This window comes from Phalangium opilio, unplaced genomic scaffold (genome assembly GCF_054372755.1).
Source record: "Phalangium opilio isolate 3A_F unplaced genomic scaffold, DU_Popi_V2 ptg000043l_1, whole genome shotgun sequence".
Lineage (NCBI taxonomy): Eukaryota > Metazoa > Arthropoda > Arachnida > Opiliones > Phalangiidae > Phalangium > Phalangium opilio.
The window spans coordinates 3,565,830-3,710,008 of record NW_028324167.1 but is presented as its reverse complement, the minus strand read 5'-3'; the positions used below and the strand labels follow the sequence as shown (position 1 = coordinate 3,710,008).

The 144,179-nt window shown below is 36.6% G+C and overlaps 7 protein-coding genes and 2 long non-coding RNA genes across 12 annotated transcripts; 5 read left to right on the top strand and 4 right to left on the bottom strand.

Annotated features, from left to right (window-relative positions):
• Positions 1-4,547: 4,547 nt before the first annotated feature.
• On the top strand, positions 4,548-5,712 carry LOC149677702 (uncharacterized). Its single transcript, XM_089837376.1, has 3 exons — positions 4,548-5,013; positions 5,283-5,455; positions 5,605-5,712. The coding sequence occupies exons 1-3, from the start codon at positions 4,548-4,550 to the stop codon at positions 5,710-5,712; spliced, it is 747 nt and encodes a 248-aa protein (XP_089693502.1).
• A 45,654-nt stretch (positions 5,713-51,366) lies between these two features.
• On the top strand, positions 51,367-54,726 carry LOC149677701 (uncharacterized). 3 transcript variants are annotated; one of them, XR_016366375.1, is made up of 6 exons: positions 51,367-51,513; positions 51,624-52,211; positions 52,292-52,680; positions 52,915-52,989; positions 53,111-53,932; positions 53,998-54,726. It is a non-coding gene; the product is annotated as an uncharacterized LOC149677701 (long non-coding RNA). The 3 variants fall into 3 exon arrangements; XR_016366373.1 differs by lacking the exon at positions 53,998-54,726 and having other exon boundaries at positions 51,624-51,858; positions 51,932-52,211; positions 53,111-53,485; XR_016366374.1 differs by lacking the exons at positions 52,292-52,680; positions 53,998-54,726 and having other exon boundaries at positions 53,111-53,485.
• LOC149677700 (uncharacterized) lies at positions 54,674-56,108 on the bottom strand. Its single transcript, XM_089837306.1, has 2 exons — positions 55,901-56,108; positions 54,674-55,324 (listed from the first exon to the last, which is right to left on the bottom strand). The coding sequence occupies exons 1-2, from the start codon at positions 56,106-56,108 to the stop codon at positions 55,107-55,109; spliced, it is 426 nt and encodes a 141-aa protein (XP_089693432.1). The 3' UTR covers positions 54,674-55,106.
• A 13,120-nt stretch (positions 56,109-69,228) lies between these two features.
• Positions 69,229-69,948, bottom strand: LOC149677699 (uncharacterized). Its single transcript, XM_089837375.1, has 2 exons — positions 69,519-69,948; positions 69,229-69,451 (listed from the first exon to the last, which is right to left on the bottom strand). Exons 1-2 carry the CDS (start codon positions 69,803-69,805, stop codon positions 69,229-69,231), a joined length of 510 nt encoding a protein of 169 aa, XP_089693501.1. The 5' UTR covers positions 69,806-69,948.
• A 20,999-nt stretch (positions 69,949-90,947) lies between these two features.
• LOC149677698 (uncharacterized) lies at positions 90,948-93,239 on the top strand. 2 transcript variants are annotated; one of them, XR_016366423.1, is made up of 5 exons: positions 90,948-91,248; positions 91,722-92,001; positions 92,075-92,169; positions 92,240-93,095; positions 93,175-93,239. XR_016366423.1 is itself a non-coding variant. In XM_089837454.1 (4 exons), exons 2-4 carry the CDS (start codon positions 91,722-91,724, stop codon positions 93,002-93,004), a joined length of 1,140 nt encoding a protein of 379 aa, XP_089693580.1. In that variant the 5' UTR covers positions 90,948-91,248; the 3' UTR covers positions 93,005-93,232. The 2 variants fall into 2 exon arrangements, 1 of the variants encoding a protein (XP_089693580.1); XM_089837454.1 differs by having other exon boundaries at positions 92,240-93,232.
• Positions 93,240-93,344: 105 nt separating this feature from the next.
• On the top strand, positions 93,345-94,838 carry LOC149677697 (uncharacterized). Its single transcript, XR_016366422.1, has 3 exons — positions 93,345-93,503; positions 94,400-94,537; positions 94,717-94,838. It is a non-coding gene; the product is annotated as an uncharacterized LOC149677697 (long non-coding RNA).
• A 1,875-nt stretch (positions 94,839-96,713) lies between these two features.
• Positions 96,714-98,050, bottom strand: LOC149677696 (uncharacterized). Its single transcript, XM_089837374.1, has 4 exons — positions 97,807-98,050; positions 97,382-97,599; positions 96,997-97,316; positions 96,714-96,939 (listed from the first exon to the last, which is right to left on the bottom strand). Exons 1-4 carry the CDS (start codon positions 98,048-98,050, stop codon positions 96,714-96,716), a joined length of 1,008 nt encoding a protein of 335 aa, XP_089693500.1.
• A 2,406-nt stretch (positions 98,051-100,456) lies between these two features.
• Positions 100,457-102,023, bottom strand: LOC149677695 (uncharacterized). The gene is made up of 5 exons (XM_089837453.1): positions 101,914-102,023; positions 101,810-101,840; positions 101,477-101,722; positions 100,651-101,419; positions 100,457-100,580 (listed from the first exon to the last, which is right to left on the bottom strand). The coding sequence occupies exons 3-4, from the start codon at positions 101,675-101,677 to the stop codon at positions 101,078-101,080; spliced, it is 543 nt and encodes a 180-aa protein (XP_089693579.1). The 5' UTR covers positions 101,678-101,722; positions 101,810-101,840; positions 101,914-102,023; the 3' UTR covers positions 100,457-100,580; positions 100,651-101,077.
• A 27,682-nt stretch (positions 102,024-129,705) lies between these two features.
• On the top strand, positions 129,706-134,542 carry LOC149677694 (uncharacterized). The gene is made up of 3 exons (XM_089837304.1): positions 129,706-130,934; positions 131,005-131,247; positions 131,803-134,542. The coding sequence occupies exons 1-3, from the start codon at positions 130,780-130,782 to the stop codon at positions 133,571-133,573; spliced, it is 2,169 nt and encodes a 722-aa protein (XP_089693430.1). The 5' UTR covers positions 129,706-130,779; the 3' UTR covers positions 133,574-134,542.
• Positions 134,543-144,179: the final 9,637 nt, after the last annotated feature.

The window sequence follows — 144,179 nt, the reverse complement described above, 5'->3', positions numbered from 1 at the left end:
GTTCAAAACAATAGCAAATAAGCCTAACGATTATATATTTTATCTATATCACCTTAGCTCAGTAGTAAAACATTACGATCAGAAAAACAGGATGTTCAAGCCATAGCATGGTTTTACTCTGAAATTATAGAAATGAGGTTTTAAGAATTACGTTCAGTAATTTATTTATTTATTAGTTAATTGCCAGTAGGGTCTTGATTTAGGGTTCCAACTTAGAAATAACGGTTTTGGATGGCTCTTTGGAAAGTAGAAATTTTGGATTTGTGTGCAGGGTAGTGTTAAGTCTGTGAATTTGGAATAATAAGCAAGTTGTAATTGCTAAAGTGGAAGGATTTTTGACATTAAAAATATTGCAAATATTCTATCATGTGCGAAGTTTGCGTTTTGGGTTTAATTCTTCTGTGGCTTTTCTGTAGTAAATGTTTTAAGCTCTTAAAGAATAAAATATTTTGTGTAGCTTCCGGGTGGGTGGCTTTTCGATGATTAATGTTTTTGTGTCTTTTCGGTAAATAATGATTGGGTGTCTTTTCGGTATAAAAATGTTTGGTTTGGATTTTCTTAAGAAATGTTTTGAGTGCTTGGAGAATAAATATCGTGGCAGAACTCCAGTTTTCAGAATAGGTGAGGTGTCTACCATGGAAATATAGCGGAGAATCGGGAATGAAGATTCACGATGACATGAATTAGAGAAGAATCTAACAACAACAAATTCTTGAAGAAGGATGCGTATATTAATTTTCATTTTGAAATGGATGGTAATCTCCGAAGATAATGGTTCGAATTATTATATTATTTAAATTAAAAAGACTCACTTGTCCTAATGACATGAAAATATTGATATTCGAATACTTCTCCTTTTTTCTGGAAGTTTAATTTTTCCACCACTTTTGAAATTAGACAACTATCTCTTTAAACTTTAGAATGCCATTTATTTATTGTTAAATCTAAGGTTAATTATAGAACGTTGTATTTAAAAAAGTAGTCTTCAAACAATGAATGAAATGGATTTTTAATGTGTATATAAAAAACTATATAAGTAGTTCACAGTCATCAACATCATAATAATAGGGGCTGGGCTCCATGCATGAAACGAGAAATAAATACTATTTGTATTTTATTTCCGAGTAGGTAGGCTGACCTGTTTTTTAAGCTTGCAGCATGGCAATCACTTAATTCATCAGCCACGCCAAAGTGTATAATCACGGTAAACAAGTGCCTTCCTACGTTGGAGATTATGTTACGATTTACGTTTATTCACTAATGAAAATATCCAGGAATTTTATCATGAGTGTTTGCAAAAATTTAATCATGAACATTTTTAAGAATCTCATCATGAATATTTTCAAGAATTTAATCATGAAAATTTAGAAAAACTAATCATGAAAATTTAGAAAAATTAATCATGAAAATTTAGATAAATCAATCATGATAACTAAGAAAAAATCTATCATGAATATTTAGAAAAATCCATCTAGAATATTTGAAAAAAAATTCTCCATGAATATATAGAGAAAAAATGCATCATGAATATTTTCAAATTATAACGAATGGTTTTATAGATGTTAAGCCTAAAAGTGTCTGACCTTTCCAATATGTCCTTAAGATTTAAATTGAAATTCCCAATGTAAAAAAACTCTATGTCTTAGATTAGTGGTGTCTTTGAAATTTGAGTAACAAATGGTATAGAGGGCATTGTAGAACATGGGTTTGATTTATTGGTCTTCCAGTACTAATTTCTGTATTGGTATACTTACGACGGTTTATTTACTTATGCAAAAAACGCGATATAGGATTTATTGACGTATAAACAGCTGGTAGTGTGTTCAAAACTTGTTCAATATCTCGATTTACATATTAGAACTGAAAAATAGCTTTTAGGTTTTATCGATTCACACGGGTATACGAACTAAACACTTCCAAGACAAAGAACCCCAGGCATAATCTTCCATTACTGAAATTGTACAAAATCCCCCATCCCCAGACAAAATCCTCGATTGTTAACCCTATCCGAGAAAAGTGAAAAATCCCCCGATAATTATCCCCATCATAGAAAAAATACATTATCAATATAATCCGAAACACTTCAGCAATCCGGTAGTGCCATAGATCAGGCGTTGGACTATTTCTAATTAATTCGTTGACTTTCATTCATTTCAAGGGAAAAATAAGTTCAACCACTGAAAGAACACTTGTGGGAGTTTTAGAATTACTCATACCATTCACGGGGTCTCAGGAAACTCTTCGCCAAATTTCAACCTTCTGTTTTGGATAAAGAATTCGCGCTAGGAAATTTGTTTTCACGCTATAGGATAGGCAATATCCCTATCTCCGACAGCAGCTTATTCTGTATATACTTTTTTCAGCTTCGGTTGTTAGCACGCGCAAAGCTAGGTCTCTATGTTATGTAGCTTTGTGCGTGCTGACAAGAGACGAAGAAAAAAAAAAGGATTACAAATATCCGCGAGACTTTTGTCTCAAATGCACGGACCTGTAGGCTTTAGTTTCAAATACGTGCATAGTCGTATGTATTCAATTGGTGGGTCCTTCAAACATTATCAAGGAACGTTGTGCTATTAAAAATAGCGAAAATTATTTCTTGAGACTCCCAAAAGATTTAGAAACGTAATAAATATTTATAATACTAACTCTAACATTCTTCTCTAATAGTATAAATTAGTATTACTTGAAATTTTAAAAGTCACTGGCTCGACTATGAAGTCTACACTCGACAGTCGAGGCACTTCAACTTTTTTCGAAGCCTACTAGAATTTCCGCCCATACATTTGAGCTAAAACTCGCGGATATTTTAACTCCAGAGAATCATTATTTTCTTCGTCTCTTGTCATCACGCACAAAGCTACGTTACATAGAGACCCAGCTTTGCGCGTGCTGACAACCCAAGCTGAATCAGATTATACAGAATAAGCTGTCGTCAGAAATAGGGGAGTTGCCTATCCTATAGCGTGAAAACAAATTTCCTCACGCGAATTCTTTATCCATGCTCCTATGGTACCCAGTAGGATAAAAACCCTTGGAAGGAAAAACGGACTGAGATCCGCCTTTTTACATAAATAGAAATTGATTTTTAACATTTTAGCGGTAGAACTTTTGGTAAACATTATATTTTACAATATTACTACAATATTTACATAGAAATTTCCTCTAAAATAGCGCTTAATAAAAATTATAATATTTTAAAAATGCTAAAACCATTCATAATTTGATATCGCAGCTTTTTGAAGATCATTTCATCACCTAATAGAGAAATTATGAAAGGCAACATATAAATTCTATTATTTGAGTTGTAAAAAATGGCATTCCTTAACTTCCTTTTTTAAGACTTTTACCCTACTAAACCACATTAAGCCTTTCGAGTGCTCGAGTGGATGGGCATAAATTGGTGCACATCCATCCTCTAAAAAATTATCTAGCCATCGTGTCCGACGATGAAACGTTTATCATTCGTAGAGCTCGGCATTTTCGATCAATTATCCACAAATTGGTGGATAACCGATTATTTATAAACAAATTTGTGGATTATAATACGATTTAACATGTAAGTTCTGTGGATAATTTTCGGGTATGGATAAAGATAAAATAAAGTGGATAATTGATCGAAAATGCCGAGCTCTAATCATTCGTAAAGACTACACATTCTAACTGCTCGAGTGTCTAATTTGTGTGCTCTGTTCCAGGGTTGTTTGATTTAAATCAAGCGATTTTTTTAAAAAAATCATTTGATTAAAATCAAGAATATATTTTTATTTTTAAAAAATGTTTTCTAAGATTCCAAGAATCAGTTTAAGAAACTCGAGAAGAAACTTAACTAGAAAAGACCTATAATTATAAACAATCATAGTGTTGTTATATTTCCGTTTAAGTTTTTCCCAGAACTTCAGTTTGTCTTGCTGGATAGGCTAAGAAATGAAATAACGGTCAAGCTAGTCTTTTTATACAAGCATTTCAATAGCAACAATATCCAATAGCTGCTTAAATGTCATGATTATTTTCCTTTTGGTTAGTTTTGACTCAAGACCTTTCATGTTGGTAATTTACTATCAAGTAGTTTAATAAAAATCAAATAAATCAATTAAAATAACAAAAATCTGATTTAAATAAAAAAAATCGATTTTTTTTGTTTTATTTGAAAAAAATCAAAAAAAATCAACAACCCTGCTCTGTTCCAAATTGAAGCCTCTTTAGACTTTTAGAGAAAAGAAACTTAACGTTTCTTAAGTGCCACGCGAAGCGTTCAAAAAGACCCTGTCTCACCAAAGTTCATCTTACGGTTTTAAACTTATTTGAAGTTGCTCACAAGTATCACGCTTAAAAAACTTCTCGGACGTCAAATCTTTGGTCGTCCTATTCTTTGCCTATCACCTCCATCGTTAAATTAAGTTTTTAAGAATGTCTATTTTCAACCAAAAACTAATTTTTACCTTCCACTCGACGAAAAAATATTTTCACCTATTCCCAGTTTACTATATAAAAGAGACCGCAAACCACTCTTTTTATCACTTAATTTTCATATTCTCCGAACAATTAAAATGGCTGATAGAGAATTAATTCGTCGTCAAATTGTTGAACTTCATGAGCAAGGTTTTTGTAATCGCGAAATCGCTCGGCAGTTAAATGTTTCACCTACGACAGTGGCTACTTGGATTGCCCGCGACAGAAATAACGAGTTTAACAGTGGAGCTGATAGGCAAAGAGGAGGACGACCAAGGGCTTTAACCAATAGAGAAGTTCGACTAATTGGTAGGACAAGCAGGGCACAGCCATTTCTAACAGCGCGGCTTGTTAGAACGGAACTTGAGCTGCAGACAAGTGTGAGGACCGTACGAAGAGCCTTGGCAAGTCAAGGTCTTCATGGAAGGATCGCGTGTCCTAAAGAAAAGTTGAGCGCCATGAACCGACGAGGGAGGCTGGCATTTTCACGTTTACATTTAAATTGGACACTAGAGCAGTGGGAAAGAGTAGTTTTCACGGACGAGAAAAGTTTCGTCGTCGGACGTAATGGGCAGTTAATTTCATTTATTGAGAGGAAGCAATGAGATGAATGACAGAATAAGATCAACATAGTCTATTAATATAATTATCAGAAAACTTGAGTATTCAAATATTTATATTTCTTTAATGTTATAAAGATATGGGTGAGGAGACCTGCCTGCACGCGCTACAATGAGCCCTACATTGCCGAGGTCCAACGCAGCGGCCGTTTCTCAATCAACGTTTGGGCTGGCTATCGGCAACGAATTCCGGGTGTTTGGTTCATATCGAAGGACGGAACAATGCCCAACGATATGTCCAACTCCTGGAGAACGATTGCTTTCCTAGCATATTGGAAAGGTTCCCCGACGGCAACTTCATCTTTATGCACGACCGAGCTCCGATCCACACGGCAAGAGTGACCACTCAAGCTCTGGAAAGGCTTAGTGCGGTTCATGGTTTTACGGTAAATATCTTGTCACTGTAGTTAACAATGTAATTCATTAGACTGATTTAATCTCTATTTTATACGTTGCAACCGTTAATTTCTCATGAAGGAGATGAATTGGCCTTCAAAAGGCTGTGACCTGAACCCAATCGAAAACCTGTGGGCAGAGATGGTTCGGAAAGTTGACCATGTCAACATTCAGGAACGCTGCTGAGTTGTTGGAAGCGGTACAAAATGCTTGGCGCGATCTCAAGTTGAACGTGGAACTATTCTAGGCGTATCATCATTCAATGCCTAGTAGAGTTCGGGAAAACCAGGGATATTGGTCACATTATTAGACCGTAGACTTCGCATTTACGTCATGTAAAAACTTTAATTTGTTTTGTGTAATTTGTTAGAGTATGTTCAGATCTATTATTAGATTTCATTAAAATTTTCTTAAAATCTTGTATTATAAATATCGTAAGAATTACTTCTAACTGGTATTTATTGGTTTTAGTGGAAAGGTGTCCACACATGTAAATACTGAAATAATAACTGGCGAAGTCAACTGGTTTTTCATTGCTCAAGTTTTAATAAAAAAAGAATTTAATATGATCGTATAGTTCTTTTAAAGTTCATTGCACAAGTTGTCCTGTGATCTTATTTAAAACCTAATTACTTCCAATAACCGAAATGTCGACATTGAACTACACGCAAACCTCTATCGCGTTTTTCGCAAAAGTAAATAACCATCAAAAGTATACTACAACCGGAAACAATAAAAAATAAACCAACAAATCGAACCCGTGTCCTAAAGTGTTCTCCAAACCATTAATTAATCAAACTTCAAAGACACCACTAATCTAAGACAAGTTTAATTTTAAACTCGAAATTTTAATTTAAATCACAAGGTTACCTACGTAAAGCTCAGTAGCTTGTATGCTTAACATCTATAGTTACAATTTGACTGATAATTTGCTCCGAGTCCAAACTCCTTTATCAGAGGTATGAAATTTTGCAGGGACGGTACTCAAATGCAGTAGGCGAGCTCTTAGGTTTCTTCTATTCCTCATCATCTTGAAAAATGGTAGCGTCTACGTGTTTCAACCAAATCTATAACATTTAAAACACTGGTTCCCAACATCCGTAAGACTGACTTCATGTCTTTTGAAGCTCGATTTTCCACCTTCGTTAAAACTGGCGGCCTGAAATGCAATAATATATCTCGATGGGCAACACCGGTTGTTTTTTTTGCTACTCTGTAAATACTGAAGGTTATTGTTTTGAAAACATTGAAGATGGATTTTATTATTCTAAATATTCAAGTTGGAATTCTCCTAAATATTCAAGATGAATTCTTTTCTAAATATTCATGATATAATTTCAGTAAAACTTCATCTGCGAATAAAATACATAAATAAAATAAAATTTCTATCCGAACAACCTTGGAGAAGCTTCAACCTTTGACAGGGCAAGAAAATGGTATTTATCTCTTTACATGGGCGCCCGTTAAATTTCTCATTTCAAGTAAAAAATCCATGGCGTCTTAGATTATTGTGTAAATCTAAGTGTCCCTCTATCCATATAGATTATGAAACGTAAACTTTAAACTACAAAAGAATAATATCAAATTATTTTAGGGGAAATAGTCAAGGTTAATAGTGGAAGCAGACTCAATTTAGTTTTTTGCCAAATTAACGATAGTAAAATTGAGATATTAAATTCTCAATGTCACAAAAAAAGGCGATAACCGACTATATTATAGCAGGAAATGTATGGGCTATTGAGTCTGATTGTTTTCCGATGATCATTGAAACTGCTCTACTCTAAGCTAAAAAATATACAGGGTGTTTCTGATAAGTCTGCCATAAATCAAGGGGCGTGTTCTTTGGGTCAAACTGAGTGGAAAGTGTCAAAGAACATGGGGTGTACAAGAATTTGCAACGAAGATATGGCCCCCCAAACATTGGCCCCTTAAACAAGAAAATATTCGAATATGTAGACTAAAACAAATTCAGCCTTATCAACTTGTTTAGAAATAATGAGACAATTTCAATAGTTTCCCTCTAACATCGTTATTGAACTTTCACCTGGCAGAAGTGTATTAAATGAGTAGAAGTATGCCTACTCTAGTAAAGTAAATTCAAAGTATCATGGTACCTTTCGGTTGGTATTACTTTTATTCTTAACAAGTTAACATGGACGTTACAGGTATTGTTCAAAATGTCCACCAACGGCGTTAAGACAAACATGAACCCGTCTTTCGAAAGATTCTTGGACATGTTGGAAGATTCCTGGCATGTTCCTCATTGTTTGACAACCTTCAATAATTCGTCTTCGCAAGTCTTCCTCATCACGGACTTCATTCTTGTACACGATGTCTTTGAGATGACCCCAAAGATAGAAATCGCACGGATTTAAATCCGGAGATCTGGCTGGCCACGCAACTGGTCCTCCACGCCCAATCCACCTCAAATTAAACGTAGTATTAAGATGTTCTCTAACTGCACGGCTGAAATGTGGGGGTGCCCCGTCGTGCATAAACCACATGTCACGAAGTAATGCTAACGGTATGTCCTCGAGTAGTTCAGGTAAAGTGTCTCTTAAGAACGTGAGATATGCTTCACCATTTAGTCTGGGTGGAAGAAAATGCGGACCTAGTAAATGATTACCGACAATGCCGCACCATACGTTTAAAGAAAATTGCTGTTGGTGACTTCTAACACTAGTTGCGTGTGGGTTTAATTGGCGCCATTCGTGGTGGTTGTGATAGTTCAGAATTCCTTCCCGGGAAAAATGTGCCTCGTCGGTTACTAAAAGAACCCGTGGAAATTGATTGTCCTCTACTCTGGCTGTTGTACTATACTGTACTACCACACGTTCGTTCGAAGTGATACTGTGACGTTATCAACAACATCGCGTTACTTTATAGCAAACCACCGTTTAGTTTTTACGTTTGCGTCATGACTGTCAGCATTGTTTTTTATTCACAAACGTAAACAATAAACGGTGGTTTGCTAAAACGTCTTTGGGGTCATCTCAAAGATTTTTTTGACATCGTGTACAAGAATGAAGTCCGTGAATAAAAAACAATGCTGACAGTCATGACGCAAACGTAAAAACTAAACGGTGGTTTGCTATAAAGTAACGCGATGTTGTTGATAACGTCACAGTATCACTTCGAACGAACGTGTGGTAGTACAGTATGGCGTATACCAATGCAGAATATGCAGACATGCATCTCATGTATGGACTGGCGCTGGGCAATTCAGTGGAAGCACAGCGGCGATACCAGGAACAATTTCCGCAACGACGCATACCAAATCGTCGTACGTTCGAGGCTGTTGACAGGCGCTTGAGGGACATCGGACAAGTACAACCCAACAACGTTCGAGAGCGAGACATTCCAGAAGACATGGAGGAAATCGAGGAAGACGTCCTTGCCATGTTCGATGAGGACCCCTCGACAAGTATCAGACAAGTTGGACGACAATTACATGTTAATCACGTTTTGGTCTGGCGAATTCTCCGCGGACATCAGTTTCACCCGTATCATATTCAAAAGGTGCAAGCTCTTAACTCGGCAGATTATCTAAGACGCATCGACTTTTGCGAGTGGTTTTTGGCCAGAGTAGAGGACAATCAATTTCCACGGGTCCTTTTAGTAACCGACGAGGCACATTTTTCCCGGGATGGAATTCTGAACTATCACAACCACCACGAATGGCGCCAATTAAACCCACACGCAACTAGTGTTAGAAGTCACCAACAGCAATTTTCTTTAAACGTATGGTGCGGCATTGTCGGTAATCATTTACTAGGTCCGTGTTTTCTTCCACCCAGACTAAATGGTGAAGCATATCTCACGTTCTTAAGAGACACTTTACCTGAACTACTCGAGGACATACCGTTAGCATTACTTCGTGACATGTGGTTTATGCACGACGGGGCACCCCCACATTTCAGCCGTGCAGTTAGAGAACATCTTAATGCTACGTTTAATTTGAGGTGGATTGGGCGTGGAGGACCAGTTGCGTGGCCAGCCAGATCTCCGGATTTAAATCCGTGCGATTTCTATCTTTGGGGTCATCTCAAAGACATCGTGTACAAGAATGAAGTCCGTGATGAGGAAGACTTGCGAAGACGAATTATTGAAGGTTGTCAAACAATCAGGAACATGCCAGGAATCTTCCAACATGTCCAAGAATCTTTCGAAAGACGGGTTCATGTTTGTCTTAACGCCGTTGGTGGACATTTTGAACAATACCTGTAACGTCCATGTTAACTTGTTAAGAATAAAAGTAATACCAACCGAAAGGTACCATGATACTTTGAATTTACTTTACTAGAGTAGGCATACTTCTACTCATTTAATACACTTCTGCCAGGTGAAAGTTCAATAACGATGTTAGAGGGAAACTATTGAAATTGTCTCATATTTCTAAACAAGTTGATAAGGCTGAATTTGTTTTAGTCTACATTTTCGAATATTTTCTTGTTTTAGGGGCCAATGTTTGGGGGGCCATATCTTCGTTGCAAATTCTTGTACACCCCATGTTCTTTGACACTTTCCACTCAGTTTGACCCAAAGAACACGCCCCTTGATTTATGGCAGACTTATCGGAAACACCCTGTATAGAGTAACCTTCATACGCTGAAACACGACACAATTGCAAACGCTGTGCTGTTTATCGTTTGTAGGGCCTCTCTCTCTTTTTTGCTCTATGTTCCAAAAACAGCCATAATTTTCAAAAAACCAAATTCTTAAGTAAAGTTTAAAGGGATAGTTTTCACGTTTAAAATGTGCTGGGAATAAGAAAACTTGCAGAGTAAAGCCGAGAAAGCGGGAAATACGTTAAAATTATCCACGTCGTAAAATATTTTCATGTCATAAGAACTTGCGAATAATTTAACCTCTATATATATATTATTATAATTCAAACCATTCTCATCCACTTTGAATTGAACAATGTCTTCTCAACCATCCTCATGAATTTGCCGTCGAAATATTATTCCCACAATATTATTTTCAGAGCATTTCTCAACATCCAATTCTCAAGCGTCCAAACATTAATTACCGAACGTCAAATAAGTTCTGTTACACCTGTATTTTAGTCATGCCACCTATTTTGCTCCATAAACTATCTCTGTTACACATGTATTTTAGTCATGCCACCTATTTTGCTTCTTAAACTTTCTCAAAATATATTATTGAAACACTTTCCATCATCCAATACCGCGGCTCGTCCAACTTTTAATATCGATTCAACACATAACACCGTCTGCCGTAAAATATCCGTCAAAAGAATTATCCCAAAATATCCACCCACTGTATTAGCAACTAGGAAATTATAGAAAATCATTAAAGATATCTAAATCTCTAAATATTTAGACGTTTTCAAACCGCCACCAACAACCCTCCATTTCTGAAGACTGAGTCTAATTCATAAGTTCTCATTTCTCATATGCCAGTGTGGAACTAGAACTTCTCGGGTTGGAACATCTTGTTTTTCTGATCGTAATATTTAATACGGAGCTAAGTTGATATACATAAAATTAATAATTGTTAGGCTTATTTGCTATTGTTTTAAACGTTACGTTTTTTGTCATAACGTTTGATTTTCTGAAACGATTTACAATTTGAAAACAGTTTCGGATTCTTCGTGACCAGACGCGTGCAACGATAGCATTGTTGATCCATTTGAAGCATTATTTCATTACGTCATTATCGGCAGGCTTTATTATTTCCACTATGGCTAACGCCCTATTAGCGCCACAGTGTCATTTGTGTTTTTAAAATAATTTTGAGAAGTAAACCTGTCTAGAAAGTCCTAGTTTGTTACTCTAGCTCAAATAGGAACAAAATGGCAGCCAAATGAAAATGTCCAGAGACTTTTGTCCGCGACTGTACCACAGGTCCGATTGTTGTCTTGTCAAAGGACCCAATGGCAGTAACGCTATATCAAATTCCCCTCCGGGGGAAAATCTACAGGGGCTAGCCTACAAATCGTAAACTATTGCAGAAAAAATTTCTTACTTTACGTGATTCCGATTATTTGAGGTGATTATTTTAATATTAATCCCACTGATCTCCCGTCAAAAGATAAAGGTACGCTTAATCTTTAAAATTACACATAACCCACAAAATTAATATGATTATGAACTAGCCAGTTATCCACCCCAAATAGCTTAGTTGTTGTTGTCTGTTTGAAGTCCGCCAACTCTCTTTTGAAACTAATCATTTATTGTTCAGAAGTTCAGGCAGGTGAATTTGGTGAATTTTTAAATAGTAACATGCCCCTCGGGAAAATTCAACTGAACTTCTTTTGTTGGTAGGCATATTGTATAGCTAAAATTTTTATAGGTCAAACCTTGTGGAATATAGTTTCAAACTGACTCATTGTTCAAACAACCAAAATTTGACTAATAATTAGTGGCTATGTAAAAAATAAATATACGAGTCATTACTCATTTTCATTTACCTTTGGCTTAATAACTTTAAGCGAACTTTAATGCCATTAAAGGGCCAAGGATAAGAATTAATACTGCCTCTCATCTAAAGTACATCTTGTAAGTTCCGGTGGGAGGGTGTTGATATTTTTTATAGTTTAATGCGCTTAACAACATGCCAATTTAAAAGTTTCAATCACCCCAGAGCCCCAGATTGTAGATCAACCCTGTCTTGGAACTTTTGGAAGTTGGATGAATTGCAGAAGCTAATAGCCGCGTTCCTTAAGTTTCTGCGTGCAGCGCCATCAAACCACGAAACTATAAATCGGTGAGAAAAATAAGCTATTAAATTTCATTGCAAATTATATATTTTTAGCCATTACTGTAATTAAATATACTATTGCTCCCTTAAAAATTATGATTTATTATCTTCCCTTAATTAAGTTTTTTTTCCTAAAAATTGAAGTGGCTGATAATCTTCTTTATTCTACCTTCGTTAACCTTAGCTCTCCATATAAAAGAAGGGAGAGTGGGTTCCGAAGAAGAAGATCTTCTCGACAAAGAAGGCACTCTCACTTCTCTAGTTATTTTCCCTCTAACCATAGTAGGTTTAGTTTTAAAAAAGGTAAACTCTCCCATCGAGGCAAGCTCCTTCTTTTCCAAAGAAGGAAAAAATATCTTCTAAGAGGGTAAACCGTACAATTGAGGAGAGGGACCCCATTTCCAACAATAGATATAATTATTAAATATTATTCACTCCTTTCTCATTGAGTTTTGCATCAAATTTGTGTTAAAGTCACCTAAGATCATTTACTTCTTAACACGTTATAGCAGAAACGCTGAAAAACATTCATCTTTAAATACTTGATATTGCCAAATATTTGTATAACAAGCAGAAATTTAATCATGTAGCCAGTTTTCGCTCTTCGACCATTCAAAATATCAAATGGTGAAACCTGGTTAAGAGAAGCAGCAATACTCTCTTACGAAATTGCCATTGAAAAACTATTTAAATTAAAAACTTACTATCTAAGTTTTGAAGGAATTAGGGCAGGGATAATGGGACTATATTTCTTTGTAGGAAACGTTATTCGGGATCAATGAAAGGGAGTCTTTCCTTGCTAATCAACCGGTTTAAAGTGTCATTATTTTTGACCAGGAAAGTATTTTAAATTCAAAAGCTTCAGAATAAGTTCACTTCAAGACTTAAGTCTTTGATTGTCGTAGATTCAATACTTTTTTGTAGTTCTAATTTTTTTTATTCTAGACAGTGCAATCTTGTAAAAATAAATGTACAATAGTATGAAATATTTTATTACTTAGCTATTTCGGTCCGTCCTGAAGTTGGCACTCACTAATATAGTAGATGTTGAACTGCACATTTATTCTCATTGTGAGTAACAAAATAGTTTTCTTGTATCGATTCTCGCATACCGCCTGAACCCAAGGCGAATAATTTTTATCTCCGTGATTGGACTTTTCCGAACTTCTTCTTTGTACTTTACTTTTAAGTTCCTGAAAAGTTAATATTGTAGCGTGTTGAAACCATTCAATATCGTTAACAGTTCTTCTACGTTCTAAAATAAACTAGAAGTGGTTTTGTTTCCATGGGGAAATAACATTATTTAGTGGTTGACTGTTTGTTGAATGTTCTCGGCACATTAACTCCTTCTTTGCTAAGTGAGAAAACTTTGTTTAATGTCACTATTTTTCGAATCTTGTCACGATATTTCTACTGATATGGTGGTCTAATCCAGTGACGCGCGATGTGAACTCTAATTAAGCGACAAAAGAAAAACTGTCCTCCTTGTAGCTGATGATGCTATGGTCAACCAAAATTCACTTACATTTGGTGATATTTCTGTAGGGGATCATGTAGTGGCCGAATTACATCTATTAACTATTGCAGTAGTTGAAAAATATTCAGTAAACAGAAGAACGGCTAGAAACCCATTTTGTGGGTGATGGGTATCATTTTGTTTATACGAGTTCCATTCTCGTCGGAGCCTGTTCAAAGTCTTAGTTTAACTAGTTATCGTAGCTTTTGAAGATTGAAAAATTCGAGAAATGAGAGTTGCTTCAGATATGTAATATGCAAACAATTAAGAAACATGGCTGATGTATTAATTTAGTTTAGCTGAATGATTTATTCAAGATTAATCTTGCATGGTTCGCAAGGGCTGCCTGGTTTAGTGTTTAAAGCGCCTGCCTTGTAAAGAGAAGATCACAAGTTCGAATCGCGTCGGTTCCCACCTGTTCATTGAGTTAGTTCAAGTGATTGTCGTAGCTTTGAAAGATTCAAAAACTCTTATGAATAAAAGTTGCTTCAGATATGTATATATGCAAACAATTAGGTAACATGGTTAATGTCTTAAATTAGTTTATATGAAAGGTATATTCAAGATGAATATTGTAATACTCGCAGGGGCTGCGTGGCTTACTGGTTAAAGCAACTGTTTAGTAAATAAGAGATAATGAATTCGATTCTTGTCGGAGACAGTTCATTCTGTTAGTTGAACTCGTTATCGTAGCTTTTAAATATTCAAAAACTAAAGTAAAAGTTACCTCAGATATGTGTTCAAATCTTTAACACATTTTTTTCTGTGTAGTTCTTGCTTTATGCTTAAAGGGCTACTTCGGACCCTTGGACACATGGCCCCTCTAATTTCTGAGCCCTCTACCTAGCCAGATAGAGGGAGTGAAGAAGGGGGATATGAACAAGGTGGGAACTACTTGTTATGGGAAAGGACACAGATTTTTGTAGGCGTGAGTTGGCCGCTGGGAGCGCCTTCTATCGAGTTAGAAAAGTGTGACATAAACAGGGTAACAGCGAGGTACAGGCTCGCAGCCACCTGAAAGTAACGTGTTTTTTAAGCCTCGGCTTTTTTGTTACTGAGTCTGATAATCGAAATGCTGTCACTCTCCGTGTTTCTGCAAAACCAACTGTTTGAGCACCAGAAACAGAAACATTTGTACATGTAGAACTGGAAACCTAAAATGCAGTTTTGTGCAAATGCGGAGAACATTTAGAATGTGCCAATGGCAAAGAGAAACTTTCTATGCCTATGGAAAGTTTCCAAACCCCAGAAAACCCATCCTCAAGTGCAGGAGCGAAAGCTCCGGGCTTTGGTCCCCACGAGACCTTAGATTTTGCTTAGCTCTTTGAGAGAGCACTCGTTGTATTTTTCGACTGAATAAAATGCATCAATGTATTAAGACATTTTAAACGTTCACCCAACCGGCTCATTATTTCCTTACGGATAATAATATAATTTAAATGCTAACTTAGCATTTTAGCGAGGTTTTAAACTAGGCTATGAGCCCCTTAACTTTAATTCCCCGCCACAAATTTGGTGGAGGCTGCCGGCTGGCACTCGTTGTGCCCTTGATGTTCCCTTTGTCTTGGTACGCCGCTGAATCGTCGTCCTAGGCGCCATTTTTTGTCGACGACTGGACTTGAGGGCTTCGTTCGCCTTTCGACGTCTTTTGCCGGTGAAAACTGAGGGATTCACCTACGCTTTCGTCGGACGCTACCTTGCCGCTATTCCTTCGTTGATTTTGGCCTTGGTCGGACTGCGGGACGACGGACTTTATCGAAATCAGAGCCTTATCTCGTGCGTGTTCGCCCACGTGCACCCTGTTCGGACTGCGGGACGACGGACTTTTTCCCTGCGAGGGACCCATTTCTCTCCCGTGTACGACCACGTGGACCCCGTTTGGACCGCGTGCTTCACGCTGCTCCCTGCTGACTACTGGACCTGCTTCGATACCCCGTTGAACTTTCTCACTGAGATCAACTATCGTCTTCAAGCTTACGTTCAGGTCACGTTGCCTTACGGCCTTCTCTATATATTTTTGAATATTTTTTGTTGTTGTTTTGTTTTTGTGGGTTCCCTATAGTTTTGTGTTATTTTTGGGAATTTTATGGTTAAAAAGCAACCACCCCTTACCCGCATTTACTCTACGGGTAACCGTCCAGTGGTAGGATTTTACTTTACTTAACTAACCCAACCAACACTTGATTCTGATTAATTAGACCACGGGGAGTTCGGAAAAAATAGTGAAAAAATTCTAAACCCGCCGCAAGTTGGTCCAAAATTTTTTGGAAAATTTGAAAATTGCATGTACTTACCGCCATTAAGACCGCTACGCGCCTAAACGCATTCTGCCCTCGATCTTGAAAAACTACCCGGGGGGGGGGGAAATATAATAACAAGGACTCGCGAGTCGCGACGGAAATCAGGGAGCACACACTGCGGAAATATAGCTATGAAATTTTAAACAACCGCTGAAACATTTACAATTCTCATACTAGGATAGAATAGAAAAATATTTGAAGCAAGCTCCAATTTTAAAAATAATCAACGATATTTTGCTAAATTGCGTAGTTATTTCGGAAGTAAATGAAGATAAACAATAATATTTTGATAAATTGCGTAGATTATTTCGGAAGTAAATGAAGATAAACAATAATATTTTGGAAAAGGCGTAACATTATTTGGGAAGTAAATGAAGATAACCCACAATATTTTGGAAAAGGCGTAACATTATTTGAGAAGTAAATGAAGATAAACCACAATATTTTGGAAAAGGCGTAACATTATTTGGGAAGTAAATGAAGATAAACCACAATATTTTGGAAAAGGCGTAACATTATTTGGGATGATAAATGAGATAAACAACAATATTTTGGAAAAGGCGTAACATTATTTGGGAAGTAAATGAAGATAACCCACAATATTTTGGAAAAGGCGTAACAATATTTGGGAAGTAAATGAAGATAACCCACAATATTTTGGAAAAGGCGTAACATTATTTGAGATGATAAACAATATATTTTGGAAAGGCGGTCACTTATTTGGAAAATTATATAAAATTTGCTTAAAATGTGGCACTTAGCGTTACCCGAGAAACACCACATGGAGGTGGCCACACGTCGTTTCTCATGGGGAGTTTTTTTAGGCAGGTCCCCTCGCCTACTGCCGTTTATATTTACTGTAATTCCAGCATATCTCTTAAAAAAGCCAGTACTAAAGAATGAAAGATACCAATCCAAAACTAAATAATTTAACTTAATTAAGGCGACTCAATTCGAGAGCCAAAATATCTAATGGCCCCATCTAAATATTCAATAAGCCCTGAATGAATATTGTAGGAATAAAATCTACCAAGATTTTCCCGTTTTTTCATGTAAATGAAAAGATCTGCAACATTACGTTCGTCCTGCCTTGAGCAATCTTTCCAACGAATGATTCGCCAAAAATTGTACTCTGATATACCATTCAATATGCAGAATGCTACAACTTGCATTCTTTTTAAATACGTACATTCGTCAAAAAAAGCACACACAATATGTTCAGGAACTCTGCTGAAATCTGTTACATCCTTTCCATTTAGCAACCTTCTCATAGCTGCAACGCGATTGCTTTTGAAAGCCATAAATTACGATTTTATTTCAATAATTAACTCTTCCCACAAAAAAATGAATGTTCCGACCAAAGTGTTTTCCTAAAATAAGTTTTATTTAACCTTCGCCTTAGCTCGCTCAGACGCGTCTGACAAGAAAAAAGGGCCTCAGTTGCCGTTGCCATGGTAACGAAGAAAAATCGCCCCGTTACTATGACAACCGAAACAGGGCGATCCTTCTTTGCGAGAGCTGAGGTCTTTTTTTTCTTGTCAGACGCGTCTCGTTCTTGGTGGGAGGTATAACACTTTTAGGAGAAACATCTTTGGTGGAAGCAGCAACGTTTTTAGGAGAAACATATTTTTGGTGGGAGGAATAACGTTTTTAGGAGAAACATATTTTTGGTGGGAGGAATAACGCTTAGAGATGAAGAGGTGGAAGGATTGTTTGTTTGTTCAAATCGCTGCGGTACCTTTTTATTTCTAGGTTCTTTAGGGCCCTTACGTTTTAATTTCTCCGTACAAAGTTCAGTTTCCCTCCAAATTTCGTCGAAACCTTGATCAGAACGTAACACGGTTAGAGATTTGTGTAGAACCTCGGATGGTTGTTTTGCACCGGTAACGGTTATGTCTACCTTCTGCAACGTCTTTGCAATCATTTCGCAAGGTTCAAATGTGGCCAAAGAGGCACGTAATGTGGAAGCGGTCTCAAATACAGTTTACTTTCGTAACCCTTTAAAATCGATCTTCTGTCGTCACGTATGGCACCTTTTTCCTTAAGGATTTCGGAAACAGTTTTCTGAACTCTCTCGAAGTTGTCTTGAAATCTATTTATTGAAGAAGCCCGTACAGTCCATCGCGTTGGACCAAATGGAAGATCTTGCACGTTTCGGATTTGATCATCGTTTCCTGTTGGAGTTGTTACGATGCTTGAATAAATGGTTTTGCGCTTAGAAGACTAATATGATGTTGGATACATCTTTAACCACTGATAATGCATCGCTACAAATTTCAGATTGTCGCCCGCATTCTTGCAAAACTAGATCCAATGCATGGTTACAACAATGCATGTATACAGACTTGGGTTGGACCTCTTCTATTTTCACTTTCAGGCCGTTGATGGAACCAGACATTTTTGCGGCACCATCAAAACAGTGTCCTCTTAAATTTTCGAGGCTGAGACCCAATCTTAAAAGCATATCATTTATGACTGTGAACAAAGTGGCAGCTTTCGAGTCGGGCGAGTTATAGATTCGCATGAAGACTTCTTATGGTTGAAGAGTCTATGGGTCCATGTATCGAATGTTCCGTCAGCAATGACGGACTAAAAGGGACTCTTTTTGTATCTTTCAATAATGCTTCTTTGGACATGATATCCCATTATTTGCAAGATTTCGTTTTGAATGTCTGCGCTTAGCCAATAATCTCGTTTTTCTATCCACTGTTTTAACCCAGGTACATCTCCAGCTCGTTCATGTAGTAGCTCCAGTAAATTTCCAGAATCATTTCCATGTCCTCTCAATGCTAATCCAGATCTAGCTAAATAACGCAATGAACTAACAATTGTTTTAAGATTTTTCCTGTTAGAAAGTTGTTGATCACTCGAGTGTTGACTTATCAGTTGGACCACAGATACCGTTGTAGCTGCTTTGACACAATTTAAGTGATACGAGCTTTTCTCGTGCGCCTTGAACTTCTCTAAAGCATTTTTCTAATTTTTAAAACCATGTTCAATAAAGGCAAATTCAACGCCTTCCTTTACACGTCGTTCTTTCTTTTCAAAGTCTTGTGCACAAACAAAACAGAGCACTACATCGCGACTAGTGTCATAGTGAAGCCATGGAAAGGTCTTAAACCAAGTTCTTTGGCAGGAACGATTTGCACTATATTTAGGAAGCGAAACGTTGCTGTCTGGGACATATTTTGTTAACAAATCTTGCTGCAATTTCCTTTCTGATGTTGTCAAGTTTAAAGAAGTTGAATTCAAGGAGTACGAGTTAGAATTAGATAGGTTACTCTATTCGTGACTCAATTGAAACCTTTCTGTTGAACATTCCAAAGACACAGCACTGTAAGAATTTACTGCGTTCGCATTATCTGTAACTTCAGTTGTTGTTGTTGCTAGATTTGATGCTTCTGATGAACGGATTTCTTTCGGTGTGCTCAAGGAGTCAACAGTAGGAATACTTTGTTTAATTTATGATTTATTTATCCAATCAAACAAGCTCGGCTGTTTCTTAGACATTGTTCAGTGAATCAGTGTATTCACACATCTAAAACATTAAAGGCACAACTTACGCGATAACGATGCCAATGTGTAGCTAAACCAACATGTATAACGGTCTAACGGATTTTGACAATTAAAGTCTGGATTAGAAAAATGTGCTGACATTTAAATAACACTTCTTCGGTGGGGCAGGATTACTGAAGTGTCATGTCATTCAACTGACAATAAATGGTGCACCAAAACAGCCATTCTTGATTTTATCGGTGACGAAGCCAATTTTCAAGAAGAACTTTTCACAATGCTTCAAAATGTTCAAATCGATGTCACCGAGTAATTTGAATGTTTTAATAGTGTGAAGTATTTTAAATGAATCTCATAAATTTAAAGAAGGTCAGGAAATGTTGAGATATTATATTTTCAAAAAAGTTCAATTTATGGTAGTTTTATTATCCCAGATGGTATTTAGGAATTGTAGGTTAATATTATGTTGATTAATATGAATAATCTCAGAAGACTTGATTTTTGAAAATATCTTCTATGGCGTAAATAATAGCTTAGATAGTGTAACGGCCATATCGCAAACGCGAAATGGCGTTACCCCTGTTAGGCCGTTGCTCCTCATAACGTTCAAATTAGTGAGCTTGGGGTGGCAGCGGATCGAGCATACGCTTGTAAAACTATCAGGGGGGTCTAAGAAAGTCCTATTGCACCGCGCAACTGTCCTCGTCGGAATCCCGGCAGAGACTTAACCCCTTGACCAAAAGACAAGGGGGAAGGAACCCTTACACCCGACTCGAGACCCTGTGCCGATAAAAGGAGGGACCGGGGTTCAAAAAGACATCTTTTGGCTGCTCACCGAAGAGAGAGCTCTTCCATTTTTATTTTGTTAAATTGTATACTTTAGTTTTTTAAGTTAAAGATGACTGGGTGAGTTGATTTAAATAATTGTATTGAAACAGTGCTGTATTACTCTTGGGTAAGCCTACCAGTTTTGTGGGGCTTACAAACTGGCGCCCAACGTGGGGCTTTGAGAACATAGAGTAATACATGCACTTAGTTTAATTTTTCTCTAAGTTTAATTTAAAAGAGTGTTGTGGTCGCGAGCCGATTTAGTTGATTGAAAGTTAGTTTAGTTTAGAGATTACTGATTTTAGTATAGTGATACCACTTTATTGAACTATGCCGGGAACTAGATCCGGGGGTTCCACTAATGATGACGAAGGCGCAGTGTCCGGAGATCCGGCGCTACAAATGAGTCAAATTATTAGTGATGCCCTGCGTCAAGCCTTCCAAGGTTTTGTCTCAGATAGTGGGGTAGCTAACGTTGGAAATCCAACACAAACTTCCCAGGTAAGGTTGCGAGTAGACGCTCCAACCTATTTAGGACCCGCAGATGAGAAATCTCCGATGAATTTCCTCGAGGCTCTTCTGCGGTATCAATCAGCGACCGGCTATAGTGATAAGGATATCCTTTTTTACGTGATCCCGTTGTCTTTACAAGGGCCGGCCGATCGCTTGTTTAAATTTGTGGGGGGTTCAGCCGCTTACAAAAACCTTTCGGAATTCCGAGAGCGTTTTAGAAGAGTATCAGGCTACTGATTACTCTAGGCGCATTCAAATTGAGTTGGATAACCGAACTCAAGGAGACAATGAACCGTTGACTCACTACATCCATTGTTTATCGGAGTATTCTCACCGATTAGAAACACCGGAGTCTGAGCGGGTATAAATTCAGCGCGTTCTACGGCAGTGTCATCCGACTTACCGTAGAATGTTAAGGGGCCTAGCTTTCGCTACCCTAGCTGAATTGGCCGAGGAGGCTAAGATTATTCAATCTGATCTCCTGGCCGAGGTAATGTACAGACCCCCACCGTCAATGGCGGAATCCTTGGAACCTGGGTTGGCATATGGGGCAACTTCTACGATTGAGCAATCGCATCAATCGGTTAGTAAAGACGTCACTATGTCTGTTTCTGCGGATGCAAATGCCTTTGCGGCAAACCAGGTGGGAGTAGGATTGGCAACCTTGGATCCGTACTCTTATTTTAGAGTACAGAGACAAGTGATGAGAGGAGTAAATACTCGCTCAGGTAATAATTCTGGTGCAACTTCTAATGCACAATCCAATGGCGGAAATCCAGTCCAAAGGAGAGGTAATCGGGGTATTGGGCGCTGTTACAAGTGCAACCAACCCGGCCATTTCAAAAGGGATTGTACTAATCCGGGAAATGGGCAAACGAGGCAACCAAGATAATCGGAAATCCGAATTATTCTTGGGAGGGGCCTCGTGATAAAATTGAAACCAAAATAACTTGGGCCAAAAACCAGGCAAGAAATTCGAAAACTCGAATTTTCGCGCCATCGGTTAATCGCTGTTCCGATTTTGGCGGGAAAACTCCCCCATTGTTGAGATTTCAAGCTATGGGGCAATCGTTCCTTGGCTTGTTAGATAGCGGATCGTCAGTTTCTTTGTTTAGCGATGAATTCATACCCATATTCGAAGAACGAGAAATGGCGATAAAAGCTAATAGAACATGCCGCGTAGCCGGAGATATCCCTCTCCAGGTATATTGGCCCGGAGGCTTTCTTATTGTGCGAGGTCTTACACCCTCAGTTATTTTTGGGAGAAATTTTCTTCGAGGATCGGGGATAGACATTAGGTTAAGTGAAGGTGGGTGGTCAATCGGTCCCTTCCCTCAAAAAGTCATCCCGTTCGATACCGAAGAAATGGAAAAAGGGGCGTCTAATTGCTTTGGCGAAATTGTCAAAAGCGAAAAAGACCCCTTAAATGTGTTAAAAGCTTTAGCGTCGAAATCGACCTGTAGCAAAAATGAAAGAGCTAGGTTGGTGGATATGCTATCGGAATTCCAAAGTATATTCACAAAGAAACCTGGCGAAACCTCGCTAATTGAGCACTCTATAGAGACGGGTGACGCTAGGCCTAATGCGTGTCATCCCCGTCCGGTTAGCAATAAGAAGAGGGAGGAGATCGGCAGGGCCTTTGATGAGTTGTTGGATCTGGGAGTTATTCGACCATCCAATAGTCCCTGGGCGTCTCCGATAGTTCTTGTTGAGAAAGCTAACCCAAAGCCGGGTGAGATCAAACGGCTTTGTGTAGATGTGCGGAGGTTAAATGACGTGACTACCGCCGAGGGTATCCAATGCCTTCGATACCTGATATTTTAGCGTACTTAGGGAAGGCGCGGTATTTCACGACAATAGATCTCACAAAGGGGTTCCTCCAAGTGAGGATGAAAGATAGCGATATACAAAAGACAGCTTTCGTGTGCCATAGGGGACTTTACGAATTCGTAAAGATGCCCTTTGGACTTAAAAACGCACCGGCAACTTTCATGCTATTAGTTGACCGTGTGTTAGGACCCTGTAAATGGAATTTCGCTATCGGTTTTTATGATGATATCACCATATATTCCGAGACGTTTGAGGATCATTTGATTCACATTCGAGAAATTCTAGGCCGCCTTAAAGAAGCCGGATTAACTATTAATCCGAGCAAGGTGCAACTTTGCACCAATACCGTTAATCTTCTCGGTTATAAGATTGGTCCAGGGCGCTGGATGCCAAACCCGAATAAGTTTCGAGCGATTGAGGAATTCCCGACCCCTCGAGACGTGAAATCATTACGAAGATTTCTTGGAATGATAGGTTATTACCGCCAGTTTATACCGAACTTTGAGGGAATAGCTCGTCCTTTGTATAACCTATTTAAGAAGGATTCCACGTGGCGTTGGGAGGAAACCCATACTAACGCTATGCGGGAGTTGGTGGAAAAGGTAAAGAGTACCTCGGAATTAGCTCTCCCGGATTTGAATTAGAAATTTCTTATTCAAACCGATGCTAGTAGCCACGGCTTCGGTGCAGTATTGGCACAAGAGACAGATAGAGGGTTAGATCGATTAAGAGTAAAATCAGTTGATTGAATTAAATAGTGATTAAGGATTAAACTACTAAAAAATACTTAAAGAAAAATTTCAATATCTGAACTTCAGTCAATTGATAAACCTCACTCATATCGTTGGTTTTTTCGGTCTTGGTCCAAACAAAGATGTTTTTGTATAATAAATTAATATGAAACCGCCAGGGAAAATAACGTATCCGCTACACACGAATAGTTTCCCCAATTCAGGGTTGGAAATAAGGTGAATTTTGTAAGTGGTCCACGGGACCAGCGACCCCTAATGTTGGAATAAACTGGTCCTTGGGACCAGTTACCCTCGCATTAATTATTATTTTACCGGTCCCACTCTAAATTAAATTTCTAAAATCGTGAGAATAAAAAGCACGTAAAGACACAAAAGAAAAGAAGCTGAAAATTCTAATTGATTTTGAATTTTTTACTGTAGGAAAATATACCATATAACAATCCATAACAGTTAGCTTTTATTTCTTATCACAATTTTTCAAATAGTTGCCACTAAATATTAATCAACATGTCTAATGATATTTGAAGTTCTTAATCCTTTTCTGAACCATCCTTATTCCTTATTGCATGATTTTACATAAATTCAGTGGCAATATGTTCTCTCGCTATCAGTAAGACAGATTAAAATCCTGTAATGTGACCATACACCACTGAGAAATACGACTACTGACAACTAGTACTGGCTATGGTCTAGACTGTCGACTACAAGAGACTCATTCTAGAGTATAGACGCTAGACAAGATCAATAGTCAATAGACTACAAAACTTTTGTAGAGAAGTTGTAGCCAAGGAGTACTAACTACCTATGAGTAAAGTTGGTAGAAAATGTGTTGAGCTAGAAAAATTCTAATAAGGAACCCCGAAATTATAAACTGGTCCCACTGTCTGTTTTTTCCAAAAACCATAATTAATAAAGTGGTCCCTGGGACCACTGACCCCAAGTTTTGTAATAAATAAACTGGTCCGAGCAATTAATAAACTGGTTTTGGACTTGTTAGCCTGTCTTATTTCCTACCCTGGATTCCCCATCACGGTCCTTGACTCGTGAGTCAGTTATCACCATAGTAATAGTTAAACTGTAAAGGTTCTATTATCCCCTCTGACACTATTAAACCCGGAAAAGCCGAAGCTCGAAGTCATTTAGAATATTTTAGCAGACGACATATAGGATGAACTCTCCTATTTTAGATTTTGGGGTAATTCGGGAATGTGTTGAAGTTTTGTGGGTAATATAGTGGCTTTGGTCCCATTGAACCGAATTCCCATTCGACAGAACGGCTTTTTTGTTGCGTCCCATTCGACCGAACGTAGCCAAAAGTGCTTTTTTATTATAGTCCCATTGGACCGAAATTCTATTGATCTGGAAGAAGACATACTGTGTGGTTTTGCATTAAATTTATTTTTAATTTCACAACTTATTATTGTTAAAATAAATGTGAGTTGAAAATGTATTACTGCACTTATTTTAACTACGTTTTAATTACGGCGAATCTCAACTAACCTAGCCTAACCTAACCTAACGCAACCCAACCTTGTTTTGAGGTAAAAAGATTATTTATATGAACATTAAAAGCCAGCATCTTGCCGCGAACAATTTATTAGCAATAATAGAAATATTTTGGAAAAGATGTCAGATAATTAATTGGAGAATATTTTGGAAAAGGTGGCAGCTAATTAATAGGAGAATATTGTGGAAAAGGTGGCAGCTAATTAAAAGGAGAATATTTTGGAAAATATGTCAGCTAATTAGTAGGAGAATGTTTTGGAAAAGGTTGCAGCTAATTAATAGGAAAATATTTTGGAAAAGGTGGCAGCTAATTAATAGGAGAATGTTTTGGAAAAGGTGGCAGCTAATTAGTAGGAGAATGTTTTGGAAAAGGTTGCAGCTAATTAATAGGAGAATGTTTTGGAAAAGGTGGTAGCTAATTAAAAGGAGAATATTTTGGAAAATGTGGTAGCTAATTAAAAGGATAATATTTTGGAAAATGTGGCAGCTAATTAGTTGGAGAATGTTTTGGAAAAGGTGGCAGCTAATTAATAGGAGAATATTTTGGAAAAGGTGGCAGCTAATTAATAGGAGAGTGTTTTGGAAAAGGTGGTAGCTATTTAAAGGGAGAATATTTTGGAAAAGATGGTAGCTAATTAAAAGGAGAATATTTTGGAAAAGGTGGTAGCTAATTAAAAGGAGCATATTTTGGAAAAGGTGTCAACGAATTATTGGAACCAAACCAAACCTAAACTAACCAAACCTAACCGAACCGAACCTAACCTAACCCACCCGAAACCAAAAACTTAAAGATATTGATTAAGCTACAATTAAGACTGTTCTTCATTTTAAGCACAATTTGTTTATTAATTCTATATATCTCTTGCCTTGAAAGGAATGAAAGTGAGCGTTTTAATTAGTATCACGAAACATTTACTTTTAATATTATTAACATACCTTTCGGAGATTCGAACCAACAACCTATCGCTTCGCAGTCCAACATCGTATCCACTACACCACCGAATCGCTGACGGCTACAGTGTTTCAAGTTATATTCATGTATTTTTTAGGGGCATATTCGGACGATTGGGATTTCGGTGCATCGGGAATATAGCCATTGGGCTGGAAATCTAAAATCATTGCGGGATATTCGGTCGAATGGGATTTCGGTCCATTGGGAATTCGGTTGAAAGGGACCATACCGAAAAAATAACACGCACTTTCCAACCCCAAAAAACGAATCACGTATTTATTAAATATGGCTAGATAATGGTGTGTAAATAAGCTACTAGTTGTAAAGAGATCTATATATAACGCATGAATAATAATAACCACAGTTCCTTATTATTAAATAGCAGAAAGCGTTGCATATTCGGGTGAAACTATTGGGAAGCTAGTGTTTGACTCGGCTTGAAGAGGTTTTTTGGTTTCAATACTTGTCTCCGTTTTGGTTTTTCTAGAATCACTTCAACTTTATTACGAAAACATTAGATTTCAGCAAATACCGACACGGAGAGACCCTTTGCTATGAGTTTCTCTTGTATCCGACAGGCCGGTAATTGTTTCCAGCATTTTCCAAAACAATGTAAACATAAGAGATAAATTATTAGTTTTTTTAAGGTTAACATAACGTATTCACCTGTCGTCGATCATATCGACTTGGCAAGTATAATTGTTTTTCTACATGACACACGTAATATTATATTGGTTTTATGGTTTGTTTTGTTTAAGTACGGCGATTTAGCCTCTACACCTTGGCTGCATTCTACGACCTTTAATTTTCCGATGCCCCCGAACAAATCCTACACTCACCCATATGAGCTCTACGAACGCAACGTTCTGTCAATTTATCGGGAAGCTGAATACCAAGTGTCATTAACCGGACTATTTGAAGTTTTCCATCCTCAGGTATGTCTCTTTGCTATAATTTGTATGCTGGTCAGAGGGTCGATGCACATGCCTAAATCTCGATCTAAAATTTCAATTAACTATGGGCAGAAGTAGGACTAAGCGAATACTCAGCTCGAGTCTCGAGTTAGGTATCGAGCCTTTAAAAAAGATAAGCCTAAGCTCGAATAAGACTCGAGGCCAAAGATCAAGGTGCTTTGAGTAGTCGTATATTTCTTTGAAGGAAAATTCCTAATCGCAGAGGGTACAGGTACTAGCTAGCCAACTACTTCGAAATTTAGTGGTTTTTGTTATGGGAAACTAGATGGTGAATCTAAATAACGAAGCCATCGAGATCTTCGCAAACATGCCATTGTAGTGCAATTTCCTAAACCGTTGTTTTTATTTATTTATTTTTTAATATTTTCCTTAATACAAGATCTCTCCAGCATAAAGAAATGATACCTGAGGCTATGATACTATTTGTCCATCAAAATAAAACCAATTTGAAGTCAAAATTCCATTGTCGTACTAAAAATGCTGAAATGTTCCCAAATATGAAATATTCCTAATCATAAAATCTTTCTAATAATTAAATATTAACTTTAGAATAATGTTAAAATGATTATCGATATCAGCGAAGGGGATTTCTATGTGGATAGTGTCTAGGGTTTCTTTGTATTTTTAATAGTGAGCGCAATGTTTACATTTGTAAAAATGAGAATTACCTAAGTTCCACAAAAAGTGAAAATTAAAACGATTTTTCCATACAGGATGTTTCCTCCTATTTTTTAGTTTTATGACGAATTAGTTAACATGTTATAAAGTATAATTAAAAGAAATACTTAAAAAAGAGCTTTGTTTGTTTGTATTTTTGCTTTATGCACAGTCACAATTCGTTGGCAATTTGACAAACTGCGCGTTTTACATCATTAACACCATAGGAAGGTTTCAAATTTGGTTTAGATAAGTTCCTCATGGTTCGGTCCACGAATGAAGCATAGTTTTTATCTGGTTTGCAAGTATGGAGAAAATTAAGTGAAACCCATTTTTATGGTTAACCGTGCCAAGCCCTTTAAATAAATTGAAATATCTCGTAAACATAGAAAAGTTTCAAATATAAATCGACACCACTGACATGGAAAATCATAATAATTTTCTGCTAAAGATAAAATTTATTAAACGTGCCAGAAATTTCGACTACAAATTTTGTCTATTTTGATGGGTAGCTATATTATGCATCATACTCTCAAGTATCAATTCTCTATGCTGAATAATTTTTGAGCTATCGAAGGATAAAAAAGGAATGGACAAACACTCTAGAAAAAGGTAGTACATGTATGTTAAGGGCAGAAAAAGTTGAAAATGAATGAGACTTATGAAAAATGTGAATATTGTCTTCACGGAAATATTTCTGAATTTCTGACTTCTAAACGAGTCTCCTGTACCAAACGTCCATTAAAATTAGCCTAGAAAGTAAACAATTACAATAGCTGGTATAGCGTAGTCTCTGCTGGGTAAGAACTCCATTTAACACCATGGAGGGGGGTTAGTCTTCCCCCTTTTCTAACCCAGTTAGAAATCTCGAAGTCTTTCTTCACGGGGCGAGACTTCTTCAGCCCACGAATGCTGGTTCTCTAAAGGGACTGGAAAAAGGGGTGGGACCCCATATATAAAGCAAGTTTGCTTTATAAAAAATATTGAAAGGAACGGCCCCGGTCGTTAAATTAGTTTTTTTTTTCAAAAGGAAAATTATAAAAAAATTAAATGCCTTGACTGAGGGCTCGGCTTTATAGTGAAAGGGGGCGTTTTCCGATGCCTTTAGAGATCCAACGTTCATTTTCAGCCAATAGCTGTTTCTCTCTCAATAGGGCAAATTTTGGCGTACAAGTCGCACCTAAACCGGAGATCTGAGAAAAATTATCCCGAGGTGGCGAATGTGTCACCCTTCTACAGTATTGCTACAAAAGAGAGGGGAGACCCAAACCCCGCTTTTGGTTACTTCCTAGGCTAAATAAATAGACTTCTGCCTGTACTAATAACAAAACTGAATTTGAAACATCAAGTAGAGTAATATAAGGAACTTCTATTAAATTTTAAATTCACCTTACGGCTCGAATAAAATATTTTGACTTGTGAAAAAGGTTCGAGTACGCAACATCACATTTACTTGATACTGGAATTAAGAAATTGTGACGGCTGGAATTTGCCACGAAACCGAAAAGTCAAGTCTCACACCCGTAGTCCGCAAAAGTTAACATTTTTACATTAAAATTGCGTATTTTGACTTTACAGGTGTGGATTTTTATTGTCTTGTTCAATTACACACTTTGGAAACTCATCTTTGCGATTGCAAAACAATTCGTGCCGCTTCTACCCCGGGTATTCCTTGGCGTCTCTGATGTTTTAGAGAACAAATGCGAAACTGTCAAGAACATTGTATTGGCTATCTATTTTATGGGTTTTTTCATTTTGGTGGAAAACTTTAAAGCCAAGCTGTCGACCAAACTGACCGTGGGCATTGATCGCAACATAAATAAATTAAACGATATCTTAAAATACCCCGACATGCCCATTATTTTTGATTCTACTGACTTCAAACTCTATCATTCCATTAAGGTAAAAAGTCGCTTTTTGTTAAGCGCATTCTTATTTTTTCGGTGCCCTGAACTGGAGAGAAAGTCTGACCGCGAAGATGGTGACTTTTATACTCATTAAATTTTACTAAGGAAATAGTTAGGTTCTAGAGGTACAGAAAATACTCGTTTGTTGATGCAACGATTACTCAATTTTTGAATTCATTGTTGCACGGTAATTAATTAGCTAAACACCATGAAACTTGGGATTGGCTTAACATTCCCGTTGTAGGCATATTTCTACACATTTAATTACCTTCCGCAGATAAGATACAAAACGTTTTTTGATTGAACTTTGAAGGCTATTGAAATTGTCTAATAGTTCTGAACAAGCTGGTTACTCGGTTTAAAGTCGTACTAAAATTGCAGGATTTTTCTTTGTTATAGGGGAAATTGTTTGGGGGACATATCTCTGTAGCCATATGTTGTGCACCCCATGTTCATTGATATTTTCCACTCAGTTGGGCCCAATAAACACGCTCCTTCATTATTGATGGACTTTTCAAAAATCCATCGAGGGATGGTCCGTAAAATACGTCACACTCCAAAGGGAGGAGGGAGTTTCTAAATTTCTGATAGGCCCGAGACAAAGGGGTGGAGTTCTACTATGCGTTACGTCACATTTAACATTAATCTTGTTAAGAAGTCATTAAGAAAACGGAATATTTCAAAGTCCACCTTGGAACCAATGTCTACAATTATTTACCAAAATTTATGTTCCATCATGATCGAGTGGGCTATGCTTTAACTCCAGCTGTTATTCGCCAATAATGTTAGCGAGGATGAATCGGATCCCCCTTTCGATTGAAATGGTTCCGTTTCTTTCCCAATTTTTGAAATCTGAATCCCACGCTCGATTAGACTAAGTTGTTCGTGTGACAATGTAGACCCCTTTACACTGTTAGAAAAACCCTACATAATTCATAGTCAATATAAAGCAAGTAATTAAGGCGTGTCACAATAGCTTTACAAATCATGGAAAATATTAATTAAGGACGAGTAATGATATCGTTGCCATGATAATGGCTTGACATCCGTTACATTCGAGGGGCTAGTCACTAAGTGTGGTCGTTGTACACGGCGGTACATTGGAAAAAGATTACGCGTAATCTATAAAACCCTCCCTTTGACAGTGCTAAAATTATTACGCGTAATCCGTAGCCGGTGAACAAGAAGTACCTAAAAGTAGCAATAGGTGGTGACGTTTCAAATGTAGGATGAGTTTCGTTGTTTTCTTTTATAAAAGGACTGCAACCAAAACCAATGCAACCACTTTCATGAAAAACGTCATAAACATAAGGTATTGTATTCTGCTAGTTACCTAAAGAGACAATAAGAACCTTTTGTTTCGTTGGGCTCTCCAAAACATTTACTGCACTTCAAGCCTAAACGAAAACAAAAATAACTTTTGTTTCTATTGAACATAGAATATTTGCTTTTATTCTGCGTGTAATAAGAAGAACTTCCATCAAAAGGATATAAAGAATGGGTAGATTTTACTGATGACTAATATTTTTGTAGCACCCTAGGAGCGAAGGCACTCGGCGTTGCCCGTGAGCCCGTTTGGACATTTTTTATTACTATTCACGCGGACATTATTCTATAAAGAAGGGTTTTTAAGGTTTTGGCCGCCATTTAAAAAGATGGCAAAAAATCGACCATTCAGCCCATCTATAGGTTAAAGGAAACCTGTGTACTAAATATTTTTGAAATCGGTCGAAACGCGCGGACTTTGTTGCATAGAGATGATGATTTTATATTTCTGAGCGCCATATTTTAAGATGGCGGCGGATTCGAAAAATCTGTCTTAGTACGCACCTACCTATGAGTAGCGTTCCTGCAAATTTTCAGCCTTTTAGGTCACGCGGTTTGGGGTGGGCGTTGACTATCAGTCAGTCAGTCAGGAATTTAATTTGTATAGATATAGATTTTACAAAAACAAGACGACCCGAGGGCTGGGCCCGTAATAGTAGCCACATCAGGCATACAGAAAATTTCAGTGAATAGTCCTCGATAAGCTACCTTTAACTGTTTTAAAATGACTATTTAATTTTTATTTTACTTACAATTATAATACTGTGACACGAACGGAAAAACTTGAGTGAGTACCCTCACGATGAGCATCCTTTGACATTGGTAAAACTATATACCTATTAAAATAAGTACTGAGAATAAGACTGAGGAGCTCCTCTATGCCCTAAATAAAAATTATGACCCATAATCTTTACTTCAATAATCTTACTTAGGTTATAATTGTAATATCCTGGGCCACAAGCTAGTACTTTCTTTTAAAACTGTTCTCGATTTGTTGAGAAATACACTTAACTTCTAATAATAAACACCGCTTTAAGATAATCCTAAATACATCGTTGTATATATACGTCCCATCGATTTCTTAGAATGTTGAAATAAGGGGAGCGGAGTTGAAAGCGTGAAACCCTTATTTATTGTCGACAGGTGACAGTAATTGAAACCTCCAATTTAAATTAAGGCAATACCATAATCCTCTCTTTGGCTTTCAATATATCAAGCAAACGTAAAAAACAATTCAAAATGTATAACCTTACTAGAACAATTAAATTCAGTGCTTAAACTTACTATTATAATGCCCATCCTTTTAAAACACACGAACGAAAAATATCACCTCACCACAATTCTCTCCCATTCGCTCTCCTTTCAATGACAAACGAAAAATTTTACACTGGCAAAGGCAGTACTCATTCACAACGCCGCCGCCACCACCCCAACCGACAACAGGGCAGGTCAAACTAAGACCCACATAATAGATGTTCTTCATACGATGTGGCTAAAAAGTGATTGAAAACGTTCGCAGGGAGAGATTGTTTTAACCGGTGAAAACGCCGCGTAATTAAGCGTCAAAAACGTCGTACTTAAATTATACGCAAAACAGGTGCGTAGAGCTCGGCGTTTTCTATCCATTATCCACAAATTAGTGGATAACCGATTATTTATAAAGAAAGTTGTGGATATAATACGATTTAACGTGTAAGTGCTATGGATAATTTTCGAGTGCGGATAAAGATAAAATGACGTAGAATATGGATAGAGCTTTACCAGTGCAGAAGAACGTTTTCATCGAAGATATTACCATGTAGTTGGCGCCACGATTCGCGCGGAAACACTGGTATTTTAAAAAAGGAGGGAGAAGAGCATGAAGTTGAAAAAAAATCGAGACCTTTGTTTTAATTTTTTTAACATTAATTAATCCAATCATATTATACTTATTATTACTGAAAACTGTCATTGTAGACAAAGACGGGAAAGTCTAAAAGATAAATGTAGAAAATTAATTGCCTGAAGTACAGATATTCAAATTTTCACTTTTGAAGACAAATTTATAAAACATCAATTATTTGAAAAAAGTTAAGCATTGCATTTTATTTTCTCTTAAAAGTTTACAATTAGGTTGAGAAATCGGCACTATAAAGATTATTAAATGGGCAAAAAATCGTTAAGAGCTGATAAAATATAAACCATATGAAAAATTAATAAAACGTATTCGTTAATTGTGAAGATTTCGAAAGTTTTCAAAATAAACGTGTTGTATAGCTCTCACAGATCACGAACACTCTACTGATATTTTCGACATTAATAACTACCTCACAATGAAAAGGCCTGTGTTATTTTCCGCTTCGCCATATTTCCTATTTTAAAATTAATAAAAACTGTCTTTGTAGACAAAGACGGGAAAAAGTAAGAGATAAGTGTAGAAAATTAATTGCCTGAAGTAACAGATATTTAATTTTCACTTTTGAACACATGATTATAAAACATCAATTATTTGAAAATTTCTTATTTTAGTTTTTTTCACCAAAATATCATTTGCGATAAATATTTTTCAACATTATTTACCCTAGTATTTTGCTCTCAATATTAGCTCTACAAAAAGGCTTCATCAAGAATTTTTAAGGGGTACAAGCTTGATACTACGTTTTACTTTCGACTGACATGGTCTTTAAGAACACTGCCAACTCGGCTCTGCCCCATTGGACCGAATCGCATTTGGCCGAAACCAGTCCCAATCAACCGAAAACCCCGCACTTTTTGCGGATTCGGTCCAATGGGACATTCCCATTGGAGCGAAAACCCGCACTTCTCCCGGTTTCGGATACTATCTATTGGGACAAGAATGCATGCGCATATACAACCGATGGAACTAAAATGAATTTAATTCCCGGGAGCGCAAAGATGCAACTTTGCAAGCAAACAATTTCTTGAACTTATAATAAAATAATGGTTAAAGAAATTGAGCACCATACGCGAACATTCGGTAAAATATTAAGCACCTATTTTAGTTTAGAAGAACCAAATGCTTTCAGATCCCCGAAAATTTACTTTTTAAAGGGAATTGAAGATTTTGTTTTTTTATTTTAAGTCATATTTATCACGTTACATGGTTATAACTGCAGTTTTAGAGTATAAACTAGACATTTTCGAATATTGGTTTTTAGATATGAAAAAATAACCCTTAAAAAACCAATTCGTTCCCAAAGATATATATATATAGTATATAACTGCCGAAATACCTAACTTAACCAAAACAAACCTAACATAACATAACAGTAATGTTTTGGAAAAGGCATATTATTTGAGAAGTCAATGAAGCTAAACATAAATATTTTGTAAAAGGCGTAGCATAGTTAAATGATTTATAAAATATTTCTAACCTAACCTAACCTAACATAACATAACAGTAATGTTTTGGAAAAGGCATATTATTTGATTTGAGAAGTCAAAGAAACTAAACATCAATATTTTGGAAAAAGCGTACCATAGTTAAATGATTTATAAAATATTACAAACCTAATCAAACCTAACCTAATCTAACCAAACCAAACCAAACCTATAACCTATCAATAAACCAATTACAACCAAACCTAACCTAAACTGACTTTAAAAATGTTATAAAATATTCCACCTTAATTGAAACCAGCCGTTGGGCTAGATTTTGAAATTCTAGCCAAAATGTTTCTGTCGAATGCGATTCTGTCCAATGAGATTCGGTTGAATGGGAACCCCCCTGCCAACTCTAATACTAGGCCTTGAAATGTACGATAGAAGCATTTTTTATGTGACATTTTGAATTTCCGCTCAGTAACCGTTAGATGGCTCTTTTCTGAGGCGATTTTTCGCGATGACGAAAGTAAAATCGTACTGCGCAGTCTCGCATGACGTCACGTCTTTCGCTTATGGTGGACCAGGGTAGGAAATAAGGATTTTTTTAAACTACTAAATAACCTGGTCCATGTTTCCATGACCATTGACCAGGGCACATCGTCTGCTAAACTAGAGAAGTGGGTAATTAAAATATTGGAGTTTATAATGTCTGAGTCCGAATTCATCTGCCAAAGAAATATAATCCTACCTCTCCTAAGCTCGCTCATTGGTCAATCCAAATCAATCTTAAGGCATTTCATTGGCAGTGGCAGTTTTTGGGAAAAACTTAAGGGCTGTGATAGGTTGAAATTTCCATACAGACGCCATTGACACGTGTCAAAACGTACACCAATTTTAAACTAGTATTTTTCGAACTCGGAAACCGTTCATCATCATGAACCGGTTTATTGACCGGTTTTTCGCTTTCTTTTTCGAGCCGAACTTAGCAGATTACACTTCGTCGTTGCTAACAATTTCCCATAGTTTTGAATTTGCCGCCAGTTTAAAACCTCAGAAAAGCGACATCTAGCGCCATTTGTGAAATCCTAACTGCCACCCCCTTTTTATTCCTATCGCAAGGCCTAGTATTAGAGAAGGCAGTGATCAGACTGAAACGAACTACTGGAATGACTCCCAAACTTTCCCTCTTAGTTACATCGAAATAGTCTATTGGGGGGAAGTGGTCTTTCTGATTGAGAGTGGAGCAGCCAGCGCCCTTTTACGACGAAACATTTTACACTACATTAGATAAATTAAAAAAGAATAAATCTGTTTCTCACGGACGTTTTTGGCAATTCAGTTCCTCCAACTTCTATTTATACGATCAAACTAGTCTTTCAAAAGTTGCCACGAAACTTAATGGAATTCTAATCTAAACAGATTCTAATAATTTTGGAAAGCGCTCCGTCTTTTTACGATGTGGCTGGCTATTCTTCTCATTCGCATTTTTAAAATTCTACTCATCCGCACTCAAGAGCGAAATGCTAATCGGCAATTCGAAGTACGTCAATAATATTGATGACCTCTTACGACAACCAGAACTAATACCTATGATGGAAAAATACAGTGCATTTGAAGAAGCAATATTACTAAAAAAATCAATTTCACACAATTTCATCTTTTAAAATTCTTTCAGTTTGCACGTAGTAAGCGGAAAGAAGTATTTCACTGCTGCTCTCTTGCAGCAACAACGTCTCAAAATTAGAGGATTAAAATCCACAAGAGATGCTTTTTTCTTTCTGAAAGGCTAGCCATCATTTTAAAAGTTTTATCTACACCAGAAATGTCAGTTTGCGGTTTAAAACACTTTTCATGTTGTCACGCTGCCCAAACCGCTATCTTCGTCCTTGTTATGAAACATAACAGCTTCTTAAATACTTCTCTCTCCCCAACAGCGTGGACTGTTCCATCACGGATATGTATAAATACTAAATTATCATGGATTCCCAACTTAGTACAAAGCTAGCCGCTTAATGCAAGGACTATGGACGGAGGATATGTAATCTGAAAAAAAATCGGAGTGTTAACTGTAGAACAGCTCAGCTTCGGTGGAAGGCTAAAAATGGGAAAGGAATACTCGGAAAAATGGTGGGAGGTTTCCTTCAGACGAATGACTTAGACTTTCCGCCATTTTTCTAAAAATTCTTCTCCCCCCCGAACATGGGTGTGCCGATTTCTCCCAGATTACGGATTTTACCCCACCCTCATCATCCTTGCTAATGTAGTGCGCACCAATACTATAAAGTGAGTCTGAAGTAGTTAGGCCACCTGTGGGAAGATGGTGGTTTACAAGTCATATTTTTGGTCTCTTCAACGGACGCCTAAGCGAAACGGCTTCTGAAAGAAAAAGATGGGAATCCAAATTACGTATTGTATTTACATATCCATGGTTACATTCAGGACATTACAATACTAGTTTAATGGTTTCTTTTATATTGTTTTTGCCTTTGTGAAATCAATTTTAAGACTCATCTTACACTTTCAAGACCTTAACTGAAACGTCAATAAACGAGGGGGAAGCCACTACGTGAAGTAGGTGTACATTTGGTTTTGTAATATTTAAAGTATTAAAAATTATCGAAAAGTAATGTGAAGTATATTCGAAATATTGAAATATTGCAAAGTATGGTGTATTAAGTGTAATACATGTAATACGAAGAGTATACTGAGAATATGAAGAGTATGATGTAAATATTTGAAGTATTTCGCGAATCGTTACGAATATTAATAATATTAGTGTAATATTTTATAAAATCGAGAAGTCTCGCAGAATTTTATGTTTCCATCTCATATTATAACGGTGGGAAACAGAGTATCTCGGATTTTATCCAAATCCCCGAACTTTCTCACGGTAGATACCGAGCATATAGCTTTACAGAGTAGGAGAGTGGTAAGGCAAGGTTTTCGATTGGCTTAAGCTTTTATCTGACGTTTAGTTGGGGAGTTTCACCCCTTTTCCACCTACACTCTAAACGCCACATATACTGGTAATGGGATGTTTTAAAGAGAGAGGTTAAGCAAGATACTTGATTCCTAATTTTATGTTCGGGCGCACATGATCATTAATTCCTGTGGTATTTAACATCACTATAAGCTCGCTTGACGTAATAAAGGTATGAATACGAAATCATATCTCTATTACATAAAGTGAGCTTGAGCTTATAGACGTATTTTCGCCCTTTCCTTAATCTGTCTATCTATACGTGTTAAAGGCTTGTAATTTTAGTCTCGATTTATTTCGGTCCTCTTTACTAAGCAATGACACTAGTTTTTGCGAGTTTTTCGGACAAAAAAGTAGCATTGCGCCCATGAGTTCATCGAGAATCTATTCTATCGTTTGAATAGATTTTGTGATCCGATCTTAGGCAAGCTCTAACCTAAACCTCATCAGGGTTAATATTAACGGCTATTCTAATCACAACCTCAATCTAAACCTAAATATGGAGCAGGGTAGCTTAAGGGTTGGTTTTTCAAGTTAATAACTAGGTTTTATTAAAATACGATCCAACTCACATAACTCTTAATTATAACTTGGCTGTAATTATGAGCCCATGAGCGCCTTAGAAAAAAGCCAAAATTACCGTTTTATATCTTACCGCAATTTTACAATGGCAATTTACTGGTAAATATCGGCGGTAAATTACCAAACATTTTTGTAACGCATTAAAAGTTCCTTTTACACTTAAATGATCAATTATTTCTGTGTTTATTTCCAAAATGACTCACCAGATGCTATTCGCTAGTCAGAACTTGCAAAGTTGCGCTGGAAATAAGTCTTTTAATAAATCTTTAGTTAGAGATCAGATTAGAAAGGCCACTGCCGCCGCTTTGGTAGCAAAAGCCGCAAATACGAGTAAAGCAGTCAAGATAGTGCTCACAATTAAACGTTGTTTAAAGTAACGGATTGTAAGCACGGGAAAATATAAATTACCAAAAATTACCAATTGAGTGGTAGCTTTTGTTTTCCCAAAATTTCAATCGGTAATTTATCGGTAAATTTAAATTACCGATTTTAGAAAATACGGTAATTTCACATATCTAGTAATGAATAAGACATGAGTTATTTGAACTTTTAAAGTAAATTGTAATAACGCGTGGTTCAGAATTATCTAGAGAACTATAACTCGTTGAATTACGTTTTTGAGTACCTTCAGTCTTCAGAGCTGGTGAAATATTGGAAATAACGGGTTGAAAAGTAAGTATATTCGTAGTATAGTGTAATATTTGAAGTTGGGAGATTATTCCATAAATTGTGTAATTTCGAAATATCCAGTAATATTTTGAATTTTTCCGTAATATTTAGAAGTAAATTCGTGGTATGAGGAATTATCGTGTAATATCTGGATGTATATTCGTAGTATCGTGTATTATTTGTATTACCAAGAATTTCGTAATATATTCGTAGTACCGAGTAATATATAGTATGGTGTACGTTGAAAACGCTAATGGTTACCCCCTCGGGTTTTCTTTTCTTTAGTGTAGCGGTCTCTTATGGCTTTCCAAGTGTTGTATGCCTCAACACCTGTAATATATAGACCAAAGAAATTTAAAATATGAAAAGAGAGCGTACCATTAATATGGAAAAGGGCTCCAATTGAGGCCCACCTATCCTCCTTCAATAACGTATCTTTGTAGTCTTTATGACTTAAGTCATACAAATAAGAGTATTTTCTAACTTCTTCTATAAATATTTCTTTATCTACTTTTAACCTTTTTTTTTGATTCCGAAGCAGCTTTGCTGCCTTTACGAGGGGGCATGGTTTTTCAGAAAGTGCGAAAGCGAATAGCTATTAGAGAGGTTTATCGTGGCCGAGGCCCAAAAATAAAATGGCACCCAGAAAATCCACCAAACTGGGGAATTTGCTGTTGCGCGCGACTCTGTGACGTATTGGAATTCTCGATTTCTCATTGGCTGAACGATGTTTTTTAAGTCGACTATGACGGTAAAAATAGAACACGTTTTAAGTCCGACCGAAACGAACCGAGCGGCAATTCTGTCGAGCCCGACGTAAAATATTTCCGTCGAAACCAGTTACGACGTGTTTCCGTCGTAATTTTCTGCCAAGTAGAAATCCAACTTCACAATTTTTAAAAAATTAGAGTATATAAGGCGATTGATTCTCAATAAATTAGTAGGAAACTCGCAATTACGTGAAGCTTTATATTGCCATCATTATATTTAGCGATGGGGTAAATACTTTTATTATATCCCTTTGGATATGAAGGGAAAGTATATAAATTCGAATTCAATTTAGTTCAGCTCACGCATCAGGAGTTACTTTGGAATGCTTTAAACGAAAAAAATCCCTAGCTTTTGTTTGCAGTGGAAGCACTGCCATTGGGAGGCTAGGCGTTTCTTGTAACCCTAACCGATCGCCTCATATTTCTTAATCCTAACGATGGTAATGGGAAGCGAAAAATTGCTTTCTGTGAACTCCGATTTGGGAACTGCAAAAGCGGTGACAGACACACACACCCTGATACGTCCAGTGTAATACCTCTCCGTCACGATATCGTCACTTGGAGATGTAAAAACATTTGATCGTCCCAGGACAATTTATCCAAGTGTCGTGAGTTTACTGGGGTCACCACCCGCCTATTGAAAAAAGCGCCCCCTCAGGTCTAAGAACTCTGGGATTTTCACCCTTCTCTGCATGGATTGCTTGTCATCAATCTTGCGGATGGTTTGATATTCCATTTGGGTTAGGAGAATATGCGAAACTTTGTTAAATTCTATGTAAATTGAGGTGCTCTGTCCCTATTCCGCGAGGTACATGTTTCAAACATCCCACCGGGGAATATAAACCAGTCTGGTCACATTTCCTAAAACTAGGGATCCACTTAACAGCATCGTGAAAGGATTTTCTGCTTCAGCCGCTTAAGAACCATTTCAAACACATTTAAGTTATTTACCATCGCTTTCAAGTACATTTTAGAGATATGATGTAACTGTTATTCGTTATGTTAGTCATTTCACAGTAATTTTTATTGATAATTATTCATTTGACAACGTTTTCAAAAAGCTTTGATTAGACTAACGACACTTTTATCCGCTTTCTTAGTCATATTAGTTTGCTTTCAATTGAATGTTTTCGTTTCACAGTGTTTTCAAAGGCATTTTAGTAAATTAACAACACTTTCAGCCACTTTTTGAACATTCAACTTCATTATCAGTTTTATTTCAGTAATATAATAACAATATCAAACACATTTAAGTCGAATAGTGGGACTTTTATTAGACTTTAAACAGAACTTAAACCTATTTTTTTTGTTTTGCCAATACTTACAATTGTACTTTAGTCATTTCATGAACGTACTGCTTTTAGTTCCTTTGAATGCGATTTAATACACATTTTAGTAATTTAACAACACTTTGATCTACTGTCTTAGTCATATTAGTTCTCTTTCAATCGTATTATTTCATTTCACGTCAGCTTGATCCGTATTTTAGTAGATTAACATAACTTCCGACCACTTTTTCATCATTTATTTTCATTATCTGTTTTATAATAGTTATATACTAAGAATGTCAGATATGTTTAAGTCGAATAACGTAAGCAATAATGTTAAGCTTAACATAGTGTATTCCAATAATATATTTTAAGCCTAACAGTGTATTCCAACACCTCTGTTTCGACTTACGTTAATGATACGGAATTTGAAGCAGGTGTTGCGGAACTATTTAAGATAACGGTGCCGCCGTCATATTCAAGAAATTCAAGCCAATATACTTCAACTTAATGCTTCTAATTGTATTTTAAACTTTAGAAATTATTTCAACTAATTATTCACCAATTTCTCTTTATTGAAAATATAGACATATTTCGTAATTTCAAGGATAATGAAATGTAAATAACGTGTCCGGTGAAGGGGAATAGAGACACTGTCATGGTTAATAAACGGCCTATGCCAATTTCAAAATATTTCAAATTTTAGGATTTATTTATATTCAAATTTAATACTATTTAACTGAATATATAAGCATATTCCAAGTTTTAGGAGTTATTTCAACTTAATATCCGAATAAAATACTCCTAAATATAAACTTTAGAAATTTTTTCAACTTATCATTCGTCAATTTCTCTTTATTGATAGGCCTATTTCACATTTTCAAGGATAGGAAATGTAAATAACGAGGTCGGTGAACGGGAATAGAGAAACTCAGATGGTAAATAAACGGCCCATAAGAAACCTAATTTAATTACATATTTTGCCCTTTCACATCACTTTAAATTGAAAATTTGTCTTTTAACAGCACTTTAAACGACTTTTTAGTCTTTCGACGGAACGTTTGATTGGGGTTTAGTTAATTAATTAAACTTTAAGCTACATTTAGCTGCTTAACATCAATATGTCTCACGTTTTCAACTGCATTTAAGTAGTGATAGCCACTCAGATAGCCATGGATCCAAGATGGCCGCCACCCCAAGATGGCCGCCATCCAACCAACTTCAACCAAACTTCCAACCCTAGATTGGTTTCAAACCAAAGTTTTCAGACAAGTCCGGACTGGCCCGAGCTCTTACAGGCTATTTTCAAACCCCATGACGTCATCTTATTAACTCAAACCAAAACTTAAACTATATTCATCGCTGGCCTGCTAGTAATGGGCTCGATTTCGTAAAGAGTTAATGAAACGTTAACTATGAACCCGTAAACAAAAAAGAAAATGCGGCACAGCATATTGGGAGGGTTCCAATAGTAAATGATATTTAAATAGCTAGTACAATAAGCATATAATTATAAGTCTGAAAAGAAAATACAAATTTACAAATAAAAATTTTTAATAACATAAAGTATATACAATAACTAGCAAAAAGACATGTATAATAATAACAAAGATATTTACAAAAGAACCCACCACCATTAAAAAATGACTAGACACCAGTCGAGCCAAACCCCCCACTCCCACGAAGCGTTGGGGTTAGATTCTAGAAACAACATATAAAACGTGTTACACGCTGAATCCCAAATTAAAACTAAAGTTATTTACCGCCGCTTCTACCGGACAACAACAAGGTTTCTAGATCCAAAACAGGTTGTTTTTGGCACTTCTTGATCTCAAAATGTAGGCTCTACACGCTGTGTGGTCAGAACAATCGAATTTGGTCTCTTTTCACGTTGCAATGCCGAATGAATTTTGATGAAAGACAGGCCGGGTGGTTGAGGATTGTTAGAAAACGACCTTTTAGGTGAAACTCTCCATCGGTTCTCGAAGATCTTCGGCATCTCGACAAGGTTGGGTTGTTTTCGACGCTTCTTGTGTCCAAAATGTATCCAGCGCTGAGGAGGACCACGCTGATGTCGTGAAATTGTTAAGTTTAAGAAGGACATCGAAGTCAAGATTGCAATTAGAGCCCCACTGAAGAGAACGTGTTCTAATTAGCTGTAATCGCTAATCCAGCTTAGTTAGCTGTAATCGATAATCCAGCTTAATTACCTGTAATCGATAATCCAGCTTAATTAGCTGTAATCGATAATCCAGCTTAATTAGCTGTAATCGATAATCCAGCTTAATTAGCTGTAATCGATAATCCAGCTTAATTAGCTGTAATCGCTAATCCAGCTTAATTAGCTGTAATCACTAATGTAGCTTAATTAGCTGAAATAGCTCATCTTGCTTAATTAGCTGTAATCGCTAATCTAGCTTAATTAGCTGAAATCGCTCATCTAGCTTAATTAGCTGTAATCACTAATCTAGCTTAATTAGCTGTAATCGCTAATCTAGCTTTTTTAGCTGTAATCGCTAATATAACTTAATTAGGTGTAATCGCTAATATATCTTAATTAGCTGTAATAGATAATCCAGCATAATTAGCTAAAATCGCTAATATAGCTTAATTAGCTGTAATCGCCAATCTAGCTTAATTAGCTGTTATCACTAATGTAGCTAAATTAGCTGTAATCGCTAATATAGCTTAATTAGCTGTAATCGCTAATACAGCTTAATTATTTGTAATCGCTAATAAAGCTAAATTACCTGTAATCGCTAATCTAGCTGAATTATTTGTAATCGCTAATCTAGCTTAATTAGCTGTAATCGCTAATCCAGCTTAATTAGCTCTAATCGATAATATAGCTTAATTAGCTGTAATCGATAATCCAGCTTAATTAGCTGCATTCGCTAATCTAGCTTAATTGGCTTTAATCGCTAATCTAGATTAATTAGCTGTAATCGCTAATGTAGCTTAATTAGGTGTAATCGCTAATATAGCTTAATTAGCTGTAATCGCTAATATAGCTTAATTAGCTGCAATCACTAATGTAGCTTAATTAGCTAAAATCGCTAATATAGCTTAATTAGCTGTAATCGCTAATATAGCTTAATTAGCTGTAATCGCTAATCCAGCTTAATTATTTGTAATCGCTAATCAAGCTTAATTACCTGTAATCGCTAATCTAGCTTAATTATCTGTAATCGCTAATGTAGCTTAATTAGGTGTAATCGCTAATATAGCTGAATTCGCTGTAATCGCTAATCTAGCTTAATTAGGTGTAATCGCTAATATAGCTTAATTAGCTGTAATCGCTAATCAAGCTTAATTAGCTGTAATCACTAATGTAGCTTAATTAGCTAAAATCGCTAATATAGCTTAATTAGCTGTAATCGCTAATAAAGCTTAATTAGCTGTAATCGCTAATTTAGCTTAATTATCTGTAATCGCTAATCTAGCTTAATTATTTGTAATCGCTAATCTAGCTTATATATTTGTAATCGCTAATCTAGCTTAATAAGCTGTAATCACTAATGTAGCTTAATTAGCTGTAATCGCTAATCCAGCTTAATTAGCTCTAATCGATAATATAGCTTAATTAGCTGTAATCGCTAATCCAGCTTAATTAGCTGTAATCGATAATCTAGCTTAATTAGCTGTAATCGCTAATCTAGCTTAATTAGCTGTAATCGCTAATCTAGCTTAATTAGCTGTAATCGCTAATATAGCTTAATTAGCTGTAATCGCTAATCTAGCTTAATTAGCTGTAATCGCTAATATATCTTAATTAGCTGTAATTGATAATCCAGCATAATTAGCTGTAATCGCTAATATAGCTTAATTAGCTGTAATCGCTAATCCAGCTTAATTAGCTGTAATCGCTAATCCAGCTTAGTTAGCTGTAATCGATAATCCAGCTTAGTTAGCTGTAATCGATAATCCAGCTTAGTTAGCTGTAATCGATAATCCAGCTTAGTTAGCTGTAATCGATAATCCAGCTTAATTAGCTGTAATCGATAATCCAGCTTAATAAGCTGTAATCGATAATCCAGCTTAATTAGCTGTAATCGCTAATCCAGCTTAATTAGCTGTAATCGCTAATCCAGCTTAATTAGCTGTAATCGCTAATCCAGCTTAGTTAGCTGTAATCGATAATCCAGCTTAGTTAGCTGTAATCGATAATCCAGCTTAGTTAGCTGTAATCGATAATCCAGCTTAGTTAGCTGTAATCGATAATCCAGCTTAATTAGCTGTAATCGATAATCCAGCTTAATTAGCTGTAATCGATAATCCAGCTTAATTAGCTGTAATCGCTAATCCAGCTTAATTAGCTGTAATCACTAATCTAGCTTAATTAGCTGAAATCGCTCATCTAGCTTAATTAGCTGTAATCGCTAATCTAGCTTAATTAGCTGAAATCGCTCATCTAGCTTAATTAGCTGTAATCGCTAATCTAGCTTAATTAGCTGTAATCGCTAATCTAGCTTAATTAGCTGTAATCGCTAATCTACCTTAATTAGCTGTAATTGCTAATCTAGCTAATTTAGCTGTAATCGCTAATATAGCTTAATTAGCTGTAATCGCTAATCTAGCTGATTTAGCTGTAATCGCTAATATAGCTTAATTAGCTGTAATCGCTAATATAGCTTAATTAGCTGTAATCGATAGTCCAGCATAATTAGCTGTAATCGCTTATATAGCTTACTTAGCTGTAATCGCTAATCCAGCTTAATTAACTGTAATCGATAATCCAGCTTAATTAGCTGTAATCGATAATCCAGCTTAATTAGCTGCATTCGCTAATCTAGCTTAATTGGCTTTAATCGCTAATCTAGATTAATTAGCTGTAATCGCTAATGTAGCTTAATTAGGTGTAATCGCTAATATAGCTTAATTAGCTGTAATCGCTAATCTAGCTTAATTAGCTGTAATCACTAATGTAGCTTAATTAGCTAAAATCGCTAATATAGCTTAATTAGCTGTAATCGCTAATATAGCTTAATTAGCTCTAATCCCTAATCCAGCTTAATTATTTGTAATCGCTAATCAAGCTTAATTACCTGTAATCGCTAATCTAGCTTAATTATCTGTAATCGCTAATCCAGCTTAATTAGTTGTAATCGATAATCCAGCTTAATTAGCTGTAATCGCTAATCTAGCTTTATTAGCTGTAATCACTAATGTAGCTTAATTAGCTGTAATCGCTCATATAGCTTAATTAGCTGTAATCGCTAATCTAGCTTAATTAGCTGTAATCACTAATGTAGCTTAATTAGCTAAAATCGCTAATATAGCTTAATTAGCTGTAATCGCTAATATAGCTTAATTAGCTGTAATCCCTAATCCAGCTTAATTATTTGTAATCGCTAATCAAGCTTAATTACCTGTAATCGATAATCTAGCTTAATTATTTGTAATCGCTAATCAAGCTTAATTACCTGTAATCGCTAATCTAGCTTAATTACCTTTAATCGCTAATCCAGCTTAATTAGTTGTAATCGATAATCCAGCTTAATTAGCTGTAATCGCTAATCAAGCTTAATTACCTGTAATCGTTGATCTAGTTTATTACCCGTAAGACCATTCTAAAAAACGAGGCGTTAGTTTTAACAATGCTAAAATGATTACACACAAGTAATCCTAAATAGAAGAGCAGAAAGTTTTTGTGGTTACCCCCTCGATGATCGAGTTACCTTTAACAGTGCTAAAATGATTACGTACATAACGCTTAATCAATTAAAGTACAGAAAGTTTTAGTCTACAACATAGACTTATGCCAACGCATACTTGTCGCATGTTATAAATTTCTAACATGAACTTATGGCCAGATGCATTTGAAAGAGAAAAAATTCGGTAACATAACCAATAATTGTAATATCCCGGTGCCTTAAGACCATTTTAAAAATAACGTCAGAAAATACTTGCTTTTGCTTTAAAAATTTCCCTCGACTCCCTGAATATTGAAATAGGAGAGTGGTATTGAAAGCGTGAAATCGTATTGTCGACGGGTGAGAGGAATTTTAAGTTAGAGTATATAGCTAAACCTTACTATTATAATGCCCTTCCTTTTTAGTAGACGAACGAAAAATATCTCCTCAACACAATTCTCTCCCTTTCACTCTCCCTTCAATGACGAACGAAAAATTTTATACTGACAAAGGCGGTTCTCATTCACTAGGCCAATGCCAACAACTACAACAGGGCAGGTCAAACTAAGAGCCTCATCGTAGATGTACATCTTACTATGTGGCTAAAAACGTACCTCTAGAGTGAATGCCCCAAATATATCTGAACATTTATCTGATATACAGGGTGTTTCTGAAAGGTCCATCAATAATGAAAGGGCGTGTTTATTGGGCCATTTTGAGTCGAAAATGTTCAATGGCATTTTTCCGTCCGGGCCACTGTTTTCAAGTTATGATTGGAGTAATTTACGGATGACCCCTTAAATTTAATTAAGAAATTTTAAGACAGCGCTAATTTAATGAAGGGGTCATCCCTAAAATATTCAAATCATAACTCGAAAACCGTGGCTCGGACGGCAAAATGTCATAGAACATTTTCGACTCAAAATGGCCCAGTAAATACGCCCTTTCATTATTGATGGACTTTTCACAAACACCCTGTATACGGATATGCTATTAACGTTGCAAAATAATCGTATTGCATCGGAAGCGATGTACTGTTCAAATCCTCTTCTACGTAGCGTGAAAAATCAGTCTCTCCCTTAAAAAAACGATTAATGCTTAGATTTAAGCCATGTTCACGCATACGTGGGAAACCGGTTCGAAGCAATTCAGAACGCTTCCAAAGTTAAGTACTAACAAAACTGATACTCTATAAGCTAATTACAAAAGCGGTTTTTTGAAGTTGCTTCATGATCCAGCTTAAATAGGATTGGAATCTAGTTTCTAGTTTTCAGAGGTACTCCACCTGGGATGAAATATTTTTAAAGGTATTTCCAATAAGCAACGAATGCATCAGCAGACAGAACTAACAGAAACGTCTTAAAGGGAGGGAAAAAGGAACATCAAGTGATTTGTTATATCGATTCTTCGACTAATTATAAGGGAACTATACAGGAAATACCTCCGAATGATTTTTAACAAATTAGTTTGAAAATTCATGGATCATTTTCAAAAAGTACCTCCGACCAATCGCGTAACTCCCTGCCATTTTTGTAAACAAAATTCTTCTGCCACGCTCAATGTCTCGCCCCAGCGCTTTTCTTTACGAACCTTGGTCTCGCCCTACGATTGTCACGTCACGCGCAATTTTTTTCAAATCTCACGATTAATTTCTTTCGACATGGAGCATGCAACCACTAGAATTTTGTTGATAAAAAGGCAGGGCGTTACGCGAGTGTTCGTTGGTACCTATTTAAGATTATCCATGAAATTTTAAACTAATTGTAATTTTAAAATCATTAGGAGTTATTTCTTGGATGTTTTACTATGCAGATTGGTCATTTAATTAGTAGAAGAATGGATAAAAATCACTTAATTTTTCTATTTCACCCACCCGTTAAGGTGTAAACTGAGGCTGTTGAAATCGCTTGGAACTGCAATTTGAAACTAGTTGGAAAAACGATTTGTCAACCGACTCCCGTGCAAGTGTAAACATAGTTTCAGATTTATTTGTAGTCAAACTTTTCTTACATCATAAAAGAGATGATTTTTGAATTCTTCAAACCTGCAAAGAAACCCTGAATAAACTAATCAATATTTCAATATAAGTATGCGTGGGAATATAAAAATATCATTTTAGGTTAAGGGGGTGGGGAATTTTTTGAGGTAACGGTATCATGAAATTGACAACTTGGAAAAACTTTGGTTGATAAGCGCTATGAGATACATTTAATCGAGAAATTTCACTATGGAAACAACCACATCTGGAAGCACGGCAGTGCTCCCCGCCAAGTCAAGCACTGATATCCTTTTCTCGAAGCAATTCACGGCACTTTTTAGTCCACTGTATCTTCATGATGGGTATAAGCGAGGGGGTAGCCACTACGTGAAGTAGGTGTACATTTGGTTTTGTAATATTTAAAGTATTAAAAAATATCGAAAAGTAATGTGAAGGATATTCGAAATATTGAAATATTGCAAAATATGGTGTATTAAGTGTAATACATGTAATACGAAGAGTATACTGAGAATATGAAGAGTAAGATGTAAACATTTGAAGTATTTCGCGAATCGTTACGAATATTTAGAATCTTAGTGTAATATTTTATAAAATCGAGGTCTCGCAGAATTTTATGTTTCCATCCCCCTTTTCCACCTACACTTTAAACGCCACATATACTGGTAAAGGGATGCTTTAAAGAGAGAGGTTAAGCAAGATACCGAGCATATAGCTTTACAGAGTAGGAGAGTGGTAAGGCAAGGTTTTCGATTGGCTTAAGCTTTTATCTGACGTTTAGTTGGGGAGTTTCACCCCTTTTCCACCTACACTCTAAACGCCACATATACTGGTAATGGGATGTTTTAAAGAGAGAGGTTAAGCAAGATACTTGATTCCTAATTTTATGTTCGGGCGCACATGATCATTAATTCCTGTGGTATTTAACATCACTATAAGCTCGCTTGACGTAATAAAGATATGAATACGAAATCATATCTCTATTACATAAAGTGAGCTTGAGCTTACAGACGTATTTTCGCCCTTTAGTGTTAATCCTGATTAATACTGTGGCATACCATTTTTTAATGACTGGAACTCCGCACACCTAAAAGCTTTATTTAAACTGCAATGAAACACTCGATATTTACAAATAATGAAATCATGGTTAGCTAAGATTTCTTTTTTTTTTGTTTTTTATTAATTTTCCTCCCCCCCGAACTATTTCCTATAGGCTTAATCTAAAACCGTTTTTTAAAATATATTCCAAACCCTCCCCTTTGAATATTCTACCTTAACCGCACCCTATTTAAGGCACTAAACTGATTTCACAAAATTTTATAACTTCACAAGTGCAAAGAGGGCAAATAGGTTTAATGGTATTGTCATTTTCAAGACCTTATCTAATAGTAGAAATAATTATACTATATTTACAACTTTGGCAACACCAAGCGTGATAGCAAGGAAATGCAATTCTTCTTATATTACATTGATGGCATACCCTGCACAAAAAATCATTTATTTCCCCTGTTTGCATTGTATCAGTTATTTGCGGTCCTTCCATAGTTTGACTTGGTAATTCTGATTCGTCATTAGGAATATCTATTATCTCCCCTTCTTGAACTGCCATTTAAATTTCCCTCTTCTTGACCATTAACGCCCGCCAACGTTTTGACTTTCATCAACCTGCTCTTCACCTACTACTCCCCTTCCTTCCACGGGTACAACTTGTACTTCACCTCCCTGAACTCTCGCTGCCCCTTGACCTAACTGCGTTTCAACTACTAACCCACCTCTATGTCCTTGATCTTTACCCCCAAGACCCCCAAGCTTACGTTTCCTAAACTGAATTAAGGTTTCCTTAACATCGTCGTACGAGACAATAGCTTTTGGGTAATTCGGATTCTCATTGAAAAACATTCAATGACCCTTCTCTTTAAACGCGACAGAAGCTTTAAGTTTTCAACAGCCGCAATATCCGGGCCGTGATTGTGTTTTTTACTTAAGACGACGAAAACATTTTTATTTTTGTTAAAATTTCTGTTATTCCATCAACGCTTAAATAGTAGAAAATTTAAGCAATTATCTACTATTTACACCTTTATATAGGCAATTTAAATAGCGCATTTAAAATAAACAGCGTAAACTCTCTTATGTCTCTGTTTATTCGCCCCTATTATTTGTGAGGATGAAACAAATCCCCCTGCCGATTGAAATGGTTTCGTTTCTTTGGCAAATTTTCTAAATCTCAAGCTCGATTAGTCTGTTTTGGGTGACAGTGTCGAAACCTAAAAAGTGTGCCCCTTTAACTAAGCTTTATGGAACTTTTTTGAAGCTTATAAAAAGCACATCCAGACATTAAAATTCTAAAGGTCAATCAGAGGGAAAAAGCTTAAAACGGAAGAGAACTTGAATTTTCAGCCGAGCAAAATATTTCTGAGTGGGGCGGCATATCACTCAAGAAATTAATCAAATTAAATTTGTAAATTAAAACAAATCATAGTGCGGAGGGGGGATTAAAGAAATGTGACGTGGTTTTTAGGTGAGGGGTCTGAGAAAAGCGTGACGAAGCGTGATCTGGGGGGACGGGGGGGTCAGAAAATGCTTTTTATCGCATGACGTAGCTTATGGACGGTCCCTTTCAACAGTTCTTCTACTGACAAGTTCAGAAAGTGTGCAAAGCAATGAACTCTATTTTGTGAAGTAAACCGAATTCCCAATTCTTCACTCATTTTCTCAAGCTCTTCGCTCAACGTATTATTATTAGAGGCGTTGTCCATGATAATGGCAAGCACCTACGAAGACATCGGGTTTAAAGGGAGTAAACGGACACAGAAAGTATATTCCAATTGTCCAAGTCAACGTTACATTTATTCTGAGAGAGCGATTGCTCTCTTAGATAAGACTTCATACTGCTCTTAATGTATAAGGAGGGTTTTTTGTTTGGATGTAGTTTTTTTTGTATTGTATTAATTGTTTTGAAAAAAATCCACTGAACTAAAATTCGGACCCTTAATATGTGGTTAAAATTTCAAAGAGATCCCTCCATTAGTTTTTTTTATAGAAAATAATGTTGCTAAGGGTGGTTTTCATTTCCATAAAAAAATTAAGACATTTTGGCAAAAAAAAGGAAATTTTCCCATAGGAATAACATGGGAAATGTTTGCTGTGATGGCCAAATTGACTCGAGCATTTTTTGAAGACTATTTATTCGATAGGTCTGAAAATGGTTTTAAATGAAAGGTTGAACATTTTTCTGGTGCCTTTCGAAGTTTTATTGAAAACAATTAATATTAAGTATTACTTTTTGTACTTTTAAGCACATGCTTAAACTTACGACCTTTTATTCTGTTGGACTTACGTGTTTTAGTCCTGGCTAAAATAATTGAGAAACGTACTGTTGGACTTACGCTGTTTTACCTCTAATAGAAAGACTGAGCGAAGATTTTTGTTTACACAACGAGTGTGGCTGTGTCGAGCTTAAGGCGAATTTTTAACTTTTCACATAAAAGAAGGGGTTAATTCGTCCTCATTTTATTTTAATTTCGTAAGTTAAACCTTATTATAATTTTATACAAAAGAATTTAAATTTAGGATTTAGCCGATAATTTTTAAATTCACTGATTTCACTAAGCCTTGGTCAAAATTTAAATACAGCTGATTGTATGTAGAGAGTCGACTAGAGACCAATTGGCCGTGTTGCGTTCGTTTTAAGGTGTTTCACCTGGTGCCATCGGCCAACGATAGCCGCTAATTAGGTAATTTGTTTTAAATAAATCAATATTTGTTGTTTAAACTATGCACAAGGGTTCGTTCCCTGCTTTCTCGACTGGTGCCACCAGCGGCCAGCCAAGTGCCAACGGTTACCGCTACGAAGATACGTTTTTTACTGGTAAAATAAATGATGGATTCAATCACACTATCACTAAATCCTGTCACCAAATCAACCAATATTTTTAATTCAGGTCCTTCCAATCATTTGTATTAGGTAACAATTGTATTATTAATTATTTTGCGCCAATTCTAACGTTGCCTAAGAAAACAGTAAACAATGGCCAGATTGCCAACGATAAACGCTACAAAGATTATATCTGGTGCAACCGGCAAACGATAACCCCTGCTTAGATCATTTTGAATGTTTCATTAGTGGTAAAATAATTGATAGATTAAATCACACGATCACTAAACCCTGTCAACAAACCAACCAATGTTTTTTATTCCGGCTCTTCCAATAATTTTTATTAGGTAACATTTAAATTTTTATTATTTATTAGTGCCATCGACCAACAATAACCGCTAATTAGAATAATTTTTTTTTAAATTAGACAAATTTTTGTTGTTTAAGATTAATGCAAACTCTACACATAGGTTTGTTACCTGGTTTCTAAACTGGTGCCAAGGGTAAAAACAAACCATAAGTAACATATAACACTAGAAAAGTGTCCATCGATTTCCTACTCTGACTTTGGTATTGCAAATTAGTTTAATGTTTAATCTCCTCGAAAAAGGGGTGCGGAAGCTGTGTATTATTCTCGAAAAGTTAGACAAGCCTCAAGGACTCCGTCATGCTAAATTTTATTTCATTTCTTCAGTATTTATAATTCAATTACCATTTTCAATTAGTTAAAAATGACAATTACCCAACTAACTATTTAACACTGCTGTGAAAAAAAGCCATATTTTGTATTGTGGCTCTTCCAATCATTTTGATTAGGTAATATTTAAATTTTTTATTAATAATTTAGTGCTTATTTTAAGGATACATAGGAAAAAATGAAACCATGGCCAGTTTATGTATATAATGTTCATTTTAGTGCATATTCTAACATAACCTAAAAAAACCATAAACAATGGCCAGTTTTACCCAAGATTATCTGTTCCCATATTGGTCATGAAAATATAAGTAAAACAATCTTACTAATAAAATTATTAATATATTGAATCATAGGGTCGCTAAACCCGGTCAGGCAGTCACCCACAAACCAATATTTAATGTCCAAGCTGTTCCAGTCATTGTAATTAGGTAAAAAAAAACTAAAAATAAATTTTTTTTATCAATTATATGGGTGTCTGTAACTCAGTTTAGAAGATGTTAAGTTCTTAACACTGTTGAATTATTGATTTACAAAATTACATTTCACTAGATTCATCATAAGCACGAAATTATAAATTAAATGGATCACTGTGTAGCTTTCTACGTCATCAAATAGATCTACTGGGCAACCGTGAATTTCGTACCAATATCAGTGCATTTGCTATGGATGTTTAATACATCTGCCTAACCAATATTCCAGGAAATAGTAACACTACTCCCTAAAACACCTTCCAAAATAGGCCTAACTCGTTGTACTGATAAATCAAGGCCTGGCAACCCCGCTCTTGGACTACAGGACCATCTAGTGGCGTATGTTTAAACTAAACAATGGCAGATATTGCTTTAAAATTAGGAAACTATAAGTTTAAAACCTTTTACAAAAAACAAGATAATTTAGGACATTTTAATTATACTGAGCTTAGCAGGCCAGTTAGCTATTCCCTTTAGACTATGGGAGCATCTAGTAGCGTTTGTTTAAACTAAACCACAACATGTATTTGCTTTAAAATTCGACGAATTTTCATTAAGTTATGAAGAAATTGATTAACGCAAGTTGATAAAAAAATTATTTTATTTAAATTATTAGTATTTGTTTACAGCAATCAATGATGCATTCATATTAGTATAAATTGTTCATTTGTGTTAATAGGAAATAAAGCAAAGCGCGGGCCAATGGATCCCCTACAAGTTGACTTTCCTCCTTGGCGAAGGCTAGTGGGCGGGGTTTATAAGTGCACTTATAAATCCCGACCACAAATGTCCCTGCCTTCGACCGTAGTGGCAGGTCGCCCGTCTTCATTTCCAATCCATCTTACTTCATGTGCAAATGATTTAATGGGTTAGCGAAATGACTGGGAAACGTTTTTCTTAAGTACAAGGGATAACATTTATATTAAAACGGTTTAATAATAACGGAACATTAATTTATTAAAATAGATCAAAAAGAATGGAATAAGGTTGGAGAACTTAGTTTCCATTTTTTGAAGGATAACAAGATGTCTAGGAAACCATTTCCTATGTCCAAGGGGTAATGAAATGACTAGTAAACCTTTTCTTCAGTTAAAGGGGTAAAATTTACTAAAATGGATTAATTAGAACGGAACATTATAATTTATTAAAATGGATCAAAATAATGGAATAATGATAGAAAGTTATTTTCTTCAATAAATTACAAAATGGCTGGGAAACCGTGTCTTTAGTTCAAGGGATAAAGAAATGGCTGGGAAACGTTTCCTTAAGTTCAAGGGATAAAATTTATTAAAATGAATTAATTAGAACGGACCTTTCCTTTATGAAATAGATCAATAATGATGAAAAAAAATTATTTGGTTCAAGAGATAACCATTTTTAAGTCAAGGAATAACGTAATTGCTGGTCAATAGTTTCTTAAGTTTAAGGTATTATGAAATGGCTGGGAAACCATTTCTCGGGTTCAAATGATAAACAAATGACTGGGAAACCATTTCTTATGTTAAAAGAAATAAAAATTTTCTAAAATGGATTAATAGGAATCAGAAGAATGGAATATTAGTTCATTCAAATGAATTAAAAAGAATGCAATAATTATGGATGAAATTTATTTGGTTAAATGGATAAATATTATGACAAAAAATGTTTTTGGAAAATTAATATGGTGATGATGCTACAAAAAATATAACAAAAATATATTAATTATCTTCAATGAAAATTTTTAATTGAAACTCAAGAAAAGAATTGAAACTGTAAAAATATTTAAAAATCCACCTTATTCCCATTCGATGGAAGTTAGGCTTAGCTCAGGATTCATGGGGGTGAGTAACGGGAAGAAATTTGTCTGTCGTCTGCTACAGTACATATTTTTGGCTGTTGTAGCAGACGACAGACGAATTTCTTCCCGTTACTCACCCCCATGAATCCTGAGCTAATCCTAACTTCCGGCAAAAGGGAATAAGGTGGATTATGGCTTTCGAGAAATTAATAAAAACCCGAAATTAACTTCTTTTCCTGTGCCCCAATTTAATAAAAGTGTTAACTTTTTTAAATGTGGCTTAATACTTACAAAATATTTACAATGGGGTTTCCATGTTTGTACCCTCTTGTGGTGGGGGGGTTGGGTTGGTGGTGGTGGTGGTAGTCGGGTTGGTGGTGGTGGTAGTTGAATTGGTGGTGGTGGTGGTGGTAGTCGGGTTGGTGGTGGTGGTAGTTGAATTGGTGGTGGTGGTGGTAGTCGGGTTGGTGGTGGTGGTAGTTGGGTTAGTGCTGGTGGAGTTGGTGCCCATTTCGTCTACTATGTAACCGTATGTAAGTCAACTATATATGCTTGAGCCTTTTACACCTTTGGCTGGTTTGCGTGCGATGTGCTTTTTTTTATAATTCATTTTGGTCTCACATGCATAGATTCTGTGTCCTACAATTTCAGTCTAATATCCCCTTTTCTCTAGATACTTTTATACCATAGAATACCTTTCTACCTCATTTCCAATATTACAACAAAATTACGCTATGAAAGCCATGGCGATAAAAGGCTCTAACTAAGATTGCTTGCATTAGGGCCACCTAGTGATAGCAGGGAACATCACTGTCTTTTTTAAATTCAATAGGGAGCTTTCAGATGGGATAGTAGTAGGTACGTCACACCCACCCAAGTCTTCTGGGAGCCATATTGGGTGGTCTCGGCTTCATTCCTGCTTTAAACCCACCAATATGGCAGGGTAAATTATGTCCCGAGACTCAGCTCCAACTGAAAGCTCTCTATAACATTTTATTAAATTTAAAACTCTTTTCCCTAAATGAGAACTTTAACGTAGTGCATAGAAGTTTTTAGGTAGCCCCAGGAAAAGCAATCGAAAATACTTAGTACCTCGGTTTTGCGGGCAGTCCCGCATTATGTGCCCCGCCTCCTTACACCTGTAACAGGTTCGCACCCATTGCCACCGTCCGCGACCGCCGCCTCGTCCGCGACCGCCGCCTCTCCCACGACCGCCGCCTCGTCCGCCACCGCGTCCTCGATTTTTGCCGCCGCCGCCGTAAAAGTACGCATTCACGACCTTAATGTTTTTGCCTTCCATTACTAAGCCCAAACCGACAAACAAGAAATTTCATTGAATAGTTTACAATCAATTACTTTCTATCTAGTTTAAGGTTTGACATTAAATTTAAACATTATAACTTTAAATTTTATGACTTAGCTTCAAAATCCGTTAATTATTAATATTAACTATTAAAAATAGTGTTCAAAACATACTTACGAGGTTCAAGTTAGTCTGGCTGGATTAAAAATGATAAACTCTAGGATTTCCCGCCAAAAACTTCCCCGCGCGAGCAGCAGTAACATGGAGCAATTAAAACATTGGAGTTAAAACCATGATTTCACAGCAACGTTCTACGTATAATTGCTCCATGCTACTGTTCTAGACTCGGGAGTCGGGAGGGCACTAAATTGAAATCGCTTTGCTGCTATTTGGGCGGGAATTGTTTCAATTTCCTCATCGTTCTGTTCTCTTACAATTCTGAAGACTTGTAAATGAATATCAATTGCCACGAATCTTAATTATTAAGGTTTTATATGATCTATAAACAATTTTTTTTATGTTCCTACTGTTACATTAACTTTTGTTTTCGTTTCAGATTGTGAAATTGTCTTTTTCACTCTTAGCCTTAAAAGGCTTCACTATCCCTTGTAATTAATTTATTTTCATTCATTTTTATTGTATTTTTTTACGATTTGCAATTCTGTCAGAGGTATTTATTTTCATTCATTTTAATTGTATTTTTTTTTTACGATTTGCAATTCTGTCAGAGGTTTTTTTTTGACACTGGGTTCTTTCTGTGCGCCCAATAGGTTCTCTGTGTTCCTATTATTTAGCCAATTCTTTGTGTTTGGCAATTGGGTTCTCTGTGCTCTCATTAATTGGGTTCTCTGTGTTCTCATTAATTGGGTTCTCTGTGTTCTCATTAATTGGATATCTTTGTGTATCCAAATTGCAAGTTCCAGTGTGGAATTAAGGTATCTTTGTGACCTATTGCAATCTGTGTCAAATATAGTACTACTTGTACTGTTTGAAAATTTACAAAAATTGAAAAGAATTTGCTATTTTGCGTCCATTAAGAAATTTTGAAATGGTTTCTCAGGAGAGACTTAGGAAAAAAAAATGGCGTGAATTAAACCAAAAGAAAAGAGCTGAAGCTAAGTTAAAGTTACTTGTTCAAAGGAAAGCTTCGCAAAAAAAGCAAGCTAAACGAGATATTAACAAGAAGTACTATTTGAAAAACAAAGATAATTTTCTTAGAAAAAGTAAATCAACGCTATGTACACAAAAAGGTGGTAAAAGGGCTATGGCACCAGGTGGCGCCACTAATGGTGGTTTTTGCTCCAAAAAAACAAAACCCAAACCTAAAACAACTAAACAAGATAAATTTGGTTTTGCGAAAAAGCTCCTCAATGCGGGGATTTTCAAAACGAAAAACAAAAGAATTATAGCCGAAAGCTATAAAAGGTTTCTAGTCAAACGTCTCACTGAAAGATTGGCGGCGTCAAAGTCTTTTGACACCGAGACCAAAAATAGACGCACGAAGTCCATCTCTCACAAGCTAAAATGCCAAGTGCTAGCTGGTAGAATATTGCATTTGAAAAGGCAATTATATTCGGCTTACCACGCCCAACTAACGGGGATTGTTAGTGAATTTAAGGATTTTGTCGAGAAAATCAAACATATTGGGTCCATTGATCCTGACAATTTGGCAGAAGTTGTGGGTGGGAAAAGGCTTCACAGTAGCATGAAAGAGGCCTATTTCCATGAAACTTCCTATTATCTGATTGGAAATAATGGTAAAATATTGAAAAATGACGATGAGTCACATTACGGCAAAATTTTTCAATTGGATTCTAATGGTCGTGTACGAAAAGTTCTGAGAGACCGTGTTACGAGTTCAACAAAAGAATTGTTTGTTGACGAAATGGGAAATTTCGTTGACATAAAAAACAATAACGAGACTAGTAACGTAGAACGAGTTTTACAAGTTAATGAGTCGGGAATTGTTACGAATCTTTTCAAAATTGTTGAAACTGAAGAGAAGAATCCGAAAGCAAATTTAGTGATCAATTAAGGGGGGTTTATTGAAACCCAAAACAAATCTGTATATTGGGAATGCAGTGATATTTGTAATGTTCGAACTCGAGCCATTGCAAAAGTACTAGCTTTCATAAAAACAGTTGCCAATGCTAATGAAAAATCTTTGACTAATATTTTTGAGTCTGATTCGGACCTTTGTGAATTAAGAAAAGAATTTTGCAAAAAATCAAAAGTGTTTATACCACCAGATGGGGACGAAGTAGTGGTGAGAATAGTTCCGTTCCTAGGGCACACCTCTTACTGCGCTGATAGCGAAGAGTGCCAAAGTCATTTGCGTTCTTTCGCTGAATTGGCTCCACATTATTCGGGAATAAGAAGTATTCTGAATAAGATCTATCAAGTCAAAGCGTTGCTCAACGCGTTAACTAAAGTTTCAACTGAAATTGAAAGTGGTGATTACGATTCTCTGACGACTGTCATGGCGGAGTCCAGAAAAATCCTAGCCACACGTGGGAAAAATTTAAATAACGAACAAAATAATGCTCCCACAGGAAGCATTAACGCTCCTCGGCCCACTCTCGATGAAAGTGAAATCTTGAGTCTTTACGAGAATCAATTCGCTCGGGCAATGCTAAACACCAACGAGTATCACAACACGCCTTGCGACTGTTGTTTTAGATTACTGAAAAAAACTGATTTAAGAGCTGTAGAAAAACTAGTAAACAGTGCTGTTTTCAATAACGAGGCCTATCTGATTTTAAGAGCTGGCTGGATAATGAATAATTCGGACGCTAGAGAAGCTGACATGCTTCTATGTCGTTACTGCGCTACGGATTTGGGAAAGGGTAAAGTTCCCATTAGATGTTTTCTGAACAACTTGGCGGTTGACAATCCTCCGCCAGATGTCACCAATTTAAACATGTTTGAGAAAGTTTTAATTCAGCTTGTGAAGCCCTTCCACACTGTGGTGCGGTTAGGCACTAAAACCAATTCCAACATGCAGTTTGGCACGGTTAAAGCTTTGAAGGGAAGAGTAATTTATCTTCCAATACCCGTGGAGAAAAATTTGAAGATGATTCCCAAGACATTGCCTAAAAATCACGAACTCCATATCTTGGTGAACGGTGTTCCCACTGCGGACAAAAAAGTTTGGCAGCAGGTTGTTTGCCTCGAAAAAGTGTTGAAAGCTTTCAGTGTGCTGAAAAAGATAAACCCTTTTTACAAAGACATTGATATTTCGACAATGAACGAGGAATATATTTGTGGGACGCAAGAAATTGATGGAAATGAAAATTCATTGACTCCAGAAGAATTACTGAGCGTAACAGATCCACTTGCGTTAATTAATGATGGATCTGATGCGTTGACACGCGCTTCCGCTGCGCTTCCAACAGAAGGACCAGCGGATAGTAGTCACGACGTCCAAGGTGACCAAAACGCTTCGAACATGCAGGAGCAGGATGAAAATCAGTCTAGCCTTGCACCAGGCGACGCCTACAAAATTCTAACACAGCCCGAGGCTTTGTTGCGAAAACTATCTGAGGGTGAAGCCAATGATCTGTACGATCATTACTCTATTCATCCAGTAAACGTTCAGCCACCGAAAGATTTACTTGGCGCTTACCAAATGAAGCGCGTCGAAGCCGAGCCAGTTAGCACTTGGGACAAAAAACTGGAATACATGAGCTTTGTTCATTTGTTCCCTAAGGGTCGTTTTGGCAAGCACGATGATAGACCATTTGGGAAAATAACGGAAACCGAGTATCGTTTATCCCGTATTTTGAACAAAAGTCCAATTTTTAGACGAGATTACGCCTATTTGTTCCATTCTTATCAAGAATGCGAAATGAAAGTGATTTCTAGCAGTTTGAACTACGTTCTTCGTGTTAAAAAACCCATGCCAATTGGGGTTGAAAATTTGCTCAATCGAGTTGAATCTGGCGATAAAGAACTTGAGAGTAATTTAGCTACTTTCTTGGGTCATATTCGAGGAACGAAGGACTACTGGTATAAAGTTCTTAGAAACGTTTTAGCGATGATTCGGGAATTTGGTCCTCCCACCTGGCTTCTAACTTTTAACCCGGCCGAGTACGATGATATGGAACTGCACGATCACTTGAGAAAAGTGAATTCAGACGTTCCGGGAGTAGAGTCGATGACGGTGGCTGAATTGTTGAATTTCGACCCACTTAGCGTCAATTTGCACTTTCACAACAAAGTGCGGTCGCTGTTTAACAACTTTGTCTTGTGTAAGCAAAATCCAGTTCTTGGCATGATAGAACATCATTTTTGGAGGGTTGAATACCAATCTCGAGGTTTACCTCACTACCATATGCTTTTGTGGGCCAAGGACGCTCCAAAGATTGGAACTTCTTCGACCGAGACTATTTTGGATTACGTGCAAAAACACGTCACGTGTTCGATGCCGAGAGCATCGGTAAGTCCGGAACTGCAACGGCTGGTAAAAAAATTCCAAACTCACAAATGCACCTCTAGTTGTTACAAGAAGGTGAAAAATTCTAAAAAAGGATCGAGAGTGTGTCGTTACGGTTTCCCTCGTAACGTAACAAACGTAGCGACTATGAATTCCGTTAGATCAGTTACTCGTCACCGTAACATGAAAAAGGTGCAGAAACGGTTGTACGACTTGCCGAGAAAACAGCACGAAGATTTAATAAATGATTATAATCCCACGCTACTATTGGCTTCCAAAGCCAACATGGATTTGCAATTTGTCGCTGACAAATCGGAAATAGTGGCAAACTATGTCACGGCTTACGTGACAAAGGGAGACCGGGCTGACATGGACCAAACTTTTGCCGAGTTAGGGAATGAAAGTTTGTCCAAAAAATTATTTGCCTATAGATTGAAATCTTTGACGTGCAAGCAAATAGGAATTTATGAAGCTCTAGATATGATGCTGGGCCAAGATCTTTACAACAAGTCCGACAGCACTAAATTTATAAACACTAACTTGAAAGAAAACCGATCGAGAATTTTGAAAGGTTACTAGGAACTCGCGCGTTTGAGGGAAACTGACCCCGAAAGCATGGACACTTGCCAAAAAGGGTTCGTCGACGACAAGTATCCGAATCGTCCCGACAGCTTGGAAAATCTTAGTTTGCGGGAATTTGGTCAGTTTTACGATTACGCGAAGCACTCTGATGGTGTCGAGAAAAATGCGAATGTAATCGAGTTGAAAAACAATCTGGGTTTCATGAGAAAGAGAATTAAGCCCTACATAGTGGAGCACTACATTCACGATCCGATAGAGGAGAAAGAACAGTATTGTCACGCTCTATTGATCCTCTTCAAACCGTGGCGTGACGAAACCGAGCTATTGGGCGATTTTGAAACATACGCCGATGCTTTCGAAAACTCGCTTTCGGTGTTGAAGGACATGAGAGAATATCACGACAAACTCTCGGTTTCCAAAGAAGTTCAAAAGAAACGGGAGGCTTCTAAAAAGGCGAAAGAGCCAGAAACCATAATTTCGGAGGGAGAAAGTGAAGACGATGAAAATGCGCTGCAAGGGAAAGAAATTGTTATCGAAACCGAACACGCGATGGCTGATGTGGAAGCTGCCATGGAAATGAATTTCGAGACTGATGTTGACAATGTGGCGTCACTAAACTCGGATCAAAAGAGAATTTATGATCAGATCATGAATCACTTCTCCCAAGAGGGAGAAAAATCTAGAAACAAGTGCCTTTTTGTGTCGGGACCTGGTGGAACTGGCAAATCGTTTCTTATCGACACTCTCGCCAGCGCTGTAAGGCGACTCTTTCAAAATCCTGCTAGCGTGGCCATTGCCGCGCCAACGGGTTTGGCAGCGTTGAATGTTAATGGCGTAACGTTACACAGATTACTAATGTTGCCGGTAGATCATGGGCGTATCGCCGAATACCATTCCCTGAGTTCTGAGAATATAAGCATTATGAAAGAAACTTTGGGTAATTTAAAACTGTTAATTATTGATGAAATTTCTATGGTCTCATCGGTGTTACTGACTCACGTTCACTTGAGGCTGAACGAATTTTGGGAAATGAACCAACCATTTGGCGGAGTTGTTTCTATCCTTGTTTTGGGAGACTTTTTCCAATTGCCTCCGGTTCAAGGAAATCCCGCGTTCATCAAAATCACTTCCGAAGAAGCCAGACTTAGATTCAATTGCATCGGAGGAAGTGATCTTTGGAAGTTTTTTAAATACGATGAATTAACGCAAAATGTTAGACAAGCCAACGACCGAAGTTACAGCGACATTTTAAGCAGAGTTAGAATTGGAAATATTTCCAAAGCTGATGTTGTAACCTTAGAAAGTAGATTGGTTGCTGGAGGAGAAAACATCAAGGTGGCTATGGACCTTTTCATTAAGCTGTCCAATGAAGGGTTTCACCCAATTTGTTTGATGCCTAAATTAGCCATGTGCGAAAAATTTAACTGTGAAATGTTGCGAAAAAACGGAGAGAAAGTTGAAGTCATTCATTGCCAGGATAGACTCGCTGACTACGGCAAAAAAATGAATAAAAACATTCTCAGCAGACTGCAAAGGCTACAAAACGAACCGTCCAAAACGGCCGGTTTGGAGAGCAAGTTAGTTCTGTGCGTTGGCTGCCGAATAATGGTCAGAAGGAATATCAGTTTTGAAAAAGGCGTTGTAAATGGTACGATGGGTTTCGTAACTGGGTTCAAGAAGGACGAACAAGGAAACGTTACTGGGATTTTTCTAAGAGTAGATCGCGAACCGAATAACGACGACGCCAACACTGACTTTTTAGTTGAGAAAATTTGCGTCAAATTTTTGCTCATGGCAAACATTTACGTTAAACGCTCCCAGTTTCCCGTCATCCTGGCGTACGCTATTACGATACACAAAAGCCAAGGCATGAGTTTAAAATGCGCCATTATGGATTTGGGTCCGAATTTATTTGGAACAGGCATGGCGTATGTGGCTTTATCGAGAGTGACGTCCTTGGCCGGACTCCATTTATTACAGTTCGATCCGACTAAAATTAAGGCGGATGGACGAGCCATTATGGAGTATAACAGGCTTCGCAAAAAATATAGGCCAGATCTGCCTCTTTTGGAAGTAACGGAGTCGAAAGAAAGTCGAGGTGGCAAAAGAAGTGCGCCTACACTATCTAAAAGCCTTTTAGAAGGCGAGGAAGAGAGATGTGAAGAAACACCGAAGAAGAAAAGGAAAGCCCAACAGAGTTTGGATAGTTTTCCCTTGAAGGGTTTAGCTAACGATGATCAAGTAACGTGCTATTCTAATAGCGTTTTGCAACTACTCTTATTAGTGCCGGAATTAAGAGAATTGGTTAAATCTTACAATGGATCATTCGTTGAAAAACCAGTTTTACGTTGCCTCCATAACACGATAAACGACATCGAGAGTTCTCAAGGAAGTTTCAGCCGAAAAGGGTTGGAACTGAGAATGGCTGTCGGAAACCATTTTACGCAAAACGATCAACAAGACGCCAGTGAATTTTTGATGGTCCTTTTGACGACACTAAGTCAAGAAATGGAAGCCAATTACTCTAAGGCTCTAAAAGATCTTTTTTGGTCAAAGTCGCGAAACGTTACCAAATGCCCCCAATGTCAAGTTGAACAAAATTCGGAGAATATTGTTGAAAGCAACATTTTCAATCTTCCACTAGAAAACCGAGATAAAATTGATTGGAAATCTCTAGAAAAAAGGATGAGATTAACAGAGGTGCCATGCGTATTTTGTAACAACCCAAAAATACAAGAGCGTGATGTATTGATATCCAGCGGGAAGTACGTATTTTTGTGTCTTCTCCGTGGCGATTACAAAGATGGTCGACCAATTAGGATTTCGACCAAAATATCAAGTTTTGAAAATCAAAATGTCACTATGAGTAAGATGCTTTTTAAAACTAAAGGGGTGATTATTCATAAAGGTGAATCGTTGGCCGAGGGACATTATGTGAACTTTGTGAGAAAAGACAACGGCTGGTACGACGTCAGTGATACAATGATCAGAAAAAGGGAGAGATTCGTCAGTAACTTGACTGACGTCACTGTTCTGCTCTTGGAAAGGGTCCAGACACATTAAAGGGAATCTAACGTGCTTGAAGAATCCATATCAAATTTACCCCGCGTAAAGTCCAAAATTTCAATATTCGTACCAGAAAGGAGCATCATATCTGTCAAAGATATACTAATAGTTTCATATTCCCTTTAAAGTAATTTATGACTGGGTAAGATTGTTAATCGTAGAGGAAGTTTAAGGTTAACGATGGTTCTGGAGTAATTTTGATGTTGCCTACTATAATAACCGTGAAAGGGAGAGCAGGGAGGATTGTAGGGCCATGCTATTGTTACGAAAAAGGGCGATGATTCTTGCATTAATTTTAGAATTTTCTAGTGAAGGGTTTTTAGTACTCTGTATTAGTCTTGCCCCAATTGTGTTTTATGTAAAAAACACGCTAAAAACGTAACCCCTGTTGGTAATGCTATGTGATTAAATATAATTCTTTAATAAGCTGGTGAAACTAAATATAATTCTTTAATAAGCTGGCGAAACTATTGAGACAAACTCATCCTGTTAGTTAACATTGAACAGATTTTTTGAACTGAGATTTAGACACTCGTATCCAAATTTTAAATAAATACTGATTAAAATTAAAATATTCAAAGAGTTTTCTAAATATCAGTTTCGCATCTTCCATTTTTTTTCTCTTTTAAGCGCGCTATTTTTTTTAAATTAAGACGCCCATAACTTTTTTACATTAACAATTTAAAACTATTCAAAAACATTAAATTAAATTAATCTAATCTAATATTATCCTGTTACAATATCAAAGATTAGCAAAGCTTTTATGTTTAAATATTATCTATTAATATAACCTTTTCTTTGTATAACTTATCAATAATGTGTACCCGACCTAATCTAATACCACTTACAAAAATCCATTTTTAAAACTATTTAATGGCCATATGAACTAATTAATTTGTCCCACTAACTAATATCCTACTATTGTTGGAGAATTTGTTTTTATAAAGTTTGAGAATTATTTCCCCAATTGCGTTTACCAATAATATATATATATTACATTACCCTTGTAAATAAAATAACTGAACCATTTTTTTACAATTAATATTCCAGGAAGTTTTGCATATTCTCTATGTGTTTCTCGCCAGCTGGAGTAGTCTGAGTGACGGGTGCCATTGAGTAAAACCAACAGGGGTAGAATTTGCAAAACTTCTGGAATAGGTTTTTTTTCTTCAAAATTTAATAACCTTTTCATTGTCCCTTTGGTAACCCACGCGCAAAACAATAATTCTCATGTTCTAGCAGCACTGTTTCCAAACTTAAAGCTAAGAGTTGCCTGACGAAATTTAAAAAAATTGACCCTCAAAATCTCATATTTAAATGAACATATAATAGCCAGTAAATGGTAAAGTTTTCTTTGCCTCCTCCCCCTCCGCCCCTTTACATAACTAATATAACGAAGAATAAAATTATTTTGACATAAATGCTACAAGCAGTTCATATTTTCAACTTTGAAACATGCAATTTAAAGACTATTTTCGTACAATTATAAGCGTATTGTATCAACACGTGCCAGCTGCTAAGCTTCAACAGAAAGATAATTCATCATAGCCTTTACCAGTATAATAAAAGGTTAAAACTACACAGCTAAAAAATATGATCATCATCATTATAAAAAACAACACCACAAGACTTCGATAGATAGATCCAGAAATATAAATATTCAACTTCTATGCAGAAACAACAGACACTTTAGACTGGCGTGTTCAAAGAATGAGAGCGACTTTGGATTAAAAAAGCAAAGATATCAAAGAAATAACCTTCGTATTGGTTGAGCGAGTGTCTATAGAACGTCAAGCCAAACAATACATGTCAATTATTTGGTTTCCCTGCATAATTATATAAAGGCTTGGCAAGCCTTGCCTTCAAGTTCATCAACACAATAGAAGTTCCTAACAGATATGAATTCGCTAAAAAAACTTTTTTGAACAAAAGTTGCTTCAACGTTATTAAAATTTAGAACAGCAATGTTTTGTTACAAAAATTATGTACTTGACTATGTTGGGAGTTGGGCGCACTCCTGTAAGCCAAGCTTCTGGGCGACAAAGTTTTGAGGGAATAATGGACTTGTCAGCATGCCTACCCTACAGGAACTGACTACCCCGCGTCCGCGGGTGGTGAAATACCCCAAATCCCCCCTCCTTCACCACTCGATTAAACCTCAAGTACTTCACTCTTTACTCTAAAATACCAACTGATTCAATTTTCATCAAAACGCCTTAAAGCTAATATACCATGATGGTATATTACATTGTTTAACGGACGTTTGCCAAACAAGGTCGAGGGAACCAGTAAAAAAATGCTGCCAATTAATGACGTTAACAGTAGTGCCATCTGAGTTCAATAGTAATAAATATAGAAAAAAACTAAAATCAACTGGATTGGAGATGTCACTAACGAAATACAAGGCACCTCATTAACTCTCTGAAGATTCTAAACCAACAAATCACTATCAATTTTAAAAAGCATCTTTAAGTATATTAGGACTAATTTAACAAACTCCCCTTCCCAGGGGACGAACCCTTGTGCGTAGTTTGCATTGATCTACTTTAAACAACAAAAATTGATTTATTTGAAACAAATTACCAAATTAGTGGCTATCGTTGGCCGATGGCACCAGGTGAAACACCTTAAAACGAACCGAACACGGCCATATGATCTCTACTCTCTACATACAATCAGCTCAGCTCAGCTCTCTTTAACTTTTGACCGAGGCTTAGTGAAATCAGTGAATTTAAAAATTACTGGCTAAATCACTAACTTTAAATTATTTTGTATTAAATTATAATGAAGTTTAACTTATGAGAATAAAATAAAATTAGGACTAATTAACCCCTTCTTTTATATGAAAAGTGAAAAAATTCGCCTTAAGCTCGAGCATACTGCATAGGCAGAGCGGACGACTAAAAAAATTTCTCTATTAGCGATAAAACTGCGTAAGTCCAACAGTACGTTTCTCCTAGATTTTAGCTAGGATGAAACCACGTAAGTCCAACAGAATAAAAGGTCGCAAGTTTAAGTATGTGCTTAAAAGTACAAAAAGTAATACTTAATATTAATTGTTTTCAATAAAACTTCGGGAGGCACCAGTTCAATGTACAACCTTTCATTTAAAACCATTTTCAGACCTATCGATTAAATAGTCTTCAAAAAATGGTGGAGTCACTTTGGCCATCACAGGAAACATTTAACATGTTATTTCTATGGGAAAATTTCCCTTTTTTTACCAAAATGACTGAATTTGTTTATGGAAATGAAAACCACCCTTAGCAAAAACTAATGGAGGGATCTCTTTGAAATTTTAACCACACATTTAGGGTCCGAATTTAAGTTCAGTGGATGTTTTTCAAAGAAGTAACCATAATAGGAAATAAGTTACATCCAATCAAAAAACCACCCTTATACATTAAACTCAGTATAAAGCTTTATCTAAGAGAGCATCCGCTCTCTCAGAATATCTTCTAAGGGGTATGGTGAACTCCATACAATTTAGAGGGATTTTCCTCTACGCTGTTGCAACTCTGTTGCTTGCAGTTATTAATTCTCCACCCTTGGGAATTTCCATGACGTTCAAGGCGAAGAGACAAATGAATTTTCCGGATTTTTTTTATTGATCTCTTTGAGTACGATTCTCAAAAATGTATTATCGCTGTATTTATCAAATTGTGCCAAAATCCGTTGCCAAACCGACAAAGCATTGTTTATTATTCTTCCGACCACGTGCCACGTGAACAGTGACACCTTTGTTTACTGTAACTCATTCGCTAATTTTTACAGGCCAATTACGGCAAGAAGTTTTTTGTAGATAACACCTTTCATTATTTGTGTTAACTCACTTCGCGTTTCGCTTACTTTTGCGCGTGACATGTCTAGATTACGTCATGCAGAACAAAGGACAGCTTCTTATGATTACCTTTTTTAATCGTGGTCAATATATCTAATGATAGAAAGGACTTTAATTTTCTTTGTTTGCCGAAAATCGTTAAACTTTCCATTTATTTACTTCATTAGCAGACAGTTGAAATACAAGGTTTCTGAAAACATTACGACCGAAAGCAATCAATCGGAAAAATAATAGCGTTTAGCGTGCGATGAAAAAACTAATCATAAGGCTCGAAAAGAAACATTTAAACCAAAGACAATTATGTCTAGATATGAAACGCTATGGAATTGATCGACTAAATTGCATCTAAATATATTTCTATGAAGGTAGAAGGCAAACCTCCCCCCGGACAGAGACAGGTGTCCTAAGTAGTATCAGGGATAGATTTAATTTTAGAAGTAGGAATGGAGAAGGGTTATTATTTATTTCAGTCCGACTCATAGACCACCCAGTATAGAGCCCCTCCCTCCAACACGGAACGGAAAGTTTAAATTATATTATTGGCTCACTTCAACTACGTTTTGATGGCGTTGCTGACGGGGACGGCGAAAAATAGGTAATTCCTTTTTACCTCTGTCGTTATGACCCGCCATAACGCTCCGTCCCGGGGAAGGGGGTCCGGGACTTTGACGAGCGCCCAGATTACTCTGTTCTTCATTCTTACTTATAAAATGTAATCTATCCCTGGTAGTATAGAAATTAAATATCTCTATGGATTCAGTAAATTACCTTGTTGTTCCAACTCCTACATTTTTCGAAATATTAATAAGTCTTTAATAGTCACATCATCATAGTTAAGGTTACGTTTAATTACTGAGATAAATCCACGGGATATTTAAAGCGCGTTTAAAATAAAGTGTTTGTTTATCAAGAATTACCTAAACAACAACAACCACAAAATAGTCATGTTTAACTTATATCGGTGTATTTTATATCTTTAGTCGTCTTCATAGTTTTCATTGTAGATTTGTGCTTGACATAGATCATGTTCTCAAATAACAGACATTTGAATTTTGCTAAATGATATGGAATCAAGTGTTTTCAATGTTCGGTTGAAAGTTGTAAGATTTTATGCCGTTTGTAAATATTTCTCATTATTTCGAAATCAATCAGGTGTACTTTTTGTAATACGTTTTGATATGTTGATTTTTTCTTTAATCGATTCTATATTTCTTCCATCCGAGGATTATTTCAACAAACAACATGGCGATGCAAACGAATAAAGCTGATAAAGTGAGGTAAAAGACGCTACAAACGGCGAATAACGTCAGACTTGACGCGGCCTTCATTGGACGTTCCCATTTGATGAAATCCATGGCGTAATCCCCTGGAAAATCATAGTAACTAAACGCTTTCGTCTCGAAAAAGACGAGCATTCTAAATAAAATTTAAAACCAAATTAGTTTGCGCTTAGCAATTTAAGAAAGGAGCGGTTATCAATTACCCTTTCTCGTAATTTTCACGAAAGATCGGGTTACTGAAAAAGGATGAGTTGGCAGGCATGACGATATAATCGCTTTTTAGCGATTTCGAAAAGTAGAATACGTCTAATTTGGTTTTCCATTCGCTGATGATGTCATCGTCTTGCATAAGAACGAAACCCAACGTAGAGGACAAAAATATTTGGTTCAAAATCAAAGCTTTATGTCCGTTTACAATCTCCTGGTACATTTCTAACGAAACCAGGTCGTAAAAGTCGCAAAAGTTCTCCTCGTTCAAGTGGTTCTTCATCCAGTTATCGAGCTTCTTCTCTTGCTTGGCCTATTAAATTCACCAAAATAGTTTTGAGAGGACCGAACTAGATTTAGCAAATGCTTACTCTATTGCTTAGAAATTTGTGAACCAATCCGTCTTTGACAATAAGTGGTTGAACATTCTCGTAACTCTGCATGTATTGAAGATCTTCGATCGTTTCGATGAATAAGTATTTCTCACTGAAGAACTCCGACTTGAGGCAACAACTCATGAGGAACCCGATATAGGTGACGCCAATTACCCAAAACGCGTAGGCGAGACGCTCGGAAATATGATCCAATTGACCAGGGTACGCTGCTTGACACGAGAGACAAAATGTGTTTCCCAAATTACTGCAATTTTTGAGAGATAAAATTACTTACGTTCAAAGAAAAATACAAAAAAGACATCCCACAAAACTATCAGATAGCGCTTGATTACTTGATTTAAGTTACTTATTGACTTTGTTATTATGGCGTGCCACAATTTGTGAGTTAATAATAATGATGTAACAATGGCGAAAAGGCATATGCCGACAGCAGACTGGAATTGTAATCGATTAGAATTTTTGGAATTACAAGTACTCGGACCTTGACATGAAGTACCATCAAATCCATCGACAAGAATGAGAGCGAAGATGACAGTGACAATTTTGGTGCTAATGACAATATGATCGTCTCGGTGAAGTCGTAAAAACCACTGGAAATAAACCCTTTCACATTGCTTAAAGTGGATACATCCACTGGAGTAAGTACGATGTCCAAACTCTGAAAATACCTCAGCAAACTGAATACTAACTAATGACCACAATACTTTTAACAGTGATCTAGATGAAGCCTCCTAAAGGGTATGATCAACCCCCTACAATCTACTTGGAAGTTGAAACTGTAACTTACGATTGTTAATTCTCCACCCTTGGGAATGTCTATGACATCCATTGCGCTGATAGGTTCGAAAATAGGGCTATTGAACAAAATACTATTTTGAAAACGTCAACTACTTTTCAAATAATTTTATTGTTTTTACGTAAAATTATGAATCAGAGTTCCATATCCGATGGCATCGTAAACTTTTTTCTTTTGTAGCGGAAGTGAATCCAACTCCTAGGAAAGATAATTTTATAAAACCAGAATTTTCTAAACGTCATTTGAATCTTAAATTAATTATTTATAAATACCTCAAGCATTCCGAACTTGATACAAACTGGTTCCGTAAATCTATTAGAAGAGAAAATAATTTTGAAAGAAACTAATATTCTCGGTAACGTTCAAAGTACTTACTTGTACTTGAAGTATCTATCGGGAAACCGTTTTTCATATTTTGCAGTGGCGGCCGACATCTGTGAACTCCTTCACGCAGTGAATGAATAGCTCGCGAAACTTACAGAAATGGGAAATTTAGTTTTCCTAATTATTTATATTGATCTTTTTAAGGAGATTAAAAATGTACGCTTTTGAAAAATGAATTGTAGCTGTAGTAATCAAATTTTACCAAAATTTATTGCTAAAGCGACGAAGCGTTCTTTGGCCTTCTTGCGAACCTAGCGCCACGTAAATAAGGTTTTTTACGTAGACGTTATTTTTTATAGCAATAACTCCTATTACCCGAAATCATTATTACGACAAGAAATGTTTTGCAGATAACATCTTACATTATGTGTATTTACTCACTTCGAGTTTCGCTTATGTTTGCGCTTGACCTGACTAGTTTTCGTAGCCGAAACGAAACGATAGTGGACAACGTCGTATGATTGCCTTTGAAATAATGTACCTCCAAAGCTTATTTAATTGCTCTCAATGTCTTTAATGAATTGAGTTTTGTTTCTCGAAAATCGTTAAACACGACATTTATAAATATAGAAGCATTTCTATACTAACGTATTGTTACAACTCCTACATTTTTCGAGAGATTGCTTAGTCTTTAATAATTATGTCATCGTACTTAAGGTTACGTTTTATTGCTGATATAAAATCTACAAGCCATTTGAAAAAGATTTAATATAGTTAAATTAAATTATGAAGAATTGTTAAAACAACAACAATAAAAAAATTTATTTTCGTTTCAAAGTTGTAAGACTTTATGTCGTTGCAAATATTTGCCATTATTTCGAAATCAATTTTCCCTTTAATTGATTCTATATTTCTTCCAACCGAGGATTATTTCAACAAACAACATGGCGACGTAAACGGATAAAGCCGATAAAGTGAAGTAAAAGACGCTACAAACGGCTAATAACGTCAGGTCTGACGTGGTCTTTATTGGACGTTCCCATTTTCTGAAATCCATGGCGTAATAATCATAGTAACTAAACGCTTTCGTCTCGAAAAAGACGAGCATTCTAAATAAAATTTAAAACCAAATTAGTTTGCGCTGAAAAATTTATGAAAGGAGCTCAGCAACCGTTGAGACAATGAGAACCTTTATCACTAAAAGAAACATTAACGTTATAAACATAAAACTCTCTAGAAAATCTGAAGACCCTACATCAAAATATAACTGTTTTATATTTCAATCATCGTCAGGATGCAACGATATTCTAAAACCAGAATTATGGCCGTCTGGTATTTCCTGTCATAAACTATCTACCGTTCCTAACAACACAAGAGTATGGGGAATAAATGAAGACTCTGATGGAATCAGTCTATCAAATTCACCAACATCGAAGTACGTGTTATCAAACTGCCCAGCAAATTCATCCGCAGAAGAGGTAAAATTACATCTTCAAGATCTTGATGTCACAGATGTTACAGTATCAGAATTGGCTACTGTATCACAATGGAAGAGGTCATACTTAATAGAAGGCGGGCAAAAGTACGATACTATTATTTTAAATTTGGAAAATTGGCCAAATCCATTCAGAATTCATCGGTATCGAGAAACCAATAAGTTCAACGATGACCCAGTTATGGTCTGACTTGAGAACTTGTCTTCAAACGCCTCGGTTAAAAACAATGACATTACATCCAACAGTGAAACTAAATCAACTCGTGGTGGCTTGAAAATCGCTCATATTAATATCAGGAGTGTAGTACCTCATATTGAGGATATTATTTTCTTGCTAACTACCCATGACATTGATATTCTTTCTATAAGTGAAACTTGGCTTAAAACAGATATTCCAGACAGTCTAATTAAGATCGACGGATATGACGTAATCAGACTAGATAGGAGAAATAAGCGTGGCGGAGGTGTCTGTCTCTATCATAGGGATCATCTCAACCTTTCCATTGTCGACAATATTACGCAACATATAGACAAAGATTTAGAACTATTATGGTGTTTGTTAAAAGAAACAAACACTAAACCTCTTTTAATTGGAACATGTTACTGCCCCCCTTGTTTTAACTATGAAGAAACATTTGAAGAGCTAGATGCCCAACTCTTGCAGTTTCATAATATCTATCAGGATATCGAAATAATGATTTTGGGTGATTTTAACTGTAATTTCCTCCATAAACCAGTACTACCAAGAGTACGAGCGCTGAAGAAAACTCTCCTTAACTTTAAACAATTAATTGAAAGTCCCACACGTACAACCTTAACAACGCAATCGTTACTAGATCTAATTTTTACAACCCGTCCAGATAGAATCCTATACCAAGAAGTTATACAAACCGGTGCATCTGATCATGACCTAATTATGTGTATAAGGAAGAAAAAAGCTCCGCGTAAAGAAAAAGAGATTAGTTTTATACGGGACTACAGAAACTTTGATATTGACGAGTTTGTAAAGGACTTAATCAGTAACCTCGATCACTTAGGATTAGAAAACATAGATGATGGTGTCTCTTCTTTACAAAATACTATAAAAAGCACACTTGACAAGTATGCCCCACTACTATCAAAACGCAAATTTATAAATAGCCCACCTTGGCTTTCCAATGAGATAAAACATGTTATGCACCTTAGGGATATGGCCAAAAAGAAATCTTTTAAACAACCATTATTTATTGATAAATATAAAAAATTACGTAATTTGACGAGTAACTTGGTTCAAAAAAGTAAAAAAGATTATTTTCATAAAAAATTAAAGGGTGGGGCTAACTTATGGAAATTGGTAAAGCCCTTCATGAAAGCCAAATCTAAATCTATTGTCATGATACGTAATAATGGAATAGAATATACAACTCAATTTGAGATAGCAAATAACCTAAACAGGCATTTCACGAAAAATCCATGTATAATTAATCCACAGTTAACAATCGAATTGAATGATGTATGTAATTTAAAATTAGTAGAAGTATCAGAAAGCATGATTTTTACTTATTTAAAGAATTTAAAGTCTTCGAAAGCAACAGGGTCAGACGGATTGTCGAGTGACCTGATAAGGGGTCTAGCTATAGTAATTACGCCATTCTTAACTAAGCTAATTAACTTATCCATAAACAGTCACACCTTTCCAAATCAATGGAAAGATGCCAAAGTAGCCCCTTTATATAAAAAAGGTGACCCAACGGAACCTAATAACTATAGGGGCGTTTCAGTCCTGCCAATTCTTTCAAAGATCCTTGAAAAGATCGTATACGACCAATTGCTGGCACATGTTATCGATAATAATTTATTATATGAAATGCAGGCTGGCTTCGTACCAGGTCACTCGACGACCACGTGTGTCATGAACCTTTTTGAGACTATAATACAAAGTATAGAAAAAGAGTGGTATGTTGGAATTGTCTTTGTTGACTTGTCTAAGGCCTTTGATTGCGTAAATCATGAAATATTGCTTAATGAACTTAGATCATGCGGGGCAGATACGGGCACCCTTAAATGGTTCACGTCTTATCTTAGTCAAAGAACACAATCCGTAATAATTGGTAATACAAAATCTCAATCAATGACTGTATCTACAGGTGTTCCTCAAGGTAGTATCTTGGGGCCACTATTATTTAACATATATACGAGACATAATCATAAATGCTTAAAATTTTCAAAGTCTTTTGAATACGCGGATGACGATGCCCTTCTCTCTGTATCAGATGACGCTTCTAAATTGATCACTGAATTAGAATCGGACGTAATAACTCTAAAGAAAATGTTAGCCTCACGAGGCCTTATTTTTAATGAATCTAAAACTGTTTTTATGATTATTGAACCTAAAAAATTAAGAGGTACAACGCAAGACATAATCAAACTTGGGTCCCTAGATATATCACGGGTAAAATCATATAAATATATCGGAACCATCATAGATGAAAAGTTAGATTTTATTGATCACATTGAATATGTACTAAATAAGGTAAATAAGAGACTCTGGCTCGTCCATCCACTTTATAAATGTTTGAACATTCAAAGTAAAATTACGCTACATAAATCTATGATCCAACCCATCTTTAATTACGGTAATTTATTTTACAATATTGGCCCCAAAAAATACTTACATAGACTTCAAATTATACATAATAAATGTGCCAAATTAATATTACTCCGAAATAAGAGATCATCTGCCACAGAGGCTCTTAAAAACCTAAATTGGATGACCCTATCTCAAGAATATGAATATCAGCTATTAGTACTAATGTACAAAATCTATAATAATCAAATGCCAAAGTATATCCTTGATATGTTTCATTTAGTCGATCATAACTATAATACCCGCATAAATCTTAAAACCTTTGTTCTGCCATCAAAATTAACGACAACCAACTTGAAAAGTTTAAAAAACAGGGGAATCCAATCTTGGAATAACTTACCATGTGATATAAAAAATATAGCTAACATTAATGAGTTTAAGAGAGATGTAAAACAGCATATTTTTAATGTTTAACAATTAATTTAACTAACGGACCCCTTTGTAAACCAGTTTCGACTGAACAGGGATATCCAATAAAGCTTTAATTATTATTATTATTATATAATTACCCTTTCTCGTAATTTTCACGAAAGATCGGGTTAGTGAAAAAGGACGAATTGGCAGGCAAGACGATGTAATCGCTTTTTAGCGATTTCGAAAAGCAGAATACATCTAATTGGGTATTCAATTCAGGATCTGCCTTTTTTTCCACTTTGACAGCTCGCTCCCTTTCCGTGTCTTCAGGATCTGGGACCCTATTCTCTAACTACATTTGAATGGTTCCTAATCCAAATGATTTGGATTTGGGGTCGAATCATTCCCAAATGACACTAATCGGTATTCTGCAACTCCAAATCCGTTTTCATTTGGTTCAAACCCTATCCAAACATTCGGGCAGCCAGATGGCCGGCCAAACCGTCATTTGGATAGCTCTTTTCGCCTTTTAAACTCCTTTCTTCGCCACCATTTTTCTTTAAGAGAGAAAAGTTGAGAGTGGGTTGTATTTCGTTGTCATTTTGATATTGTTGTGAAAAATGCATAGGAGTTGAATATAAAGTTGGATTTACAATAATTTTGAAATCAGTTGTTATATTTGTGTTTTTTTTTTGAGAAATAAGGAACGAGTTTAACTTGGAAAAAGGAGTGGTGTCGCGGGGGCTTTAGCCGTCCTAAGGTCGGGAACTCGCGACCACCCTATCGGACCTTCCCTAAAAGGGGGAAGAATAAGAAAAGAAGAGTCCCTAAAAAGGGGAATCGAAGAAAAGGAGAGAAAAAGTAAACTAGTAGTAAAGATGTGTCCGCGATGTAAAGACGTAGCGTAAATTTTGTTAAAATGTATTTTCTGTTGTTCATGATATAAAATCATAAGGTCATAATTAGCGTCTCCCACACATTTAATTGTGAGAGTTTATTTCATGGTGCCGAAACCCGGAACCTTTAGATAGTTTAGAGGAAAGTGAACAACAATAATAGCGATTTAAAAAGTTAAAAGTTAGCGAAGTTAAGAGAAACATGGCCACCGACGCGGAAAAACTCGCCCGAGCAACACTGAAGAGAGATCTTCTAAGAGTAGCGTTGGAGAATTTAGAAATTACTACGGGGCGACTACGCAACAAAAACCCAGTCAATCTATCAGAATTGGAGACCACTTTAGCGATTGTTAAGCGAAAACATGGGAGCATTTAAAGGTATGAATGACGAAATCGAACCTTTAACACCAATAGCGGATCTGCAAGATGAGTTACAAAGCGTAGAGGATTTTGAAGAGAGAATAATCATCCTAACAATGTCGTTGGAGAGCGGAATTAAAGATGAAATAGCGAGTCAAAATCAGCATAGTCAAGCTTCCGTATCAAGCGAATCAAGTGGCAACCACACCCAAAGCGAGATTCAAGTGACCCTACCCCAACTCCAAATTGAAAGATTCGATGGAGATAGCTCAAAATGGCTCCAATTTTGGACACAGTTTGAATCAGCAATTCACAAAAGGGAAAATTTATCCAAGGTAAATAAATTTAATTACCTTGGAGGAAGCGCAGCGATAGACATATCTGGGTACACCACAACTGAGTCAAATTATGACTCCGCCATAAAAACGCTACAAGAGAATTATGGGGAGGAAGACGTTCTAATTAATGCGCATATTGACAAACTGTTGATGTTAAGAGAGGTGAAATCACCCCAAGATCTTGTTGGATTAAGAAAATTATATTCGTCATGCGAAGTAGAAGTCAAATGTTTAGAGAATATGGGCGTCAACCCTAATACCTTCCAGAATTTCTTATGCCCACTGCTACTTAAGCTTCTACCGAATGAAATCCGATTAGCGTATACAAAGCTAAATAAATCAAGCAAGAATTATGATGTCCGATATGTCTTAGATTTCATAGGAGGAGAGCTACGCAGCCGAAAAGTGCGCCGCGTTGTCGAAATTACAATTTCAAGACTCAACAAGCAAACAGAAAGAGCGCGAAAAAGAACGGGAAGGGCATCGGGGTAAAAGTTTCGAGCGTTCAAAGGACTACAGAAACAAGCCTTTATCGGCTTCAGCGTTAACAACAGCAGTAGCAGAAAGACGGCCATCTTGTCTTTACTGCGAAAAGGAGGGACATAAAACGGTAGATTGTTCGAAATTTAGCCTAGAGGAGAGAAAAGAAATTCTTAGAAAAAAACGTCGGTGCTTTCCTTGCCTGAAAGGAAATCATACGTCAAGAGATTATTGGTCAAGAATAGTTTGCAGTGGGTGTAAAGGGAGGCACCACTCGTCAATATGCGAGAAGGAAAGCGATAAAAGGCCCAGTAGTGACCCTGAAAACGCTAACGAAACGCGACCTACCGTTGAGAACCAAGAGGTACAAGTGAACATGGCGGCGGGGAAACGGGGGGAGAACAAGGGAATTCTCCTGCAAACAGCTAGAGTTAGAGTTAAATCGAAAAATGGGTGGGTACCGGCAAGAGTTTTATTGGATGGTGGGAGTGAGGCTTCCTTTGTTAGACAAGATCTGTCCCAAAAACTAGAGTTAGAAGAAACGGGTAGGTAAAATTTAATAGTTAACACATTTGGCAGCAGCGACCCAACCGTTTTACAATCGAAAAGGGTAAAACTTGAATTGAAAAACTTGCACAATGGGAACAGTATTTGTGTAGAGGCCATCACCACACCCGTTATAAGCGTAGCAAAAATAAGAATACCAAATTCAGCGATTAGAGAGAAATTAAATGAGAAAAACCTAAAATTAGCGGATGATGATAGCGAGGGCTTAGAAGATGACCAAATTACGAGTATTTCTCACAGATAGGACCTAAATTAGCGCATGAAATTATGACAAAGACGGATGACTCTAATGTATTCAATAATGCCAAAAAAAATTCAAATAGTCTTTTTTTTAATCCAGTCATTACGAGAGATATCGAAAATGCAATCAACTCACTTAAAAATTCGAACTCAAGGGAACACGATGATATAGACATCAAAAGCATAAAAATACTGAAAGATAGCATCATTGACCCAATAGTATATTTAGTAAACCTTTCTCTAAGCACAGGCATTTTCCCCGATATCTTTAAGAAAGCTACAATAATACCCATACATAAGACAGCAAGTAAACTCGAATTAGAAAATTATAGACCGATTTCATTATTAAGTAATGCATCAAATATTTTTGAAAAAATCATAAAAAGCCAATTAACTGGTTTTCTAGAGAAGTATAACTATTTCTCAGATAACCAATTTGGTTTTAGACATAAAATGGGCACCGATGATGCTATCTACCAAATAACAAAAAACTTATACAATAACGTAGACACGAATAAAAAATCAATAGCAGTATTCTTAGACCTTAAAAAAGCTTTTGATACTGTATCACACCCGATATTAATTAAAAAATTAGAACTGGCAGGTATACGAGGAACCGCCTTAAATTGGTTTAGAAGCTACCTAAACAAACGAACAACAGCAGTCAAAATTAATAATACATATAGTAATTCCCTCACTATGACTTATGGAATCCCACAAGCGATCGTTATAGGCCCAATCCTCTTTTTACCTCTCCGAGTGACGTATGTCACGGAGAGGTTCTAATTTCGACGTGTCTGTCTGTCTGTCTGTGTGTCTGTCAGTGTGTGTGTCTGTCTGTTGTTATTGACTTACACCCCAGGGGACCGCGTTCGCAGTTTTCAAATCGGAGCAAACGTTTTCCCAAATTCCGGACCGCATTTACAGTTCCCGGAAATTTGTATTCCACTTACCATAGCTATTATCCATTACGTGTCTAACACTACCATCCTCTGGCCATTTGTCCATCTCATATGGACACCAGTCTTTACCCACTGTCTTCTATAGTCCACCATCATTTTGGCACTTTTTCCATGCCACACGGACACCAGTCTGTACACACTGGCTTCTACACACCACCATCTTCTGGTCTTTGTCCATCCCACATGGAACACCAGTCTGTAAACACTGGCTTCTAATTCCCACCATCTTCTAGTCTTTGTCCATCCCACATGGACACCAGTCTGTACACACTGGTTTCTACACACCACCATCTTCTGGTCATTGTTTTTGTCCATCCCACATGGACACCAGTCTGCACACCTGGCTTCTACTCCATCATCATCCTTAAGGTTTAGACACACTCGGCGATCGGCCAGGGTTACGAGAAACGTCCGGCTTCCCTAAGGTGGGGCTTCCACCAAAGGTTCACGCAATTGCGCTGTTCTTATCCATAGCTGCGATTCGAAACCCTTATATACTACCTATTTTAGTAAGGCGAAGCAACCGGCGTATGCTTCATTTCAAACTCCAATATTAGTCAAGTCTCTCAAGATAGTTTAATTGTTCTTTTTTAAAACGATGTATCGTTCAATAAGGCGAATAACAAACGAAGAAAATATTAAATATTAATTATATTTATTTTAATATTTAAGATAATCTTGTTTCTCAATTCAAAATTAATACGGAAAGAGTTAAAAAGCAGTCTATGGTATTGTCTGTGTGTGTCCGTCCGTTATTACACTAGTGCCGCCGTGCGCTGCGTTAGAAGTTCGTGCTGTTTTGATGTGTAAAGAAATCCTACAGAACCATAATATTCCCTTTATCCTTAATATAAAGTGAATATGATGAAATATTTTTCGTAATTATGATGCATTTAGTGCTTTTGTAGCTTTAAAGCTCTGTTTCATTTTGATATTCCAAAGATTTTTTTTAATATTATTATTTGAAATGGCTGTTTATATATTACTTTAGCTATACTACATCTGTATATAGAATAATCCTTGGTTTAGTAATTTCATGAAGAAAGCGAAGATCTAGACTCCGGCGGGTATATTTAGTATTACTTGCAATAAGCTTAGTTAAATATAGAGTAAATAATTGAGGCCTGAGGTGAAGTAAACTTTGGGTTTTGATTTTCTTGTCTGAAATGAAGAGACATCAACGGTTCAGAGTGAGCCGAAAGTTAAATACACTCTTAAATAATCAGGTTATGATTTTATAATGGAAGAAAACATCATGGTGGCAATTAGATGAGTAGGGCTAAGCTACAGAGTTTTTATTCTCTATATGGTGCGCATTGACTATCAGTGCGTCTAGCTACAATTTAGCTTTGGTATTATTTAACGTTAACACTCATGTTGGCAAACTAAGAATATTGTTGAGGTGAGACGAGACGATAGTGTTTACACTGCTAACCAGTTGTGAATGAAGCTATCAGAATATAGGGTAAACAGCTGAAGCGTAGACTTCATTTCCTGTTCTTTTTGCCATTAACTGATTTCCATGTGTCCAAGATTTATCCTTATTGGATGTAAAATGTCGTCTGCTTTACTGTATATTCGCTATGCTTGGAATACTGCTTCAATATTTCGTAAATTTTTACTTCAAAAAAGAGAAATAATTCCATATCTAGGTAAATAACTTTGTAGTGGTAGACCTCTTGACTCGGAGAGGTAATATTTTGGTTTTCCCAACTTGTTTTAAATTAAGACGCCCATAACTTTTTTACATTAACAATTTAAAACCATTCAAAAACATTAAATTAAATTAATCTAATCTAATATTATCCTGTTACAATATCAAAGATTAGCAAAGCTTTTATGTTTAAATATTATCTATTAATATAACCTTTTCTTTCTATAACTTATCAATAATGAGTACCCGACCCAATCCGATACCACTTACAAAAATTAATTTTTAAACTATTAAATAGTTAGGCTTAAAAAAAGCCATATGAACTTATTAATTTGTCCTATAACTAATATCCTACTATTGTTGTATAGTTTGTTTTTATAAAGTGTGAAAATTATTTCCCAAATTGTGGTTACCAATATATATAGACATTACCCTTGTAATTAAAAAAACTAAACCATTTTTCCAATTAATATTCCAGGAAGTTTTGCGTAATCTCTTTGTGTTTCTCACCAGCTGGGGTAGTCTGCGTGGCACGTTGCATTGCGTTAATCCAACAGGGGTACAATTTGCAAAGCCTTCTGGAATATTTTTTCCCCAAAAATTAATAACCTTTTCATTGTCCCTTTAGTAACTCACGCGCAAAACAATAATTGTCATGTTCTAGCAGCACTGTTTCCAAACTTAAAGCTAAGAGTTTCCTGAAAAAATTTAAAAAAAATTTACCCTCAAAATCTCATATTTAAATGAACATATAATAGCCAGTAAATGGTAAAGTTTTCTTTGCCTCCTCCCCCTCCGCCCCTTTACATAACTAATAACGAAGAACAAAATTATTTCGACAAAAATGCTACAAGCAGTTCATATTTTCAACTTTGAAACATGCAATTTAAAGACTATTTTCGTACAACTACAAGCGTATTGTATCAACACGTGCCAGCTGCTAAGCTTCAACAGAAAGATAATTCATCATAGCCTTTACCAGTATAATAAAAGGTTAAAACTACACTGCTAAAAATATGAACATCATCATTATAAAAAACAACACCACAAGACTTCGATAGACAGATCAAGAAATATAAATATTCAACTTCTATGAAGAAACAACAGACACTTCAGACTGGCGTGTTCAAAGAATGAGAGCGACTTTGGATTAAAAAAAGCAAAGATATCAAAGAAATAAACTTCGTATTGGTTGAGCGAGTGTATAGAACGTCAAGCTGTACCAAGGCCAAACAATACATGTCAATTATTTGGTTTCCCTGCATAATTATATAACGGCTTTTTTAAGCCTTGCCTTCAAGTTCATCAACACAATAGAAGTTCATAACAGATATTCGCTAAAAAAAACATTTTTGAACAAAAGTTGCTTCAACGTTATTAAAATTTAGAACAGCAATGGTTTGTTACTAAAATTATGTACTTTACTATGTTGGGAGTTTGGGCGCACTCCTGTAAGCCAAGCTTCTGGGCGACAAAGTTTTGAGGGAATAAGGGATTTGTCAGCATGCCTACCCTACAGTAACTGACTACCTCGTGTCCGCGGCTGGTGAAATACCCCAAATCCCCCCTCCTTCACCACCCGATTAAACCTCAAGTACTTCACTCGTAACTCTAAAAAACCCAACTGTGATTATAGGACTGTTCACGAGCCGAGCTGAGCGAGCTTTTTAAAAGCTCGGCTCGGCTCGAGTCAAAAAAACGGCGGCTCGGCTCGCCTCGAGCCGAGCTGGGTCTTGGCTCGGCTCGGCTCGAAAATGATCGAGCCGAGCCGAGCTGGCTCGATTAACATATACATGTTTAAAAAAAAAATTGCTACTACCAACGTCAAACTTGAAAATGACTATAAATGCCATCCCATGTTTAGGAATGTAGTGGTTCAGTAAAACACGCTCTTTAAAATATGCTCATGGCTAGAGACGAGAGATTTTTCCCACGATTTATTTCATGTAAAATTAGAACGGAACGCTATTGGTGGAGAGAATAAAGACTAAAAGGAAAGCACTATATCAGTGACTAATTTCGCGAGCCGGCTCGTGAGTCGGCTCGACTCGATGCCTGTCGGCTCGGCTCGGCTCGACCATAAAAAAGCTCGCTCGTTAATTAATCGAGCCGTAAAAGTGGCGGCTCGGCTCGGCTCGAACTCGGCTCGCTCGTCACGAGCCCGAGCTGGCTCGAGCTCGTGAACAGTCCTATGTGATTAACCGCATGCTCACCGGTATCGTTCCTTTCAACCGAATTCCCAATGGACCGAAATCCCATTCGACCGAATATCCCGCAATGATTTTAGATTTCCAGCCCAATGGCTATATTCCCGATGGACCGAAATCCCAATCGTCCGAATATGCCCCTAAAAAATAATAATAAAGGCTTAATAATAATAATAAAGGCTTTTTATTATAATACATGAATATAACTTGAAACACTGTAGCCGTCAGCGATTCGGTGGTGTAGTGGATACGAAGTTGGACTGCTAAGCAATAGGTTGTTGGTTCGAATCTCCGAAAGGTATGTTAATAATATTGAAAGTAAATGTTTCGTGATACTAATTAAAACGCTCACTTTCATTCCTTTCAAGGCAAGATATATATAGAATTAATAAACAAATTGTGCTTAAAATGAAGTACAGTCTTAATGGTAGTTCCATCAATGTCTTTAAATGTTAAATTAAAATGTTAATATTTTGGTTTCGGGTGGGTTAGGTTAGGTTAGGTTAGCTTAGCTTAGCTTAGCTGAGCTTAGGTTAGGTTTGGTTTGGTTTGGTTCCAATAATTCGTTGACACCTTTTCCAAAATATGCTCCTTTTAATTAGCTACCACCTTTTCCAAAATATTCTCCCATTAAATAGCTACACTCAGAGAAAAAACTGTAGTTTTTGCAGGAAAATTTAACATGAACCGTGCGTATTTCCTTCTTACGGAATAATTCTGTAAATACTACTGTTCTCCTGTATTATTTGCGGGGAAAAAGTGCGTGCATTGCTTGTATTCTCGGAATACGAGTAGGTCCTGTAATAATTTCAGCATAGTATTGTAAAATTTACAGTTTGTAAAGCTAATTGCACATGAAAGCCCGTTTTAACTCAATATCGGTAGCTTATGTAAAAATTATAGTGATTATCTGAAAAACAATATTACATGATTGAAATTGTAGTTACTGCAGTAGTATTTACAGGTATCATTAATGTAAAATTTACAGTTTGAGAAGTCAAATCTACATTAAAAGCCCGTTTTCCTAAAAATTACTTAATATTCTGTAAACCTTATAGCAAATTTAAAGCAAGTAAAAAAAATAATTATAGGAATTATAGGACAAAAATTCCAAAGTTATAGGATTTTATAGGATCAGCGTATGAAGTAAAGTGACGTTATGTGGTCTCGAGTTTAAGGGGTTACTGAAAATCTAAAGGATGAGTGTTGCTGGAACGATAATTGCGTGGCCGCGTTAAGGTAAAAACTCCAAAACGAATAATTTTAACTATATAAAAAACCACTAAGTTTATTGTCATAAATAAAAATGGTCAAACTGATAATTCTAAGTGCCAAAGGGGGTTTTGTTTAGCGAGATCGGGGACACGAGGGTCCAAGGTTAACAACCCGTACTTTGGTTGGAAAAGTTCGAGCGACTTCCAATACAAGGCAGGGTATAGCGACGGACTATGGGGGTCCGTTTAGAGGCGTCGTTCTCGGGGGAGCGAAAGTGAGAGTGAGCCTATACCTGTAGTGTAGAGCTCGGGCTATTTATAGTTTTTGGGATGATTTTTTACCTTGGCTAAAGTGAAGGGTTAGGTCAATCACTCCGATGACGTACGGGGTATTTTTTGACACAAAAAGATTTTACCAAAGAAAATAAATACAAAAAATACAGGAATTGAAGTATGAGTAAGGTGAAAAAGAATATAACAGAAGGTTATAAACTGAAGTATTGGTGGATTTAGCGAGGAATTATTTAAATTTAAGTTAAGTGTTGTTTGTGATTTAACATGTTACGTTAGAAAACGCTAAATTTTGACCTTAATTATTTGTAAAAAGTAATTTAAATTATTTTCAACCCTATAATTTAATGAGACTAGGTCATGATAAACATCAGGTAATGAACCTATATTCTATTTTGAAAGGTAGACTCGTTTTTAGCCACATCGTATGATGAACATCTACGATGAGGGTCTTAGTTTGACCTGGCCTGTTGGTGGTGGTGGTGGCGTAAAAGAGAACTGCCTTAGACAGTATAAAATTTTTCGATCGTCATTGAAGGGAGAGTGAATGGGAGAGAATTGTGGTGAGGTGATATTTTTCGTTCGTGTATTTTAAAAGGAAGGAAATGATGATAGTTAGGTTAAGCCATGTACCCTCCCTTAAAAACTCCTCTTACCCGTCGACAATAAGAGTTTCACGCTCCCCTCTTTCAACATTCAAAGAAATCGAGGGAAATTTTGAAAGCAAAAGCAAGTATTTACTGACGTTCTTTTTAGAATGGTCTTAAGGCACCGGGATATTACAATTATTGGGTGTTTTACCGAATTCTTTCTCTTTCAAACTCTTCTGACCATAAATTCATGTTAGAAATTTATAAGAAGCGATAAGTGTGCATCGGCATAAGTCTATGTTGTAAACTCATCGAGAGGATAATCACTAAAACTACCTGTTCTTCGATTCGCCGGAATATTACAATTACGGCATAAGTAAATTAATACGGGTAATAATTCTATCACCGTTTAGGGTAGGGCATCGAGGGGCTATTCACTCTGATTTTATGCACGGTAATTTATTTAAGCATTGTAAAAGATATCGCTATTCACTCATTAGGGTAAAGTATAGAGGGGTTATCCACTCATTAGAGTAGGGTATAGAGGGGCTATTCACTCGTACGATGTGGCTACTATTACGAGCCCTTGGGTCGCCTTGTTTACTTGAAAATTCCCCAGTTTCGTTATTTTGGGAGTATATTTATATTTGATTGACTAAGTGCAGCCCTAAACACTGAACTAGCTGAAAATATAGGAATTATAGGATCAATTTCAAAATAATAGGAGTTTATAGGATCATTTCGAAATAATAGTAGTTTGTAGGATCATCTCGAAATTATAGGATATTATAGGAATTATGGGATCACTGGGAGCCATGTTATAAAAATGGTCGGCATTGTTTTGAAAATATCTTCGCCAACTTGAAAAATTTATTAATCAGAGCTACCTTTTAACGTATACCCCATGTAATTGGCTTTCGTTTCGGGATTCTTTGCAGATTAAAAACTATTTTCTGTGGGCCGTTTTGTTTTTAATAGACTCTTTTTCTTCCTGAAACTGACATATAAATCTGAAGTGAAACTTAAATCAGTAGCGTCGCTAGGGTTTGAAATTTGGGGGGGGGGCTAAATCTGGACAAACTAGTTATTATAAGAACTTAATAAAAAATTGCATAATGGGTTCATTGGAAAATGTGTAGACCTTTAAAACTATCCGTAAATTTGTGTCAACGTGAAATTATTCGTATTTTAAAGATATACAACATTTTATTGATAAAAACTACGGAACCTATTATGAGAATTTTAGTCCACACTAATGGGACTTCCTTCGAAAGAACATGAAATACTTTACTTGTCACCATCTGTTCTTATCTTCAAAATTGTACTGTTTGATATTGAAATTCATGAAACTTAACGAATCTATCATTATAATTTTTTATATATTGCCCCAGAATTTTAGGTTGCTAACAGCAATTTTTTGGTAGGGTTTGCGGATTATTTTTTTTGGGGGGGGGGGCTATAGCCCCAAAAAAAGGCCTAGCGACGCCACTGACTTAAATTGTCGTTTTCCTGATTGCTTTGAAATTCCTGTTTAAATTATTACGTATCGATGATTTTACACAAAACCAGCTAATTTATTTTGTTGGTGTTTCGTTTTTGTTTTTTGTTTGTTCATATTGTTCTTTTTTATGTACTACTACGCTGTTTTTTGTTTTTACCATGGAGGGGGTTGTACCCAAGCCCTGGCGGCTTCACAACCCTATCCCTTGAGTTGCATTAAATAATAAGTAAACTAGTCAACTACGCACTTGGAGATAAAAATTTGCTCGTATGAAAGGCCCTTAAGGCACCGGTCGACAATCTTTCGCGCCAAAATGTGGACAACAAAAGGTTCCTTTACCCTCTTCTTGCAAATATACTCAAAGGGATGCTTGGCGTCTCTCTTATGAGTCTTATTCCAAAAAGGAGAAACAGAGTAAGCGGCCGCATGCTTACCGTGTTTCCATAACTGTTGGAAAAACCGCCATCGCTTCGGCAATGTCACTAGTTATGCCACGGGCAGGTTAAATTTTTAACCCAGGGCCCAGCGTCTCTTTCCCCTTTCCCCTTTAACAGGTGATAGGAAGTACAATTTTATATCTTGGCTGATTTAATGCGGGTTAACGTAAAGGTTACTGGTCATGAAAACCATTCCTAAACGCTGGTTGATTTACTAAAAATATTATGCAATTTATTGTGAGATTATAATTGTAATCGTAACTGTTCTTAGTACCTCAACTGAAAATTATATAATACTGGGTAGTTTTTATAATGAACCTTTATATTTCTCCTTATTTTCCGAAATTTCAAATTTCCAGTTTCTTCTTAGTTGACTTGGGATGGAAGTGGTGGTGGGGTGGGGGTGGAGGTGGACGTTGTCCTGGAGGTGAGAGCTTCCGTGAGCGTTTTTTTCGAGAATGGGAATGTACGTGGTTAGAGTTAAGCGAAGAAATGTATTGCAGAGTTAAACTAAGAAACAGTTAGTTGCATTGGAATGTAGTCAGAGTTAAACTAAGAAATAGTTAGTTGCATTGGAATGTAGTCAGAGTTAACCGAAGCGCGTCGAGGGGCTATTGATAGTTTTCACACATGGAGGATTCATACCATTTACACCAGGCCTCCTGGTGTAAATGGTATGAATCCTCCATGTGTGAAAACTATCTATTCACTAAAATTTTCTCTTCGGGCTATTAGTTTGACTTAAGCTTTTTTAGCTCCGTTAAAGGTAGCGCGTCGAGGGGCTATTCACTAAAATTTTCTCTTCGGGCTATTAGTTTGACTTTAGCTTTTTTAGCTCTGTTAAAGGTAGCGCGTCGAGGGGCTATTCACTAAAATTTTCTCTTCGGGCTATTAGTTTGACTTTAGCTTTTTTAGTTCTGTTAAAGGTAGCGCGTCGAGGGGCTATTCACTAAAATTTTCTCTTCGGGCTATTAGTTTGACTTTAGGTTTTTTAGCTCTGTTAAAGGTAGCGCGTTGAGGGGCTATTCACTAAAATTTTCTCTTCGGGCTATTAGTTGGACTTCGGCTCTGTTAAAGGCAGCTATTCACTCAAATTTTCTCTTCTTCAAACACATACTTTGGGGCGTAAAGGGGTTTTCCCCATGAGTTTTCAAACACTATGCATGACCAGCATCGAGATTGACCTTAGTTGAAGCATTTTGAAGGACAAACAAAAAAATACGTCTTAACACTTCAAAATATTAGTAATCTTGGCCTATTAGACTAATGTTGAGGAATGAAGTTAGATGGAATAAAGAGTTTTCTCGCTTTGTTTTTAGGCCATGAATTTAAAGTGTTCGAAAAATGATTGTTCATTTTCTACAAACGTGTTCCGAAGTTATTTCACACACTGTTGTCTGCACAAGAACGTTCCCAACGTAAACTTTACTTGTTGTGGAAAGTATTTTAAACTTTTTAGCTCTTTTAAGAGCCACGCTCATAGAAAACACAAATCTGAACTAAAAATAGGAACTAATAATACCATTAGCCTAAGGCCAGATATAAATGAAAGCGAGGTTTTGCGATGTGTAGTTCCAAATTGTGTCTACGAATGTACTGTATTAAAAACTTTCTACTCACACTTAAAAGTCCACATAAATGAAGGCTTCACCGTTTCTTGCCCAATGAAAGATTGTAAAACCTCTAAATATACAACAACGGCATCGTTAAGTTGCCACTTAAGCCGCAAACACAAAACTAAATTTAAAATGCACTGTGAGCGCTTATGTGACAAACAAGACCTCAACATTCACGTTCTTGTCCGAAACAAGGAAATTTTTGAAAACATAAGCCACACCATTGAAGAATCTCAGCCAGAGAACAGTCAAGTTAAATCGAATAACTTTGAAGATAATCTAGGCATGTTTTTCCTGAAACTACAAGCAGAAAAGTTCCTGCCCAGCAGTACAATACAATTTATTGCCGAAGAGATGTCCAGTTTGCTGTATGTCGAAAAATCTCAAATGGTGAATAAGCTACAAACGGATCTAGTTGCAGGCGGAGTAAATGAAAACGTCATTAACCGTGTCCTGGATGTATTTTCTCAAACAGATGTTATGGAAGTAGCTGTGGAAAAATTAAAAACAATACATCCGCGTCACAATTTCATCAAGAAGACTTTAAACTATATCAGCCCCGTCCAAATTTTTCTTAGATATGAAAATGGGCAAAAGACGTTTTATCATTACGTACCCATAAAGGATTCCTTGACAAAATTAATATCAAACGAGGAAGTGGCCAAAATCCTCAATTTTCCCAAACCAACTTTTGTACCTGGCAAAAATCAAATTCTGGAAGACATCAGCGATGGAGAGGTGTTTTGTCGCGACTATATGTACATTGAAGATAGCAAAAACTTTATTCATCTCATAATCTTTCAAGACGCTTTCGAGACTGTCAGCCCATTAGGGTCAGCTAGATGTATACACAAGATCGTGGGAGTGTATTACACTTTGATTAATATACCCGTGGAGTATAGATCAACAATTAACCACATACAGTTGATCTTATTGTGTAGAGATTCATATTTCAAAGATGTCAATAATTGTCTTAGAAAGCTAGTCACCGACCTTAAAGTTCTAGAATCTGAGGGGTTGGAAATTGGGGGTAAAAATTACAAGGTTTTTGTAACGAGCCTTATAGGCGATAACCTCGGAAACCATGAAATTGGAGGATTTCAGAAACATTTTACTAACGGACATATCTGTCGCTTCTGCCTCGTTACATCTGACAAGCTTCACGAAGACGGACCATTCCCAGAGAGAACACCTGATAATTATAGAGAAAGTCTAAAAGAATTAGCTGAGCGGCCCGACTTGAAATCAGTGAATGGGATAATGAGACAATCCATCTTAAATGAACTAAAATATTTCCACGTGTGCAATCCTGGATTAGGCCCTTGTGTCGCCCATGATTTATTTGAGGGGGTTGTAGCTTACGATTTGTATCAATTCTTATATCAATTTATTTCTGTAAACAAATGGTTCTCGTGGAATTATTTAAATTGGAAATTATCTAAATTTAAATACGTAGGAAAAGATGCCGCTAATAAGCCCTGCGCTGCAAGACCGAACTGTAAAAAGCTAACTGGAGATGCTTCTCAGATCTGGTGTCTTTTGAGACTTCTATCTTTAATCCTAAAAGGCAAGATAAAAGACTATTTAGATCCGGTTTGGGACCTTTACCTACAACTGAAAAAGATAGTTGAAATAATAATGGCACCCAAAATTTCCAAAATCAACATCGCGTTATTAGTAACTTTGCTCTGGCAATATAAAAAAGACCTGTTGAACATTTTCCCGAATTACAAGTTAAAAGCAAAACATCATTACTTCCTAGAACACTATCCTGAACTTATACTTCATTACGGGCCTCTGATACGAATTTGGACTCTTCGCTTCGAGAGTAAACACACCGTATATAAAACATTTGCCCAAAACACCAAAAACTTTGTGAATATTACAAAGACCCTGTCAGAAAAACACCAAATGCAACAGGCTTACTTTATGGCTGGAACGCCATTTCCACCCACAATTAACTACTTCAGCTCCAGTATTAACGAAGACTCAATTTCAACTGAGCTGCAGCAAGAATTACAAAGATGTAACCTTCAAAGTGAAAACACCGTTTATTTGAACCGATTGGAGTACAAGGGAACGAACTATGAAAAAGGTTTATATGTCGTTACTGAGGCTTCGGAAAACCATTTGATATTTGGACATATAAACACAATGTTGATTTACAAATCTGGAACTGACCAAGTATTATGTTTCCTCACATTATTTGAGTCAAACCGTTCGCTAAATTTAGACGTCTACGAGCTGTGTGAAACCAATCGTGTTTTGTTAATAAATATCAACAACTTAGCTGATTATTACCCTTTGCCATGCTATAATATATCTGGCAAGAAAATAATCACGCTAAAACACAATGTACAGCACTGTTAAATAATTTTTTAAGGTAGGTTGGTTTGATATATAAAAAAAGGACGGGGTTTTAATAAGAGCTATGCCTATCCTCATATTACCCATATACTTGGTTTTAACATGGAGAAATTAAATAGGGAGAAGAAATAATTTGGGAGATTAGGCACCCATCCAAATATGCCTCTACAAGGATGTTTATCATGCCATTTTTCTTTCAATTCTTTTGCCTCATTGTGGGTGGTAGTGCTCAAAAACCTGATAGGGCTTCCAATGCACATTTCTTCTTCGCTTTTTCTTCAATATTGTCTAAAAATTTATATCTGACAAAAGTTTGCGGTATAGGTAGTGCTGATTTTTGACATCTGTCGGACTTCGCGAAAAATAGTATAAGCAAGAATGAATTGTTTTGGAGTACTTAATAGACAGTTTTTTTTCTATATAATTGACTGAAATTGACAATTTTAATTCTGCTATTCTCGCACAATAATTTTTCAATTATATTTTCAGATGGCGGACAGTGAAAAAACACAAATTTCAACTGATCCTTTGGGAAACAATTCCGTTTCTCTAGAATTAAACCTTAAAACTGTAATAACCAAGGCCTTAACTACAATCGATTCATCTGTAGTGGATGTAGTGGCTACAAAATTGATAGTAATCGGTGTTGAAAACGTGAACGATCTGCAGCATGTCACAGAATTGGATTTAAAAGAGACTGGATTAAAACCTTTGCAAATTCGAAAACTTTTGCAGTATGCAAAAAATTTAGAAACTCAAGTCGTACCAAGTAAGTTTCCCGGTAACAATTTTGGAAAATTTATCTGCAGTGGGATTATAAAACTTACCTTAACATTTAAAAGCCGAAGAAAACCGAGGTTCACCAAAAGATAAGTTTGTCAGCAACCAAGCTGGGGCAAGTGGTTCAGAGACAAACCAGGAAATAGATGCTACCCAGGTATAATAAGCAACATATATTCAATAATAATGGTACTTGATATTTCTAATACCAATTGTAATGTTTTCAGATTATGGAACAAACTAACGAAAACTGGGCCAATAAGTATAGGATAAAGATTGACATTTTTACAAAGCCACTCCAACGAAGTCTCATGAAAAATGATAATTTGACTTTGAAAGATCGAAATTTAATCGTTAGACAATTAGTCGATGATTCTTTAAAAAAATGTATCCGGCCATCAAGGAGTGACATGCGTAAAATTGCCGAACATTTCACCAAGAGATTTCCGAATGCCATAGTGGACAAGGTCCGGGACAAAGTAATTGGATCTGGCATAAACAGTTTTGTTCATCAACTCTACAACCGCCTCGAGCACCTCTCTCGGAGATCGGAGAATGCCATGCCTCGCGTGAAGGACGTGCATAGGATGAAGAAACCACGGCTGGAGTTACAAAATTCAGAAAAATACAAATTTAACCCTGAAACAAGCGAAGAATGTTTGATCCAATGTGAAAAGCTAAGAAAAGAACTTTTGGAACTTCATTTGGAAATGAATCCTAACCACGAAGGGGTAGAAAGTAAAATGAGACTATCGTACCCTCTTCAAAGGATGGATATAAATAATGGTATGGAAATTAAGGAAATCCAAATTCGGTGGCCCTTTCTATTCTCATCAAGTGGAATGGAAATTCACCTCCAAGAACTTTTAGGGCACAATGTTCTTAAATTGTTTGCGGATTTTTTCAAAGAAAAATGTCCATTGTTTTTAAACTTTTTTGCGAAAAGCAAAAAAAAAATATTGCGCGGACGTAATTGCAAAATTAAAAGCTGATCGTACGGACGCTAATATTATAGGATCGGTTATGCTAATGATTATGAATCATTTTAAAGAAGATTGCGAAAAAATATTTCCAGTGTTTGACGTAAGGGATCTATTCTAGTTTTTAAAGGCGTGCATTGCCATTTTTCTTAAATCTAAACTGTTTCGTTAAATTTTTGAAGGAAGGTACTCCCACATCGGAGATACTGAAGAAAATAGAGAAGTATTCAACTTTGATTGTCTATGGTAATTAATTTCTTAATTAGTTTAAGGCATAGTCTTAAATTGAATTTTTAGTAAGACAAATAAATTAATTCTTTTTCTTTTACATTTAAGGAGAGAGCTTGCCTACAGCATCCTATTTTATGTTGGCAACGGACAATGCGGTCGTAAATGAACACATCGCAGGTGATAAAATATCTACAGCCATAGGGATGTTTTTTGGTGTTTTTTATATCTTCAATCAACATTATCCTAGCGAGTGCCCTGCTACACTGGAATTTCTTCAGAGGTATCTGCATATTTTACCACTAATTAATATATTTCTGCAATACTTGGAATCTTTAGATTGGCTCCTTCTGGGCTTTTTTTAAATAAGGGGCGGAGTTGTAGAAATCGTCGCCCCTGACGGCATGCATAATGTGTTTTAAAGATACCAGTTAGCTAGGTCACAGCCTGCACGTTAAAAAAATTACGTGCACTTTCAACTAGCAAATAAAACGCGAGCACATTTTTGCAAAGTTTTAAGTCCGACCCCTTAAATTCAAAAAGATGTTAGTATGGAGTTTATAGCATGTTATAGATTCCAAGTACAAGAAATCTGAGGTTACTTTATGGAGCACTTTATTTTCGCTATTTAAAAATTTGCAGTTAGGCTTAAGTAGCAGACGTTTGATAGTTGGTAAATCCCATAAGGGGAAATTTAAATATTTGTAATTTAATATTTCTTTGCAAATTTTAGTTAGCGAATTCGGTTTTTTTTAATAAGGAAATAGAAAAAATTCCTTTTTCTATCTCCCTTTAATAATTTTTTTTTGGGGAAGATTTGTGGCTATTATCAATACAGATGATCCTAAGGAAGTCGTAAACACGAAAGTTATTGGGTTATTTAACAAAGTTTCAGCTCTTGAATGGACTCAATTCAAGCTATAGTAAATTTGTAGCATTGAGTTCGAAAATAAAATGTGGAAACAATGGGCTTCTAGTTAGCTGTTTTTTAAATTCTTAAGGGATAGTGAAGCAGTCAAACAAGTTATTTTTAATCGATTAAGGCTGTTAAATTATCCCCAAAAACGTTAATATTACCTTTGCGCGCGAAACATAATTCTTTAGCGCGTGATTTGAATCTTTTCAAACTTAAAATCGCGCGCGAAGGTAAAAAGATTAATTTTTTTGCCTTTCATATAGAGGGTCGAATCTGTTTTGACGTGCAATCCTTAATCCCTCCGATTTGTCACGGACAAACCAATTCTCCATCCACATGGAAATTTTCTTTCAGAATCGCGTTAGGCTTAAGGGAGCTCAAATCACAACTTTATAAATTTGGTGAGTAATATTAATGTTTTTAGGTATATTTTAAAAGCCTTGATCGATTAAAAATAACTTGTTTCTCTGCTTCACTATACCTTTAAATACAATTTGCATGGATCCTCACCATTGCACTTTTCACTGACTTATTGGTAGAATATACGAAATTAAATGTAAAATTTACGGTCTATTTCCAGTATTATCTGTGTTTATTATTAACCTTTTGGTGGAATATACTGAAATCACTGTCAAATGTGCAGGACTCTCAGATGTATTTTTTAACTGAAATTATTAATAAAATAAATAACTCTTCACTGAAGTTTTTACGGACTTACTAATAGATTATATGAATTAGTTAACGTATAATTTACAGGACTCTTTTAAAAAATTTTGCACTCTTTTAGGCAGAATATACGAAATGCTATGTCAAATTTACAGGATTAGCAACTGTATTTTTTGCTAATTTACAAATAGTTTATATGAAAGTTATTCTAAAATAAACAGGACTCCAATTTGTTTTTTTTTTACCGAGTTATTCATAAATTATACGAAATGAAATGCAGTTTATACAGGATTCGATACTGTATTTGTTACTGAATTATTCATAAATTATACGAAATTCAGTTTAAAATATACACGACTCGCAACTGTCATTTTTACTTAAGTAGTCATAAAATTTACGTACTTTACTGTAAACTCTACAGGACTCAATACTGCAATTTTTACGTGTCTGTTCATGAATTATATGAAAGTTACTGTAATTTTTACATGATTCCCAACTGGTTTTTTTACTGGCTTAATAATAGATTATACAAGGTGCAACGCAATATAAACAGGACTCGCATCTGTAATTTTTACTGAAGTATCCATAAAGTTTACGTACTTTACTGTAAACTCTACAGGACTCAATACTGCAATTTTTACGTATCTGTTCATGAATTTTATGAAAGTTACTGTAATTTTTACATGATTCCCAACTGGTTTTTTCACTGACTTAATAATAGATTAAACGAGATACAATGCAATATAAACAGGACTCGCAGCTGTTTTTTTTACTGACTTATTCATGAATTATACGCAACTTACTGCAAAATAAACAGGTCTATTTACTGCAATTTTTACCGAATTATTCATGAATTATATCACAGCTACTGTAAACTGTACAGGATTCCTAACTGAATTTTTTACTGGCTTATTAATAGATCATACGAAATTAAACGTAAAATATACAGGACGGGTAACTGTGTTTTTTACTTTTTTTTTCTTGTTAAAATTTCATGTTTTTTTCTGTAGGTTGTTTTTGCGAATGTCATGTAAAAGGTACAGAAATGTCCTGGCAACGGGCGCGTCCATAGCTTTCCTGTAATTTCAACAGAACATTTTTCTCTCAGTGTAGCTGTACAGCTCAATCTATAGATGCCCTGACTAACTTAATAATTATCAACGCTCAGTGCTGAAAATTCTCAGTTACGTTACTCTTAAGAAGTGGGCATGCACTTGGAAATATTTTTCTAATTCGAGAAGATGTTTTTAAATAACGATGAACTTTTACATTTAAAAACCAATTTTTATTTGCATCTACCTTTTGAAGTCAAATTCAACATGTGCGTTTTTCAGTTTTCAACCGGAATTTCCAGTGTACTTTTTGTCTTTAAGACAAAAACGATATATAAAGGGTGCTATGTTAATGAGCGTGTTTATTGGGCCCAACTGAGTGGAAAGTATAAAATAACATGGATTGTACAGCCCCCAAACATTGGCCCCTAAAACAAGAAAATATCCAACAATGTAGAGTACGACTTTAAACCGAGGGACCAGCTTGTTTTTGAACTATCTAAAACCGTTTTGTACCTTTACTCAGCTGAAGGGTGTAACCAAATGTTGTACAACCCATGTTCTTAGATACTTTTCAGTCAGTTGGGCCCAATATACACACTCCTTCACTATTGATGGACTGTATATTCCAGTGTCAATTAATATAAGACATTTAATCTGTATTGGACTGCTAGTTAATTCTAGACTATATTGCAATTATTTTTTTAAACCTTAATGATCTTTTAGTGCGTAATTACCACCTAGTTAAAGGTAAAATTGAAAGTGACGTAGAATGGAGTTGTTACGTTGCTGGTGTTCTATATTGAAGTGGAAAATTATTTTTTGCGTTTCAACAAAATCGAATACGTCTCGTGACATATTAAATATTTAACGTCTGAGCAAAGTGGTTGAAGATAATTTCGGTAATGAGCACGGCTACTGTTCCCGACAACAGCGTGAAAAGTAAGTAGAAGGGAACGCTGACGCTGCTCAGGTCCAAATCAGCCGCGCTTTTCATTGGTCTCTTCCAAGTGACATGCCCATATAAATGACGCATCTCAAGATCCAGATAGTCCAACGCTTGCGTTTCGAATAACGGTTCCACGCTGCAATAAAACATTCCTCAAGCCCCTTAATCATTTTACGATAACACTCATACCGACATCAGTTGGACGAGCTCGTGAATGATGGGGTTGTTTTTCATCCAAGTGGCGTTGAACATGAGGTGCAAGTATTCGAAGGCCAGTTCTTGTCGCGAAAAGTAAAGTCCTCCGTGGCTCAGAAAGAATTCTTTATTCTCGTAATCGAAAGTCAAGAATTGTCCCAAGAACCAAATCAGAAAAGTGTCTCTCGTGATCAGAGCTTTTTCTCCAGAAAGAAGAGGAATGTACGCGTCAAGCGCAAAATATTCCTCAGGCCTGGTGTAAATGCTCTTCTTATCCAGCGCGTCAAGCCATTCTTTAACAACTGGATCCCGCGTTGCCTATAAATATACGCAACAATGACTTCCGAAGAGGAGAATAATTTAACACAGAAACGTCTATTTACCAATACTTTCAGATACTCGAGGGTTCCAGATTCTTCGAACATGACAGGTGGAATTCCCGATTTGATCAAGTCCGAGAGGGTATCGATGCAATTGTAGCTTTCCGTCGTGAACTCCGTGCGCAAGAAACAACTCAAGAAAAACAGAATGAAAGTCACTCCGATCAGCCACGACGAAGCGAGCAGACGACGAGTAACGTGGGGCAAAATGGAGGAAATAGCTGTAGGGAATCAGGAGTATATAATAACCCTCCTTCGGAGGGGAAGTATGAAAGTGGGTTGAAATCGACGAACAACAAGTTTCTGCCGTAACGCTCAGCGGATTGACACACTAGAGAGGGGCCTGTTTACGCCCAAAAATATAGATCCTTCATTTCCTGTCGGCGGAGCTGCACAGGCCAATCTACTTTCTTTGTCGTCTGCTTTACTTTCTTTGTCGTCTGCTTGATGGTCGACGACGGATTTGTTTAGTATTCCTTGTGTTTCGTTCTCCAGTTTTAGCCTTTTTCTCGATTTCAAATTTTCCACATTTGGGCTCTGAACACATCCGTGGCTTCTTTTATTGTTTCTTTGCAATTTCAAAATAGTTTGGACCGATTTTGAACTTGTATCTTTTAAATAAAAGTTCACTTGAGAAGAGAAGTCGGCTTTGCGCTGCACGAAGGACGCCATTTTTCTAGACATCGGGTTACCGGAAGCTGTAAAGACGTTACGGCCGACTTGTTTTCTACAAAGACAGTTTACTAGTTTCAAGTCCAGCCTAAGGATAGTCTTATGTATGGTACGCGATGAAAACTTGTTGTTCGTACGTTTTTGTATTGAGAATGTAGCTCGTTTCATACTTCCCCCCGAAGGGGTTTTTTATCTACTTATGAGGGAATGTATTTATGTCAGATTAAAGCGCTAGCCATCTTTCGGTGGTATTCTCCGCTAATTGGATTGTGGAAATCTGAAGTAATGGGAAATTTCTTTATCAAATGTAAACAAGCTCTGGGGTTCTATTCTAAGGCGTTCGGTAGGAAGCGTACCGAACCAATCTGTTCGTTAGCGCCCAAAATCTTCGTTAGCCGGAAAAGTTTTGATTCTGAGACGTTCGGTAGAGTTTTTGTTCGGTAATTGTCGCAAGAAATCTTCGGTAAGCTAACGAAAGGGTTTTCCTTTCGTTACGCGTATACCGAACAACATTTTTAATATGGCGGTCGATCTTATTCGACGTGAAGTTTTGAGGTTTGCTTTGCTTGCCGATGAATTGCCAAATCGTGATTTAAGGCGGCAACGCATTTTTAGAGATAGGGCTCAACCTTTAGAACTCGATGACTATAGATTCAAGAGACTTTTTAGGATTAGAAAAGAGATTGTTTATAATATTTGCGATCGTCTTGAAGAGCGTCTTTCGGGTAGAAACGCATTGGGAATTCCTCCAAATGTGAAGGTGAGTACGTGTTTTAATGTTGTGTACAAAAATGACATTCATTTTCAATGTCACTTAGGTTTTGACTGCTTTAAGATTTTATGCTGTTGGTTCATACCAACTAGCAATAGGACAAGACCTTTTTCTTGCTGTGAGTCAAGCAACAGTAAGCCGATGTGTCTCAGCTGTCAGTAACGCTATTGTTGATGTTTTCGCAAACGAAACAATTAGATTTCCTGTCATTGAAGATGAAATAAAAACGAATAAAATAGGGTTCGTTAACTAATACTATAGACCAATCCGTTATTGACATGGGTGAAGAGAACTTTACAGGGACAGGACCTCCATCTTGGGTTTATTCGTTCTCGCCAAAAGATGGAGCCAGAGTTCACTACATGCTGGAGGCTAGCCAACTCTTGCTGCCTCTAGTAGTGTCTCTTGGCGTGAACGATAATACCCAAGATGGAGGGCGTGCCCCTATATGCATGTTTCTCTGTAAGTAATTAATGGATTTGTCAATTGAAACATGCTGTTTTGTTATCTTTTTCTATAAAGATTTAGCAAAATAGCCCAATTTCCAGGGGTGATTGGTGCTATTGATGGTACTCAAATAGCAATTGTTGCTCCATCAATGAACGATAATCGATTCCGAGAGTATCTTTACGTAAACCGTAAAGGTTTTCATTCCTTAAATGTTCAAATTGTATGAGTTGATACTTTCTTATTATTAAATTTGGTATGCCAACTTATTGTCGGTTATATTTCAAATAGGTTTGTGACCACAAGATGAGAATTATTAATTGCAACGCTAAATTTCCCGGTTCAGCCCACGACTCGCACGTTTTTCGCATGTCAAAGATATCCAACCATCTTGAGAGACAACATATAAATGGGCGTAAAGATTGTTGGCTAATTGGTAAGAAGCTATTTCAATAACAAGCGTAATGTAATTAACATCAATTTCATAGGTGACAGTGGTTACCCCTTAAGGCCTTGGCTATTAACACCGATAACTCACACCGAAAGAGGTTCAGCTGAGGAGAAATATGACATTGCTTTCACAAAAACTCGTCAAATTGTTGAGTGCACCATAGGAGTTTTAAAGCAAGTGTTTCGCTGCCTGTTAATGTATCGCACAATGCATTATCATCCTACAGCGGCTGCTAAAATTGTGTATGCTTGCTGTACGCTGCACAACATGCGTCGCGACGAAGCACATAGGGATTCAGATGACGAATTTTCTGACACGGACACATCCACAAATAGTGACACGGAAGATGAGGAAAATGACGCAAGGAGAAATATGAGAAGGCGATTGAGATTGAGAAGAAGACAAGAAAGAATTGAAAGACGGGCCATGGTAATGGATGTCCCCGAGTATGCACCCAGACCTAATGACACTTGGCTTCGTAGTGGCCAGTTACTACGAGAACATATTGTAAGACGCTTTCGCTAATGTACCCAAACAACCGATACTGGGTTTTACAAATAAAAACACCATATAATTGAAATCAACTCTTTATTGTTGTACTCATTTTTTATTGGCTAATTCTAGCCCAACTTGAGCGAAAACTGCCATATGTTTTGCTATTTCTGAAAAGGACAAAGATAACTTCTCCAATGAGTTGGCTTTCTGTTGTTCAATAACATTTCGATGTTCCATCTCTGTTTTGATTTGTTTTAAAACAGAATTCTTTTCCTTACGACTATCATTTTTCCTCTCTTCGATTTCTTTCAGAGTTTCAGTTGCTTTTTCATAGTTTTCGGTAACTTCTGTCCTATAATTCTTTTCTAAAAACAATTTTTTCACAAAGGCTTTGTAATTTTGTTTTTTACTAAAATAGTAAATTAAATAACTTACTACGCTTCCTGCTTTTCGAAGTTGTCTGTTCTTCCGTAAGTTCCCTTTCACTTTGGGTTGTTGATGTTGGCGTTGAAATATTGTCTTGAAAAGAAAACTCTTTGCTAGTTAGTGTCAGTCTTAATTGAATCAATTATTTAAATTTATTTTATCCATTAAGTAGTCTTTCCAAGTTTTCCTGACACACTACTATTGCTATTAATACCTTTACTTCCTGACTGGCTTTCGTGTCCAGTCACCAATGAGGGTTCCTCATTTGGCGTCGGCAATAAAACGTCGAAAATGTCCCCTCCTGTGGCAATTTCTGCGGCAACTTCTACATAATTGGTACTCTTACCTGAGTGTTCACCTGCCTGAGACTTAAATAACTTGATGTTAATTATAGCAACAACAAAAGCAGAATAACAAACAAAAATCAAACTACAAATTAGAAAGAAAATAAATTAATAAGGTAAGTCCTGCCAAAATAAATCATAAAAATTGAATGATTATATCCATTTTGTAACAACGACATATTTTTAAGCTTCAATGATAAAAACTGTTTGTCATTTCGTTTGTAAACCTCATGCTGTTGATTATTTGGAGCAGCAAATCCAAATTCTCCAACGTCTCCGTTGCCATCGACACACATTTCTCCAATAACAGCAAGCAGCCGCAGTTCTGTCTCTGTCAATTGAGATTGGGTTTTCTCTCCACCCCCAGTACAACGAATTGATTGTTTAATAGCAGCAGACTTCGCTTTAACATCCGATTTCCAGTCTGCCCATGACTAAAATATTCAAACTTGAAATTGACTGATTTACTGTATTCATAACATTAAACCAACCTTCTTCCACTTCTTCACGTCTTTCGTTGCACCTACTCCATCAGCATTTAGCAATTCTGCTAATTGTTCCCATAACTTCTCTTGGGCCACTTTGGTGAACTCTGCCGTGAGTCTACCAGACACTAGTTCAGGGTGATTCTCCAAGTATTCAAGCATCATGCACCGTTGCCTTTCTGAAACTCTTGCAGCACGTGGAGCCATTTTCCCAAAACAAATGTGTGTTACTGAAATAAAAGGCTGTTTCTACTGAAAATATATAATCTTAATTAACGCTACCTATGGTATGTCTATCATTTATGATGTAATTGTAGCAATTCAGCGACAAAGGCTTACCTTAAAATGGTCTCTCCTAAATATCAAAGCACTAAAATGAAACCATACAATACAATACATATAAATAGCAATGTACTTAACAGAAAAAAATATTCTTAGCTTACCAATGAATATAATTAAAATTGCCAACTTGAAGTTAAGTTATCGCAAATCGTGGCACAAACAAGGACTAAAAATCTCGTCTGCTACGCAGTCGCTTCAATATCATTGGCCCTCGTGATCCTACACGTGATTGAAAACCTCTCCTTTCGTGTAGGATTAAAAAAACATTCTATCATCCCATACCGAAAGAACGATATCTCTCTCACCGAAAGGCTTCGTAACGAAAGGGCGTTTAGGCGCGTTTAGAATTGCACCTTTTTGGTTCGACAGAAACCTTTCGGTACAGCTCGTTCGTTAGAGCTATCGTTAGGAATGTTTCGGTAGGATGAACGAACGCCTTAGAATAGGACCCCTGGATTGCTTACGTTCGGCGCACAAGAGCGAGGCGTTCTCCCAGACATTTTCCAGGGATTCTTGGGCCAGCTTCTTGACAACTTTCTTGGTGGACACCGATTGGTATTTGTTGGTTACGACGGAGTGAATGACGAGCAAAAGTGACAAAAGCATCAAGGTAAACACCATTAAAATCACCACCTAATTAAGGGAATAATGTAGTTCAATGAATTGGGAAGCGACTCGATTGCAAAATTTACTGGAGTGTCCATATTTAAGAAAGATAAAGATGTGGACACGACTCTTTTGGGGGAGGCCGACACGATTATCATCCTAGCCGTTTCGTACACCGGAGACGGACTGAAATACTCCTGTCGACCATCGAAAATCGTCAGTGGCCCGGGAATCATGATAAAATTTGATTTCTTAAACCAGAGTATAGATTAACAGGCAAACTCGTACAGTTCGGAGCAGGACAATTTGGTCTCGCCGAATTGGTCTCGCCATTTTGGTCTCGCCGATTTGGTCGCGGGACTAATTGGTCTCACCGATTTGGTCTCGGTACTATTTGGTCTCGGGACTATTTGGTATCGTGATTATTTGGTCTCGGGACTATTTGGTCTCTTGATTATTTGGTTACCTAATTAACTGCCTCCTTTTCCAAAGCAATGATCCCAATAATTCGTTGCCACCTTTTCCAAAATATTCTCCTATTAATTAGCTGCCACCTTTTCCAAAATATTCTGCTATTAATTAGCTGCCACCTTTTCCAAAACATTCTCCTACTATTTAGCTAAGACCTTTTCCAAAACATTCTCCTACTAATTAGCTGCCACCTTTTTCAAAACATTCCTACTAATTAGCTGCCACCTTTTCCAAAATATTCTCCTAATAGTTAGCTGCCACCTTTTCCAAAATATTCTCCAATTAATTAGCTGCCACCTTTTTCAAAACATTCCTACTAATTAGCTGCCACCTTTTCCAAAATATTCTCCTAATAGTTAGCTGCCACCTTTTCCTAAATATTATCCTATTAATTAGCTGCCACCTTTTCCAAAATATTCTGCTATTAATTAGCTGCCACCTTTTCCAAAACATTCTCCTACTAATTAGCTAAGACCTTTTCCAAAACATTCTCCTACTAATTAGCTGCCACCTTTTCCAAAACATTCTCCTACTAATTAGCTGCCACCTTTTCCAAAACATTCTCCTACTAATTAGCTAAGACCTTTTCCAAAACATTCTCCTACTAATTAGCTGCCACCTTTTCCAAAACATTCTCCTACTAATTAGCTGCCACCTTTTCCAAAACATTCTCCTACTAATTAGCTACCACCTTTTCCAAAACATTCTCCTACTAATTAGCTCCCACCTTTTCCAAAATATTCTTCTAATAGTTAGCTGCCACCTTTTCCAAAAAATTCTCCAATTAATTAGTTGCCACCTTTTCCAAAAAATTCTCCAATTAATTAGCTGCCACGTTTTCCAAAATATTCTCCAATTAATTATCTGACACCTTTTCCAAAATATTTCCATTATTGCTAATAAATTGTTCGTGGTAAGAGGCGGGCTTTTAATACTCATATAAATAATCTTCTTACCCCCAAACATTGTTGGGTTGGGTTAGGTCCCGAGACCCATTTGTCCCGAGACCCATTTTTCCCGAGACCCAATTGTCCCGAGACCCATTTGACCCGAGACCCATTGGTCCCGAGACCAAAACGGCGAGACCAAAACGGTGAGACCAAATCGGCGAGACCATAACGGCGAGACCAAATTGTCGCGTACCGCGTTCAGTTTAATTAAATTCGTTCCTATTTATCTTTCAGTTTAACTTACGTTGAAAGCTTTAGGCTCATTGTATAGGTTGGTAACTTCATTAAAGCTAATTTTATGGTCTTCGTAACATAGTCTAAATCATCGACAAAATTATGTTACTATGAGATATAAACGTAAGTTTAAAATTGGCCATAAATTAGCTAAAACTACTTTCAGAGAGATAGTTAACATTTCAAAGAATATAAGAAACCCTTTGTTGCTTGTGAGATTAAGGGTTTCTTGTTTACGATTCGAAATGATTTGAATACCGATTTGATTTCTCAAATTTTTTAACGTATAAACAAATACTTCTCTATTATTGGTTTAAAATTCAAAATTAATCGAGTTGAACAAAGCAAAGAATTTGTCGATTAGCGAGGACTTAGACGCTAGCAACGCAATTCTTTCTCGCTCTAGTCTCGACACAATTTAAATTTCCATGAAATTCCATGTAATATGAAAAATACCGCATGTTGAAGGATCGTTTTAGATATTCCGCTATAAATATGTAAGATGACTTCGGACGCTCCATTTCCCACGATTCCTGACAAGAAATATTTAAACATTTCTTTCCACGAAGAAAAATCATTCTCCAAGACACGCCACCGGATTTCCATAAACTCACAGTAATTGTCGTCACGTTTAGTGGAGTTTCCTCGGCGTACCTAAAAAAATTATTTTCCAATCGACGACCAAATTACGATTTTTAATAGGCAAAGAGTTACTTGTATTTAAAATATCGAGTATTTCCAAGAAATTTAAATGGATTCATTGCCATTTTGGGTTCCACTTAAATCCAAGCGTGTGCTATGCGAAACCTCTGAAGGCTGCAAAGTGTAGCTGATTGATATGCGATTGTTTATACTATCATACAGCGACAAAAAGAGTGTGTTAAATCGTAGTAAAATATATTGGAGGAGCTTAGACTCTCTAAACTCAAACAGAAATGTAATAAATGTTATTTTTGCTTTGACTTATAATTAACTTATACCCTGTAAAGTGATTGTTTTTAGTAGCAGCATAAGTTTATGAGGTAAGTATGACACTACCAATACTTCGTAATTCTAGAGACTTACTGAGAGCTAGTTCGACAACGACAAACGACAATTGCAGACTACACTCTGTGTTGCAGTCCATCTTTCTATTTAGTCTGTCCTATCCTTTGACAGCGCCGCACCATGCGTCGCTTTACGAGAATCTATGACGTTTCACCAACGCCGCTTCATGACAAGCTCTCTCAGTAACCAGTGACAACCTTATGGAAATATCTTATGAACTCACGGAAAGAGACTATAATTGTTGGTTTTAGTAGAAATAGGATGGGAACTTATTCTTCTTCTGGTTTAAGTTAGCGTCTAAAATGAACTTTCGCGTAAACTTTTAAGTGCGCGGTTTTAATCCAGTATACTGCTGTCAAGGTCAATCAACGCTTTTAATTTGACACAAGCCAATTAAGTGTTCATAAATTAGCTAGAAACTTAAGGGTAAGGTGAAGACAAAATTAACAAACCTAGAATCGATAATATTTTAAGAGAGCTCAGAGAATAAGTACAGTTATGGCATCAAATCATTCTCGACTTGTACCATAGGAGAGTTTTGGTATAACGCGTTATTATACCACTCACTCGCACTTACTAAACTGTTGCTGGGGTTCAAAACGAATCGCGGAAAAATTAGACGAAATCTGGAAGCTTGACTCAACAATGAAATTTATTAATTACTGTTATAGTTATTAAACGACATCTTAGACCCGGAAAATTTGTTTAATAGTTCTAAAAGTTTTATCGAATCAAGATTGGCTAGAGTTGGACATAGAAGAGAATCCGATAGGTACGGAAATATTTACCCTTTCAAGACTGAATTCTATTACAAGCAGGCTCATATTACACGTCATTTAATGATATTACGGCTGGATGATTTTTGAACAAAGTTAGTTAATTATCCTCCTAATGGAGTTGGTTTATGAACATTAAAGCTCGGTTTTAACTTAATGCTTTCAAGCCTCCTTTAAAATTGAACGTTTGAACTTTGGCAAGAAAATTCGATATCAGAAACCAAAACTAACTTGACTCCTGTAAAACTAAAGTCTATTTTTAATTTTAAATTTAGCTCGAAATGTCAAATGACTCGTTTTTAAAATCCAAGGTGACATTTTACATCAAAAATAAACTGTTTTTGACCATTTGTAATAAATTTCAATAATATCCGCGCTATTTCACGTTACAGCCGGTTATTTGTATTTTGCCGTGCAAGTCAAAGCCTTCACGAAAACGACGGTCAAACTAATCAATCAACAAATTTTTGAAACGAAAGTAAGATAATTTAGTTTGGATGTTAGCGAAGCAGAAAATTGTTTTGTATTTAAAATATAACCTTTCAACTTTTAAAGGGATGTACAATCCGTTATGTATTCGCGGGGCCTATATCAAACTTATCTTCCATCAAATATAGCTCTACTGAGCATGCGTGAAGTTCGTAGCATTATCAGTGCATTGGGAATGGGCATCTACCGTAGAAACAGACGTTCAAGCAGACGACAGCCTAATCACTACTCCAGGAAATAGTAACACTACTACTAAAAAATATAGTTCTTGAGTCTTATAGACACGCCCATACATAACGGATTGTACATCCCTTTAAAAGAAAACTCAATATCCCTAACTTACTTTGCTAGTGTGAAATGAAGTGTATTATTAATTCGAGAATTAGCTCGGAATTAAATCAAGTATAATTTTGTATTTGAATAGGTAATACTAATTGATCGTTTCCACGAATTTCAAATTCTAAAAGAGGCATTTTCAAGTATTAACCAGTAAACTACAACTGTACTTTACGCCTAAACCCTTTTAATTTATGTAAGGACAATAGTTTCACAATCGAGTGGAAATTGCTAATTTAAACTTTAATGACAACATACGCCATAAGTACATATTAGGTAAAAATGTTTGTAGGAAGTCATCCTCTCGACTAGGACAGGTATTATTTAGATTTCCCAACTTGTATATTTAGTATCCTGGACAGGGTTGGCAACTACCTACCCAGTCCGGTTTAAACCACCTGGTTTAATCCGAATTTTTCCACTTAAAAAAATCCACCTAAAAATCCGGCTTAATTATGAATGAGGGAAAAACAATTTTGTGCCATAAAAATAATTAAAATACAACCAGAAACAAGGCAAAAATATATGAAGAGATATCTAAACATTATTTATCATAAATGATAAAACTAATAGTTATGTTAGTAGTTACTGTCCAGTTATAGCTTACAATATTATACCAGTATCACTCGAACTTAAGCGACTGTTAGTGTTGGGCTCGTGCACTCAGGAAAGAAATAGATTTCATGAAAACATTTTAGCAGTTAAACTAGAAGACGATTTTATACTGGAACCAGGGCTAGGGGACAGTCTGGGAAATAGCACACTTCCACTGGTCGAAAACCAGTTTATTAATTGCTTTTACTAGTTTTTAAATTCGAGAAGTGGGGTTACTGCTCCTCGGGACCAGTTTATTAATTGCAAATCTATAGGAGAACAAAGGGTGGGACCAGTCCGGAGATTAGTTTATTATTTCCATGCCATCTTTTACAATGTCATTCCAAAATGTAATGACGGAAAACATTGGGTTACTTTGCTGTTAGTAGAATGTAAGTATATAATTAATTTATTATCTCAGAAATATTTTGCTTCTGGACTAACTAGTTCAAAAAACTTTACCTTGGTAACCAACAATAATGTGCACACGATTGCCACAGTGCAACTAAGGTATTTTAAGAATTTTAACAAAGTCAAGGTAGTATATTAATTTTGTGGGTAAAATTTGTTGGGATTAACCTTTCAAGCTTTGCGGGTTTACTATAAATACATTCAAAAGTGAAGAGTTGATCGGTTTGTAAGAAATACGCTCTTAACATTGACAACTAGCTTTTTGCCAAAAATATCAAAAGAAACAGAGAATGCGTAGAAAAGTTGACGAGGAATTATTTTCGGATTTTTTTGTGGCAACCCTGACCAGGGTAACCATATACATATATTTCCGTACGTTTCCATGACGGTGGCTTGATGCTCGTGGATGAGTTGCTTCCGGTGATAGGCTAAGATTAATATGATAGTCTAAATCGGGGCGGACTAAGGCCAAGGGAGATTATGATATTTCCCGTCTGGAGCTTAGCTTAAAAATCGATGACCTATTAAGTCGCTTCAGCTACCAGCTGGGAAAGCGCGGCTCTGACTACGCAACGAGATTTCAAGAGAAATGAAACCAATTATCACCTGATATTAGAACATCTGGTTAAAAATGTTGTATAGGCTGGGTGTTTTTACACAAGTTGTTTTTACTTGTATTGCTAACAAAAGATAAAATGCGTTTATACTATTTGGTTCGGTTCAGGTTCGGTTAGATTAAGCCAGGTTGAGGATTAGTTAGGCTTTGGTTATACTGGAACGAAAGATGTATTTTAACTTCAAAATCAAACTTTTGGAAAAAGCCAACCATATCAGTTACAAAACCTTGTTTTGAGCACGAAACCAGAGACGGGATCTTCAATCCTCCAAAGTTTGGGATCATGCGATAGAGTATTATAAAGCTCGTCTCCTTTTTGTATCCTCTAAATTAGCTTTAAAACACTGTATGGGATAATAATTCCCACAAGTTATCTGAGCACGCGCGTTAATCACCGCGCTACTTCTCTTACTGAGTGTTATCAATGCCTTTTAACAACTAATACAAACAGAGTGTTATTAGCTTGTGAGTGTATAATAATCTCCATAAGTGTGAGCAGAAAGTACATTATATAACTCCTGTATGGAACCTCGAGAAGGCTGTGATGAGAAGAGTGTGGGTTACTGGCGTGATATCTCTCGATGTTGTTGGGTGTTCTAGTGAGAAGGCGCTCGAAGTCCACTACGCCTACACGTACCTATTAGTCAGATCGATAAAGACATCCCTAAAGCTCGTGTCAACTCTATCGATGGAAGGTTTTGGGTTTTCGGCTGACTGGTTGGTTGGCCATATCTTCAACAGGTTTTGTATAGGTCAACAACCAAAGCAAACCTTCATTTCACAGAGCTAGATGGACTATTTCTTTTTCACTGCAATTCCACTTAACATTCGTCTAATTCGGTGACGCGACATGTATTTTCAACATTAAGCAACAAGGACCAAAGACGCCATATTTCACTCAAACCTTTTTATCCAAAACTGAAAAATATCCGCAATTATACGGCATGGCCCGGGTGTATTAAGGAACTGGCCACAAAATAGTCTTAAAACTACCAACTATGGAGTGCTTGCACGATGATTTTATTTTGTTTTTTTAAACTAACTTTTTTACAACTTTGAAATGATGCATAAAAAATGCAACGCGTCGAAAAAAACTACGTTCCTAGAGGCAGAATAGCTCAGAGTTTGCGTAATGTTGAGAAAAATTCAACCAAACCATGTCGAAAACCTTCACTAACCAATTAAGGAATAGTGACTCTGCACAAAGAACACACATATATTCTTTACGATAATATTTATGTCTGATTTAATCTGCTATCAATCTGCCATTATGGAATCGTATTAAAAGAGACAGCTGCAATATAATGCACTTTTAAAAGAGACTCATTTTAACTCCAGTAAAATTACTCCGTATTAATGTCGAGTAGTTCGATCTGAAAGGAAAATCATATTTCCAGTTTGATGGAGTTTTGATTTTAAAAGTTTTGTTAAGAAAAGTATTTCTGGGACATGGGAGAGTTTAGGGGTGGGAACTCGGGTCCACGTTGTGGCTCATTACCTCGATAAATCGAAAACGGTCTACCCTATTTATTCTCGAAACGAGCCGTGGTTTAAGACTCAACATGAAGAATATTTCGACTCAGATCTTTCAATAGACAAATTGTCTAATCGGGATATGTGCTTAGATTTTATCTACTACTTCTGTAAAATGGCTCAAAATTTGATCCTGGCTGTATTTCAAATATTTAGATTAAATTTAGAGCAGATTTTTTAATTGAATGTTTTCAATACACATTTTAATTATATTCAAATCATATTTTGGTGAAATTCAAATCATATTTTGACGAAATTAGACCATATTTGTATTTATGGTACAATTAAAATTTAATGAAATCTCTCTAATAGCTTGATTAAGTTTCGACCAGATATTTTTTTAAATTTTAATTAAATTTGGATCAGATTTTTTCGAAAGTTTTTATTAAATTCAAACAGTTTTTTTTTTTAATTTGAAAGAATTTTTTTAGTAATTGCAAAGAATTTGGGCAAGATCAAGTATTAAATAACATTGAATCAGATCAAGCTTTAAATAAAATTTAATAAATTCCGATCATATCAAGTTTGAAATAAATTTTGCATCGGATTTTTTATCGAATTCAAGTATATAAATATAAGTATATACTTACCAAATTAAGACATTCGCATGATCGCTACGAAGCCAATAATATTAGGCAAATATAAGCAGCCGGCAATTATTATTGTCCCGATTTCGATAGTTACTTACGGTTACTGTGAAAGGGTTCTGTAACATTGCGTCTTACATTGTGTAGTGCTGCCGAGAAACATTGAGAGGAACCACCGTGGTCTTCCGCCATTTTTAGCCACATCGTATGACGTACATCTACGATGAGGCTCTTAGTTTGACCTGCCCTGCTGTCATTCTCGTAGTAGTAGTAGTGTCGATAGTAGAGCCTTTGGCAGTATAAAATTTTTCGATCGTCATTGAAGGGAAAGTGAAAGGGAGAGAATTGTGGTGAAGTTGATATTTTTCGTTCGTCTACTTAAAAGGAAGGGAATTATGATAGTTAGGTTAAGCCATATACTCTCCCTTAAATATTCCTCTCTCACCCGTCGACAATAAGAGTTTCACGCTCCCGTATTTCAACATTCAAAGAAATCGAGGGAAATTTTGAAAGCAAAAGCAAGTATTTACTGACGTTCTTTTTAGAATGGTCTTAAGGCACCGGGATATTACAATTATTGGGTGTTTTACCGAATTGTTTCTCTTTCAAACGCTTCTGGCCATAAGTTCATGTTAGAAACTTATAAGATGCGAAAATTATGCGTCGGCATAAGTCTGTGTCATAAACTAAAAATTTCTGTACGTGTATTAATTGAGCGTTAAGTACTTCATGTTAGAAATTATCGAGGGGATAATCACTAAAACTATCTGTTCTTCGATTCGCCGGAATATTACAATTACGGCATAAGTAAATTTATACGGGTAATAATTTTATCAATGTTTAGGGTAGAGCATCGAGGGGCTATTCACTGGGGTTTTATGCACTGTAAATCGTTTAAGAATTTTAAGAGGTAGCGCTATTCACTCATTAGGGTTAGGTATAGAGGTGTTATCCACTCATTAGGGTAAGGTTTAGAGGGGTTATCCACTCATTTGAGTAAGGTATAGAGGGGCTATTCACTCGTACGATGTGGCTACTATTACGAGCCCTTGGGTCGTCTTGTTTTTCGCCCAATCGCGGAAATTGGTTTCAAGAATAGTTTTAGAAATATGCCGCGAGTGCCGGAAATAAAATACTCCCGGGTTCCACAAACCCCGTCCCCCAACCTTCCTCGCTTCCATCGTCTGGACGGGAATAGAAATACGGGCGCGGGGAAATTTTGGAGCGACTGGGACGAAATGTGGACTCGGTAATGGCAGGATTGCCACAAGTCAGAGATAGTCAAGAGAACCTGAAAAACAGGGAATTGAAAATTCGGAAAAATTTATCAGGAAGAAATAGTCGGGGAATTTAAAATAGGCCAAAAATGTCATGGAAAATTCAGGGACTTTTACCTCTCTGAGTGACGATGACGTCACGGAGAGGTATAACACTGGCCGTGTCTGTGTGTGTGTCTGTCACCGCATTGGTAGTTGGCAAATCGGAGTAAACGTATTCACAATATTCGGACCGCGTTCGCAGTTCACAGAAAGCAATTTTTGGCTTCTACTCCTATCGATAGGATTAAGAAGAACGCGGAGATCGGCTAGGATTACGAAAAACGTCTAGCCGGCCAAATGTTCGCGCAATTGTGGGTTTACTTATCATTTATTGTAGATCAATCGCCTTATATACCCTAAATTTCCAAACATTGTTTAAGAGGCAGACGCTCAAATTAAAAAAATCAAAAATAGCTATGTTTAAAATGATTTTAGGAGTAAAGTTTCTTAAAACGATTTAACTAGTGCTAAGGTAAATTAATGAAGACTAAAATAATATCAATTATATTTATTTAATTATTTAAGAAAACCTTCTGAATTGGGTCTCGACTAGGAGAGATTTATTTTGGTTTCCAAACTTGTTATGTTTACTCCGTCGTCTGCACATACACATGAAAGCGTGATACACGCGACGCCATGGATATTGCAATCGTAAAGGGGACTGGTATAAGTGACAGCTTTGATAGTTCAAAAATCTTGGCAGGAGGATCGTTTTGACGTTCAGTAAATGGCTAGGGTTCTAGAAAAAGTTGCGCAAGCCGAAATGTATCTTCGAATGTCTGATTTGTCTAAACTCTATGGATATGCTCTTCACTTGTCTCTGCATGTGCCATGTGCTAATTTTGAAACACTTTCTCAACAAACATGTTTAAAATTAAGACTGAAGAGACAGATTTGAATAAAAACTGTCTGTTTGATAAAGCCTAGAATAATAAGGGATAAGTGGACAAAACAGAATTACTGAAGGACCAGATATTAAATATGTTCAGTTTAAAGACATGATGTTAAAACATCAACTATATAAAAAATTACTCTCACCCCAAAATTCCATTTGCACCGTAAAAGGTTGCAAAAATTCAATTCCCCTTAAGCCAAGGGTCGTGTTAAAAGACTCCCAGACCAGTAATGGCTGTAGTAGTTTTCTTCCTTCTTCAATCCCTATCATCACCTCTCAAATCGGAATGACTGTCAGACTCTGCTTCAACAGCTATTCTTGAATCGTTTCTCGTCCGAGAATTAATATCACAGACCACGTCTTAGAGTTTCCTTAGTTCCCAACTGCTGGCCTGGAGATCACTCCTAAACACTCTTAGTCATATACTTTCAAGGATAAAATTCAGTAACTTCTGTCTCCACTGTGTAGAGCCTCGAAAAATAGTCGCTCGAAACTTTAATGATAAGGAATGCTGGCTATTAGTTTTTAAGCGGTTTAGCTCGAGAGACTGCCAGTTGTATCTTTATTGGTCTTTGCCTAGTTTTTCTGGGTTTTCTTTCGTCTTTGATCTTTTTAAGAAATCCACCTTTTTTGCGTCCAGACAAAATATACTGATGGGTGTTATCGAGGATACTGGCGGAACTCGGAAGCGAGGTGATATAAGTTCATAAACTTGAGCTCTGATTGGTCGACCAAGAAACTAGAGAGAAAATGAATTTCGAGTGCGACGTTCACATCATACTGGAAATATACAAATGAAGGTTGGTTTTCATACATACAAGAAGCCATCGTATAATTACTAAGCATTTGACCACGAATCTGATTGAACAGAATATCGTTGAAATGGCGGCACTCCAATAGAAAGTTGAATTAAGCGTTCCTAAAGAAGTGAAGTTTCTTTAGGGGAGATTGTAGAAAGTGGATAAAAGAGAAGCGCAAATTGTATCTTGAATTGAAAAAAGACTGCAATTTAAAACTTTTGTTAGCATAACCGATCCAGCCTCTTGTAAAATATTACACAAGCAAGTGATAATGATTGCCATGACAAAAGTGCACTGGATCAAAATGAGCTTATATATTTTTGAATAGAATAAAGTGGTGGAGAAAGTTTAGCCAAAAATTTTGATTTTTCATGGTAAAATTGGGAAATTTTCTTTAACTTATTTATAGGACTTTAAGTGGCAAAACAATGATATCATATTGGATAATATGACAGTAAATTTATTTTTCATATATTATTTGACTACTTCTACATAATCAAATATTATAGAACTGAATTAGGTTATGTAACACAATCTGCTAAAACTTGATAAAGGAAACTAGAAAACAATTTAAGTTTAGATGTGGATGGTCAATAAAGAGCAATTTACGCAACCAGGCTTTTTAAATTAAATTAAGTTGTCTCATACACTGATTATTTAGCTATTAAACAAAAACAATTGTATTTTATAGAAACTTACTCAAAAATATAGGATTTAAAGGGTTGTTTTATGAATAAAATATTGGTTCAAATATATAGGATTTTATAGGAAATGTAGAAAAAATGGGCTTCCTAAGATATCTTACACTTCATCCAAATGAAACGTTACCATTTGTTGGCCTTAATGCGGTTCAGTGTTTTGGGCTTTTTACCTTTTTTTCTCTATGTGTTTATGCATAAGTTTATAATGCCTCTAAGTAGAGAAATGGCTGCTACTCCTATGGCAATAGTGTTTGTCTGGCTCCCTTTAATGAAACCCTATACTCTCTCCGTATCATTCATCACCTCAACTTCAATACAAAATTGTACCGCCTAGCCTAGCGTTTCTTTTATCCCTTTTAGAATGTTTCAGGACTGAAACCGCCATAGGCGTAGAGTTTCGTAAATGTTTGGTGGGGCCCGGCTCAACCGGTCTGGACCAATGCATGATGCGAGCATATGATGTATATAAATTTATAACGAATATTAAGTAACAAATTTACATATACTACATTATATAGTATATTTATTAAGTATATCCATGTCCTATGTTTTCCTCTAAAGACAATCTAGGCCGTTTTAAAACAAATTTATCCGTAATTGCGCATTACAATGCGAATGTAAAAATCCTTTCAAAAATTTCGAGACCACTTTCAAAACTCAGGAAAATCACCAACTTAGGAAACCATGAGAGCGACTTAACCCATAAGACTATTTTATACTTGTGCCTCGAAAAACATTTTGAAAATGGTTTATCTACTCTATGGAGTTGGCCAGCGCCGCGCCTTACCAGGGATACTAGATGTTTGAAGAGGGATGATCAGCTGGAGCCTTTTCACGTTCGTTCAGACGAGTTGCGGCAGAGGTTTTTTTTAACGGGGATCTATAACGCGCGCCGTCTTGTTTTTCCCTATCAAGGACAAATTGAATTCCTATTCCGAGTATTCCCCCATTTTTTGCGTTCCACCGGACCTAAGCCGTTCCACAGCGCGCCTATTTCTCTCAGATTTCGCATCACCCCGCCATCATCCTTGATTTGGATTTGAATTGCCCTAAAATCTAGAAGACCGGTAGACTGTACTGCGCATGACACGCCGATAACTCTGTCTCAATTTCCGTCTCCCTTCGAATCCCTCTTAAAGCATCTAGTATCCCTGGTCTTACATTCGTCGCACTATTCCAAAAGCGGATTATGCTTCACACATAAAGTACGTAAGTCCCACTTTTCCATAGCTTTGGCCATAGATTTCATGACATTCCCAAAGTAAAAACTAAACAGACGAACAAAAAACCTTTTAACCAATCATAAGTCCCCTAACCGTAGATAGCCTCTTTAATGCCAGACCAATCGGCGACGGCTATTACTATTTTTTTGCATAGGACCTTGACTCGACCTCGCCGGCGACATAACCGGGAAGCTCGAAAGGCAAATTTGCAATATTGTTCGTTAGTCGTTATATTATATTTAACGTTTAAAGCTCAAGTTTCGAAAATTTTTGAGTCATTTAATAAGTTTTCAACTAAATATTATAAGATTTTTTTTAGTTTCAACAGAAAAATAGCTCTGCGAATAATAGTAAACTCGAAAACTAACTAAGCCTCGGCTAGGTATCGGCGGTATCCCGATTCCCGAGCCGCCTGCGGCTGTGCTCGCCGTAGCCGCGAGAACAGAAAAAAATCCTCCTAAAAAACATATACACAGCGTCTTAAATAGTCTAAGCAAAAGCTACCCAGATTGATAAGATCTTCGTGCCTTACTCCCAAATAATCTTTGGTATTTTGTATAGTTTTAACTAAAGAATATTGAGTCTTTATAGTAGTTCCCTAATTTATGTACCTGGTAAATTGGTTCTTAAAGCGGAAGGATCGCAAGGATCCGAAGGAGCCGCCTTACCGAATTATGTTCCTCCGCATAAGGGGAGGAGGTTCTTTCCCAGGAGCTTAGAGTATATCGTGTAGCTCCTGCAGGCACAATGGCACATGTTACGTACTTCATTTGTAAAGCCTAATCGGCTTCTGACTATACTAGACTAGAGCATGCTAAAAACGGGTTATTTTCAGAAGACCAGTTGCACTTTTCAATCCCATCCCTCATTCCTTCCAATATTTGCGTCAACGGTCAACGAAATTGTTGTAGTATCTAAAAATAATTGACATGAAAACCATGAAAACCAGCCAATCTGGTTATTATGGGCTGCCAGCCGCTGCTGCATTGACCGGTCAACTCACTTTTTCAACGAAATGGAAAAAAATCTCTTAGAAACTACACTTTTTATCCACATCGTATGATGTACATCTACGATGTGGACATTATTATGACCTGCCCTGTTGGCGGTGGCATTGTAGGAGTATCTCTGTACTGCGTTCTTTGTACTGCCTTTGGCAGTATAAAATTTTTCTTCCCTCATTGAAGGGAGAGTCAATGGAAGCTGATGGGAGAGGATTGTTGTGAGGTGATATTTTTCGTTCGTCATTGAAGTAAGAGTGAATATGAGAGGATTAAGCATTGCATTAAATTGTACTAGTAAGGTTAAGCATTGTTTGTTTCAAATTTGCTCTATGTTTGAAGCGAGAGAGAGAGAGAGGATTATGATATAGCCTTAAAATAGAAGGTTTAATACTCTCTTTAAAATTCCTATCACCCGTCGACAAGTATTTCACGCTTTCAATCCCACTCCCCTATTTCAACATTCAAAGAAATCGTGGGGAATTTTAAAAGCAAAAGCTTCTCGGAACCGGGTTATTACAATTATAACATAAGTAAATTTCAAGTCGCACTATTACAAATATAACAGAAGTAAATTTTAAGTCGCACTATTACAAATATAACAGAAGTAAATTTCAAGTTCTCTGTTTATGTCGCACTATTACAATTATAACATAAGTAAATTTATTGAAGTAAGAATAATTAAGTAGATAACGATGTGCCTACTATTATGGCCCAGCCCTTGGGTCGGCTAGTTTACATTTTACAGAACAAAATAAAACTATTCTGTTCGGAAAACACTGCTCTGTAGTGGTTTTAATGGTTTTTTGCAGTCATTTAAACGCAAAAATTATTTTTATGAGGTCACTATCTTCATGATTTCGGTATTATGGATGACAAATTTTTGGAGGGGCCCGTGGCCACTTCTAAAATTTTTGGGGGGGCTCGGGCCCCACGGGCCTATAGAACTCTACGCCTATGGAAACCGCCTCTATCTCACGAGAGAGAGAGGGATTTGAGGTTGCTTAAGTAAAATTCGTCCCCCCCCCCAGTGCCTGCCTATACGAAACGTAAAAATCTCCTTTATTCCACTGGATGATTTTTCTTTCGTCTCGGCCGCTTGTGGCTGCACCGCGACAGAAAATTAAAAAATTTCTCTCTTCGGATCTTAGCGCTATACGAGTTCAGACGTCACAGTAGCCTGCAGAAGATGCTCCTAACTCGTATTGGGAATTAAAGAAATGGGTATAATTGCAGTGTTCAGTTTCCCTCAATTCTGCGTAGTGTTTGCTAAGGGAAGCTTAAATACATTGGATTTATTTTTATTTTACTGTTAAAAATAATTCCTTTTAACTTTAAAAATTCTAGAAAAGTGTTTCGCTGTTACAAAAGTATTTTACCCTTCGGTTCCATGCGCCGTCAGACGAAAGGGCTAATCCAATTCGCAGCTTATTTCTAAGCTTGAGGATGTAGATGGCATGGTCTGTATTTTAATCAAAAACGGATTTATGGGATAAGAACGTCGGATCGTAGCTTTAGCCTCTAGTACCATCCTCGCATACTTTATTGAGAAACTTCGTCTGCTTATATTTTGACTCCACCCACAAATTCGTTCTCTAGAAGTAGCTATATACAGAATTTGTGGGTAGAGTCAAAATATAAGCAGACGAAGTTTCTCAAAAAAGTATGCGAGGATGGGGAGTGAATTCGCTAACTCCGACGTTCTTATCCCATAAATCCGTTTTTGTTTTAATACATTACGAAAAGAGAATAAAATGGGAACCTGGTTTTAAAACACGCTGAATAGCGATATAAGTCCTTCGCAAAACTTCAATTGATTTACAAACTTTCATGAAATAATTTTTTCTATAGCATGTAGGAACAAGAACATATTTATTGCGCTCAGCATTTGTATGTCTGTTTTAAAATATTGATTGAGTTGTAAATATTATTCTTTGAATAAGCGCTACCTATAAGAACTAAATGTACAGAAACCGTTAGTGCAATAGACGTTTCCGTTGTGAAAAAGGAGGGATGCAACCCTCAGTAAGGAGACATACAAGAGACTTGATACATTTCCGTCTCTGCGCACTCTCATGATACAAAAAGACTATAGCGCAGGCGCAAAAAAGCCCCCCCCCCGTGTCTTTCCCTCTTAACTGCATCGAAATGGTCTATCTCGTATATTACTTTACTGTGTGCTCTTATATTCGGCAAGTCACCAGCGAATATTTGCCGAGTCTATAGTATAGGGTGTATGCTGCTTACCCTCTGCAGGCAAAAACAAACTAGAAATAAATCATTGGAGAAATCAAGATTTGAAACGACTTAATTTGTACTTACTCCTTTTGAACATGTAAGCGGCCTTTACACTTTACTTAGAAGCTAGATGGCTATAGTGGGGATATCTTTAGAGCAATGGCGATCCCCATTCATTTTTCCCACGGTAACCTTGAAGGAGAAAAGTTTTTAAAATGTCTAAGAATGGTTTTTGTAATTGAGCATTTGCGAGTGCAATCACATCTCATTTGAAAAACTTAAATTTTTAGCCACATCGTAGTATACGATAGGCTTTTGGTTTGACCCGAGCCGTAATAGTAGTAGTAGTAGCAGTAGTTGTGGCCGGAGTTTTCGCTTCGTTATCGTCAGATTTTAGCTTGAAAGGAACTCGATAGTACCTTAACCCACACATAGGGCTAACTGAGCTCGGTTAGAGATTTTATTTTAATTTTAAAATATTCACAACACACCCGGGAATTGAACCCGGGACGCTGGCGTAGCAGTAAGACACTCTATCACTGCATGGTCTGCACCATAAAGACTAGTTGGGAGAGCCTAGTTTTCATCCTTAACTTATCTCTAAAGTATCGGGGTGCGGGGTGGTTGTTCTTTATCTGTGGGGACGGATATTATTTAATTTCTATCAAAGGGGTCGGATACTTTTGAATTTTTACCTTTGGGGTCTTTTTATTTATTTCCTTTTTATTGAAGTGCTAATTAAATAGATGACGATGTCGCTACTATTATTACCCAGTTCTTGGGTCGATTTGTTTTACGTTGGGAAGTCACGATTAAATCGAATGGCTTGTTGCTATTTTACCTGTTTTCAAATATTTAAAACTATCAAAACTTCATGTAAGTCGAAATTATACACTTCTATACCTTTAGAGATCCGCGAAGAGCCAATTTTCTTCAGAGAACTACAACTGAGAGTTAGAGTCAAGTATTAATCATGTTGGAAAATATTTTAGTCAAATCGGATTTTTTTGAAAAAGAAAGGATGATATGTAGATGTTTATAATCATGTCTTTAAAACTGAAAATTTGAATATCTGTCACATAAGCCAATTCATTTTGTTGAGTTATGTTTTATTTTCAATGCTTTGTTTACTAAGTAAGTTTTCATTAATTTTTAAGATCTTAAAGGAGCACTTACGTCTAGAAAGCTCAAGTCTTTCGCTGTGATCCTTTTATCGCTTACTTTATAAATCAAAGTGTAAAAGTGCATTTAGGGTCAAAAGTAGAGAATTGAAGGAGTTGGTGAAATGGGTAGCGGGTCAAGGAAAATCAATAGGCAAGTTAAGAAAATGCTATTACGCGACTCCAAGTCCCTCGGAAACGAAAAAATAGAGAAAAAAATTGTAATTTCCAAAGTTTTGGAAAAAGATAAAGTTTGCCAGGATGAAGTGAATTTCTCGAAAGTTTTTTAACGTCGTTTTTATACACCTGCAATTTAAAATCAATGATCCTTTTGAGGATTCCGCCTCAAGCCTTCATCCTTTTCTCAATTCAACCAAGACCATCTTATAAAAACTCCATCGAAACTTACTTTAAAAATATTTTCAAGGACCCCAACCATTATCGGTGGACTTTTGACACTCGACTCCCTACATCAAGTCCTCGCAGCCAAATGGCCATGTATAGAAAATTTAAACAGCATCATAACGTAGTAACTGCGTGCCTTTGAATTAATTCTTACCTATAAAATATATGTTATTTAAGGTTGTTGTTGGGGCCATTGACCCAGGGAACCTTTTTTAAAACCAATTTTTTTAAGAAGATACATTTTCCAACATATTTGATGTTTTTTAGTAAAATATATAATGTACTTATCCCTCAGCCTATGAGACTAATTATTTTTTATTTTATTGGGCAACTGGCAAGTTAGCGTCTTTGCTATCTACTGTACTTCCGCTTGTCCATTAACGAATTAAATATTTCCCCAAGTTCCTTAATTTTATTTTCCCAATTCAATAGATTTTTATAAATTTCAACACATTAATAGTCATACCATGAACAATTTTAGTCCTAAAATTATCCTATTTAGTCTTGTTGACCCATGAATTGTACAAGACAGGAAAAAAACCCCCCATTTTTCCTATATGACAAAACTCCATTTCATAGCTTCTGCAATAATAAAATTTTCCTTTATTTCGACTAGGCCTACCCTACTGGCATTTTTCACTGTTAAATCACTCATGTCGCTGTATAGCCTTGAACAATGAGTTCTCGGATTAAATCTTTTAACTACTAAAGACTAATGAGTAAATTAGGGTCCTAGCGAAACTGGTGTTCAGTTTCTTAGGAAAAGCAGTTTGTCTTCGAGCTTTTCCTTGACTGTCAGTCAGTCAGTAAGAACTTTTACTTAAAATTAAATATATATAGATAATTATATTCCAAAATTTCCCTGCAGCCATTTAGGAATGCGTGAAATATTTTAATATTTAATTTTCATCAAATATTTAGTAGGTTGAAGAACAAAGCCTGAAAAATTAAAACAAAAGACATTTCGGCGTATCGGATTCTTAGAAAATATATGACTATAGAAAATATTTCGACTGAAATTTAAAATGGTGTCCCATAAAATAACTAAGACGTTCCGATGGGCTGACGAACCACACCAGGTGTCTTTTCTTGTTGTATCTTAAAAACCGTGAAGGGGAAAGGGAAACTAGACATTTTATGGATACAAAATCCATTTTTTGGAGGAGCGATAGTAATCTAGTATATCAAGGTCACTCAAAACTTAAGTGATCACTGATGATAGTAAAGTGAGGAGAGGAAGTAAATTGTATTAACATATTCCTCTAAGATCATTTGCCCGCCGTGTCTTAATGCATCCTTTTTAGGCTGGTCCATTTAGGACTATGACTACACCTGTGCAGAGGATGCTGGATCCGTTTTATCGTGGAAGCGTCTAACGTTTATCTTTGAAAATAATCTTTTAAAAGATACGTTATTTTTGGGATCCACATACCTTGGGCCATTATCATTCGCACAGTCAATTTTAAATGATAAATACACGGTTATTTGAATGATGTGGCTAGGTAAATGCACTTCCAGTTAAGTTTGTAAAATCGTTTTATAAACCATTCCATTAAATACTGTTGGAGAATAAATTGCTTAAATTGAGTGGATTCCAAATTAATTTTTTGCGTTTTTCAAAATATTTTGGCTTGAAATCAGTCGCTTACCAAATATTTGCACCTAAGTTACTCCAGGCTAGGTTTGTTTCGTTTGGGATAGAAGAATGTAGGTTAGGGTTAGTTAGGTCAAGTTAGTTTAAGCTATGTAACTCAAACTTAAAATAAATACTTTTTAATGAAAAAAATAATGTGGTAGACAAATTTAGAGAATCGCCATAAAAATAGTATATATTCGGCCAGATCTTTGCTTGATATGGATTCCCTTAAAAGGTATTATAATGAAGATTACGATTAAAATTAAAGATAAGATCAACGGTTTTCTCCATTAAATTTATTAACTGAGAATTAATTTTCTTAATCCGAATATCTAATTAACTGTTTCGAAGTCCGGCTTACTTTAAAAGTAAATAATCCTTCATTTCTTGGCTGAATGATTCTATAAACGCGTTCCCGGGTTAGTTTTCATTTAAATAAATCGGGGGCATCTAAGCTAAGGTTTAGGTTTCGTAAACCCGCGATGATGCTCGGTTTCGGTTGAATGGGAATTTCGAACTTTACGTCCAGCCGAATGGAGTTTCGGTGCGATTGCAAGGAAACTATGTCCAAGCAACGAAGATAGAATATCCCATAAATAGAAAGGATTCGATACTAGTCAAGTATCAAATGTTTTACGTTTCCAAAAAGCCATAATTTGAATATCAAAAACTCAGGCTTCTAATAACCCTGTTGAAAGTTGGGGGTGAATGTCTTTCATTTTTGAATAGAACTTTCCCTTTTCTTGAGACCCTTTTTTATTTTTCTAACTTTTTATCGGTTCGGGTTGCCTTTAATAATAATTTTGAAAACTTTCGGTTTCAAGATTAAGGTATATAAGATCGATGTACTCTTTTTTCCGCTACAAAGAACCGGGCGTCCTGCAACACACCACGTCGCTCCATCCCTACTCGCCTCTACCCTGAAGCTATCCGGGATTTTAATCGAGTTTTCAAGAAAACGACAATTTTATACTATAAAGGTACAGTGAAATGTTTTTCTCATAAGCGGGCGATGACTCGCAATCGTTATTTGGAATATATCTGGAATGAATTGTTCTTGATTGATTCCTTTTTAGAAACTAGGTTCACAATGTTTACAGAGCAATTGTTTTATTGCGCTATCTTAATAAGCTCTAAATCATATTAGTGCTTTTAATAAAAAGAAGTGTAACTTCTCATTTAAAGGGAATGAGAAGCTTCGTTTGAAAAACCTCTTATTTATATAACCAGGGATAGATAGACTTTAAATAGGTTACTCATAGTTATTTTTGTCCCGGTTATTTAAGATATAAAAGTTTTTAATTCTTTTATATAGATAGACTTTTTTAAGACGGAATGGGTAACAGGGTTATTCGGGTGCGCGTCCAAGTCCACGACCCCCTTACCCGTGACGGAGGGATATGAAAGAAGAGGCGGGTCTTATTTTTGTTATGGCGTTGTATGTATATCCGGGTCAAATAAACGTCGTCTGCCCCTTCGTCTGCCAAGTTGGAATGGGCTCGGATTGTAATATTTGAAATAACATTGTTTAAAAATGGAAGTTACACAAGACATAGGGCTTGCAACTGAAAAAAAACGGGGAAGACCCAAGAAAATTAAAAGTGAGTTAGAATTGAGTAAAAGTCTTCATAGATATTACAGCACGAACAGGTTTTAACCAAACACTAAGCTCACAAAACTCCTGACCATTCACTAAGCCTTGGTTAACTTCATCAAATTCGTTTACAAAATCATGAGGATAGTAGAAATGATTGGCTTAAGAAAGAATTAGCGAACACTTTTCACCCTTACAGGATGTACTCCAAATCCAAAACACCGGCACCAAATTCACTAATTACCTTCTTAATTGCTATTAAAAACAATTCCCGAATAATTACCGGACCCTCGCATTTAGACGGCTCCATTTTGAACCCCTGTGAAGACGCTTATCTGTACAACCATAGCCCACTCGATCCGCGCTCTATAGCTATAGCGCGAGCAGCTTGCGTCGTGACGCGCGTGATCGAGTGGGCGAGTGGCCTATGTTACAACGCAAGAGGGGTCGTAGTCATGGCGACAGAGGTAAACAGGAATTACGTATTTTTGGCCCTCCCTGTCAGCAACGTCACCAATACGTAGTTTTTGTGAGCCAATAAGATAATTTAATTTTTTGGTTACGTGTTGAAGGAAGGGACTATATACTCGTCTATGAGTCGGACTGAAGTATGGGCCAAATATTGTTTATTCCGTCTTAAAAAAGTCTATCTATCCCTGTTTATATTAATTCCCGGGTTGGGAATGAAAAGGAAATTGCCCTTCACCAGTTGTCTATCTTTTAAATTCAAAAATACAGCGTTATGGGACTTCAAAGTAATTGTGAAGTTTATGAGCAAGTTTTCAAATTTAATAGTAATAACGTTATCAATATAGCGGCTAAAGCTTTGCTCATCATAGGACATGCAAAGACATCATCAATAAATTTCCAATGAAATGGGATTAATGAAATTTGGAGTTCTTCAGTATTTAATTAACGAGAGACCACTTATCAGATAAAAATATATGAGATTTTTTTTAAAAAACAATTAAATGCAGAAATGAACAGACGGAAAATAGTGTAGTTTCGTACCACTTACATCATTTGCAAAGAAAACTTAATTATATTGGCATAGTTTAATTGCTGTTTTGTATCATGTTGATACAGGATTGTGGACGTTTTTGTTGAAGATAACTACAAATTGAAGTTTTGTGACAGCGTAATGAAACTTAAAGCACTCGGCTCAAGAGTGAAAGAAATAGGACGACCGTCTATTTCAATGTTCCTACTACTGGAATGGAGATATGGCGCGTGGTTCTCTTAGGGCAGCCCCTTTCTAGTGCCACGCCACTTTCAATACTGAAACTTTTCGACTCAAACCATAGCTGTAACTTGATCTATGCGTCGAAAGGTTTCGGGACAGTCGATGCCATAACAGCAATGGGGTTTTAGCTTATAATTCCAGATCATCTGTGTTTAGTGGTCTTAGGTACAATTAAAGTTAGTGAAATGTAATTGTACAGTATATGTTTATGCTTACGTTTAAAAATATTAAGATTGAAGTTTGTTGTGTGAATATAATAAAACCCTGGTTCTTGAAATCGATTTATAGTAAAGCCTGCGGAAAAATTCAGAGTGAGAATTTTTTCAGGTTCAGGAACAGAAGTGGAATGTTCCATTAATTGCGACATAGCGTTGAACAGTGATCATTTCCCCCCTCTTTTCGGTAAGAATGTTTATAGAATGTTTATCGACGTTCGAAAAGTTGTGAGGTTGTTTTCTTCAGCTTACGACATGCAACAGCAAGTGATGATAATTTCGCAAAATAACACGATCGATGACAAAGAGAGTCCCCATACAATGATCATAAAAACTCTGAACAGAAATTCAACGGAGAGGGGTCCAACCTCCTGAATTTGGGACATTTCGCTAAACATAACTTTTCTGATAATCCACGCTTCATATCTCTTCCTTGGCACGGGTAGTCCCACCTCTTGAAACCTCAAAATTCTGAAATAGTATAAAAATAATTTTTAGTCTTAGGGTTTCAAATCTTGGCTTTATTCTTAGATCAGGTGAGATTTTTTAATTAAATAAAATTACCACTAAAAACTGAACGACAGGGAAATGTTTCCTACAAAATTGGAGTGGGCAAACGAGTTTTCTCCTGCACCTACAGGATTTCTCAGTCTGTTTCACACAAACAGTGAAATGTCTCAAATTATAAGCAGAGAATCATTTAGATTTAAGTTTTACTTTGAAACTACCTGTTACCCGCAATTTTTTTGTGTGTTGAAATGGTATTACTTTTTGATTAATAATCCCATAGCAAACAACAAAATTTGAATCGCAGAAGTAAAGCAAAATGAATAGAGCGCCAGTCAAAGAAACACTGGTATTATCAGACAGAAACATACTACTGGAATAACTAACAAACTTTCACATTTATAAAATTAGTATTCCTAGCACTGCATTTCGATTTGCTTGAATGAACAATTAATGTTTGCTAACACACAGACAATATTAAATGGAAGCGTGCATATTTATTACCAGAAGTAAGATAAGGGACTAGAAGTAAAGAGCTCTAGCATTGGCAATAGATCCTGACACTAGTGAACAAATTTGAGGATTTTATGCCAGCTCCAGCGAGCCTACACTAGAGAGGAAAAAACTGAACGAGTTCCAAAAAACATTTCCTACCCCCTCCCCTCAACCTAAGCCGCGGAACAGGGACGCGGGTGCTTGAATATAGTTCGGCCGTCTACCGCCGCGAGCGTCTCACGTTTTGGAGGGAAAATTCAGAAACCGCTACCAGAGGGCCAACCGTTGGTGTCTTATCAAGAATATTCACTTTTGCCAAGTGAAGAATTTGGTTACCTCGATACTTCTAGTCCCTTATCTTTCTTCTGTTATTAATCACAAGTAATCCAGTTGTTCGAGAACAAGACGAGGAAGCCGTTTGTTGAAAAAAAAACATCCATATGTAATTTCGTAAAGCTCTTTCCCAATGTATACTTTACGGTTCAGATTTTCTATTTTATCTTTAGTATTATCACGCTGTAGAAAGGACGGTGTGGCATCATTCTCAAGAAAAAGGGCTCCAACTCCATCGATAAATTTTTTAAAAATGTCATGGCTGAATTTTTCGAAGAAAATTCCGTTTTGTTCCATTCGTTTTGAAAGAGGGAGATACGTCGTTCGGTTCGCCTTGAAATTTGTCAAAAAAACAATTATTAACGTTTCAGTTAAGGTCTTAAAAGTGTAAGATGGGTCTTAAAATTGATTTCACAAAGGCAAAAACATTATAAAAGAAACCTTTGTTATGTCCAGAAAGTAACCATGGATACGTAAATATAATACGTAATATGGATTCCCATCTTTTTCATTCAGAAGCCATTTCGCTTAGCCGTCCGTTGAAGAGACCAAAAATATCACTTGTAAACCACCATCTTCCCACAGGTGACCTAACTACTTCAGACTCACTTTAGAGTCATGTCACATCCCCTGGTGCACACAACACTTAGCCAGGATGGTGGGGGGAGGGGGGGTAGAATCCGTAATCTGGGAGAAGTCGGCGCGCTAACAGCCCATGTCCGTGATAGATTTTCATAGCCTTATACCTAACTTATATTAAAGAGATAATCCATAAGGAAGAGAGAGACCAAATAAAATAACGAACTGTTTATTAAACAAGTGAGAGAGTGAGTGAGTGAGTGATATAAATAATAACATAACATTGCTATTTATAGCAGTTACTAAAAAAACAGTATTAAGATATTATTAACCGGTTAAAAAACAAACATCGTATTTCTTAGGTTACAGAGTTAATATAATCCGAGTAGATAAGAGTCGAATTCTCCATCAGTCCGGTGGGACGATAGTAAATGGGGGAAGAATTCTCGGAAAAATGGCGGAAGGTCTAAGTTATTCGTCAGACGGAAACCTCCCACCATTTTTCCGAGTATTCCTTTCCCATTTTCTAGCCGCCCACCGGAACTGAGCTGTTAGCACTCCGATTTCTTTCAGATTACGTATCCTCCGTCCATAGTCCTTGCATTAAGCTACCAGCTTTGTACTAAGTTGGAAATCCATGATAATTTAGCATCTATACATATCCATGATGGAACAGTCCATAAACGATATTAGCATGTCACGCTGTTGGGGAGAGAGAAGTGTTTAAGAAGCTCAAGCTGTGATGTTTCAAAACAAGGACGAAGATAGCGATTTGGGCAGGGTGACAACATGAAAAGTGTTTTACATCGCAAACTGACATTTCTAATCTAGATAAAACTTTTAAAATAATGGCGAGCCTTTCAGAAAGGTAAAAGCATCTCTTGTGGATTTCAATCCTTATTTTGAGACGTTCTTGCTGCGAGAGATCAGCTGTGAAATACTTCTTTGTGCTTACTTCATGCAAACCGAAAGAATTTTAATTGTGCGCAATGAATGTTCTTACTAATATTGCTCCTTCCATCTTATGATATTTTTGTATCATCGGTATTAGTTCTGGTTGTCGTAAGAGGTCATCAATATTTTCAACGTATTTGGAATTGTCAATTAGCATTTCGCTTTTGAGTGCTGATGAGTAGAATTTTAAAAACGCGAACGAGAAGAATAGCCAGCCACATCGTAAAAAGACGGAGCGCTTGTCGAAGTTATTTGAATCTGTTTAGATCAGAATTCCTTTATGTTTCTGGGCAACTTTTTGACAGACTAGTTTGAGCTTATAAATAGAAGCAAAAACGGATTTATGGGATAAGAACGTCGGATCGTAGCTTTAGCCTCTAGTACCATCCTCGCATACTTTATTGAGAAACTTCGTCTGCTTATATTTTGACTCCACCCACAAATTCGATCTCTAGAAGTAGCTATATAGTGGGTGGAGTCAAAATATAAGCAGACGAAGTTTCTCAATAAAGTATGCGAGGATGGGTAGTGAATTCGATAACTCCGACGTTCTTATCCCATAAATCCGTTTTTGATAGAAGTTAGAGGAACTGAATTGCCAAAAACGTCCGTGAGAAAAAGATTCATTCTTTTTTTAACTTATCTAATGTAGTGTAAAATGTTTCGTCGTAAAAGGGCGCTGGCTGCTCCACTTTCAATCAGAAAGACCACTTTCCCCCAATAGACCATTTCTATGTAACTAAAGTCTGGGAGTTATTCCAATAGAACTTTCGATTCAGTCTGATAATATCAGTGTTTCTTTACTGCCGCTCTATTCACATTGCTAGAGCCCATAGAGCTCATTAGCCTCTTCGATGTAACTAAGAGGGAAAGTCACGAGGGTAAAACTTTGCCTCCCATATCGCTTTTTGGCGCCTGCGCTCTAGTCCTTTTGTGTCTTGAGAGTGCGCAGAGGCGGCATTATATCAACTCCTTTGCATGTCCCGATACTAATAGTTGCCTACCCCCCTTTTTATGTCGAAAAAGTCTATTGGGTGTAGCAAGTATACATGGGCGAAAAGTGCTTTTTTCCTTATCAATTCGATTACCGAGTAACTTTTACGAAACCGGTTATCAATTATGGGGCGCCAAACCGGACAAAATTCGTCTAAATAACTGGTATATCTTAGTCGAAATGTGATATATATTAGTCGAAATGTGATATATATTAGTCGAAATGTGATATATATTAGTCGAAATGTGATATATATTAGTCGAAATGTGATATATATTAGTCGAAATGTGATTTATATTGGTCGAAATGTGATATATATTAGTCGAAATGTGATATATTAGTCGAAATGTGATATATATTAGTCGAAATGTGATATATATTAGTCGAAATGTGATATATATTAGTCGAAATGTGATATATATATTAGTCGAAATGTGATATATATATTAGTCGAAATGTGATTTATATTAGTCGAAATGTGATATATATTAGTCGAAATCTGATATATATTAGTCGAAATCTGATATATATTAGTCGAAGAGTGATATATATATTAGTCGAAGAGTGATATATATATATTAGTCGAAATCTGATATATATTAGTCGAAATCTGATATATATTAGTCGAAATCTGATATATATCAGTTGAAATTTGATATATATCAGTCGAAATTTGATATATATCAGTCGAAATTTGATATATATCAGCCGAAAACTGATATATATATATCAGTCGAAAACTGATATATATATATATATCAGTCGAAAACTGAATATATCACTCGAAAACTGATATATATATATATTAGTCGAAATCTGATATATATATTAGTCGAAATCTGATATATATATTAGTCGAAATCTGATATATATTAGTCGAAATCTGATATATATTAGTCGAAATCTGATATATATTAGTCGAAATCTGATATATATATATTAGTCGAAATCTGATATATATTAGTCGAAATCTGATATATATTAGTCGAAATATGATATATATTAGTCGAAAACTGATATATTTTTGCAGCAAAATATTCCACGCAGGTTCGAACTAGGCCTACTTCAATTTCAAATTTTTAATCAGATACAAGATGCCTTTAATATGGTATCAGCTTTGTTTGTGATATTTTGTTTTGAAGGCCCAAAAAATAAAAAGATAAAATAATAATTTTCTAAGAAAATGCATTCTTAAATGGATTTTTTTCGTTTTTGAACCGCGTTGATTTTGGAACTTCTACACGTAATCGTAATAGATAGCTCTATTCATAGGTTTTAATTTGCGTTCTAAGGCGAAAAAACTTAAACACACTTTTTCCAAGAAATTCGCCCATAGAACGCACTGTACTTTTATTCTACTACCCATTTCAGAACACCCTGTACATTGGTCTAAAGTTCAAGTTTACGTTGTAAGGGAAAACTGCTCAAGCTTGTTTGAGAAGGAAAGTGTACAAAACGAACCCCTTATTTCCCTTTTGTTCCTGTTAAGCTGTATGTTATTTGTTAATTTTGCAATAAATTATAATATCAGAATTAATACAAGAAAAAGATTTCGTCATGTCCATTCTCAATGGCAATAATAAATCGTGTAACTGTTGTCCTTCCCACGCTCAATATTCCTACAGTCATAAAACTTCGGGAAAAAAGGTTTGGTTCCCACGGTTTATTACAGTGAGTAGATGGCGCTGAAAAATATCGTTCCTTTTTCCCACGGTAGCCTAAAAATATTTCGGTTGTTCGGCGAAAAGTACACTTGCAGTTTTGCACTCGTAAATAGCGTTAAATATTTCATTTTCACATCATGGCTCGTAACAATAATGGGCAGGATCCGCTTAATTTAGGTAGTAGTGAAGGCAATAACGTCATAGAATCGTTTCAACAGATGGCTTCAAACGAAGAGATAATGAGGACTTTAGCTATGCGTTTAGCTGGACCAAATCCTACTGAAATGGAAATAGTTTTCAATCGGTCGCGCGCACGATTGTTCCAAATCGTACTGAACAGTTATCGCTATTTTGTAGCACTATGCAGGGTCCTACTGATTTGCATACTAACGCGACTCGCAATTTCGAAAGTGGACAAAGAGGCAACATAACTTCGGAACTATCGCGCTTGTTTAAACCGAATCAGTATAATGCTAAAACGTCTGGGAAACAAAAACGGAAACGACAAAGTAAAAAGTAAGAAGGTTAAAATTATTGTAATTTTGTGTATATCGCTTTTAAATAAATCCCTTTTTCTTTCATTTAGAAACACATCTCTAGTCAGCGCCGGTTTTGAACTGAGCAGCACACGTAATGACGCTTTCAATAAGACAGTCGTTCTTCTTCTTGGTCCATCTTCTAAGATCGTTCCAAGAGAGAAGTCGAAGGAGTATTTATTTAAAAATGGATTTGTAAAAGAAGCGGTGACGTTCAGGAAATCATGGACAGAAAAGGAAGTTGTGCAGAAGATTAGGAACTGCTTTAGTGCTAAACTCAAAGAAGGAACTGAGTAAGTTAAATGAAGTACCTAGTATTTTAACCGACGTTCTGAAAATTAGACGCTACCTTAATTTTATATATGAAATCTGAATGTAAATTGTATTTTAAACCGTGCGGAGATGCAGAGGTATTTTGTGGAGGTTTCACTATGCAGATAGGCCTTATAATTAGTAGAATTAGAGAAAACATCGCTTGGTTTTATTCTTCACTGCCTTTAAAAACAAATTTTGCTCATTGGCATATATGGCATATTATATCAGAGACAATATTTTTAATTTATATATAACTAACAATGAAATTATCGATGCTGAATTTCATAATTGTCGCTTTAAAATAATTTAAATCATAGCGCGGCTCCTGTGGATCCCCTACAAGTTGACTTTTCTCCTGAAATCTGGGTTTGGCTTGCACGTATAAATCCCGCCCACAAATGCTTGTAGCTTCGCCAAGCCAAAACTGGAGTTCGTAAGGAAAGTCAACTTGTAGGGGATCCACTGCAGCCGCGCTATGCTTAAAGAAAATGCAACTTTTAAACCTAAATTAATAACAACATTTTTATTATTAGATTGCAATTACTTAACTCGGTAGTAACAAGCCTTGTTCCACCTGAATTGGAAAATGAAAATTCAACATTCGACGGAAAGGTTATTAACCATATTTGGAGACTAAAACCAATTTACGTCCGGCCAAGCCAGGAACTTGAAAGACAATCATCTATGCCAACTGATGAAACGATGTATGATTTACCTGAACTATCAACTGACGGCGAAAGTGAATTATGTAGTGGGCTGGAATTGGAACTACCAGAAGCTTCCAATGCCAAAAGAAGCAAACGAGAAATAGAGCCCAGCAGTGCTTGCCCCTCCTATAATTCACAAGCCTCCTTTAACCCAATATCCACGCCAGTCAACAATCCACAAGCCACCTCAACGCCAGTGAACAATCCACAAGCCACCTCAACGCCAGTCAACAATCCACAAGCCACCTCAACGCCAGTCAACAATCCACAAGCCACCTCGACGCCAGTCGTTTATCTTCAAAATACCTCAACGCCAGTCATAAGTCTTCAAGACACCCTAACTCCACACTTATCAGAGGCTTATGTAAATTATTTGGATTTATTTCTAAATGATGACCTCGAAACCGAAGATACTGTACCCGGCGAATTTGGCGAAATTAGTGATTCTGGCAGTACATCCTCAATAAACATATTACCTGAAAAAAGCGATGATCTCAAATCCATTTTAAAGGAGCTCGCTGAAAACATAAGTGAAGATCAGACTTTTTATATTTCTATCAATAGAAAATCTCTCCTCGAATGTGCCTTAAGAGCCTTCAAAAAGCCATCTTACAAGCCGAACCTTAAGATGAGCGTATGTTTTACAGACAATTTACGAAAAAGGGACGACGGAACTACCTTGCAGGAAACAATTGATGCTGGCGGACCAACTCGCGAATTCATGAGATTATTGATGAAAGAAATTACGAAGAGTCACGTTTTTACTGGACCCGAGTTTCAAAGGATGCTCAATCCCAACAGCGCCGCCCGAAAGCAAGACCTGTATTACTACGCCGGTCTTATTGTATCTATATGCTTGGTTCATGGAGGCCAAGGTCCCAGATGCTTAAGCAAACTATTGTACGATTCCCTTGTGAAAGACTTACAAGATCTGACTCCTACCCTTGACGACGTTCCTGATTTTGACCTAAAAGAAAAGCTTAATGAAATTGATAAATGTGCAGATTTGGCGCGGTTACAATACTTGGCAGAAAGGTTTTCTGATCTTAAATTACTGGCCGGATCAACGAAAGCCATCTTAACGCTTGATGGTAAGAGAAATTTCTTGAATGACCTCCTTTACGTTTGCGTGTTTACCACAACTGCAGAACCCCGATGTCGATTCATTGACGGTTTGAAGAATTTAGGCGTTTATGAAAAGATGCTTCAAAACCCCAAGGCATTTGAAAACCAATTTGTTTTCGATGGCAGTGAAATTACGGCGAATGATTTCCTAAGCTTATTTTCGGACATCGAATATTCAGATGACCACACATCGAAATTTGACAGCGAATGTAAAGCCATGCAATTCTTTATGGAATACTTAATGGATTGTCAAGAAAAGCTTACAGCTGTCTCTGTGAAAGATATCATGGTTTTCGCTACGGGCGCAGAAGGCATTCCACCTTTAGGTTTCGATACCCGTCCGTCAATAGGCTTTATTCATCCCGAAAATAACACTACTGAGGCTAAAAACAAGGTCACCCGTGTTCCAACAACAAGCACTTGCGCTCTTAAACTGAGCTTGCCAGTAATTCACGAGGCGCTCTTAAACTGAGCTTGCCAGTAATTCACGAGACTTACGAGTCTTTCCAAGACAGAATGGACTTTGCTTTTAGCAACACTGCTGGATTTCAAAAAATTTAAATTCTTCTAAGATAAATAAATTCAAAATTTGTTTCATTCTTTTTAACTCTTGGTAAGCTGGAACAGCATGCACTAACAGTGACGGATAAAAAAATTGTACCCTCCTCTAGTTCGTCAAATGTTAAAGGAAAAGTTCAGGTAGCCTACCATTATACCTTACAAGAAGGGCCTTTTTATTATAAATATGAAAGGAAAAATATAAAAAAAATGATCTCTCATTTAAAAATAATTAGCTTTTAATTAGTCTCAAAAACGAGGACTACTACGCTGCCGTTGGTTTTGTGGCGTCAGTTAAATCGAAACACTTAACCCCAACAGGATTGGTTGAATTCTCACAGGCTAAGAGAGGTAAGGGATAAGAGGTTCGATTTTAGCAGACCCCACTAAACCAATTGCGGCGTAGTAGACCTCGTTTTTAAGATTAATTAAATGCTAATTATTTTGTTACAAGAGATAGTTTTTTTATACTTTTCTTTTTGTATTTAAAAAGAAGCCTTTATTTTAAGATATAATGTTATTTAGAAAATTAAAGAAATTTACGGAGATAAACCACGTGTAATTAGAGTTAAATAATAGAGACTGAACGACGAGCCGCGGCTCGAAACGTCTCATTTTTAATTTGGATGTTTTAAATAAATTATTATTTAACTCTAATTACACGTGGTTTATCTCCGTAAATTTCTTTAATTTTCTAAATTACTTCACACCCGTGTATAATAATAGTTATGTTTGACCTTTTTATATAATGTTATGTTACGCGAACTTTTACTTTAATAGGCAAAAGAGCCAGGGAGTAGGAGATAAGCGTTTCTTCATCCCATTTTTCATTCCTCTAGATCCCCTTACTTTGAAAGAGTTTACGTATTTTTTTGCTATTACAATATTTTTTTATTCTTCCGATTAATCCGCCTTTCAAAAGTCTGAATTGGCATTAAAACATTTTTTGTAACAGTGAGTTAAAATAAACATTTCATTGATCTTCTTCAGTTGTGTCAAAATTCTGGACTACGTAAAAAATCTAATATTCGTAAGTAAATATTTATTCCATGATTTCCATCATCGGAAGTGAGATCATTGGAATTCAGAAGTTCTCCATGAATTGCATCACCAGGATAAAAAGCACACTCGTCAACAATAACATTGTTGTCACTTTCAACGGGAATGCTGGAAATCTCATCCACGCCGTATAACAAAGGGTCGTTAACGTATTCAAAATCAGCATTTTGAATGTCTAATTCATTCATGGTTGACATACACCAAAGTTGAATAGGCGAGTAAGAATTTTCAGTGCTTAAGGAATGGTGGTTCCAAGCTTCGGTCAGCGATCTACACGATTTTCGAATTCTCGGTAAGAATACCAAATGTAACGCGTATAAGTGCATTTCATTGTCGGCATCAAGGTAGCCTTCATCTTGCATAAACCGGAAAATGCCTTTAAAATAGGATGACACTAGACGATTTACTTCACGCCAAAGCCGTTCTATACGTTGGTTATGCACAGATAGACCTGTTATAAAGCTACCTCTATCCAAGCCACGATTATTCAACATAAATCTAGCAACTTCAAAGTTCTCCATGCCCTTGTCTCCTCGAACCCTTAGAGGCAATCCATAAGACCTGACGCCCTCTTCAAAAAGACCCAAAACACTGCTCGCTCTGTTGTTAGAGAAGCATTGCAAATAAATTAAGTATCTACTGTATCCATCGATGCATCCGTGAAACACGAGTCTCCAAGCTATCAATTTATGGTTCGAATCCATATGCCTGTAAATAAAATCTTATCAGGATGCCCTCAATTCATATTTTCGCGGTCTACGACTTGAGGTTTTCACTTAGAAAATAGCATTAGCTCCTTGAACATTGTATCTTCGTCTTGGGATAAGATTTCGTCGTCTAAGAGCTCTTCCCACAGGGTCCAATATATTTAGTCGCTCTCTCACTCTCCATCGTTGCACTCTTAATCTCGAGCTTCGCAAGGCACCAATAACGTACGTTTCTCCAATGTTGGGATTATTATTTAATATATTTGTAATAAATTGGTCAAGTTGGGCATCTGTTATAGGTTCGTAATTTTCACTTTCCAGGCCAAGATAAGAACGGTGTCGCTGAAGTGTTCGAACTGTTACTCCAAGAAATGACGCTACTCTCACCCACGACAAACCGAGTGTACTTCGACAAAATTCTATCTGCTCAATAGTTAATTGATATCGCGGCCTTCCTACAGTGCATTCTCGCAAAACAGGGCAAATGTAAGGTTCTTCTACTTCCTCCCTAGTGTTTATAATATCCTCCATTTCGTTAACCAAAGAAGCAAATCCGTTATATACTACTTGAACTAAGTTAAGAAGGACGCCATTTGGATCGGGATTACGTTGAACAGAGGTTAAAATTGCTTCCAAAACTCTGCAGTGGCCTTGTAGCCTACGATGATTTATTTCAACAACATTAATATCCATTGAATAACAGTGTCGCAAACATTGCTCGTAAGCGTGTCTTAATTCACGAATGAAGTCCTCAACTTCGTTACAATTACAATGTAAACAGAAAACAATGATAACTAAACCTAATCTAAAAAATACAGACTTCATTTTGAATAATTTTGTTTCTAAGAGATACCAATATTGTGACTTTCTGCTATTTTAAAGAACAGAAGACTGGGACGAGCTAACAAAACATTTTCCACGCTTCAATTTTACCTTCCCCTCTATCTGTTGACCCCCACAATCCCACCCGGAGATTGAACAAGTGTCACTCTTGACCACCAACTTTCGACTAATTTATATCACTTTTCGACTAATATATATATCACTTTTCGACTAATATATATATCACTTTTCGACTAATATATATATCACTTTTCGACTAATATATATATAACTTTTCGACTAATATATATATAACTTTTCGACTAATATATATATAACTTTTCGATTAATATATATCGCTTTTCGACTAATATATATATATAACTTTTCGACTAATATATATCACTCTTCGAATAATATATATCAGATCTCGACTAATATATATCACTCTTCGACTAATATATATCACTCTTCGACTAATATATATCAGATTTCGACTAATATATATCAGATTTCGACTAATATATATCAGATTTCGACTAAGATATATCAGATTTCGACTAATATATATCACTCTTCGACTAATATATATCAGATTTCGACTAATATATATCACTCTTCGACTAATATATATCACTATTCGACTAATATATATCACTCTTCGACTAATATATATCAGATTTCGACTAATATCACTCTTCGACTAATATCACTCTTCGATTAATATATATCAGATTTCGACTAATATATATCAGATTTCGACTAATATATATCAGATTTCGACTAATATATATCAGATTTCGACTAATATATATATCACTCTTCGACTAATATATATATCACTCTTCGACTAATATATATATCACTCTTCGACTAATATATATATCACTCTTCGACTAATATATATCAGATTTCGACTAATATATATCAGATTTCGACTAATATATATCAGATTTCGACTAATTTATATATATCAGATTTCGACTAATATATATCAGATTTCGACTAATATATATCAGATTTCGACTAATATATATCAGATTTCGACTAATATATATAACATTTCGACTAATAAATATCACATTTCGACTAAAATATATCACATTTCGACTAAGATATACCAGTTATTTAGACGAATTTTGTCCTGTTTGGCGCCCCATAATCAATTCCAATAGTTTTGTTTTTCAATCGATTACCGAGTATTTAGGCTTGGCTAATTTTTAATATTTGTCAAGTACTCGATAATTACAATCGTTGACTATTCGACGAGTATTATTCAAGTATACTCTACCAGAATATTCATCATGATTAAATTACAATATTTAAGTATCTTGTCTGAAGTAGCCCACCATCTAGTATTTAAATAATATTTTTAGAGTATTTTTAGATTTTTTTGTCGAGTATATATCGACTTTTTACTGGGCTTTTTTTATTGAATATTGATATAACTACTCCGTAATCGTCTCGATTAGAAAAACTAGTACAATCGATCATCGGCACGAGTGCACGTATCGATAGTCGTACGAGATACTTGTTACAAACTCGCCCGTGACTACTAGCAAGTGACCTTCCTTCAAAACTCTGTATACAAGAACTACATCTAGTGAGGTTATATAAAAACTGTCATATCACTACATTTTTGGCGCGTCAAGCCCTTCATATATAGCGAATTCCACTTACTGCTCTCGGAGCGCTCCCATAGAGCAATAAATATAGGAGACCCTGATTTAGCAAAAACAGTCTTTAACGAAGCCGAGAACTACTTCTCCCAATTATAGGCCTCCGTGGGAGCGCTCCGCGAGCAGTCAGTGGAAATCGCTAATAGAGAAGACTGCGGACTAACAGTTTTCGAAAAAATAAGTGGTGAACTCCCAAATATTTTTGTAGAAGATTTTCATCTGATAAGGGATCCTCGCTTTGACGATCACTTCGAGAAATGAGACGAAAGCCACTGCCACGATTGACACGATTGCAATGAGCCAAATAGCTGTATCGAAGCCTTGTTTCCATAAGCGAGCACCATCGACGTCGTTGACGGCCTTCACGGTCGTCACTATACTAAAATCTGAAGCTCGAATGGGAGATGATAGGCAAAAATATGGTATATATTGCGGATGTACGTTGAGCATTATCATGGGAAAATCGCATAACTATTTGATAAAAATATAGTAAATCATCAGTTAGTAAGCTTTCATCGGTACCGGTAAGTGGTATCAATGGAAAGTGCAGGGCGTCTGAAACACGTAGCTTTATAAAATGTCAAACATTGATACAAACTCCTCCCATATCTCAAAGTATCATCGCAGCACCCTAAAGATTCTTTTGGCTCTTCTTTTTTTAGGAATCGGAAAATCTTACATCGAATAACAGGGCTCTGATTATAACGACTCCACTGTAGGTGTCACTTATTCCGTGAACTTCACGGAGAATGGTTTTCACCTCGTTATACTTCAACAGTTCTTTGCTGAAAAAATACACAATGAAATCAGATTGTTACTTTGCTAGCATAAGCAATGTAACAAAAAATAAATATGAAACGTCTCACGAAACACGGCAATGGTTACGTTTTCGAATAAAACATCCCTTCGGCCTCGAAATTTTTTATTTCTTTAAATTTTCGTTGAAACGGCTGTGATCACGCATAAGCCCCGTTTATACGTTAGCCATAAGACACAACTGGCAACTAGAAGACGGTTCAACAACCGATTTTCCCACGCTAGTTCCCGTATTAACACGAAGCGATGTGAGCGCACTTGTTTTACGTCCAGGGCCGGATTAAGCAATTTTGCACCCGGGGGCCGAGAAAAACAGGAAAAGCAAATGTTGCTTAGGGGGAATAGTTTAACTCATAGCGCCCCCAACAAGCCTTGCGCCCGGGGTCCAGTGCCTTAAATAGGCAAATGGCTACACAATGGCCAAATAAGGTGGTTAAGACTTTACTGTTCATTATGAAAGAAAACCATATTGTTATGAAAGAAAACCATATTGTTAATCAGTTATCGTCTAGTAAACGAAATGAAACAATTTGAAAAGTCATTGTACAAAATTTAAAGAGAGAGCAGACGACGGACATTGGTTTTGATACAGCTTACCCCTAGCGTATGAACTAAAACCTTAGGAACGGCTTTGAACCGATTACGTGATGACAAAATAACTTGTTATCATAACTAGTTTACAGTTACTAGTCGAATGTGTGAACGGTGCTTAAGCCAATTTAGGCAAAATGGTTTTAGAATAGCAACAAATACCGTTTTCACGCCCAATCTTAAATGACTGTAGAGGTGTCGACGGGTGGGAAAAAAATATTTGTAATAGTCATAGGTACGTGATTGATAATAGGCGTGATTCAAAGAAACTTGGTTCGTTTTACTTCGAAAACTACCACTTCGAGGATGTGACGCTAGACAAGAACTAGGTGTCCAGTACTCCATACAGAGTCTTTGAATAATGGCGTCAAGTGATGCCTGTGACGTATTTCAAATAATTTATAACCACCCGCCGTTGCCTTCTTTACAGTCCCTTCAAGGAAATTTCCTTTATAGCAAGAGTCATTCTTTTTTATTTGTAGCTTTATGTTTGGTTTTACGTATGATTTTCAGACAGCGTTATAATTGAGTTATATACATGTAAATATATTTGTAAAATTCTGACCCGCAACAATGTAAATGTTAATCTGAGCCTTGTGAACATTTCTTTCTCGAAATTCATTATGTTTTCATGCAATGGATTTTTTCACTCGTACAGATGAATAATTTAAAAAACCATTAAGGTCTATGAAGCTCACTTATAACATTTACCCACCACTTGCTTTCGCCCTAACACCGATAACACGTCACTAGTTCCAATCATGATGGTATAATTTCACGTTAAGATCGTATTTAAATTACTATTTAAGTTTTAGTTAAATGGATTTTTTAAACTTACATCCCAAACTCGTTTTTGTATGTGAAACGGTACAATGGGTTCTGTTGGCGATTATGAGTCAAAATTCTTCTACGATATTTTATCACAAGGGACATCGTTTACAAGTTATGATTTCAGTGTTTTGCGGATGACCCCTTAATTAAATTAGTGTGTTGTCTGTTCAGTGGTTTTCTCTAACTCAATTTTAAGGGGGACACCTGTAAAATACTCCAATGATCACAAATTGTATTATGGGGTGTTCATTGTTTGAGTAAAGGCCCGTTCACATTACCCAACTTTAGTCCGCTGACAAAGCCGATCTGACCAGTCAGGCCAGATTGTCAGGCAATATGAAAGTACTATTGTCAGGTTCAAGCTCGGATTTTAATCGGGTAGGTAGGCGATTGGAGTCGGGCCGACTAAAGTCAGAGAAGGAGCAAACCGATCACTATAAGCCTTGGCTATTACGTCATGGGACACGTGCTTGTTTTCTTTCAGCTCGAGAGAGAGAACCGAGAGTATCGGCCATTATTTAACTGTCGATGAAAGCCCGAAAAATGATTTCGGGCTTTGGCCATTTTTTAACATGGGTTAATTATTACGTTTTGATGGTTGTTCCTCATTGATTATTATCAGAAGTAATATAGTTGGGAAGTTTCCTATATTACTTCTGATATTATTGACCTTTATTATGTTCTGAACTGTAAAAATTTAGTTTGAATAGCTTTGATGGTCATAAAGTAGTCGAATTTATTCAAGAATAAGAGTTCATTTATAATCCAAAACAAATCACTCCTATTATTATGTACCGCTTTGTAAGCCCTCTTGTGTTTCAAAGGTAGTCAGTCGGCCCGACTGGTTGGGTGGTGTGAACGAGTGACCTGACTAGACTAAATTGGGTGACAAGTCGGCCTGACAAGTCTATGATTTGTCAGCTGACTAAAGTTGGGTAATGTGAACGGGCCTTAAAATGTCATTGATGTTAGATTTTCGACCTTCAAATCGTGCATAGAATCCACTGCACTTACAAATGATTCCTTTATGGAAAACCCCTCTAAACTTTGAAATCCCTGAGATTTAGCCCAATAAGTATTTGGTGTTGTCGTATGAAGATTTGATGAAGATATCGAACTTACGTCACGTTTTTAATGTTTCTTAAAACGTACATCGAATGTGCGTAACTATTAGAGTGGTACTGGGAATCCTTTCCGTTAAGAATACCCGAAAAATAGTCCAATTCATTTTCCTAAAAAAAACCAGAATTTTCGAAACAATTCAGTAAAATATTAAATTAAAAAGTTGAGCGGTCGAAAAAGGACAAGAACTGTTAATAGGTATTTCTGCATTCCTCCATTAACGTTTTCAGAAAAGTCTATTATGAAGTGGTATGATACCTGTTTGGAGATATAACCTCAGGAATTAATTTAGTCCCCTTGCTCTTTAATATATATAATCGAAACGTTCATAAATGCATAAAAGAGTCAGAATCCTGCGAGTATGCCAAAATCACCAGTGAAAAATTCCCTAAGAAATTGATAGAGAAAATGGCTGATGACATAAAGCACTTGAAAGCTACTTTGCAAACCATGGGACTAAAGATCAACGTCGCAAAAAGCGTTTTCATGCTCTTTGCGTCGATTAAAAATATTATCCAACTTGGTGACTTGGACATACTTAGGGTAACAGGCTACTAATACTTGGGCTTCATCATTGACGACCATCTGACCTTTAAGCCCCATATTGAGCAATCATTGTCTAGAATTGGGCAACGTTTATGGCTAACGTTCCCATAGTTGACTTCACGTTACCTACATTCATCCAGGGAGGAGGAAAGTTCCCTCCTCTCTGATTCATCCAAAACAGTGTACAAAACTCCAATATACCCGCTATTTACCTATTGATATATTCTTCAGCGGTAGTTCTAAAACACATCTTAAAGGCCTAACAGTAATAGTGTGGAAGAGATCAGAGTAAGTTCTCGGAGCCTCAAAAGCAGGGGAATAAAATTATGGAACTCTATCCCACGCGATATAAAACAAATCAATTCAATATCTGTTTTTAAAACAAAGATCCTGGAATATGTCAAAGATAATTTTTAATTAACATTTTTAACTTAAACCGGACTCTCACGTAACCCAGTTGTATGCTGATAGGACTGTGGATTTCTTCAAGGGGACCTTGATGCCGTCATCAGCTGGGCTTCTCGATATGGCCTAGTCTTTAACGCGTCGAAGTGCGAAGTGCTCCATCTTGGTTCACGCAACCCTCAACACCCCTACTACGTCAATGGTGTGCACATCCCCCTCACCACCTGTGCTCGTGATTTGGGAACACTCGTGGACTCGCGCCTCACCTTTTCTCAGCACTCACCCAAAACTGCTAACCGTATGAACCCCATAACAGGGTTAATAAAACGTAAAATTTATTTTCGTTCGCCGCGCCTTTCGCGCACTATTTACAACTCTCTCGTGCTCCCGTCTCTTGATTTCGCGACGGTTATTTGGCGTCTGGCTCAAGAAGGCCCCAGGGTTCGTCTAAACAAAGACCACAACAGGTTCACGAAAGTCACTCAAGGTTGTGGGGCTCTTACCCCCACCGCGCGCGACGCGAAACTGGGTTTGGTGACTCCTGCGGTGGGTCATGCTAACGATCTAGTTTTTCTTCACGATCCTCACTACGGTCGCGTTTCTACCCCGCTCACGGACTATTTCAGTCCCGCCCCTTTGGGCCGTACCCGGGGACACTCCCTCAAACTAAGGAAGCCGAAAGTGCGAACGAAAGTATTACCTATTTAAGAGTTCATGCACAGGGGAGCCGTGGGGAGCCGGGGCGCCGATGACGCCGTTGCCGCTGTTGGCACCCGACACCAAGTTGGCGCCGTTATCGCTGTTGCCGCCGATATCATTGAAGTCGCTTCAATCTCCCTCTGACGCCAGATATTTCACGCGCGCCTTATCTTTATTGGCTTTGTTAAGGGAAAACATATGTTAGACTTAAGACTAAGCGCCATATTTCCATAGTAAACCACAACTTCGCCTGAAACTAGAATTCATTGCATCATTATTTTGTGGCGCCAGATATTTGTTGGCGCCTTATTGACTTTGACAATGTGGCGGGGAAATACGTAAGTGTAAGCCTATTTTTAAATATCCTAGAATTGTGTATTTTAAATTATTTTGATTGGCCATATTTACTTTTCATATATTTGTGAGTATATACGTACTAAAGAAATCATAGGAAAATTTATTCCCTGTGTAAGCAAAATGAGAGTCAGATTTATAAGTGTAGAAATAGGGGAAACCTATATAGCACTTCAACTTTCGAATTATCATGCTTTGGCGCATGCGCTTAATTCACTTCTAATATGACATGATTAGAGTATAAAAGAACCCCCAACATTAGAGATTGTTTTATTTCGTCCGAGACTCTCGAGTTCTCCAGACAGTTAACACTTAGTAAGAAGTTTTCTTGTAGAAATTATTCTAGAAGTTATTTTATATTCAGGTTAAATATAGTTAACTTTTAAAAATGGTAATGTGCGATATTTGCGGACGTAAGTACGTTCAGAATAAGAATCTTTTAAGGCATCAAAAAGAAAAGCATCAAGGCGTTAGACCTAGCTTCTCGTGCACCATTTGTTCGTCTACATTCACGAGGCGTGATAGGTTAGCACGACATTTAAAAGTCCATAACTCTCCCACCGAGTCTATGGCTAAAAAGCAGAAAACTGCTATAATTCCTGACCACTCAACCTCTGTTGCGGATACTTACCCTCCTTCGGTCAACACCGGAAGAGTGTCACCGACCCTCACTCTCGCCGACCTGACACGGCAGGAAAACGAAACTCGACACGCCATCATGAACCGACATGATGGTGTTGGGAGGAAGAGGAAAGCGGACACCCAACTCGCATACGACCCCGACGTACTCGATGACTTATCTAGTCAAGAAAACCGAGACCTGCAAGATCTCATGGACAGAGAAGAGGAAAGGCTAGCAAATGATGAACCGCAACCCATGGTTACCACG

Coding starts and splice junctions, on each gene's coding strand:
- LOC149677702 (XM_089837376.1), top strand. CDS start 4,548: ATGGCTGATAGAGAATTAATTCGTCGTCAAATTGTTGAACTTCATGAG. Junction 5,014..5,282: donor GAAAAGTTTCGTCGTCGGAC/GTAATGGGCAGT, acceptor TTCATATCGAAG/GACGGAACAATGCCCAACGA. Junction 5,456..5,604: donor GTGCGGTTCATGGTTTTACG/GTAAATATCTTG, acceptor ACCTGTGGGCAG/AGATGGTTCGGAAAGTTGAC.
- LOC149677700 (XM_089837306.1), bottom strand. CDS start 56,108: ATGGAAGGCAAAAACATTAAGGTCGTGAATGCGTACTTTTACGGCGGC. Junction 55,325..55,900: donor GGACTGCCCGCAAAACCGAG/GTACTAAGTATT, acceptor GTTACATAGTAG/ACGAAATGGGCACCAACTCC.
- LOC149677699 (XM_089837375.1), bottom strand. CDS start 69,805: ATGAAGAACCACTTGAACGAGGAGAACTTTTGCGACTTTTACGACCTG. Junction 69,452..69,518: donor CGTGAAAATTACGAGAAAGG/GTAATTGATAAC, acceptor AATTTTATTTAG/AATGCTCGTCTTTTTCGAGA.
- LOC149677698 (XM_089837454.1), top strand. CDS start 91,722: ATGGCGGACAGTGAAAAAACACAAATTTCAACTGATCCTTTGGGAAAC. Junction 92,002..92,074: donor AGAAACTCAAGTCGTACCAA/GTAAGTTTCCCG, acceptor AACATTTAAAAG/CCGAAGAAAACCGAGGTTCA. Junction 92,170..92,239: donor AGGAAATAGATGCTACCCAG/GTATAATAAGCA, acceptor TAATGTTTTCAG/ATTATGGAACAAACTAACGA.
- LOC149677696 (XM_089837374.1), bottom strand. CDS start 98,050: ATGGCGTCCTTCGTGCAGCGCAAAGCCGACTTCTCTTCTCAAGTGAAC. Junction 97,600..97,806: donor TCAAGCAGACGACAAAGAAA/GTAAAGCAGACG, acceptor GATTCCCTACAG/CTATTTCCTCCATTTTGCCC. Junction 96,940..96,996: donor CACGAGCTCGTCCAACTGAT/GTCGGTATGAGT, acceptor GTTTTATTGCAG/CGTGGAACCGTTATTCGAAA.
- LOC149677695 (XM_089837453.1), bottom strand. CDS start 101,677: ATGGCTCCACGTGCTGCAAGAGTTTCAGAAAGGCAACGGTGCATGATG. Junction 101,420..101,476: donor ACGTGAAGAAGTGGAAGAAG/GTTGGTTTAATG, acceptor TGAATATTTTAG/TCATGGGCAGACTGGAAATC.
- LOC149677694 (XM_089837304.1), top strand. CDS start 130,780: ATGCAGGGTCCTACTGATTTGCATACTAACGCGACTCGCAATTTCGAA. Junction 130,935..131,004: donor CGGAAACGACAAAGTAAAAA/GTAAGAAGGTTA, acceptor TCTTTCATTTAG/AAACACATCTCTAGTCAGCG. Junction 131,248..131,802: donor AAACTCAAAGAAGGAACTGA/GTAAGTTAAATG, acceptor TTTTATTATTAG/ATTGCAATTACTTAACTCGG.